This window comes from Microchirus variegatus, assembly GCF_963457635.1.
Source record: "Microchirus variegatus genome assembly, chromosome: 13".
Taxonomy (NCBI): Eukaryota; Metazoa; Chordata; class Actinopteri; order Pleuronectiformes; family Soleidae; genus Microchirus; species Microchirus variegatus.
This window is the reverse complement of record NC_139814.1, coordinates 19,169,185-19,300,641: the sequence shown is the minus strand read 5'-3', so window position 1 is coordinate 19,300,641 and position 131,457 is coordinate 19,169,185. Positions and strand designations below refer to the sequence as shown.

The 131,457-nt window shown below is 38.8% G+C and overlaps 4 protein-coding genes across 6 annotated transcripts; 2 read left to right on the top strand and 2 right to left on the bottom strand.

Moving 5' to 3' along the window:
• The first annotated feature begins 5,081 nt into the window (after positions 1-5,081).
• On the top strand, positions 5,082-16,239 carry brd2a (bromodomain containing 2a). Its single transcript, XM_083899708.1, has 12 exons — positions 5,082-7,062; positions 10,179-10,479; positions 10,865-11,002; positions 11,270-11,411; positions 11,543-11,742; positions 11,835-12,425; positions 12,582-12,710; positions 12,807-12,998; positions 13,091-13,356; positions 13,547-13,866; positions 14,035-14,163; positions 14,502-16,239. Exons 1-12 carry the CDS (start codon positions 7,031-7,033, stop codon positions 14,627-14,629), a joined length of 2,568 nt encoding a protein of 855 aa, XP_083755834.1. The 5' UTR covers positions 5,082-7,030; the 3' UTR covers positions 14,630-16,239.
• A 30,869-nt stretch (positions 16,240-47,108) lies between these two features.
• Positions 47,109-50,484, top strand: hsd17b8 (hydroxysteroid (17-beta) dehydrogenase 8). Its single transcript, XM_083900315.1, has 9 exons — positions 47,109-47,157; positions 48,087-48,289; positions 48,533-48,649; positions 48,890-48,985; positions 49,192-49,277; positions 49,415-49,499; positions 49,801-49,843; positions 50,060-50,134; positions 50,298-50,484. The coding sequence occupies exons 1-9, from the start codon at positions 47,112-47,114 to the stop codon at positions 50,315-50,317; spliced, it is 771 nt and encodes a 256-aa protein (XP_083756441.1). The 5' UTR covers positions 47,109-47,111; the 3' UTR covers positions 50,318-50,484.
• A 2,703-nt stretch (positions 50,485-53,187) lies between these two features.
• On the bottom strand, positions 53,188-91,768 carry col11a2 (collagen, type XI, alpha 2; the record flags this gene model as incomplete). The annotated part of the gene is made up of 66 exons (XM_083899547.1): positions 53,188-53,334; positions 53,549-53,785; positions 53,887-53,955; positions 54,387-54,499; positions 54,654-54,939; positions 55,024-55,077; positions 55,176-55,211; positions 55,351-55,404; positions 55,492-55,653; positions 55,882-55,935; positions 56,045-56,152; positions 56,275-56,328; positions 56,639-56,692; positions 56,788-56,841; positions 56,963-57,016; positions 57,114-57,221; positions 57,302-57,355; positions 57,454-57,507; positions 57,724-57,777; positions 57,868-57,921; positions 58,032-58,139; positions 58,230-58,283; positions 58,377-58,430; positions 58,535-58,642; positions 58,738-58,845; positions 59,062-59,115; positions 59,444-59,641; positions 59,760-59,813; positions 60,147-60,200; positions 60,286-60,339; positions 60,437-60,481; positions 60,600-60,653; positions 60,812-60,856; positions 60,956-61,009; positions 61,101-61,154; positions 61,509-61,616; positions 61,750-61,803; positions 62,283-62,327; positions 62,418-62,471; positions 62,583-62,627; positions 62,740-62,793; positions 63,339-63,383; positions 63,523-63,576; positions 63,681-63,725; positions 64,359-64,412; positions 65,182-65,226; positions 65,331-65,384; positions 65,481-65,534; positions 66,181-66,234; positions 66,483-66,536; positions 66,706-66,759; positions 66,905-66,961; positions 67,095-67,181; positions 67,492-67,566; positions 67,696-67,758; positions 67,938-67,979; positions 68,577-68,630; positions 69,868-70,083; positions 71,359-71,478; positions 72,811-73,881; positions 75,676-75,789; positions 77,399-77,521; positions 77,876-78,038; positions 78,178-78,388; positions 79,816-79,977; positions 91,651-91,768. 66 exons carry the CDS (start codon positions 91,766-91,768, stop codon positions 53,188-53,190), a joined length of 6,507 nt encoding a protein of 2,168 aa, XP_083755673.1.
• Positions 91,769-107,418: 15,650 nt separating this feature from the next.
• Positions 107,419-125,786, bottom strand: rxrba (retinoid x receptor, beta a; the record flags this gene model as incomplete). Of its 3 annotated transcripts, XM_083899765.1 has the most annotated exons (11): positions 125,648-125,786; positions 124,259-124,494; positions 123,928-124,081; positions 123,634-123,813; positions 119,461-119,621; positions 118,707-118,836; positions 117,530-117,662; positions 115,475-115,510; positions 113,951-114,042; positions 113,708-113,813; positions 107,419-113,335 (listed from the first exon to the last, which is right to left on the bottom strand). In XM_083899765.1, exons 1-11 carry the CDS (start codon positions 125,661-125,663, stop codon positions 113,188-113,190), a joined length of 1,392 nt encoding a protein of 463 aa, XP_083755891.1. In that variant the 5' UTR covers positions 125,664-125,786. The 3 variants fall into 3 exon arrangements, with proteins under 3 accessions (XP_083755891.1, XP_083755892.1, XP_083755893.1); XM_083899766.1 differs by lacking the exon at positions 115,475-115,510; XM_083899767.1 differs by lacking the exons at positions 107,419-113,335; positions 115,475-115,510 and having other exon boundaries at positions 113,704-113,813.
• Between the last annotated feature and the right edge of the window lie 5,671 nt (positions 125,787-131,457).

Here is a 131,457-nt window from a genome sequence, read left to right as displayed (position 1 = left end):
TCTATTCGTCAACAAAATGGTGGCTCAGATCACGTGTCTCGTCTCGGTCATTCATTTGTTTTCCCCAGATTTGAATGACAGCAGGATTTTCAAAACAAAATCCAGAGAAAGGTGCTCTCTTAAACTGATATGGCGCTTCACAACTGCGCTGAATTGAAGTTGTTGTTTTTGTTTTGTTTTGTTACACTGGTACACTTTAAACCTTTAATTTCATTTCCTGGATGAACTGAAAAGATCACATTGGGCATGGTGAATCATCAGTAGTCATGTGCCGCCTACTGGTGGAGTACAAAAGCTGGACTACACAGCCATCTTCGATCTGCCATCTTAGATTAAGCCGGCACACAAAATGGCGGGTTGGCAAATAAGGTAAATAGGGACAAATAAAAGTTGACCTTGTGAATATGTGATGCAACCTGTTCTGCACCATATCACGTTAGCACACAGCCAAGCTGGAAAGTCCCCTCTCTTTGTTTTTAATTTCACTTTCTGTCTTTGTTGTGCTGCATGATCAACGGCTTCCTGACTCCACAGCCAAACCACAGCCAAGCCCAAAAGGTCTGACTGAAAGCATTCTGGTTCACCATCTTTGTCAGCAGCTGACTCTTCATGTTACACTATCAGTTTCCTGCTACAATCCTCAAAGCAGCAGTGGGCTTTATCACCAGAAAGATTGTTGATTAGTGTTTATTATCATACACTCTTTCAGATAACTTGATTTACATAACGCTGTAAAGTTATTATGGAATGTAAAATGTTTAAAAAGTAATGTTAAAAAAATAAAATAAAAAAACTCAGATATGACAATAATTATTATTCGTCATAACAAAGATGTAATGTAACGACCTTCTTACCTTGTTTCATCTCTTTTACGATGGGGTTTAACTTGGAGTCAAAATGTGTTTTTATGCATCCAAATATATAACTTAGGCATACAGTATATATATTGTTTTATCTGAGGTAACTGTAACTATATATATACACACACTGTGGAGTCACTTCTGAGTTGTGTATTAGGTAAATCCCCCACTGCTGTTCTGTGAATCCCCTAATTTACCCTGGGGAATGAAGCAATTTGAAGAGGTTAACAGCAGTTAGAACGTTGTGGTTTGAAAAACAACAATAATAAAAAAATGAATTCGCTTGAACATTATCAGCAGCAGGTTGTAAAAACTGACACAAGTCTTCTATCTTTTAACAACCCTTATCTGCCATAAAGATTTATGGCGGTGTAATAGCACCCCGTCTGGTTGTCTTAGGCACTTTTACAGATAGCCATGTGATTTCCTGGAAACCACCAGGCTGGCAAACCAGCAGAAGATTAAAATCATTGCTCTTGACTGACATCTACTGAGAGAGACAAAGCAGTTATTTGGACATTTTGTGTGGCAAATGTTGTGAAATGTCAACTCTAGTTGTATATGTGCAGACAGGCACAGTGCAACAAAGTGACCAGACATTTTGTAAGCTCTGCATATTTGACCAGAGAGCACAGAATAAAGGACGTGTCAGTATTTATTTCTACTCTTCAAAGAGAATGGCAAAATGGCAGACTATCCCATTATTATGGACAACTTTGTGCTCAGTCAGAGGTTACGGTTACACAGGGTCACCCAGATTCCCACAGCAGAGTGACATCGGGAAGATGATGTCATTTATCTGAAACAGAGCTGAGACAAAGTTTGTTTGGTAGAACAACAGCACCTCAGGTGTTCCTCTCAGGCATGTTCACCAAATCAGTCAGGTGATTTCCCTTAAGAGTGGTGAGCCAAGGTTTTAGTGACGGATCTCGAGTGCCCCCAAGCAAAAAAAATAATAATACATTAGTGGTAGTGAAGTGTTTTTAAAACAGTTTGGCAAGTAATTATAAAACACTTCCTTTTACAGGAGAAGGGAACATATTTTCTTTCTTTTCTATATTTCTTTTCTTTCTTTGAAAAAAAAAATAATGATGTTAATATAATACATCAGACATTTCAAATTATGTTGATTTTGTGTGCCGTATATCAATAATATAATTAGTAATTTGCAATGGAAATGATTCATCATAGTACATGTATTGCTTGAGCATTGCAGATACAAAATACACTATATGTGTGAATCATCAAAAATGCTTTTAAAACATAAACAGTATAGTTTCAAAACACTCAATCACACTGTCGAAATCCTCGTATTACACACAGTTTGTGTGTGTGTGTGTGTGTGTTTGTGTGTGCGCGTGCGTTTCACATATATATAAATCTCAAATTGCACTCAGGGCCTCATGACTCGGATTGATTTCAGCTGGACTCGAAAACTTGACAAATGACTTGTCTTAAACTGTTTGTAACAAGCATCATTTGACAGATTACAACACTTTTTTAGATTAGAAAATGCTATAGTGGCTTCAAACAGTGGGTTAACGTTTTTATTTTTATACCTTCTTTGATTTACAAACCACCTCATGCTAAAAAAGTATGATGACCAAATATACGTTTACATTATTTGAATTAAACAAGAGTAACATTTTTCCTCCACTCTAATATTTATACTGAATTCATGTGACTTCTTTTTCAATACGATGGCCACTAGATGGCGACATACCACAATATATTCCCATGTGTGAATGTGAATCATCGGCACATTTTAAAGAGCATTTTGAGAACTCATTCCAGCTGCTTTTAAATATTGAGAATTTAATATTTTCGATTGTTCCTAAATGAGCATGGTGGTCAATTCTTAACCACTGATTTATGCCATCGATGTTAGGTGTTGTTTTCTCATGATGTCTCAAATTAAGATTAATCCCCAAACACAGGATCAATAACCGCTGATACCAATGGCCAATCCTTGACAAGTTTACAGATAATATCTGCTTTCTGGTCATCAGCATTGACAACATACATGTGGCCTTTAAATAATATGAAAAGCATTGACAAAAAAACAAAACAACAACATTACAGCACCATATTGGCAATGACAATGACAGATTATAATCTTCATTTACTTTATAAAAAAAACTTTAAATGTACTCTTATAGTTGTATACAGATCTTGGCTTGGTGTCAAGTTGATTTGATCAATTGTTAAATAAATAAATCTTATTGGCATTTTAAATGTTCTCACACCATATACGTGTATTAATCTCTCTTTTGTTTTATACTTTTTACCTAGTTCTGAGGTTGCAACCTTTATGTTTTATGCAACATATGTTTTTGCTTTTTGTTTCCACTTGGGATGAAATATGCACTATAATTAAAGTTCTATTTTTGACTTTTGAAAACACAAACAGTCATCTACAGCTACATCCCTCACAATGCTATCAAAGAGATTATCTTTACAGGATTATGCATGTGTCAGTGATTATATTTGCTGATTTTATTTGTCTCTGGATGGCGTGTTAAGTAGCTGGATTATGTTGCTGTTATACAAATATCTCTATGAAAATCAGTTTCCTCATATACTCGAGTGTGCCTTTGCAACTTATTTTGCATAACTACATCATTAAGCAGTTGTTGTCTGGCCTGTTTGTGCCTTAAAAGCACACACAACACGAAAGTAGATGTACATTTTTATTCAGAACCCAATTTTTATTTGGAAATGTGTGTTTCATCAGGAAATAATATCACATGGCTCTGTTTGCGAGGTGGTAAAATAGAGACTACATTGCCACAACACAACAGAAAACCTATTTTACTATGCAAAGCAATACAAGACATTAAAATGCAAATTAAAAAACAGAGTCCATGCACAAAACAAGTGTCTGCACAAGACAAATTCAAGAAAATTGCTTGCATCAGTTGTCAAAGGGCATTTTTATGAAAACCCTCGAACAGAGTTGGGTATGTAAGTGAAAAATTCACAAGCTGACTCTGTCAGTGCAGGCGTGTTGTGGAGTGAGCTTCCTTGGCAACCATTTCTGGGCCGATTGGCATCATGTGACAAGCTGACCCCAAGCTCTGAGAAAAACAGAAAGGTCACCAGAGGTGGAGAATGTTAGGCCAAGAAGCTGCAGAACACTTTATGCTAATATGCTAGCTCACAACTCACGAGAGAGAGAGAGAGAGAGAGCGCGAGCTCTGCTGATGAGTCAGAGAAGCCTGACTCTGACAGTATACACCCACCCCTCCCACCACCAAAATGGCTTTTCCTGCAAGTCTGGTTCTCATGTAGAAACAAAACAAACTAAAATAAACAAAATTTAAAAAAGAAATGAAGGAAAAAAAGAAAGAATGAAAAAAGACGACACAATGTATATATATATATATATATATATATATATATATATATATATATATATATATATATATATATATATATATATGTATATATACATTATGTTTTATCAATAACTACATAACAACATTTTTCCACATGTGATCAGTAACAGTGACGAGAAAGGCATAGGATATTACACAAACAATGATTGTAATCTAAGTAACACTAATTTGTCAAGAACCTTTGTAATTAAAATCAAAAGGCATCGAACAGATGCAATATTTTCAATACATACATCAATAAATAGCAATCAGTAGGGAAAAAAAGTCAAATGTCCCCAAATTCTTGGATTAACCTGGTCCTGTACTAAAATGAGACTGAAAAAAAACCCAGAAACAGTGCAAATACTAACATTACCTATGCTGGAAATATAAATTAAATATTGGAATAAAATAAATGAAATATATCAGATTGAAACATAATCCAATCCACAATGAACATGTACACTGTTTAATTCAGTTAAACCATGGTGCTATGTGTGCTGAGACGAGCTGTACACTGAAAGTATACGAGTCACACATGACAACACAGAATGTGACAAGATCATACATTTTTATATTTAATCTATGGAATTTATATGTCTGTTATCTGTAGACAGTGATCATTTTTTCAATTATTAAATAGTTAATGAATGTATTTGGGATCCATTTCCAGTTAGATGCAGTTTGTTTGGGGGGTGGGGTGGTGGGGCTGCTTTTGGCTCAACCTCTTGCACTACTTTTGAGGCTCGAAAACGACGCATGCGCTCGCCTTGCAATGTAAAAGAAGACAGTGAGCCCGACAGCAATGGTCATCACGAAGGAGAAGCCCTAAGTGTCACTTTTTTAGACTACTTTTGGAGCAGGGTTGTTCCATGGAGGATTATATCGATCGCGTATGGAGAAACGTTTTAAATGAAGAAACAACATCGCCAATACTAAACGTGTCTCGGTCACGTGATCGAGCCTGGCCAATCACAGCGAACCATAGGAAGAGGACGTTTGGCTCTTTGTTCGGATATTTTTTTCCAAATCTATTCTTAAATCCGAACATGAATCTCGAAGGATAACGCATCGAGGGCACACGGGGACGCGTGTGTGTGCTAAAATGAGCGTTTGCTTTGCGTCATGCCACGTGTTCATGTGTGATTAACAGTGCGCTTGCTTGGGCGTATTTGGTCACATGACTCCCCTCCCCCACCCGGTGCTGGGAATCGTGGAAGAAGGCGGACATATTGGAGGGAAATGTGTTGGTTAAAGAGTATCGAGATGGAAGACATGAAGATTATTTGAAGAAAAGGTTTTCGCTTTGATTTGGAATTTACCAGTCGATAATTGATTTGATCTCTAAATTCGATATATATTTTTTATATTTAAAAAATATATTCATTTATTTTTCTTTTGGACTTTTTCTTAAACTTTTTTGACACACAGTTTCTTAGTGCTTTCAGTGAATTAAGTTGTAAGAACACTTGTGCTAATGCAATGTTATTTTAAGGACACAAGTGTTACTTTCACCGTTTATTTGAGTGACATTGCAGAGCAGCTGTAACCTTGGTGTGGGGGGATGGGCGCATGTGATTAGGTAACCTCTTTGTATGCTTGTGGAATTTTGAGTTTCAGTCGGGTTTTTTTGCTTCAAATACAGTCCGTTTTAAGGTTTGTTATTTTGGTAACGCTTATCTGTGTCAATATTTAAAAGTTGTGTTTTAATCAGCCATGGACAGTCTCAAACGCCAAGTTTGATTTGTACAACTTAAGTTTTAATTAATCATATTTGAAATTTAATTCGGCTGTAGTGTGTATTTTGGCTATTTGGTTGAAAACAACTTTGATAAATGTGGTCTCAGATCAGTGATAGAAACTGCTGCGTCATTCAGTGAATCGTTAGTATGGTGGCCTGTAAGGTTAGTTCTTGTATATGTTGGATGATGTAAATGGCGTCTTCGTCATCCTCGTTGTATATTAAGATTGTTTTTCTTTGTTAATCATGTTGGAAACGTAGAGGCCTCTTTTGACCGACTGTGTTCTCAATCACAGACTCTTAACTGCAGTTTTTGGATGTTTATATTAGTGTCTGTCGGTGGAATTTAGTTAAATGTGGTTTGTGCGACATTTTGTCCGGTATATTACACGCATTTCGACGTTTTACTTTGGTTTCACTGTACTTCAAGATGGCGACGGGGCGCCTGTTGTGATGCAGAAATGCGGATATTCTGGTAAGAGGCCTGTGGCTCTATGAGGATTACACGTGACTCAGTAGAAGAGCCAATGGGATTGTTGGCATCTGCTTCGGAAGCCCGCGTTACAGTCGAGTCGACCAATCACCGCTGCCGCTTTGCACACGTTGACGTAATGTAATACGATAAGCAGAAGGGCGGGTTTTGGTGTGCCTCCATTTTGTACACTATCCAATGAAGAGCCACTCTGAGGCAACGTCTCTGTTGTGTTGGGTCGACTCAACCAACGGCATCGCGGATCTCGGTTGATTGACAGTCAAACCTTGCGAATAGGTCGGGTCCAAAGCCTGTCAGTGGAACTCCGCCGTGCGGGGGTGTGGTGACTTTGACGGACAACCCCGGCAGCCAATAGAAACGCAGAGGGCGCGGACATATCGAGGAGGTCTAGCCAATAGAGTGCGCTGTTGGTCTATATAAGCACGGGTGTAGTCGCAGAGTCGCCATTTCAACGAAGCACACTGGAAGTTGGTCGTCGTGGCGGGGGAACGGAATCATTGACGAACCGTGACGGATCCTGGTTTGAGTCTAGGGTTAAACACAATCCGGATCCATCCTCATGGATATGGCTGTTAACCCGCCTCTTGACAGGTATCTACCGGTAAAATTGACTCTCAGCTTTCCACCAGACGGAGTATTTATTAAACATTTTCGTGATTGTTTTTTATTTCTGAGTGTCGATGCTGGCAGCCCGTGTTTTGTTGTTGCGAGTGGAGGATAAAGTGGACTAATTGTGCTGCAGGAGGAAGCCTGTCACGTCGTAAACGCGGGGGGATATTTATGAAAATGATGTGGAGAATACTTAAATAACCGTCGGTTGTAAGAGGGACTATGTCGGCGCCATCTTCGGAAAGCCTCTGCCGCTTGCCGCTCTATCGCTGCCTGCAGTAGGCGTTAGCAATGCTAGCATTAGCTTCAAACCTTCCGGTGCGAGGCTGTGTCTCTGTCACTAAAGCAGTGGATTTAGTGTCGCGTTAATGCTTTATTGATCAATCCTGGTCATTTGTATACGTATGAATTGAATCGTTGCATTTCAACCCGCTGTTTCGCCGGGTTGTTATTGTAGTCATGTGACATTCAGGGGTTGATCTGACGGTCGTTAGCCGCCTGGACAAAGTAGCTTGCCTTGATCTTTACCAATTGTTGCTAACAAAACACACTGGTGATGTGTTTGTTTATGACCAGATGGTATCATGAGTAAATGTTGTCAGTGTGTGCTGGGTGTTTCATTCGGTTGCCAGGTTACAGCGCTCATTGTCACTCAACTCGAAAGCGTGTGCAGTAGCTTTAATCGCGGTTAAGGTAGCTTTTTACTGTAGCGATCTTAAAACTATTTATTATCGATTACACAAATCAAATAACGTGTCAAATGTTTATTTCATACACGAAATAATTCCTCCATTGTCCAATACAATTTTTTTGTTTTAGTTGTGTTATGTGATGTACATGATAATTCATTTTTTTAAATAATAAAGTATACTAACTCTAATGTGTTTCCAAAAGTTGCATCATTGAAAATGGCGTGCTCAAACTACAAATTAAGAGTTAATGCTTTCTGTCCTGTCAATATACAGTTAAATGCAGTCTAAAATTCACTGACTTAATGGGATAATGCCCCAGGGGATTTTTTTATTTACAAGATGTCATATATTTGCAATAAGTTGCATGATGTCAACTCTCACAGGGAAGAAGGGTTCAAACAACGAAACATCTAAATGTAAAATGTCAGTTTGCCCCCTAAAGTAAGTTTTTGGTGAGTTTTTCAATCGATTTCTGCATGCCATTGCTCTCAAGGAGTGAAATGTGTCCTGCTATTTTATAATTTTAGTTAATGTTCTAAAGGTATAAACTTATCATATCCCCTGTCACACGCTGAATTCAGCAAGTGTATGGTTGGGGTGGGGGTGTTCAAAAATGTGTTCTTGCACCCATGGATGATGATGAGACTGGAGGTGAATAGCAGACTAAACAGTTGGTGGTTTAGAAATTAAGGTAAGTCAGGTCAACTTTGAGCATTAAAGATCCTCACACATTAAACAAAATATAGTTTAATATAGATACACATCCCTGACAGACAACCTGGAAACAGACCATTGATGATTTAACAGTTTTTTGGGATGGAAAAGGATGCCTTGGCTCAGTCTTGTGTCCCCACTTAAACCAAGTCAACATACATGCGTCTCTTTTTTTGTCCAACTAAAATTCACAGGTCCGTTACACCTGACCCAGCACACGTTTGTCAACTAGATCTACATCCAATTATCAGAGAGATGATTGATGTGTGGGGGCGTCAACATTTTTTCTGATATTTGTACCAGATCTACAGATGGATTCGCTTCAAGTAGATCTATTGAAATACTTTACCTTGTGTTGCCCAGAAGTTTTTTGAAGCCTGTGTAAAGAACCCAATATTTATTTTTCTCAATCTTTGTATGACCTGGCAGGCCCACTGGAAACTAAGAGTATTCCTTAAGTTGTAATGGTACACTGAGCCCTGGAAATGTTGATTGTTCTGCATAACACAGCAGAGTGTACATTTCTACCATGCAGAGCAGCTGGTTGAAAACATGGGGGTTTTCATTAGCATTTCATTTGAAAAACTATAATATAGCCCAGTCACTACTGTAATATAGCAACTGAAGCTCTGAATGTTTTTTTTCTGTTGAGATGTATGCTGATCTTCTGCCTGTGTTGTGAACGCAAGGAGGAAGTAGTTGTAATGGACATCCTCCCAGTACTATCTGTGTCTGTTTGGCAGTTGTTCATTTGAGGCCAGACTGATATAGGCTTGTGGAGCAATGTAAAGAATGTGTGACTTGTGCTTGTCTTGTGAAGGGGATTTGCATGGGCAGTGTATGCCTGTGAGTATGGAGTCGGGTAAGAGTTAATCATTTTGGATAGGATAAAAGCCAGTGGTTATTACGATGACACAATAAGATAAATACTCAATACATATTGAACATACATTTTTTTTCTAGTCTTTGGAAACATCAACTGATCAAAGATTAATAAAAGTGTTCCAAATCACTATTATGTAAATGTCAATGTGGTAAACAACATGTCTGTTTCTAAAACTCCCAATAATAGCATCTGCTTGTTTTATCCACATATTTTTTTATAATATTTTTTTACACGTTTAAGAAGTAGAAAAAGTATTAAGTATGGTGTCTAACTGATTGTTAAGGTTGATTTAGAAAACAGTACCTATTTGGTTAGTCCCTGTGTTCCCCTTAAAGAAAATGATTAAAGATTTAAAATAAATAAATAAATAAAATATTATGTAATTATGGGTATTCCTCTGCTTTAAACTCGGTGCACATGGCTTTATTACAATGACTGTGTTCTATTAAAGCTCTATTTCTACTTACTATTTCAGTTCTGATAGCATAGACAAACAGCTTACACAGAAGTCCCTTAGCTTGCATGGACATGTGTTGCTCTGTAGGGGTGGTTTGGCCGTGTGCTTTAATGACTTTGAAGATATTTGACCCCAGAAGGGCAAATGAACATCTTGCATACATTTTGATCTTAACCTAACACTAACCCCATATAACCCATCCTTTTGGAACGTAAGGCTTTAAGGCTGATTCAGTGACAAATCATTTTCTCTTCATGTCTGACCCGAAGTGGTGTGTGCAAGGTCAACAACCTCACACTTCTCATAGTCTTGTTTGTTTGATTATTTGTATTTGTTCAACTCTCTGCAGCTCCCACATTGAGATGGGCATAATGGGAGTCACACCGATGGACCAGGGCTCTGGTATGGCTGGAAAACGCATCCGAAAACCATCGCTGCTCTACGAGGGCTTTGAAAGTCCTGGGATGCCCCCCATCAGTCATGTGAACCTTCTGGGACCCCCACAACCGCCTGTGAAAGACCCCAACCGCCAGGGGAAGATGACCAACCAACTTCAATTTTTGCAGAAAGTCCTGCTTAAGTCTCTGTGGAGGCATCACTTTGCCTGGCCATTCCATGAACCTGTGGATGCAGCCAAGCTCAGCCTACCTGTGAGTGTTGATGTTGGGAGCATTAGTCACAACAGAAATGTCTAATGATGCCTCAGAGTTAGGGAGGGAGATGAAAAGCTTTTGCAGATTTATACCTGTTGTGTTGAAATACAGTAATATTTTACTGGAGATTTTTAAAAACATTCTCCATACCTTTAACTCTGTGAATTTCATCATCGTGGAGGTGCATCATCATGTGTAACCTTCTGTATATTAATATGCTGTTAATAAGTGAAACAAACACTCACACTTCAGCTGCCTCAGGTTAATAGTTTTCATATTTGTATGATAGAGCCAGACAAGATTGTTTATCAATAAGTACATTTGAGCTATTATAACTTCAGAGGTTTTGTTTTCTGACCTGAAAATGTTTGTTTTCCTCCAGGACTATCATAAGATCATTAAAACCCCCATGGACATGGGCACAATTAAGAAGAGACTTGAAAATAACTACTACCGCAGTGCCAGTGAGTGTATGCAGGATTTCAACACGATGTTTACCAACTGCTACATTTATAACAAGGTAAGAGCGCGCATACTGGATCCAACTAAGTGTGAAGCGTTATCACAATTACTATTATGAAAGCTGTTTATTTTTCTCCTGAGTAAAAGTGATTGTGTATGTTGAAGTTCCTCCTGGAATCAGCAAGTTATATGTCATAGTTTCAAAATGAAGAAATAGTGATATTTGTTGTTGTTTTAGCTAGGTTTATTTATAAGTGACTACTTTTTCTGGGCAAATTTGACCGATATGCTCTTGTAACTCCTTTCCCTATATTCCACTCTGCAGCCGACAGATGACATTGTCCTGATGGCTCAGTCTCTGGAGAAGGCATTCTTGCAGAAAGTGGCCCAGATGCCCCAGGAGGAGTTAGAGCTACCTCCACCCCCTCCACGGAGCAAACCAGCCAAACTTGGCAGAAAAGGCAGAGGTGATAAGATGAGCACTGGCTGCAAGCAAAGAACAACCAAGAAACCCCACATATAGTATAATATCACATGCATTAATCAGTTTTACAGAGTGGATATTTATTCTGAATCTGCCCCCTCCCCTTTCTTTCAGTCTCCGGAGGAGTGACGACGGCTCATCAGGTCCCAGCCGTCTCTCAGTCTGCATACTCTCCTCCCACTCCAGAAACCCCTGACTCCATCGTCTCTACACCTCCACAAACACTTGTGAGCAAGAGTTTGCTGCCCATGCTTCCAGCTGAACAAAGCATCCCCACCATCACAAGTTTGCCTCCCACACAGCCCACTGCCAAGGTAAATGGTTTGTGTGTTATTTTTGTAAGACAGACATTTATTTCAGGGAAAAACCCGTCTTTGATCCGCCATTTCCTTATCTGCAATCATAGAAAAAAGGCGTTAAGAGGAAAGCGGACACAACCACTCCCACCACTGTAGCCATGCCGATTATGAGCACAATGGGCGTAAGCGGCATCAGCCTGGGGATGGGCGACGGACACAACTCACCACTCACCTTGACGTCTCTTGGGATGGACCACAACTCTGCCCTTGGAATGAACCAAGGTCTCAACCTCAGCCATGGGATGGGGATGGGGATGGGAATGGGAATGGGGATGGGACTCGGGATGGGCATGGGGATGGGGATGGGACTAGGGATGGACATGGATATGGACATGGGAATGGGCCATGGTACAGTCATGATGGACGCCAAAGCAGCAGCAAACAGCAGAAGAGGAGTGAGCGGCCGCCCCATCAAGCCTCCAAAAAAGGATTTGCCAGACTCTATTGTGCCTCCATCAGTGCGCCGCAGCAAGCTGAGTCCACAGCTGCGCTACTGCAGTGGCGTCCTGAAGGATCTGTTGTCGAAAAAGCATGCAGCGTACGCGTGGCCGTTCTACAAGCCCGTCGATGCCTCGTCACTTGGTCTCCACGACTACCATGACATCATCAAACAACCCATGGACCTCAACACCATCAAGGTAATTCAATTATCTAAATAGCTCTCCTTCCCCTTACTTTCTCCAAGGAAGTGTTTGCTGTCGAGGTTTAATTTGCCTTGCACTTAAATCCCAGACATGTTCTTTGTCTTGTCATTCTGAAATCTACTCTGGCTAAAATTGCTCCTCATCTTTCAGCAAAAGATGGACAGCAGAGATTATCGTGATGCACAGCAGTTTTCAGCTGATGTCCGACTGATGTTCTCAAACTGCTACAAGTACAACCCTCCTGACCATGATGTGGTGGCCATGGCCAGAAAACTCCAGGTACTGTTTCTGTTTCAGTTGAGTGCATAATCAAATCATTCTTTTTTTCCCCCATTTTAACTGATTCTCTTACATCCTATGTTTCTTTATATTTAGGACGTCTTTGAGTTCTGTTTTGCTAAGATGCCAGATGAGCCACCAGCACCGCCCAGCTCCTCTTCTTCCTCCTCTTCTTCTTCATCATCATCAGAAAGTGAGCTCAGCAGTGAAAGTGAGGACAGTGAGAGCAGCCCGAGCTCTGACTCAGAGGAAGAGCGAGCAAACCGTTTGGCGGAACTGCAGGAACAGGTATCTATCGACTCACACGGCGCTTTAATTCAGCCATTTGATTCCCATTCTGGGATTTCATTCATGACGCATCCATCTCTGTTTCCCATCAGCTAAAAGCTGTGCACGAGCAGCTCACAGCTCTCTCCCAGGGCCCCATTGTCAAACCCAAGAAAAAGAAGGAGAAGAAAGACAAGAAAAAGAAGAAGAAGGTAGAAAAGGAGAAGCATCGGCGGATAGAGGAAGAGGTGCTGCCTATTAAACCAGTGAAGACACCAAAAGTAACCAAGACTCCAAAAACAAAAAGCAGCCGGGGTGGAGTGGCCGGTCCAGTGATACCCACAAAGAAAGCGCCAAGCAAGAAAAACAATAAGAGCAAGTGAGTACTGACACCCAGTGGATATTTTTTGAACTGAAAGTATGTGCATGCTGTGTTAGTGGCAGCACATGCCCCACAGACTTTTTACAGTGCCCAACTCTGACACCAAGTCAGACTGCACCACGTTCCCTAAAAATCATGCTCTCTTTCTCATGACCGTGTTTTTATCTTTTCTCTGTTCTCCAATCAGAACCAAAAAGAACAGCGTGATATTTAGCGCGCCGCCGCCACTCCCAGTGCCCATCGTGAGTCATTTTGACTCGGACGAGGAGGAGGAGACCACGCCCATGTCCTATGACGAGAAGCGTCAGCTCAGCCTGGACATCAACAAGCTGCCCGGTGAGAAGCTGGGCCGCGTTGTTTACATCATCCAGTCCCGCGAGCCCTCGCTCAGAGACACCAACCCTGAGGAGATCGAGATCGACTTTGAAACACTGAAGCCATCGACGCTGCGGGAGCTGGAGAGATACGTCATGACGTGTCTGAGGAAAAAACCTCGAAAACCATATGGTATGTACAGCGAAGGCCAATGTATGTGTATTACTTTTGTAAATAATTATGAGAATGTGTAAAATGTAGAATATTTTAGATTGATAGATAGAGTGTTGCTGGAAAAAAAATTCTAAAGATATTTTTAGACCTTGCTCTGAAGTAATGTTTATGTCTGTTTGCATGTAGCAAGTAGTAAGAACAGTGCTGGGAAGTCGCGTGAAGAGCTCGCTCTTGAGAAGCAGCTGGAGCTCGAGAGAAGGCTGATGGATGTCAGTGGTCAGCTCAACTCTGGAAAGAAGCCTCCAAAGACCAAACGTAAGGCTCTCATATTCACGTTTGTCAAAGATATTTTAAGATGACACTGATGACACAGTGGTACCTATTAGGATCCACTGATTTTGTATTAATATAAATTCAACATGTAAAATTAGTTACACACTTATGTTGATGCATTTACCACCATTAATTTCAAAAAGTTTATGCTACAACTGTAAGTTAACAAATATTCTGCTCCCTGACACGGTTGTATTGATTAGATTATTGATTACATTTTTAGAGCTTAAAAAAGAAAATCTTATTTCTGCTGTACTTAATTAATTTATTTGACGTGTGTATGTTTTTAATCATGTGATGTGTTTTTTTGTCTGGTGCAGCGGATAAACCTGCAGCTGAAACCCACACCCAGCCGTCACGTCTCAGTGCCAGCAGCTCTTCCTCAGACTCTTCCTCATCATCATCCTCCTCCTCGTCCTCGGACACGAGCGACTCGGACTCCGGCTGAGAAGCAGTGACGGGTCTGAATGAAGGATTGTGTGATGGACATTCGCTTCCCGCACTGAGAGGACTGAATCTGTCGTAGAGCTACTTGCGTCGGAGCTGCTGAGGAGGAATTCAACAAAACCCTCATGAAGCATCTAATCTAAAAAGCGAGGGGGCTAGAGCTTTCTCTGCACTCTGCTCATTCATCCGGACCTGGACGCCCTAGTGGAGGATGTATGAATGAATGGATCATAGAGGAAGTGTGTTCAGCCCCATCCATTCTCTGGAGAACTGGCCTTGTTGGGTAGAGTGAGGGACGTTCCTTCTCCCACAGATAAAGGAGAAGAGCAGCACATACGCTGGAGGGATTAAGGTGCTAGAGCCAGAATTTTGTCTTATTTCTGGAGATAATTTCCCTTCTTACCGTGCTCCCTGTCCTTGTGCTGTATAGATGAGGTGTACAGTTGTATAAATATCTATTTTTCTTTTATAAAGAAGCATTTTATGGAGCTACTTATCCCTCATTCTGGGAACGATGAACTGGTGTGTGGGCGGAGCTGTGGTTTGTTTAGTTTTTTTTGTTCGTTTTGAGTGACAGGGGAAAATGTGTGTGTGTTAGTGTGAATGTGTATGACGCAGCACCGCAGCAAATGCAGCCTTGTGAAGTCCCTCATAGTTTTGACGCAGGCGTTGAAAAATCAGTCTGCACGCAGAAGCACCTTGGTTCAGAAGAAAACAATGCATGCAATACAGAGGAGCTGACAAACACCTGCATAACTTATGTACTACTTTACTGCATCCTTGTGTTCTCACTTGTCTGAAAGGCTTGGCCACTGTACAGAAATGTGACATCATTACACATGAGTTTGTTAGTTAATATTTCTGTTCCCGTTTCAGCTCCCCTCCCCCCTCATTTCTCTGTAAAAGTGTTGCTTTTTCTCTTCCTGTGACCAATCTGCTAATAAATTGTGAGGACACATCTTGTCCACTTACCCCTGCCCATAAAACACCCTGGTCTTCTTCTTTTTTTTTTTTTTCATTCTTGGTGTTCAGATTACGTGACAGATTAGCGAGACAAAAACAGGATCATCACTCCTTGACATCACAATGTCACAAAAATTAAAACTAATTTGGCCACTGAGATCTACGGCAGCTGAAAGAAACTGAAGAGTTTGGTTTTTATTAATTGGATAAAAAGTACTTAGTAATGCGATGTTGGTAAGGTCTCAACTGTGAATTCAATGAGACAACGGCAGGTTAACAAGTGGTTGGTAAAGTTTTTTTATTTCATTTAAAAACCATCAAAATCATTGGGTGGAAAAGGCTGGTTTATTGAGTAATAATGCACTGTTTGTTTTGGTGGTAGTACCAAAAAAAAGTTGTGATTTGGGTGATGGTTTGTATCAGATTTGCTTGAGTTTGGACTATTCTGTATATGATTATTTATTTAGGATAATTTTTAATGGAGATGATTTTGTTTTCATAGTTTTGAAAGTGGTGAAAAGCTTTGGAAGTTGAAGTCTATGACATAAAGGGATTAGCTGTGGAGACGGAAAGATTGTGCAGAATTTAAAGTTTGTCAGAAACTTAAATTTCTCTTGACCTGACTCCCAGTATCTCACCTGAACATCTGTACATAAATAAACTGATATTTCCATCTTTTCACTGACTTGGTTTTATTCATTGACAAAACTTGTTTAATTTTAATAATCAGATATGTAATAGAGGTCAAATGCAAAGGTAAATAAAGTAAACTATTAATATGTTAGTCAGTATTAGCAAACCAATATATTGATATCACTCAGTGCTGTCAATGGCCACTCAATAACAAAACGACTTTTATTCTGAAAGTGTTCACCAGAAGTCATCACAGGCTATTTAACCGTAAACCTGACTACTACCTGAAGACTCTTCTACGGATACCCGTGCATCCATCCAACGTTGTGTTAAGTACTTCTTAGACATTTCATCGCAAATCATTAAGCGTTTTCCTTCCCAATCCTTAACGTCATTCAAAAGTGGGCAACACGTTTATTCTCAAAGTGTTAACCGGAAATGTTTGCTTGCTACTACCTTGAACTGTTATCATCCAGTGGCCATCCATCCATAGTGCGTTAGTATATCTGTGTGTTTGTGCCACGTAAAGTTAATATACAAGGCAGTTTGCTCTCTCGTGGTCATAGGAATTAGCTACACCACTAAATATATTTGTCAGACGTGACATTGAAATTTAAACTTAATTTAAACTAATTATGTTTTGAATAAACACTTTACTGTAGTCAACGTTGTTTCGGCTTCTTTGTCAACGATTTGGAGCGAAAATGTCATGTTTTTAATACAAATTAGCAACTTGCCAAAACACGGAAGTACTTTTAATTTGAACAGTTTGACCGGAAATACTTCTCTTAATAGCGGGAGTTTTACTGTATACACTGCCCTCCGGTGGCCATAGAGCGTTATTACATCTACATTTATGTTACAGCAACACGTACAGTAGTGTGGTGGTGGGATTTCTGCCCTCTCGTGGTCACCGCGTGCAATTGCAGCACCAATGTAAAGCTAGATATATTTGTTGTAACATCAAGTCCGGAAATAGATTTCAAAATAAAACGTTTGTACGCGACAGTCGAGATTGCGAGTAGCACTTGTTACTGATGACGTTTTCGGCAAATGACCATGTGAAACGTAACCTTAAACGTTAGATAAAGTATGTTTACATACTTGAACACGAACCATTTCTCCTTATCAGTCCCAATCTATAACAAGCTATTTTATTCAGACCCAGAACGTTTTTTTTTTTTTCACCGCGGCTGCATACGATCAGTGGACAGTCAGTTTTTTTTTCTCGTGGTCCTATAGGAAGCAGTTACACCACTAATTATATTTATCAGACGTGACATTGGTACAGTGTCACATCTATATATTTAGTGGTTTGTAATCATAAGTATGATTATAACTGGTTATGTTTTGAAAAAACGTTCATTTTGGTAAACAACACCTTTCAGGTCGAAGCCTATTGTGTAGGTCTCTGCTTGAAAATTAAATTGCACACTCATGATGTTTTGAGTATATCTCTGCATGTGTAAATATCAGTAAATGTTTTTTTTTTTTTTTTTTTTAGGCAAACCTGAATTATTTTCAATTTTTGTGCGAACACTCGATGGCTCAATTGAGCTTTGTCTCTCTTTGCTGGCCTGTATCTCAGCGAGGGATGGGTCTATGTGAATGATTCACAGCTCTTCCAATGAGAAGCAGCAGAACGCCCAGAAATGACGCGAGTGGCTGCTGCCTTTGTTTTTGTCAAATTGTCAAGTTTTTTTTCAAAAAAAGGGTCAGATTTTGTACAAAATAGTGTAGTATGACATTGAGGTCGACGACATAGTATAGTATGACGTTTGGGTCACATTTTGGGCTAAAAAAACATTTGAATATTTTATTCCGATTTTGGACAACATAGTATAGTATGACGTTTTTGTCAAATTTTGGACCAAAATTTTTTGTCAAAAAAATTGTCAGATTTTGGATGAAATAGTGTAGTATGACATTGAGGTCGACGACATAGTATAGTATGACGTTTTAGTCACATTTTGGGCTAAAATAAAATTTCAAACAAATTTTTCGATTTTGGACGACATAGTATAGTATGACTTTTTTGTCAAATTTTGGACCAAATTTTTTTTTTTCAAAAAATGGTCAGATATTGGACGAAATAATGTAGAATGACATTGAGGTCGATGACATAGTATAGTATGACGTTTGGGTCACATTTTGGGCTAAAAAAACATTTGAATATTTTTTTCCGATTTTGGACGACATAGTGTAGTATGACGTTTTTGTCAAATTTTGGACCAATTTTTTTTTTTCAAAAAATTGTCAGATTTCGGATGAAATAGTGTAATATGACATTGTGGTCGACAACATAGTATAGTATGACGTTTTTGTCAAATTTAGGACCAAAATTCTTTTTCAAAAAAATTGTCCGATTTTGGATGAAATAATGTAGTATGACATTGAGGTCGACGACATAGTATGGTATGACCTTTTGGTCACATTTTGGGCTAAAAAAAAAATTTAAAAGAAATTTTTCGATTTTGGAGGACATAGTATAGTATGATGTTTTTGTCAAATTTTGGACTAAATAATATAGTATGACATTGAGGTCGACGACATAGTATAGTATGACGTTTGGGTCTTATTTTGGGCTAAAAAAAACATTTGAATATTTTTTTCCGATTTTGGACGACATAGTATAGTATGACTTTTTTGTCAAATTTTGGACCAAATTTTTTTTTTTCAAAAAATTGTCAGATTTCGGATGAAATAGTGTAATATGACATTGTGGTCGACAACATAGTATAGTATGACGTTTTTGTCAAATTTAGGACCAAAATTCTTTTTCAAAAAAATTGTCCGATTTTGGATGAAATAATGTAGTATGACATTGAGGTCGACGACATAGTATAGTATGACGTTTGGGTCACATTTTGGGCTTAAAAAAACATTTGAATATTTTTTCCACTTTTGGACGACATAGTATAGTATGACTTTTTTGTCAAATTTTGGACCAAAATTCTTTTTCAAAAAAATTGTCCGATTTTGGATGAAATATTGTAGTATGACTTTGAGGTTGACGACATAGTATGGTATGACCTTTTGGTCACATTTTGGGCTAAAAATTTTTTTTTAAAGAAATTTTTCGATTTTGGAGGACATAGTATAGTATGATGTTTTTGTCAAATTTTGGACTAAATAATATAGTATGACATTGAGGTCGACGACATAGTATAGTATGACGTTTGGGTCTTATTTTGGGCTAAAAAAAACATTTGAATATTTTTTTCCGATTTTGGACGACATAGTATAGTATGACTTTTTTGTCAAATTTTGGACCAAATTTTTTTTTTTCAAAAAATGGTCAGATATTGGACGAAATAGTGTAGTATGACTTTGAGGTCGACGACATAGTATAGTATGACGTTTTGGTCACATTTTGGGCCCAAAAAAAATTTCAAACTAATTTTTCGATTTTGGACGACATAGTATAGTATGATGTTTTTGTAAAATTTTGGACTAAATAATGTAGTATGACATTGAGGTCGACGACATAGTATAGTACGACGTTTGGGTCACATTTTGGGCTAAAAAAACATTTGAATATTTTTTTCCGATTTTGGACGACATAGTATATAGTATGACGTTTTTGTCAAATTTTGGACCAAAATTCTTTGTCAAAAAAATTGTCCGATTTTGGATGAAATAGTGTAGTATGACATTGAGGTCGACGACATAGTATAGTATGACCTTTTGGTCACATTTTGGGCCAAAAAAAAAATTTTCAAACAAATTTTCTGATTTTGGACGACATAGTATAGTATGACGTTTTTGTCAAATTTTGGACCAAAATCTTTTTTTCAAAAATAATTGTCAGATTTTGAACGAAAAGGTGTAGTATGACATTGAGGTCGACGACATAGAATAGTATGACGTTTGGGTCACATTTTGGGCTAAAAAGAACATTTGAATATTTTTTTCCGATTTTGGACGACATAGTATAGTATGACTTTTTTGTCAAATTTTGGACCAAAATTCTTTTTCAAAAAAATTGTCCGATTTTGGATGAAATATTGTAGTATGACTTTGAGGTTGACGACATAGTATGGTATGACCTTTTGGTCACATTTTGGGCCAAAAAAAAAATTTAAAAGAAATTTTTCGATTTTGGACGACATAGTATAGTATGATGTTTTTGTCAAATTTTGGACCAATTTCTTTTTTTCAAAAAATTTTCCGATTTTGGATGAAATAGTGTAGTATGACTTTGAGGTTGACGACATAGTATAGTATGATGTTTTTGTCAAATTTTGGACCAATTTCTTTTTTTCAAAAAATTTTCCGATTTTGGATGAAATATTGTAGTATGACATTGAGGTCGACGACAGTATAGTATGACGTTTTGGTCACATTTTGGGCAAAAAAAATTTCATACAAATTTTTCGATTTTGGACGACATAGTATAGTATGATGTTTTTGTCAAATTTTGGACTAAATAATATAGTATGACATTGAGGTCGACGACATAGTATAGTATGACGTTTGGGTCTTATTTTGGGCTAAAAAAAACATTTGAATATTTTTTTCCGATTTTGGACGACATAGTATAGTATGACTTTTTTGTCAAATTTTGGACCAAATTTTTTTTTTTCAAAAAATGGTCAGATATTGGACGAAATAGTGTAGTATGACTTTGAGGTCGACGACATAGTATAGTATGACGTTTTGGTCACATTTTGGGCCCAAAAAAAATTTCAAACTAATTTTTCAACTTTGGACGACATAGTATAGTATGATGTTTTTGTCAAATTTTGGACTAAATAATGTAGTATGACATTGAGGTCGACGACATAGTATAGTACGACGTTTGGGTCACATTTTGGGCTAAAAAAACATTTGAATATTTTTTTCCGATTTTGGACGACATAGTATAGTATGACGTTTTTGTCAAATTTTGGACCAAAATTCTTTGTCAAAAAAATTGTCCGATTTTGGATGAAATAGTGTAGTATGACATTGAGGTAGACGACATAGTGTAGTATGACCTTTTGGTCACATTTTGGGCAAAAAAAAAAATTTAAAAGAAATTTTCTGATTTTGTACGACATAGTATAGTATGACGTTTTTGTCAAATTTTGGACCAAAATCTTTTTTTCAAAAATAATTGTCAGATTTTGAACGAAAAGGTGTAGTATGACATTGAGGTCGACGACATAGAATAGTATGACGTTTGGGTCACATTTTGGGCAAAAAAAAACATTTGAATATTTTTTTCCGATTTTGGACGACATAGTATAGTATGACGTTTTTGTCAAATTTTGGACCAAAATTCTTTTTCAAAAAAATTGTCCGATTTTGGATGAAATATTGTAGTATGACTTTGAGGTTGACGACATAGTATGGTATGACCTTTTGGTCACATTTTGGGCTAAAAAAAAAATTTAAAAGAAATTTTTCGATTTTGGACGACATAGTATAGTATGATGATTTTGTCAAATTTTGGACCAATTTCTTTTTTTCAAAAATTTTCCGATTTTGGATGAAATAGTGTAGTATGACATTGAGGTCGACGAAATAGTATAGTATGACGTTTTGGTCACATTTTGGGCTAAAAAAAAGATTTCAAACAAATGTTCCGATTTTGGACGACAAAGTATAGTATGACGTTTTTGTAAAATTTTGGACCAAAATCTTTTTTTTCAAAACAATGGTCAGATTTTGGATGAAATAGTGTAGTATGACATTGAGGTCGACGACATAGTATAGTATGACGTTTGGGTCACATTTTGGGCTAAAAAAAACATTTGAATATTTTTTTCCGATTTTGGACGACATAGTATAGTATGACTTTTTTGTCAAATTTTGGACCAAATTTTTTTTTTTCAAAAAATGGTCAGATATTGGACGAAATAGTGTAGTATGACTTTGAGGTCGACGACATAGTATAGTATGACGTTTTGGTCACATTTTGGGCCAAAAAAAAGATTTCAAACAAATTTTTCGATTTTGGACGACATAGTATAGTATGATGTTTTTGTCAAATTTTGGACTAAATAATGTAGTATGACATTGAGGTCGACGACATAGTATAGTATGATGTTTGGGTCACATTTTGGGCTTAAAAAAACATTTGAATATTTTTTCCGATTTTGGACGACATAGTATAGTATGACGTTTTTGTATAATTTTGGACCAAAATTCTTTTTCAAAAAAATTGTCCGATTTTGGATGAAATATTGTAGTATGACTTTGAGGTTGACGACATAGTATAGTATGACCTTTTGGTCACATTTTGGGCTAAAAAAAAAATTTCAAAGAAATTTTTCGATTTTGGACGACATAGTATAGTATGACGTTTTTGTCAAATTTTGGACCAAAATTCTTTTTCAAAAAAATTGTCCGATTTTGGATGAAATATTGTAGTATGACTTTGAGGTTGACGACATAGTATAGTATGACCTTTTGGTCACATTTTGGGCTAAAAAAAAAATTTCAAACAAATGTTCCGATTTTGGACGACATAGTATAGTATGACGTTTTTGTCAAATTTTGGACCAAAATTCTTTTTCAAAAAAATTGTCCGATTTTGGATGAAATATTGTGGTATGACTTTGAGGTTGACGACATAGTATAGTATGACCTTTTGGTCACATTTTGGGCTAAAAAAAAGAAGTTTCAAAGAAATTTTTCGATTTTGGACGACATAGTATAGTATGACGTTTTTGTCAAATTTTGGACCAATTTCTTCTTTTCAAAAAATTTTCCGATTTTGGATGAAATAGTGTAGTATGACATTTAGGTCGACGACATAGTATAGTATGACGTTTGGGTCACATTTTGGGCTTAAAAAAACATTTGAATATTTTTTCCGATTTTGGACGACATAGTATAGTATGACGTGTTTGTCAAATTTTGGACCAAAATTCTTTGTCAAAAAAATTGTCCGATTTTGGATGAAATAGTGTAGTATGACATCGAGGTCGACGACATAGTATAGTATGACGTTTTTGTCAAATTTTGGACCAAAATCTTTTTTTCAAAGATAATTGTCAGATTTTGAACGAAAAGGTGTAGTATGACATTGAGGTCGACGACATAGAAAAGTATGACGTTTGGGTCACATTTTGGGCTAAAAAAAACATTTGAATATTTTTTTCCGATTTTGGACGACATAGTATAGTATGACGTTTTTGTCAAATTTTGGACCAAAATTCTTTTTCAAAAAAATTGTCCGATTTTGGATGAAATATTGTAGTATGACTTTGAGGTTGACGACATAGTATGGTATGACCTTTTGGTCACATTTTGGGCTAAAAAAAAAATTTAAAAGAAATTTTTCGATTTTGGACGACATAGTATAGTATGATGTTTTTGTCAAATTTTGGACCAATTTCTTTTTTTCAAAAATTTTCCGATTTTGGATGAAATAGTGTAGTATGACATTGAGGTCGACGAAATAGTATAGTATGACGTTTTGGTCACATTTTGGGCTAAAAAAAGATTTCAAACAAATGTTCCGATTTTGGACGACATAGTATAGTATGACGTTTTTGTCAAATTTTGGACCAAAATCTTTTTTTTCAAAACAATGGTCAGATTTTGGATGAAATAGTGTAGTATGACATTGAGGTCGACGACATAGTATAGTATGATGTTGGGTCACATTTTGGGCTAAAAAAAACATTTGAATATTTTTTTCCGATTTTGGACGACATAGTATAGTATGACTTTTTTGTCAAATTTTGGACCAAATTTCTTTTTTTTCAAAAAATGGTCAGATATTGGACGAAATAGTGTAGTATGACTTTGAGGTCGACGACATAGTATAGTATGACGTTTTGGTCACATTTTGGGCCAAAAAAAAGATTTCAAACAAATTTTTCGATTTTGGACGACATAGTATAGTATGATGTTTTTGTCAAATTTTGGACTAAATAATGTAGTATGACATTGAGGTCGACGACATAGTATAGTATGATGTTTGGGTCACATTTTGGGCTTAAAAAAACATTTGAATATTTTTTCCGATTTTGGACGACATAGTATAGTATGACGTTTTTGTCAAATTTTGGACCAAAATTCTTTTTCAAAAAAATTGTCCGATTTTGGATGAAATATTGTAGTATGACTTTGAGGTTGACGACATAGTATAGTATGACCTTTTGGTCACATTTTGGGCTAAAAATTTTTTTTCAAACAAATGTTCCGATTTTGGACGACATAGTATAGTATGACGTTTTTGTCATATTTTGGACCAAAATTCTTTTTCAAAAAAATTGTCCGATTTTGGATGAAATATTGTGGTATGACTTTGAGGTTGACGACATAGTATAGTATGACCTTTTGGTCACATTTTGGGCTAAAAAAAAGAAGTTTCAAAGAAATTTTTCGATTTTGGACGACATAGTATAGTATGACGTTTTTGTCAAATTTTGGACCAATTTCTTCTTTTCAAAAAATTTTCCGATTTTGGATGAAATAGTGTAGTATGACATTGAGGTCGACGACATAGTATAGTATGACGTTTGGGTCACATTTTGGGCTTAAAAAAACATTTGAATATTTTTTCCGATTTTGGACGACATAGTATAGTATGACGTGTTTGTCAAATTTTGGACCAAAATTCTTTGTCAAAAAAATTGTCCGATTTTGGATGAAATAGTGTAGTATGACATTGAGGTCGACGACATAGTATAGTATGACCTTTTGGTCACATTTTGGGCTAAAATAAAATTTCAAACAAATTTTTCGATTTTGGACGACATAGTATAGTATGATGTTTTTGTCAAATTTTGGACTAAATAATGTAGTATGACATTGAGGTCAACGACATAGTATAGTATGACGTTTGGGTCACATTTTGGGTTAAAAAAACATTTGAATATTTTTTTCCGATTTTGGACGACATAGTATAGTATGACGTTTTTGGCAAATTTCGGACCAAAATGTTTTTTTTCAAAAATAATTGTCAGATTTTGAACGAAAAGGTGTAGTATGACATTGAGGTCGACGACATAGTATAGTATGACGTTGGGTCACATTTTGGGCTAAAAAAAACATTTGAATATTTTTTTCCGATTTTGGACGACATAGTATAGTATGACGTTTTTGTCAAATTTTGGACCAAAATTCTTTTTCAAAAAAATTGTCCGATTTTGGATGAAATATTGTAGTATGACTTTGAGGTTGACGACATAGTATAGTATGACCTTTTGGTCACATTTTGGGCTAAAAAAAAGAAGTTTCAAAGAAATGTTTTGATTTTGGACGACATAGTATAGTATGACGTTTTTGTCAAATTTTGGACCAATTTCTTTTTTTCAAAAAATTTTCCGATTTTGGATGAAATAGTGTAGTATGACATTGAGGTTGACGACATAGTATAGTATGACCTTTTGGTCACATTTTGGGCTAAAAAAAAGAAGTTTCAAAGAAATTTTTCGATTTTGGACGACATAGTATAGTATGACGTTTTTGTCAAATTTTGGACCAATTTCTTCTTTTCAAAAAATTTTCCGATTTTGGATGAAATAGTGTAGTATGACATTGAGGTCGACGACATAGTATAGTATGACGTTTGGGTCACATTTTGGGCTTAAAAAAACATTTGAATATTTTTTCCGATTTTGGACGACATAGTATAGTATGACGTGTTTGTCAAATTTTGGACCAAAATTCTTTGTCAAAAAAATTGTCCGATTTTGGATGAAATAGTGTAGTATGACATTGAGGTCGACGACATAGTATAGTATGACCTTTTGGTCACATTTTGGGCTAAAATAAAATTTCAAACAAATTTTTCGATTTTGGACGACATAGTATAGTATGATGTTTTTGTCAAATTTTGGACTAAATAATGTAGTATGACATTGAGGTCAACGACATAGTATAGTATGACGTTTGGGTCACATTTTGGGTTAAAAAAACATTTGAATATTTTTTTCCGATTTTGGACGACATAGTATAGTATGACGTTTTTGGCAAATTTCGGACCAAAATGTTTTTTTTCAAAAATAATTGTCAGATTTTGAACGAAAAGGTGTAGTATGACATTGAGGTCGACGACATAGTATAGTATGACGTTGGGTCACATTTTGGGCTAAAAAAAACATTTGAATATTTTTTTCCGATTTTGGACGACATAGTATAGTATGACGTTTTTGTCAAATTTTGGACCAAAATTCTTTTTCAAAAAAATTGTCCGATTTTGGATGAAATATTGTAGTATGACTTTGAGGTTGACGACATAGTATAGTATGACCTTTTGGTCACATTTTGGGCTAAAAAAAAGAAGTTTCAAAGAAATGTTTTGATTTTGGACGACATAGTATAGTATGACGTTTTTGTCAAATTTTGGACCAATTTCTTTTTTTCAAAAAATTTTCCGATTTTGGATGAAATAGTGTAGTATGACATTGAGGTCGACGACATAGTATAGTATGACCTTTTGGTCACATTTTGGGCTAAAATAAAATTTCAAACAAATTTTTCGATTTTGGACGACATAGTATAGTATGATGTTTTTGTCAAATTTTGGACTAAATAATGTAGTATGACATTGAGGTCAACGACATAGTATAGTATGACGTTTGGGTCACATTTTGGGTTAAAAAAACATTTGAATATTTTTTTCCGATTTTGGACGACATAGTATAGTATGACGTTTTTGGCAAATTTCGGACCAAAATGTTTTTTTTCAAAAATAATTGTCAGATTTTGAACGAAAAGGTGTAGTATGACATTGAGGTCGACGACATAGTATAGTATGACGTTGGGTCACATTTTGGGCTAAAAAAAACATTTGAATATTTTTTTCCGATTTTGGACGACATAGTATAGTATGACGTTTTTGTCAAATTTTGGACCAAAATTCTTTTTCAAAAAAATTGTCCGATTTTGGATGAAATATTGTAGTATGACTTTGAGGTTGACGACATAGTATAGTATGACCTTTTGGTCACATTTTGGGCTAAAAAAAAGAAGTTTCAAAGAAATGTTTTGATTTTGGACAACATAGTATAGTATGACGTTTTTGTCAAATTTTGGACCAATTTCTTTTTTTCAAAAAATTTTCCGATTTTGGATGAAATAGTGTAGTATGACATTGAGGTCGACGACATAGGATAGTATGACGTTTGGGTCACATTTTGGGCTAAAAAAAACATTTGAATATTTTTTTCCGATTTTGGACGACATAGTATAGTATGACTTTTTTGTCAAATTTTGGACAAAATTCTTTTTTTTAAAAAAATGGTCAGATATTGGACGAAATAGTGTAGTATGACTTTGAGGTCGACGACATAGTATAGTATGACGTTTTGGTCACATTTTGGGCCAAAAAAAAGATTTCAAACAAATTTTTCGATTTTGGACGACATAGTATAGTATGATGTTTTTGTCAAATTTTGGACTAAATAATGTAGTATGACATTGAGGTCGACGACATAGTATAGTACGACGTTTGGGTCACATTTTGGGCTAAAAAACATTTGAATATTTTTTTCCGATTTTGGACGACATAGTATAGTATGACGTTTTTGTCAAATTTTGGACCAAAATCTTTTTTTTCAAAAATAATTGTCAGATTTTGAACGAAAAGGTGTAGTACGACATTGAGGTCGACGACATAGAATAGTATGACGTTTGGGTCACATTTTGGGCTAAAAAAAACATTTGAATATTTTTTTCCGATTTTGGACGACATAGTATAGTATGATGTTTTTGTCAAATTTAGGACCAAAATTCTTTTTCTAAAAAATTGTCCGATTTTGGATGAAATAGTGTAGTATGACATTGAGGTCGACGACATAGTATAGTATGACCTTTTGGTCACATTTTGGGCTAAAAAAAAAAATTCAAAGAAATTTTTCGATTTTGGACGACATAGTATAGTATGACGTTTTTGTCAAATTTTGGACCAAAATGTTTTTTTTCAAAAATAATTGTCAGATTTTGAACGAAAAGGTGTAGTATGACATTGAGGTCGACGACATAGTATAGTATGACGTTGGGTCACATTTTGGGCTAAAAAAAACATTTGAATATTTTTTTCCGATTTTGGACGACATAGTATAGTATGACGTTTTTGTCAAATTTTGGACCAAAATTCTTTTTCAAAAAAATTGTCCGATTTTGGATGAAATATTGTAGTATGACTTTGAGGTTGACGACATAGTATAGTATGACCTTTTGGTCACATTTTGGGCTAAAAAAAAGGGTTTCAAAGAAATGTTTTGATTTTGGACGACATAGTATAGTATGACGTTTTTGTCAAATTTTGGACCAATTTCTTTTTTTCAAAAAATTTTCCGATTTTGGATGAAATAGTGTAGTATGACATTGAGGTCGACGACATAGGATAGTATGACGTTTGGGTCACATTTTGGGCTAAAAAAAACATTTGAATATTTTTTCCGATTTTGGACGACATAGTATAGTATGACTTTTTTGTCAAATTTTGGACAAAATTCTTTTTTTTTAAAAAAATGGTCAGATATTGGACGAAATAGTGTAGTATGACTTTGAGGTCGACGACATAGTATAGTATGACGTTTTGGTCACATTTTGGGCAAAAAAAATTTCAAACAAATTTTTCGATTTTGGACGACATAGTATAGTATGATGTTTTTGTCAAATTTTGGACTAAATAATGTAGTATGACATTGAGGTCGACGACATAGTATAGTACGACGTTTGGGTCACATTTTGGGCTAAAAAAACATTTGAATATTTTTTTCCTATTTTGGACGACATAGTATAGTATGACGTTTTTGTCAAATTTTGGACCAAAATTCTTTGTCAAAAAAATTGTCCGATTTTGGATGAAATAGTGTAGTATGACATTGAGGTCGACGACATAGTATAGTATGACCTTTTGGTCACATTTTGGGCAAAAAAAAAAATTTCAAACAAATTTTCTGATTTTGGACGACATAGTATAGTATGACGTTTTTGTCAAATTTTGGACCAAAATCTTTTTTTTCAAAAATAATTGTCAGATTTTGAACGAAAAGGTGTAGTACGACATTGAGGTCGACGACATAGAATAGTATGACGTTTGGGTCACATTTTGGGCTAAAAAAAGACATTTGAATATTTTTTTCCGATTTTGGACGACATAGTATAGTATGATGTTTTTGTCAAATTTAGGACCAAAATTCTTTTTCTAAAAAATTGTCCGATTTTGGATGAAATAGTGTAGTATGACATTGAGGTCGACGACATAGTATAGTATGACCTTTTGGTCACATTTTGGGCTAAAAAAAAAAATTCAAAGAAATTTTTCGATTTTGGACGACATAGTATAGTATGACGTTTTTGTCAAATTTTGGACAAAATTCTTTTTTTTTAAAAAAATGGTCAGATATTGGACGAAATAGTGTAGTATGACTTTGAGGTCGACGACATAGTATAGTATGACGTTTTGGTCACATTTTGGGCCAAAAAAAAGATTTCAAACAAATTTTTCGATTTTGGACGACATAGTATAGTATGATGTTTTTGTCAAATTTTGGACTAAATAATGTAGTATGACATTGAGGTCGACGACATAGTATAGTACGACGTTTGGGTCACATTTTGGGCTAAAAAACATTTGAATATTTTTTTCCGATTTTGGACGACATAGTATAGTATGACGTTTTTGTCAAATTTTGGACCAAAATCTTTTTTTTCAAAAATAATTGTCAGATTTTGAACGAAAAGGTGTAGTACGACATTGAGGTCGACGACATAGAATAGTATGACGTTTGGGTCACATTTTGGGCTAAAAAAAACATTTGAATATTTTTTTCCGATTTTGGACGACATAGTATAGTATGATGTTTTTGTCAAATTTAGGACCAAAATTCTTTTTCTAAAAAATTGTCCGATTTTGGATGAAATAGTGTAGTATGACATTGAGGTCGACGACATAGTATAGTATGACCTTTTGGTCACATTTTGGGCTAAAAAAAAAAATTCAAAGAAATTTTTCGATTTTGGACGACATAGTATAGTATGACGTTTTTGTCAAATTTTGGACCAAAATGTTTTTTTTCAAAAATAATTGTCAGATTTTGAACGAAAAGGTGTAGTATGACATTGAGGTCGACGACATAGTATAGTATGACGTTGGGTCACATTTTGGGCTAAAAAAAACATTTGAATATTTTTTTCCGATTTTGGACGACATAGTATAGTATGACGTTTTTGTCAAATTTTGGACCAAAATTCTTTTTCAAAAAAATTGTCCGATTTTGGATGAAATATTGTAGTATGACTTTGAGGTTGACGACATAGTATAGTATGACCTTTTGGTCACATTTTGGGCTAAAAAAAAGGGTTTCAAAGAAATGTTTTGATTTTGGACGACATAGTATAGTATGACGTTTTTGTCAAATTTTGGACCAATTTCTTTTTTTCAAAAAATTTTCCGATTTTGGATGAAATAGTGTAGTATGACATTGAGGTCGACGACATAGGATAGTATGACGTTTGGGTCACATTTTGGGCTAAAAAAAACATTTGAATATTTTTTTCCGATTTTGGACGACATAGTATAGTATGACTTTTTTGTCAAATTTTGGACAAAATTCTTTTTTTTAAAAAAAATGGTCAGATATTGGACGAAATAGTGTAGTATGACTTTGAGGTCGACGACATAGTATAGTATGACGTTTTGGTCACATTTTGGGCAAAAAAAATTTCAAACAAATTTTTCGATTTTGGACGACATAGTATAGTATGATGTTTTTGTCAAATTTTGGACTAAATAATGTAGTATGACATTGAGGTCGACGACATAGTATAGTACGACGTTTGGGTCACATTTTGGGCTAAAAAAACATTTGAATATTTTTTTCCTATTTTGGACGACATAGTATAGTATGACGTTTTTGTCAAATTTTGGACCAAAATTCTTTGTCAAAAAAATTGTCTGATTTTGGATGAAATAGTGTAGTATGACATTGAGGTCGACGACATAGTATAGTATGACCTTTTGGTCACATTTTGGGCAAAAAAAAAAATTTCAAACAAATTTTCTGATTTTGGACGACATAGTATAGTATGACGTTTTTGTCAAATTTTGGACCAAAATCTTTTTTTTCAAAAATAATTGTCCGATTTTGGATGAAATAGTGTAGTATGACATTGAGGTCGACGACATAGGATAGTATGACGTTTGGGTCACATTTTGGGCTAAAAAAAACATTTGAATATTTTTTTCCGATTTTGGACGACATAGTATAGTATGACTTTTTTGTCAAATTTTGGACAAAATTCTTTTTTTTTAAAAAAATGGTCAGATATTGGACGAAATAGTGTAGTATGACTTTGAGGTCGACGACATAGTATAGTATGACGTTTTGGTCACATTTTGGGCCAAAAAAAAGATTTCAAACAAATTTTTCGATTTTGGACGACATAGTATAGTATGATGTTTTTGTCAAATTTTGGACTAAATAATGTAGTATGACATTGAGGTCGACGACATAGTATAGTACGACGTTTGGGTCACATTTTGGGCTAAAAAACATTTGAATATTTTTTTCCGATTTTGGACGACATAGTATAGTATGACGTTTTTGTCGACGAGGTCGACGACATAGTATAGTACGACGTTTGGGTCACATTTTGGGCTAAAAAAACATTGGAATATTTTTTTCCTATTTTGGACGACATAGTATAGTATGACGTTTTTGTCAAATTTTGGACCAAAATTCTTTGTCAAAAAAATTGTCCGATTTTGGATGAAATAGTGTAGTATGACATTGAGGTCGACGACATAGTATAGTATGACCTTTTGGTCACATTTTGGGCAAAAAAAAAAATTTCAAACAAATTTTCTGATTTTGGACGACATAGTATAGTATGACGTTTTTGTCAAATTTTGGACCAAAATCTTTTTTTTCAAAAATAATTGTCAGATTTTGAACGAAAAGGTGTAGTACGACATTGAGGTCGACGACATAGAATAGTATGACGTTTGGGTCACATTTTGGGCTAAAAAAAACATTTGAATATTTTTTTCCGATTTTGGACGACATAGTATAGTATGACGTTTTTGTCAAATTTTGGACCAAAATGTTTTTTTTCAAAAATAATTGTCAGATTTTGAACGAAAAGGTGTAGTATGACATTGAGGTCGACGACATAGTATAGTATGACGTTGGGTCACATTTTGGGCTAAAAAAAACATTTGAATATTTTTTTCCGATTTTGGACGACATAGTATAGTATGACGTTTTTGTCAAATTTTGGACCAAAATTCTTTTTCAAAAAAATTGTCCGATTTTGGATGAAATATTGTAGTATGACTTTGAGGTTGACGACATAGTATAGTATGACCTTTTGGTCACATTTTGGGCTAAAAAAAAGAAGTTTCAAAGAAATGTTTTGATTTTGGACGACATAGTATAGTATGACGTTTTTGTCAAATTTTGGACCAATTTCTTTTTTTCAAAAAATTTTCCGATTTTGGATGAAATAGTGTAGTATGACATTGAGGTCGACGACATAGGATAGTATGACGTTTGGGTCACATTTTGGGCTAAAAAAAACATTTGAATATTTTTTTCCGATTTTGGACGACATAGTATAGTATGACTTTTTTGTCAAATTTTGGACAAAATTCTTTTTTTTTAAAAAAATGGTCAGATATTGGACGAAATAGTGTAGTATGACTTTGAGGTCGACGACATAGTATAGTATGACGTTTTGGTCACATTTTGGGCAAAAAAAATTTCAAACAAATTTTTCGATTTTGGACGACATAGTATAGTATGATGTTTTTGTCAAATTTTGGACCAATTTCTTTTTTTCAAAAAATTTTCCGATTTTGGATGAAATAATGTAGTATGACATTGAGGTCGACGACATAGTATAGTACGACGTTTGGGTCACATTTTGGGCTAAAAAAACATTTGAATATTTTTTTCCTATTTTGGACGACATAGTATAGTATGACGTTTTTGTCAAATTTTGGACCAAAGTTCTTTGTCAAAAAAATTGTCCGATTTTGGATGAAATAGTGTAGTATGACATTGAGGTCGACGACATAGTATAGTATGACCTTTTGGTCACATTTTGGGCAAAAAAAAAAATTTCAAAGAAATTTTCTGATTTTGGACGACATAGTATAGTATGACGTTTTTGTCAAATTTTGGACCAAAATCTTTTTTTTCAAAAATAATTGTCAGATTTTGAACGAAAAGGTGTAGTACGACATTGAGGTCGACGACATAGAATAGTATGACGTTTGGGTCACATTTTGGGCTAAAAAAAACATTTGAATATTTTTTTCCGATTTTGGACGACATAGTATAGTATGATGTTTTTGTCAAATTTAGGACCAAAATTCTTTTTCTAAAAAATTGTCCGATTTTGGATGAAATAGTGTAGTATGACATTGAGGTCGACGACATAGTATAGTATGACCTTTTGGTCACATTTTGGGCTAAAAAAAAAAATTCAAAGAAATTTTTCGATTTTGGACGACATAGTATAGTATGACGTTTTTGTCAAATTTTGGACCAAAATTCTTTTTCACAAAAATTGTCCGATTTTGGATGAAATATTGTAGTATGACTTTGAGGTTGACGACATAGTATAGTATGACCTTTTGGTCACATTTTGGGCTAAAAAAAAAATTTCAAACAAATGTTCCGATTTTAGACGACATAGTATAGTATGACGTTTTTGTCAAATTTTGGACCAAAATTCTTTTTCAAAAAAATTGTCCGATTTTGGATGAAATATTGTAGTATGACTTTGAGGTTGACGACATAGTATAGTATGACCTTTTGGTCCAATTTTGGGCTAAAAAAAAGAAGTTTCAAAGAAATTTTTCGATTTTGGACGACATAGTATAGTATGACGTTTTTGTCAAATTTTGGACCAATTTCTTTTTTTCAAAAAAATTTCCGATTTTGGATGAAATAGTGTAGTATGACATTGAGGTCGACGACATAGTATAGTATGACGTTTGGGTCACATTTTGGGCTTAAAAAAACATTTGAATATTTTTTTCCGATTTTGGACGACATAGTATAGTATGACGTTTTTGGCATATTTCGGACCAAAATGTTTTTTTTCAAAAATAATTGTCAGATTTTGGATGAAATAGTGTAGTATGACATTGAGGTCGACGACATAGTATAGTATGACCTTTTGGTCACATTTTGGCCTAAAAAAAAAATTTCAAATAAATTTTTCGATTTTGGACGACATAGTATAGTATGACGTTTTTGTCAAATTTTGGACCAAATATTTTTTTTTTCAAAAAAATGTCAGATATTGGACGAAATAGTGTAGTATGACTTTGAGGTCGACGACATAGTATAGTATGACGTTTTGGTCACATTTTGGGCAAAAAAAAAATTTCAAACAAATTTTTCGATTTTGGACGACATAGTATAGTATGACATTGAGGTCGATGACATAGAATAGTATGACGTTTGGGTCACATTTTGGGCTAAAAAAAACATTTGAATATTTTTTTCCGATTTTGGACGACATAGTATAGTATGACGTTTTTGTCAAATTTTGGACCAAAATTCTTTTTCAAAAAAATTGTCCGATTTTGGATGAAATAGTGTAGTATGACATTGAGGTCGACGACATAGTATAGTATGACCTTTTGGTCACATTTTGGGCAAAAAAAATTTCATACAAATTTTTCGATTTTGGACGACATTGTATAGTATGACGTTTTTGTCAAATTTTGGACCAAAATTCTTTTTCAAAAAAATTGTCAGATTTTGAACGATCGCATTACTAAGTACTTTTTATCCAATTAATAAAAACCAAACAAGCTATTTTATTCAGACCCAGAAAGTTTTTTTTTCACCGCGGCTGCATACGATCAGTGGACAGTCAGTTTTTTTTCTCGTGGTCCTATAGGAAGCAGTTACACCACTAATTATATTTATCAGACGTGACATTGGTACAGTGTCACATCTATATATTTAGTGGTTTGTAATCATAAGTATGATTATAACTGGTTATGTTTTGAAAAAACATTCATTTTGGTAAACAACACCTTTCAGGTCGGACCCAATTTTTTTTTTTCAAAAAATGGTCAGATTTTGGATGAAATAGTGTAGTATGACATTGAGGTCGACGACATAGTATAGTATGACGTTTTGGTCACATTTTGGGCAAAACATTTTTTTTTCGAAGAAATCTTTCGATTTTGGACGACATAGTATAGTAAGTCGTTTTTGTCAAATTTTGGACCAAACTAAAAAAAAAGAAGAAAAAAGTCAGATTTTGGACGAAATGGTGTAGTATGACATTGAGGTCGACGACATCGTATAGTATGATGTTTGGGTCACATTTTGGGCTTAAAAAAACATTTGAATATTTTTTCCGATTTTGGACGACAGTATAGTATGACGTTTTTGTCAAATTTTGGACCAAAATTCTTTTTCAAAAAAATTGTCCGATTTTGGATGAAATATTGTAGTATGACTTTGAGGTTGACGACATAGTATAGTATGACCTTTTGGTCACATTTTGGGCTAAAAAAAAAATTTCAAAGAAATTTTTTGATTTTGGACGACATAGTATAGTATGACGTTTTTGTCAAATTTTGGACCAAAATTCTTTTTCAAAAAAATTGTCCGATTTTGGATGAAATATTGTAGTATGACTTTGAGGTTGACAACATAGTATAGTATGACGTTTTGGTCACATTTTGGGCAAAAAAAAAGATTTCAACCAAATATTTAGATTTTGGACGACATAGTATAGTATGACGTTTTTGTCAAATTTTGGACCAAAATTCTTTTTCAAAAAAATTGTCCGATTTTGGATGAAATATTGTAGTATGACTTTGAGGTTGACGACATAGTATAGTATGACCTTTTGGTCACATTTTGGGCTAAAAAAAAAATTTCAAAGAAATTTTTTGATTTTGGACAACATAGTATAGTATGACGTTTTTGTCAAATTTTGGACCAATTTCTTTTTTTCAAAAATTTTTCCGATTTTGGATGAAATAGTGTAGTATGACATTGAGGTCGACGACATAGTATAGTATGCTGTTTGGGTCACATTTTGGGCTTAAAAAAACATTTGAATATTTTTTCCGATTTTGGACGACATAGTATAGTATGACGTTTTTGTCAAATTTGGACCAAAATTCTTTGTCAAAAAAATTGTCCGATTTTGGATGAAATAGTGTAGTATGACATTGAGGTCGACGACATAGTATAGTATGACCTTTTGGTCACATTTTGGGCTAAAATAAAATTTCAAACAAATTTTTCCATTTTGGACGACATAGTATAGTATGATGTTTTTGTCAAATTTTGGACTAAATAATGTAGTATGACATTGAGGTCAACGACATAGTATAGTATGACGTTTGGGTCACATTTTGGGTTAAAAAAACATTTGAATATTTCTTTCCGATTTTGGACGACATAGTATAGTATGACGTTTTTGGCAAATTTCGGACCAAAATGTTTTTTTTCAAAATAATTGTCAGATTTTGAACGAAAAGGTGTAGTATGACATTGAGGTCGACGACATAGTATAGTATGACGTTGGATCACATTTTGGGCTAAAAAAAACATTTGAATATTTTTTTCCGATTTTGGACGACATAGTATAGTATGACTTTTTTGTCAAATTTTGGACCAAATTTTTTTTTTTCAAAAAATGGTCAGATATTGGACTAAATAGTGTAGTATGACTTTGAGGTCGACGACATAGTATAGTATGACGTTTTGGTCACATTTTGGGCAAAAAAAAATTTCAAACAAATTTTTCGATTTTGGACGACATAGTATAGTATGATGTTTTTGTCAAATTTTGGACTAAATAATGTAGTATGACATTGAGGTCGACGACATAGTATAGTACGACGTTTGGGTCACATTTTGGGCTAAAAAAACATTTGAATATTTTTTTCCGATTTTCGACGACATAGTATAGTACGACGTTTTTGGCATATTTCGGACCAAAATGTTTTTTTTCAAAAATAATTGTCAGATTTTGAACGAAAAGGTGTAGTATGACATTGAGGTCCACGACATAGTATAGTATGACGTTTGGGTCACATTTTGGGCTAAAAAAAACATTTGAATATCTTTTTCCGATTTTGGACGACATAGTATAGTATGATGTTTTTGTCAAATTTAGGACCAAAATTCTTTTTCAAAAAAATTGTCCGATTTTGGATGAAATAGTGTAGTATGACATTGAGGTCGACGACATAGTATAGTATGACCTTTTGGTCACATTTTGGACCAAATTTTTTTTTTTCAAAAAAAATTTCAGATATTGGACGAAATAGTGTAGTTCGACTTTGAGGTCGACAACATAGTAAAGTATGACGTTTTGGTCACATTTTGGGCAAAAAAAAAGATTTCAAACAAATTTTTCGATTTTGGACGACATAGTATAGTATGACGTTTTTGTCAAATTTTGGACCAATTTCTTTTTTTCAAAAAAATTGTCCGATTTTGGATGAAATATTGTAGTATGACTTTGATGTTGACGACATAGTATAGTATGCTGTTTGGGTCACATTTTGGGCTTAAAAAAACATTTGAATATTTTTTCCGATTTTGGACGACATAGTATAGTAGACTTTTTTGTCAAATTTTGGACCAAATTTTTTTTTTTCCAAAAAAATTTCAGATATTGGACGAAATAGTGTAGTATGACTTTGAGGTCGACGACATAGTATAGTATGACGTTTTGGTCACATTTTGGGCAAAAAAAAAATTTCAAACAAATTTTTCGATTTTGGACGACATAGTATAGTATGACATTTTTGTCAAATTTTGGATTAAATAATGTAGTATGACATTGAGGTCGACGTCATAGCATAGTACGACGTTTGGGTCACATTTTGGGCTAAAAAAACATTTGAATATTTTTTTCCGATTTTGGACGACAGTATAGTATGACGTTTTTGGCATATTTCGGACCAAAATGTTTTTTTTCAAAAATAATTGTCAGATTTTGGATGAAATAGTGTAGTATGACATTGAGGTCGACGACATAGTATAGTATGACCTTTTGGTCACATTTTGGCCTAAAAAAAAGATTTCAAACAAATTTTCCGATTTTGGACGACATAGTATATAGCAGGGGTCACCAACGTGGTGCCCGCGGGCACCTGGTAGCCCGCGGGCAGCCAATACTGTGCCCGCGGGCTCACTTCACTTCAACTCACTTGCATGTATCCATATGATGGCTCAGTAAAATATCTTTGATATTGTTTATAAAAGCTGATAATCGTTAGGAGTAAGCACTGGAATGAATGTGTATGCAGTTGAATGCATAATATTAATCATTTAAATGGTAAACAAAAAAAAAATGTTAATGTGGTAGCCCTCCATATTATTTTTTACCCTTAAGGTAGCTCTCATCTCAAAAAGGTTGGTGACCCCTGGTATATAGTATGACGTTTTTGTCAAATTTTGGACCAAAATCTTTTTTTTCAAAACAAGGGTCAGATTTTGGATGAAATAGTGTAGTATGACATTGAGGTCGACGACATAGTATAGTATGACCTTTTGGTCACATTTTGGGCAAAAAAAGAAATGTCAAACAAATTTTTCGATTCTGGACGACATAGTATAGTATGACATTTTTGTCAAATTTTGGACTAAATAATGTAGTATGACATTGAGGTCGATGACATAGTATAGTATGACGTGTGGGTCACATTTTGGGCTAAAAAAAACAATTGAATATTTTTTTCCGATTTTGGACGACAAAGTATAGTATGACGTTTTTGTCAAATTTAGGACCAAAATTCTTTTTCAAAAAAATTGTCCGATTTTGGATGAAATAGTGTAGTATGACATTGAGGTCGACGACATAGTATAGTATGACCTTTTGGTCACATTTTGGGCAAAAAAAAAATGTCAAACAAATTTTTCGATTTTGGACGACATAGTATAGTATGACATTTTTGTCAAATTTTGGACTAAATAATGTAGTATGACATTGAGGTCGATGACATAGAATAGTATGACGTTTGGGTCACATTTTGGGCTAAAAAAAACATTTGAATATTTTTTTCCGATTTTGGACGACATAGTATAGTATGACGTTTTTGTCAAATTTTGGACCAAAATTCTTTTTTGGTCCAAAAAATTGTCCGATTTTGGATGAAATAGTGTAGTATGACATTGAGGTCGACGACATAGTATAGTATGACCTTTTGGTCACATTTTGGGCTAAAAAAAAATTTCAAAGAAATTTTTCGATTTTGGACGACATAGTATAGTATGTCGTTTTTGTCAAATTTTGGACCAATTTTTCTTTTTTCAAAAAATTGTCAGATTTTGGATGAATTGGTGTAGTATGACATTGAGGTCGACGACATAGTATAGTATGACGTTTTGGTAACATTTTGGGCAAAAAAAAAATGTCAAACAAATTTTTCGATTTTGGACGACATAGTATAGTATGACATTTTTGTCAAATTTTGGACTAAATAATGTAGTATGACATTGAGGTCGATGACATAGTATAGTATGACGTTTGTGTCACATTTTGGGCTAAAAAAAACATTTGAATATTTTTTTCCGATTTTGGACGACATAGTATAGTATGACGTTTTTGTCAAATTTTGGACCAAAATTCTTTTTCAAAAAAATTGTCCGATTTTGGATGAAATAGTGTAGTATGACATTGAGGTCGACGACATAGTATAGTATGAACTTTTGGTCACATTTTGGGCTAAAAAAAAATTTCAAAGAAATTTTTCGATTTTGGACGACATAGTATAGTATGTCGTTTTTGTCAAATTTTGGACCAATTTCTTTTTTTTCAAAAAATTGTCAGATTTTGGATGAATTGGTGTAGTATGACATTGAGGTCGACGACATAGTATAGTATGACGTTTTGGTCACATTTTGGGCTAAAAAAAAGATTAATATTTCTGTTCCCGTTTCAGCTGTTTCTGTCCCCCCCCTCCCCCTCATTTCTCTGTAAAAGTGTTTCTTTTTCTCTTCCTGTGACCAATCTGCTAATAAATTGTGAGGACGCATCTTGTCCACTTACCCCTGCCCATAAAACACCCTGGTCTTCTTCTTTTTTTTTTTCATTCTTGGTGTTCAGATTACGTGACAGATTAGCGAGACAAAAACAGGACCATCACTCCTTGACATCACAATGTCACAAAAATTAAAACGGAGTAATTTGGCCACTGAGATCTACGGCAGCTGAAAGAAACTGAAGAGTTTGGTTTTTATTAATTGGATAAAAAGTACTTAGTAATGCGATGTTAGTAAGGTCTCAACTGTGAATTCAATGAGACAACGGCAGGTTAACAAGTGGTTGGTAAAGTTTTTTTATTTCATTTAAAAACCATCAAAATCATTGGGTGGAAAAGGCTGGTTTATTGAGTAATAATGCACTGTTTGTTTTGGTGGTAGTTTAAAAAAAAGTTGGGATTTGGGTGATGGTTTGTATCAGATTTCTTTTTCTTTTGGAACTTAATGGCTTGAGTTTGGACTATTCTGTAAATGATTATTTATTTAGGATAATTTTTAATGGAGATGATTTTGTTTTCATAGTTTTGAAAGTGGTGAAAAGCTTTGGAAGTTGAAGTCTATGACATAAAGGGATTAGCTGTGGAGACGGAAAGATTGTGCTGAATTTAAAGTTTGTCAGAAACTTAAATTTCTCTTGACCTGACTCCCAGTATCTCACCTGAACATCTGTACATAAATAAACTGAGATTTCCATCTTTTCACTGACTTGGTTTTATTCATTGACGAAACTTTTTAATTTTAATAATCAGATATGTAATAGAGGTCAAATGCAAAGGTAAATAAAGTAAACTATTAATATGTTAGTCAGTATTAGCAAACCAATATATTGATATCACTCAGTGCTGTCAATGGCCACTCAATAACAAAACGACTTTTATTCTGAAAGTGTTCACCAGAAGTAATCACAGGCTATTTAACCGTAAACCTGACTACTTACTACCTGAAGACTCTTCTACGGATACCCGTGCATCCATCCCAGTCCCGGCGGCATGGGCGGGCATTGGGGGGCCGTGCCCGCCCACAGAGTCAGCCGTGCCCCCCCTGGGCTTTTTATACAGTCTATGGCTGGGAGCTGTTTATTTTATTTGGGTTTTGTTTTTTACATCGGAGTGGCCAGCTCTCTATTATTTCTATCTTGGTTTATCGATCATACAATTCAACCAATCCAACCAACGAACGAAAGCAACATACTGGCCAATCACAGGTGGTGGGGGCGGGTCACCGATGAGATGGTACGCTGTTAGCACTTGACGTTTATGGTCGCTAGTTACTAGCAGCGCCATTCACTTCTACTGGAAACCGAAGCACTGAAGTAAAGAATAACACTGGCGTAAACATTCATCAGGGGGTGCCACAAGTCTTCGTTTCGCTCGCAGCATTGTCCGTTATTTTGGCTACAGGGCAATGCCCGTTTACGTGCCTCCCGATTGTTAAAATTAGTTTTAGCTCCTTGTGTCGTTAAACGCGCCTACAGTGGAACTGGAGCGGTCTGTTTTATTAAAGGAAAAGAGCAGCGCTACAAATAACCAGCGTACCTGTGTAACTGCGTATGTGTGCCTCTGTTTTTAAAGTTTAGCGTTACTTTAGAGACTAATTTTAACAATCGGGAGCACGTAAACATGACGTCACACGCATCTTTTTCCGGTCAGTTGCCATGGAAACGTCATGCGCCGTATAGTGCCCAGCGCCCCAAAATATATTTTTTAATGTTTTTGTTATCATGTAATATTCGTGAAACATTCAGGTAACCAGTAGGGCTGCAACAATGAATTAATCTTTAGAGCGGTAAATGTACACAGCACGACACATTTTTTTTTTGTAGATTTTGTGATGAACTGCCCCTTTTTAGTAAGAGCAAAATTATTTCTCCACACTGGTCACAGAGCCATATTGTTCACCCTGAAGCAAATAAATCGATAAAATAGGCTATAAAAAACCTATAAAACCTATAAAAAATAGGTTGAAAAACTTTGCCCCCCTGAAAAAATTTAATGCCCCCCCTAAAATGTTTTTCTGCAGCCGGGTCTGATCCATCCAACGTTGTGTTAAGTACTTCTTAGACATTTCATCGCAAATCATTAAGCGTTTTCCTTCCCAATCCTTAACGTCATTCAAAAGTGGGCAACACGTTTATTCTCAAAGTGTTAACCGGAAATGTTTGCTTGCTACTACCTTGAACTGTTATCATCCAGTGGCCATCCATCCATAGTGCGTTAGTATATCTGTGTGTTTGTGCCACGTAAAGTTAATATACAAGGCAGTTTGCTCTCTCGTGGTCATAGGAATTAGCTACACCACTAAATATATTTGTCAGACGTGACATTGAAATTTAAACTTAATTTAAACTAATTATGTTTTGAATAAACACTTTACTGTAGTCAACGTTGTTTCGGCTTCTTTGTCAACGATTTGGAGCGAAAATGTCATGTTTTTAATACAAATTAGCAACTTGCCAAAACACGGAAGTACTTTTAATTTGAACAGTTTGACCGGAAATACTTCTCTATTTAATAGCGGGAGTTTTACTGTATACACTGCCCTCCGGTGGCCATAGAGCGTTATTACATCTACATTTATGTTACAGCAACACGAACAGTGTGGTGGTGGGATTTCTGCCCTCTCGTGCAATTGCAGCACCAATATAAAGCTAGATATATTTGTTATGACATCAAGTCCGGAAATAGATTTCAAAATAAAACGTTTGTATGCGACAGTCGAGATTGCGAGAAGCACTTGTTACTGATGACGTTTTCGGCAAATGACCATGTTAAACGTAACCTTAAACGTTAGATAAAGCATGTTTACATACTTGAACACGAACCATTTCTCCTTATCAGTCCCAATCTATAACAAGCTATTTTATTCAGACCCAGAACGTTTTTTTTTTTTTTCACCGCGGCTGCATACGATCAGTGGACAGTCAGTTTTTTTTTCTCGTGGTCCTATAGGAAGCAGTTACACCACTAATTATATTTATCAGACGTGACATTGGTACAGTGTCACATCTATATATTTAGTGGTTTGTAATCATAAGTATGATTATAACTGGTTATGTTTTGAAAAAACATTCATTTTGGTAAACAACACCTTTCAGGTCAGACCCAATTTTTTTTTTTCAAAAAATGGTCAGATATTGGACGAAATAGTGTAGTATGACTTTGAGGTCGACGACATAGTATAGTATGATGTTTTGGTCAAATTTTTGGAAAAAAAAAAATTTCAAACAAATTTTTCGATTTTGGGCGACATAGTAAAGTATTACGTTTTTGTCAAATTTTGGACCAAAAGTTTTTTTTCAAAAAAATTGCCAGATTTTGGACGAAATAGTGTAGTATGACATTGAGATCGACGACATAGTATAGTATGACGTTTGGGTCACATTTTGGGCTAAAAAAATCATTTGAATATTTTTTTCCGAATTTGGACTACATAGTATAGTTTGACGTTTTTGTAAAATTTTGGACTAAATAATGTAGTATGACATTGAGGTCGACGACAAAGTATAGTATGACGTTTGGGTCACATTTTGGGCTAAAAAAACATTTTAATATTTTTTTTTCTGATTTTGGACGACATAGTATAGTATGACGTTTTGGTCACATTTTGGGTTAAAAAAAAGATTTCAAACAAATTTTCCGATTTTGGACAACATAGTATAGTATGATGTTTTTGTCAAATTTTGGACCAAAATTAAAAAAATAAAAAATAGTCAGATTTTGGACGAAATGGTGTAGTATGACATTGAGGTCGACGACTGTTACGACCCCAGGGTCGTGCCCACTTGTGTCTGCATGTGAGTGTGAGATGGGTTGCAGGTGTGTGTGTGTGTTTGAGTGAATGAGTCTAGGTGGATCCTGGGAGCTGATTGGTCCTCCACAGGAGGGAATCAAATAAGAGGCCTGAACATCCCAGCTGCAATGGACTTCCTCAAACCTCTCACAGCCAGACTGCCAGCAGACATTTTGTGCTTGGTTTTAATAAACCTTTAAAATGGTTTCTGTTTGTGTGTTGCTGGTGGTTTCTTGGAAGTTGGGAGGAGGGAGTCTCTTTATTCTTGTTGTGATTGGGTTTTACCCCTAGGCCTGGTCGTAACAACGACATAGTATAGTATGACGTTTGGGTCACAATTTGGGCTAAAAAAAACATTTGAATATTTTTTTCCGAATCTGGACGACATAGTATAGTATGACGTTTTTGTCAAATTTTGGACTTAATAATGCAGTATGACATTGAGGTCGACGACATAGTATAGTATGACGTTTTTGTCAAATTTTGGACTTAATAATGTAGTATGACATTGAGGTCGACGACATAGTATAGTATGACGTTTGGGTCACATTTTGGGTTAAAAAAACATTTTAAAATTCTTTCCGATTTTGGACGACATAGTATAGTATGACGTTTTTGTCAAACTTTGGACCAATTTTTTTTTTTCAAAAATAATTGTCAGATTTTGAACGAAAAGGTGTAGTATGACATTGAGGTCGACGACATAGTATAGTATGACATTTGGGTCACATTTTGGGCTAAAAAAAACATTTGAATATTTTTTTCCGATTTTGGACGACATAGTATAGTATGACGTTTTTGTCAAATTTTGGACCAAAATTCTTTTTCAAAAAAATTGTCAGATTTTGGATGAAATATTGTAGTATGACATTGAGGTCGACGACAATGTATAGTATGACGTTTTGGTCACATTTTGGGCTAAAAAAAAAAATTCAAAAAAAATTTCTGATTTTGGAAGACATAGTATAGTATGATGTTTTTGTCAAATTTTGGACCCACATTTTTTTTTTTTTAATTGTCTGACTTTCGATGAAATAGTGTAGTATGACATTGAGGTTGATGACATAGTATAGTATGACGTTTGGGTCACATTTTGGGCTAAAAAAAACATTTGAATATTTTTTTCCGATTTTGGACGACATAGTATAGTATGTCGTTTTTGTCAAATTTTGGACCAAAATCTTTTTTTCAAAACAATGGTCAGATTTTGGATGAAATAGTGTAGTATGACATTGAGGTCGACGACATAGTATAGTATGACCTTTTGGTCACACTTTGGGCTAAAAAAAACATTTCAAAGAAATTTTTCGATTTTGGACGACATAGTATAGTATGTCGTTTTTGTCAAATTTTGGACCAATTTTTTTTTTCAAAAAATTGTCCGATTTTGGATGAAATAGTGTAGTATGACATTGAGGTCGACGACATAGTATATCATGACGTTTTTGTCAAATTTTGGACCAAAATCTTTTTTTTCAAAACAAGGGTCAGATTTTGGATGAAATAGTGTAGTATGACATTGAGGTCGACGACATAGTTTAGTATGACGTTTTGGTCACATTTTGGGCTAAAAGAAAATTTCAAAAAAAATTTCTGATTTTGGACGACATAGTATAGTATGATGTTTTTGTCAAATTTTGGACCCACAATTTTTCGTTTTAAATTGTCTGATTTTCGATGAAGTAGTGTAGTATGACATTGAGGTTGACGACATAGTATAGTATGACGTGTTGGTCACATTTTGGACTAAAACAATTTTTTTCAAAAAAATTGTCAGATTTTTGAACGAAAAGGTGTAGTATGACATTGAGGTCGACGACATAGTATAGTATGACCTTTTGGTCACATTTTGGGCAAAAAAAAAATTTCAAAGAAATTTTTCGATTTTGGACGACATAGTATATAGTATGTCGTTTTTGTCAAATTTTGGACCAATTTCTTTTTTTCAAAAAATTGTCCGATTTCGGATGAAATAGTGTAGTATGACATTGAGGTCGACGACATAGTATAGTATGACGTTTTGGTCACATTTTGGGCGAAAACATTTTTTTCAAAAAACATTTCTGATTTTGGACGACATAGTATAGTATGATGTTTTTGTCAAATTTTGGACCCACAATTTTTTTTTTAAATTCTCTGATTTTCGACGAAATAGTGTAGTATGACATTGAGGTTGACGACATAGTATAGTATGACGTTTTGGTCACATTTTGAACTAAACCAATTTTTTTCAAAAAAATTGTCTGATTTTGGACGACATAGTATATAGTATGACGTTTTTGGGTTAGGGTTAGGGTTAGACTAAATGGTGTAGTATATGTTTTAACTTTTTTTTGTCAAATTTTGGACGACATACTAGCCTATTAATTATTTTTTGTAAAATTTTGGACGACATTCTAATCCTCCCAAAATTTTACAAAAAAGTCATAGTTTCGTATGTCGCCCAAAATTGACAAAAAAGTCATACTTCGGTATGTTGTCCAAAAATTGACAAAAAAGTAATTTTGTGTCATAATATTTACAAAAATGTAAACGAAAAACCCCTCATTGCCTTAATTCATTAACATTAAAGTTTTCATAATGTACGGCTCACTGACAGTCGCGCCATTCCCGATACGCCACATTATGCGCTTTGGTGTGCTCGTACACAGCTGGAAAATAAGATTTTTCTGGGCTTTTTTATGGCCTTTAGGAATATTTTACACACATGAAACACCATGAATTAAATAATATAGACTATAAAGATCTATAAAAGCCTGTGTCCACGTCTCGAGGTGTCCTGTGAACAGTTTTACAGGTGTCTCTTTTACTATTGTGGTCAATGGGAAAACTTTTTTATTATTTTTGTTGCAGTACCACGAGTGGCCACCATGACAAAATGTCTTCAAGGGAGAGGGGGCGGTGCTCTATCCAGTTCATATAATACATCCACGGTTTTCTGCCTCTAGTGGCAAATCAGATTAAACTGTGACTGTAACTCGAGAGTAAAAAGAAAAGAAAAATGTCTCTAGTTTCTTACTGTGCGACAAAAAATTACATCAGACAAGTGTATTCTGGTTTTTGTAACCAGGATGAAATAAAACCACCCTGAAATACATGGTGTTTTGGCGCTCTCAAGTGGAGCAATCGAAAATTACAACAACACGGAAGAAAAGCAACATGGCGGCGGCCACAAGACTCATATCAAGGTTGACACTAGTTACCGGTATGTTTACACTTTAACAAGTATTCAGAGTGTTTTGATAAATAACTATAGACAGTATGTCTTTTTCGTTGTTTATTCAACTATTTTGTTTTACTTTATACTCGCCAGTCACCGTCAGTTTCCCATTTGAATAGTTTTGTAATGCAACATTTACTTTTACTCCACTACATTTCATAAAAAATGGTGTACCCTAACTATCTTTGTTACTAGTTACTGCTAAATGAAATCAGAAGAAGGAGAGTTGGTAATTGTCTGTATTTATATCGAGCTTTCCTAGTTTTGATGAGCTGCTTTACACTACAGTTTTGCCATTCACACACTTTTCATACTCATTCACACGCTGCAACATGGGCTTGCAGCGTGTCTTGCTCATGGACACATATAAACTAGCAGAGCCAGGAATTGAACTCATACTACTGAGCTACCGTGGCTTAATCCCAATTTACCCTTTTTTTCTAAAAAGAAAATTAATTTTGATACTTAAGTAAAGTAAATGTTATATACTTTTAAGACTTTTACTTAAGTAATATTATAAAAAAATTACTTTAACTTCCACCAAAGTCATATTCTGGTAAGATACTTGTACTTTTACTGGAGTATCCCTTTAAGACTGCGTTTACACAAAGTCATCTGAAGTTTAAATTAAACATTTGGTTTTGTTACTCAGGTGCAGGCGTACAGACAACCCTTCATTTTACATTTCACGTCATTTTCGCGTCATTGTATTATTATTATTTATGTAACTAATGGCTTTGTAATCAAAGTTTACAGTAGTTATCTTGCTAGATTAAAGCTGGACAGACCGACAGATGAACAAAAGTAGCTGAAGTCATAATCTCTCTGATTAAAGTATTATATTTAGTGTAGATGAAAGTAAGCTGGAGGCCTGTGCCTCTGTGCTGACAGTCTTTAATTTCTCTGTCATGCAGGAGGAGGCAGCGGGATTGGACGGGCCGTGTGCCAGCGCTTTGCCTCTGAGGGCGCCTCCGTGGTGGTTGCTGACATCAGTGAGGAATCGGCCAATGAGACGTTGGGGAGCCTGCAGAGTGACCTCAAAGGACAGGGTCACATGGCAACTGTGGTGGACGTCTCGTCAAAGGAAAGCATCGTCAAGCTGGTCACAAGTATTCAGGTGTGCGTGTGAGACACTGTGTTAGAACTGTTGAGTGTTACTTTTAAATATACAAAATGTCAGTAACATTAAAACCTCTGGTCTGACAGTCTGCTTTTTATGAAGCACACAGGAACATAATAACAAAAATCCACAAACACTCCAAAAGTTATACACTGCACCAGTGCAAAATTTCACTAGAATACACACTTAAGCCTTGTTCTTTTCCTTCTTTTGTCATTCTTTCTTTTCCTGGCTCTGCAGACTCGTTACTTCCAGCCTCCGTCAGTGTGTGTGAACGCAGCAGGCATCACTCAGGACAACTTCCTGCTCAGTATGACCGAGGAGCAGTTTGACAAAGTCATCCAGGTCAACCTTAAGGTTGGTGACGCTGACAACACCTACGTCCACACTGTTCAACAGTAAAACACACATCTGAAGGAATTCATGGCCCTGCTTCCTCCTCCCATCTGTCTGTCTGTCTGTGTATAGAACTTGTCTTGTGTTGATGACCACTCAAAGCTAGAAAGGCACATTTTCCATCACACATCTTTCATACTCATTCACACGCACGTGTTGTGAATAACTGAATGAGTTGAGGTGATATTTGTTTCTCTCCAGGGTTCGTTCTTGGTGACACAGGCTGTTGCTCAGGCCCTGGTGTCCTGTGGAGCGTCCAGAGGATCCATCATCAGTGTGGGCAGCATCGTGGGGAAGGTGAGACACCAGCATGTCTGACACTCTCAGCTTAACGTAGTTAACGCTGGAGGGTGTGAAGCATCCCACACAAGTGAAGTCTCTTCACTGATTGTTGTTTTAGCTTTTTTTTCCACTCTATCATATTGCAAAGTAAGACTGCTGATATATAAAAAGAATCATCGTAGAGTGATTCAGCCTGTGTGTGTGTGTGTGTGTGTGTGTAGGTGGGAAATATCGGACAAGTGAATTATTCCTCCTCTAAAGCTGGAGTGGAGGGTTTAACCAGAACTGCTGCCAAAGAGCTGAGCAGGTGAGCACAATCTGACTTAGGAGGACACACGCACACGCGCACACACACACCACGCACACAAACACACACACCACGCACACGCACACGCACACGCACACGCACACGCACACGCACACCAACACTGCTCTTGCCTCCAGGTTTGGGATTCGGTGTAACTGCATCCTGCCAGGATTCATATTGACTCCGATGACGGACAAAGTTCCAGAGAAGGTCATAACCAAGGTGCAGCACACACACACACACACACACACAAAATAGTTGATGATTAATTTAGTAATCGTTAATTGGAGCCCGAAATGTTTATCCTTTCTTGTGCATTTTACTTGATAAGTAAGGATATTTTAATAAAGTTTACAGAGCTAATGTGAGAGAACAAAGCTTTCATTCACCATTAAATAAGAACTAATTTATTATCAGCACTGTATTCATGTTTTATTGTCATAGAAGTGGGAATAGTTTTATGAAGGTGTGAGGATTTATTTTAATTCTGAATATTCTCACAATGTGACGTGCTGCGTTTCAGATGAAATCCTTGATACCGATGGGAAGAATGGGTGAACCTGCAGGTTCGTTAACATCAACTTTCACTGCAACATCAGCGTCTAAAATGTCTGCCTCTATTTTTACCTGGCGTTCAATTATTTTCCTAACTGTCACAAAACTCTTTAAAAATCTGTTTTAAAATTGTCATGAATTACAGTGTAATAATGGACGTGGACTGTACCTGGTTAATCGTTCCAATATTACGTTGTTGACATGTTCTTCTCCCTGTTCTCCTCTAGAGGTCGCTGATGTTTGTGCCTTTTTAGCCTCAGATGACTCTCGGTACGTCACAGGAGCGAGTATCGAAGTGTCAGGTACGATGTGATTCACTGCTCCTCTAGTTTTGGCTTCCTATTTAGGATAATTAATAATAATAAAAAAGTTTTGTTTCTAAACTTTATTTCCAAGTTTAGAAATCACAATCACAAGTTTCAACAGTGTAAAGGTTGGGTGTTACAACTTACCTTTTTGCTGCAGGTGGACTTTTCATTGGTTAAGTCAAAAGCCTGTCATGCCGAAGACGACCATCAGGAGGCGAGCTTCTTCATAATCCTTCAGTCATTAAAGGGATATTCTGCTTTTTTCTGGGTCTTTGTTCACGATTACTGTTGATTGCATTTTATGATTCCGACTGAACTTGTACTAAAACAAGTGTAAATACGTTTTAATAAATACCTCAGTAATGATGTTACGTGTTTTATTGATTCCCTTATATAGTTTTTTTGGGACTTTTAACTTTGTTTGGAGGGCAGTTGTATTTTAAACCAGCAAATCTCTCTTCGAAATCTTTGACCATCCTGCCTGGTTTGTCCCCATATTAAAAAAACAAACAACAAAAAAACGAACAAAAAAAGATTGACCCATATGACATCACCCCATTGCGACTTTTTATTACAAACAACTTTTGATCGGATCTCTCGATCGTCCCCTCCCCTTCATAACCTCACATCGAATATTAAAAAAAGAGTTATGTGGCTGCGTGCATTCGTGTGTACATATAAAATAACAAACTGAAGGCAAAGTCAAACAGTAGCAACGACGATGGAAGTGTGACGGAAATGGAGAGTCACCATTTAATCATTACAGTGGAGGCAAAATTTAAACAGCACAGTACAGTTGATGAAGACACTAGAAAAAAGGGATATTACAATAAAATATGGCCACAGATTCTTTGGTTTGGAAAGGGTGTGAACAGAAGCACCATAACTCAGGCTGGCAGTGAGTTCAACATGCAAGTCACTCGCTTCACTTGACCTTCAAGTGTCAGCTGCAGGAAATAAATACAAATGAAACATACCACATTTGACTGGAAGATTTGGTGGTTCTGCTTTTTCCTCTTTAAATCTTTAAGCACCCTGTTTTGTTTTAAATAAATACAATAGAATATCACTATTTCTGTACAAATGGAATGTAATGCACATTTTCCCCAGTAAAAAGCGTTATGAAATTATGTTTAAAAAACAGAAAAGAAAAGGTAAAGACTTAAGAAAATGGAAGACATTTATGCTTTGGTATAATTAGCACCTTGCCACACAGTTTCTTTCAGTAAAACCTGCACTTTATTCACTGCTGCAAAAATAAAAAAGAGAAGGAGGAAACTTTGACTGTGATTTTACATATTTAAACCCCCAACGATGATAATGATGATGATGTTTTGTACTGGGATGCAAAAACCAATAATCAAAGAATCCTGAAAGTGACACGGGAAGTGTGGTAGTGACCCATGATTGACAGACAATGAAGAATCGGGCACCGCTAACACGGCAGCACAACAGCACCATGTTCAGCACAGTTTATAAAAATAATGGCTTTAAAATTCACTTATTTATGGTGAGGACACGCCTCCTGTCCTGACTCACTGCACGCAGCAGGTTTGCTTCGATGTAAAAAATAATAATAATAATTATAGATTTTTTTTGAGGCTGAGGAAAGATCGTCCATTTTAAAGAAAAAAAAATCAGAAAAAAAATCAATCCTGTGTTACACTGGAAACACTTTAACCTCACTGAGTCACACCACTATCAAAAAGGAATCATCAGTTTTATTGACACTGCGAGGTGGCCATGAGGAGAAAACCAGTCAGATTCACTTCAGTTTGAGTGGAATACAAACTGATCAGTCTAAGGAGCAGGATGCCGCTGGAATGGAAACAGGCAGAGTTTATTCTTTGGTCTATTTTGATGTAACAACCTAAGAGCTGAGATTTACAGAGGTGGCACTGAGGTTTGTTCACATCTGAGATCTTGGGTCGTCAACTGTTTGATGTTCTTCACGAGAAGTTTTGTCAGATGAAAAGTTGATTAAAGAAGATCTCAATGACAATGACAAGGGGCTGGGTAATGATCAGAACATTTGATCCAGTATTGATATTGTTATCTGGACTTTGATACCGATTCCTGAATGATACTTTTGATATCAATTTTATTAACAAAAAAAATTACATGGCACATTATGGTAAAATTCTTTGTGTTTTAGCCATAAGATCTCAGTCAAACAACATGCTGCATGCTTATTGGCTCACAATCCCTGTTTAACTTAACACCACTGCTACCAAAATAATAAAATTACAACACGTTTTTGTGATATCAGGTGACACAGAAAAAGCTTGATACCACTGAAGTCTCGACATTCGATACCCAGCCCTACGATCGACTGACAGAATAAACACCAACGACCAACCACAACACAAAGTCACTGTTTGGAACATTGTGGAAGCAGACAGCACTTACAGGAGCCTCGAGCACCTTCGGTCATTAAGAAGTGAAACTGTCAATCAAGCTGCTCGCAGTGTGAAGGTGGGAGTCACAGAGGAGGGGGAGGTAGAGCAGGTGAGATGAGTGGGGTCAAAGAAAGAGAGACAGCGGGGAGGAGAGAGGAGTGAGAGGGAGACAGAGGGGTGGAGGTGATGAGGCCTTAAGGCCTCCAGTTGCCAGCTTACTCTCTTTTCTCTCTCATTTGCTGCTGGTAGAGAAAAACACTCTTTCTCTGAAGAAAACTCCGGCTTTTTTTCTTCCTTCGCTGACGTGCCACCGAGCGTTGGTCTCCTTTTTTTACTCTTCACAAGTTTTTTTTTAAAATTATTATTTCTCTCCTCTTTGCTTTTATTTTGACGTCCATTAATTGTTGGGAGGATGTCATTTTTCCCAGGCACGTACTTAAGTGTGAGTGCTTTGTGGTTTGTCTCACAACAGCACCTGTGTATGTGTGTGTGTGTGTGTGTGTGTGTGTATGCGTGTCATATCATTTACAAGATAATTTACAAATTACTGGGCGTGTATGTTTATGATATATAAGTGTGTCTCTAAGTGCATGTGTGTGTGCATGTTGTTCTCTGGAAATGTATGTGTGTGTGTGTGTGTGTGTGTTTTTAGCCTTGGAAACAGACAGGTCCCACTTCAAAACCAAACTGCTGGTTGCTCTCCCCAAAGTCTGACACCTTGATATCCAGCAGAGGGAGATGCTCCACCTGCGGTGTGTTGATCTCCAGGACTGTCCTGTCAAAGCCCTTTCGATACTGCAGCGAAAACAGAGAAAACAGACACACGTCAGACACTTTTAAAATTCAATTCAATTTTTAAACCACTAAATTGAGTCAATTGCCAAAAACAAGTGGAACAAGTCTCCTCTCTGGTCCTCAGACTTTAAAGAGGAAGCAGAAGAGCAAGTTTCAATGATCCAGTCAACAAGTAAAGCTAATAAAAAGAGAAAAAAAATGCAACTATACTCACAGAGCAGCCGTCGACCAATGCTTTGATGTAAGGGTTGGTCTCGTAGCTCAGCTCCTCCTCGTTGGCGCTCTGCAGGTGCAGCGCCCTGTTGTAGTTGTTCTTGGCACTTTGGTCGGCCCAGGCCACAGAGCGGTGGCAGTGGTAGGTGATTTGCTGGTGGGCCTGGACGCTCAGGAGACGCAGGAAGCCCAGCTGGACCACACCCACTGACTCGCCATTAGAGTCCACATAGGAGAACTGGGATGAGGAAGAGGAGAAGGAGGAGATGACAGAGACACAAAGTGAGGACGAAATACTTCGACAGACAAACTAAAAGTCTCACAATCAGGTTTACTAACCTTACTACCAGTTCTGAACTGACTGTACCAGGATCCTGGAGTCTCTTTGTCCCAGGAGCTCATCTTCACCTGCCATTGGACATGTACACAACAAACGTTTAGTTTGATTGACTTTCAAATGAACTTTTGAATGAACAAACAAATAAATAAATACAGCTCAAGTGAGAAAAGGGACAGTGTGGGATCAAAAATTATCAAATTGTCTGAACTGCTCCAGCACTCCAGTCTCATTTTAGATTGAATTTGAATAATTTTCTAAATGGTGGTAAATAGACAAGACTGCAAACTATAATTTTTTACACTAAAATACTTCAAACCTTTTTGCAACTGACAAACAGCCACTGACAAACCAGTCTATATATAAAAAAAGGTGTAGAAAAGAAAACTGCTCTCTGCTGTCACTGAGAGGAAACCAGTTTGGGCGGATGGCTGAATCCTTTCAACTGTGAAATCTACTGTACACACGATGATAAACAGTGTTGCTGATTCTGTGGACTGACCGAGTTGATGTTCTTGCTGGGATACAGGCACGTCTCTGCTCCATTCGTGAAATTACAGAAGACCTTGAAGGAGTCTCTAGAGCAGCCCTGGTTGGGGTCAATCCAGTACTCTCCTGCAGAAGGCAAGGTGAAAAAATGTTTTAGATCAATGCTTACATTTCAAGTTTAATTTCAATATTTGTGAAATACGTTTCAACAACAGGATAGAGACAGATGCAGGGATCATTACTCTCAGCAGCCGGTAAATGTCTCTTTTAAGCCTCTCACCGTCTTTGAGGTCTGGCTGGCTGAGGTACAGGTCCTGGCAGGTGCGGGCAGGACTGTCCTGGGTGCCCAGAGGGAACCGCATGGTCTCGATCTCCTGGCGAAGTGAGTTGAGAGAGCCAAAGATCTCCTCCATGCCTTCGCTGGCCATCAGGTACTCGTTGCCAGTAGCGTCAGACGCAGGCATGTCAGCATCGGACTCCGGGAGCAACTGGCTGGCGTCAATGGATCGCTTGGACTTGGGACTCCTCTGGATTGGCAGGGGCTGAATGACTTCACCTGGTGGGCCCTGAGAAGCAAATCCACATCATCAATGAGGGGCAAAAAGTGAGAGAAATACAATTTTATGGTAAATCCTTGATGAATCACTCACAGGAAGTCCAGCAGGTCCTTGAACACCCTTTTCTCCCTTTGGACCAGCTCCTCCCTAAACACACGAGAAAGGGAAGATTTGAGAAGTATAAGAGCATGAAATAAACATCAATGTGAACAATTTCACTCAAATCATAGTACAAATATACTCACAGAAGAACCTTTAGCTCCTTTGATACCTTGTGGACCCTGGAAATGACACAATGGTTTGATTTTACAGTAGTGTTCATCTTTCATTGTTTATTATTTAACCCAGAAACATAAAAGAAGCGGAGATGGAGGAAAGTGAAATGACATGTCAATGGGATTAAGCAATGAAAACACTCACAGGCAGACCAGGTGGACCAGCAGGGCCGAGTGGTCCGGTTCCTCCAGACATTCCCTGTAATCACACGTGAATCATAACATGTAAATTCACCAATATGAATGTGAATTATAGTGCCTGAGCTGTGATGGAGGTCAGGCTTACAGGCTCTCCTTTGGGTCCAGAGGATCCATGAGGCCCGTGTAGACCACGGTCTCCCTTCTCTCCCTGCTCTCCTGGTGGTCCGATAAGGCCGATAAGACCTGGGTGTCCCTTCTCTCCCTTGGCACCGGGGTCTCCACGCAGACCAGGCAAACCAGAAGGTCCCTGCAGGAGGAAAGTTATATTTTTTTTTTAATAAGACTTAAAGATTTATTTCATGTTACAGTGACGGGAGTAGGGATTTGATTAGATTTTTCTCTCTCTACCGTTCACTCATGCACACACACACAAAAACATGCCAGAAGTGAACTTTTGTACTGTCAGGTCTTAACTGGGCCTTAAAGATGGAGGACCAGAAGTGAAAAGGTAAAAAACACAATTTTGTTCACTTACAAGAGGTCCAGGTGGTCCTTTCTGCCCAGCAAGTCCTGGAGATCCTTGCTCACCCTGAAACACAGACACTGATTCAGCAGGCGACTCTCTGACACGTCACACATGTTCAGCAATCTAGTCGCTGCAAGAACAAATGCAAAAACAATCTAAAGGTTCCGCTGACCACTGGTCCTGGAAGTCCCCTGAGACCTTCTGTTCCTGGTTTTCCTGGTTGGCCCTGGGGCCCGACAGGGCCAGTTTTTCCTGGTGGGCCAACAGCTCCTGAGTCTCCCTGTAAATGATAGTGAATAATTAATGAAGATTATTATTAGAATTTCACCATCTCCAGTGTTTTAAAATATCAGTATAGAACCACAAGGAGATAAATACATGTACCACAAGCTCTGAACTCACCTTGGTTCCCTTCTCTCCCTGACGACCCTCTGGTCCTCTTGTTCCAGCAGGACCCTACAAAAAGGACATAAAACTCAAATCAAATTTTATTCAATGAATTCAAATTCCTTCAATTAATTATGGCAACAGAATGGCAAACAGAAACAGAGAACACAGTAACACAACACACATTCATGGCTGATCAGGGGATTTTCTAAGGCTGGAGGGGATTCAACACCACTTCCTATTAAAACCCACGAGTGGTTGTAAAACAAGATGTTTGTCGACAAATATTACTTATTTTAAACATTCAGTGACACTATATGGCAGGAAATAAAAGAGGGTTGTGTTATGAAGTAGCACCAAATAAAGACGGTGACCTTACCCTCTTTCCTAGGGGGCCAGGAGGTCCGTTCTCACCAGGAGGTCCAGGGGAGCCCTGCAGTAACAGGCAGGAAGATGATTAAGGTGAGTGAGATGTTTGACAAATCTTGAATTATTCATGTGGCTGCATTCTGTGAGTTTACAACGTACAGATTCTCCTGGTTCACCATCTTCTCCTCGCTCTCCCTTTGCACCATCTTGACCCTGATGAAAAGCAGGTCAAGATTAGTAACAGCAGCAACAGATAACATGATAGGAATTATTTCTTATATATTATAGAATATCTTAAATGTGTTGTGGTGATTAAATAGGAAATGATACTCACTCTGGGTCCAACCTCACCAGAGGGACCAGGATCACCAGGGAAACCAACAGGACCCTGATGTTACAAAATAAAAGAGAAATTACTTGCTCATTCTGCAGAGGCGTGTATCCGTATCGATGTGTGTGTGTTTGCTTCATGGTGGGTGTCATACCGGGTTTCCTTTGGGTCCGTCGTCTCCAGGTCGCCCTCGTCCACCGGCAGTTCCAGCTGTTCCAGGTTGTCCGGCCTCTCCCTTCTCTCCGCGCTCTCCGCGAGGACCCTGGTGGCACGACGACATGTTAACACACGGGAGAAACTGACCAATCAGCAAAGACATAGGCTCGTGTGCGAGACACTCACCTTCTTTCCAGGCTCCCCAACAATTCCAGGTGGTCCGGACTCACCAGGCTCTCCCTGTGAAACAAACAGTGCTTCTGTTAGTTATCGAGACAACTTTAAATAAATTCTGTTTCTTTTAATTGATTTCAAAATGTATATATTAATATCCACACCTTCTCTCCAGAAGGTCCAGGATTACCCAAACCACCAGGAGGACCTTGAGTACCCTGAAAAAAAATTCAGACAGAAAGATTAAATAATTTATGTAATAATAGTCGTTATCACCAAAACAATAGTTACTCAACTTGCTACATTCCAAGTCAAACCGGTCAAATTTAACTTCATATAATCCTGTAGATGTTACCACTGGCAGTTGATCTTACATTAGAGCAGTAACAGTTCAGTACAGTCGCTGTTAAAGATAAAAGCTGTAAAACACTCACATCAGCACCGTTGGGCCCAGCAGGTCCACGGGGTCCTGGAGGTCCTGGAGGACCCTGGAAAAATAAAAATGGTTGCACTTTCATCATCCTTTACAAGTTTTATTGTGGTACAGGAAGTCACTCAGAGTTATCAGGGGAACTCACCAGAGGTCCAACATCTCCCGTCTCTCCCTTCTCACCTGGTGGCCCTGGCAGCCCCTGCAGGACAAAGGTGACAGTCACACAAAGATTAGCTTTAGCAAAAGAGTGAATACTGGATGAATGCTGGGACTGAGACTTGAAATCTGAAGATTTTGTGCAGTTTTTACCTGCAGTCCAATGGGTCCTGGAGCTCCAGGGAATCCTCTGGTTCCTTCATCACCTTTAGTTCCAAAATGCCCCTGCTGGCCTCTGGGACCAAGTTCTCCATCAGCACCCTGCAGCAACGCCCAGACATTAAGGAACAAGATCAACCAACAATCATTGCAAACATTTGTAATTTCAAGAAGTTATTGGTTTAAACTTACAGCAGGACCAGGCTGACCGACGGGACCCATTGGCCCGGGTGGACCAGGAGGACCCTGTCAACCAATAAAAACAGTGAGCAAACTGAAAATGCAGCAGACTTGGTGACAAAGTCAGATCATTTCTATCAGAAATTAAATTTTGCTCACATGTTCTCCTTTTCCTCCCTTGGCGCCCTTCTGACCATGTTCTCCGACCTCACCCTGCAATGTCAATTTGTAACATTACAGCAAAGACAAAACAAATAATGATCGTCAGCTGCACTGACACTGTAGACTTTGATGACACATGACAGTGTGTCTCTGACCTTGTCTCCATCCTCTCCAGATACTCCAGGTGATCCGGCAGGGCCAGGCAGACCCACGGGTCCCTGAACGCCATCACGACCCGCTGGGCCAATCGGGCCTTTCTCGCCCTTCAAAGGAGAAAAACAGAGGAGAATCAGATGTTGATTTGTTGCCATTCGTCTCATGGATAATCCAGAATACAGACCAGCTCCACAATACTCACAGGAACTCCCTTCTCTCCAGAGGGTCCTGGAGGCCCCTGAGGACCAGGTCTGCCAGGAGGTCCAACAGGTCCAGCAGTGCCAGCTTGTCCCCTCTCACCAGAGGAGCCCTGGACAATCACATCAAGCAGTTGTCATTTGAAAGTCCATGAACTGATTCATACAATGAGCGATAATGAAATATTAAAAAAATTAAAATCCACATAGATTTATAGTCAGAAAAAAAAAACTGATGCCGAAAAACTCAAAAGTGAGTTAAAACCTTGGTATGGTTTATTACAGTTTATTTCTCTGGTAAACATATTTTAATATGATTTAACACGTACAGCAGGTCCAGGAGGTCCAGCAGGTCCTTCACTTCCCTTCAGCCCTCCACCTCCCTGGAAAAAAGAGACCAACGGTGATTAATCAGTAGATTTTATGTTTGGTTTTCTGAACTACTCAGAATGAATAGGCTTAAAAATGGAAAACACACAGCAAACATGTAGTGGTAGTGGCAGCGGGAGTGAGATTGATTAACACAATTCTAACAGTTCTATGAAACATCTTGGATCAACGAGGCTGCTTTGCCTTTCACAGTTAGGCAATTCCTTTATTAGTGCAAAGTTTCAGTTCTCATATAGGGTATACTCATATACACAGTGAAAGATAAATACTACACTTCATAAAGTATATAGTGAACTGACACTATGTCCAGGTCATACTCACAGGAGTTCCAGGCAGTCCTCTCTCTCCAGGGAAGCCTCTCAAACCTGCAGGGCCATCTTTGCCGGGGCCTCCTGGGGGACCAGGGTCTCCCTTGGTGCCCTCCTTCCCAGATGGACCAGAAAGGCCTTGCTCTCCAGGTGGACCTGGGGGACCGGGGTGGCCACGCTCACCCAAGGGTCCAGTCTCTCCTGATGGACCCTGGGTGTAGAGATATGGCAGAGAGAAGCGGAAAAAGGAGGAAAAAGATGAGAGTGTGTACAGAAAAGTTGAATCATAGATATATTGTGTCATTAAGCACCAGGTTAAAGAAACTCACCTGAGGTCCAACAACTCCAGGAGGCCCAGGTGGACCCACCTTTCCTTGGAAACCCTGAAGAACATAAACAGTTCAGTAAGTTCATGTCTGAAACTTTTACTCTGTAGCAGAACATAGTTAAGAGTTTGGCCTTGTTAACACTACGTGTTTAGATGAAGATTAAGAAAATCTTAAAGTCTTTTATGTTTTAAATAAAGGGTATTCTGCCTTGATTTGTCCATTGAGCAGATTACAGATAAAAATGACCCCACAAGGATGGTGTAGCAATGTCAGAACCTTAAGTAGAACTTGTGTGGGAGAAAACTCTCTCATACTGTCTCACTAACCGCTGGTATAATTATTTATTTAATATCCAAATCAATGACAGCAACCTTAAACCAAACTTACAACTTCTCCTCTCTGTCCTGGGTGTCCAGGCAGTCCATCTTTTCCAGGTGGTCCCTGTAAGGAAACCAATATTTAATCAATATGTGAACAGGCAAATGAAGATGTTCAGTCTGTAAGAATCTGGAATCTAAACACTTACGGGAGGTCCCTTTGGTCCGGGGAAACCGTTGGCTCCCTGAGGCCCAGGCAATCCCTGAAGACACAACAACATACAATATATTCAGAGGATATAATATATAATACATATATTATGAGGTACACCAAGTTCTCTAAATGAACCTTAACCTTACCCTCTCTCCAGGAGGACCAGAAGGACCATCACTGCCTGAAGTTCCCTGGCAGGAAACAAACAAAAACCACAGTAAATTAAATGACATAAGAGTACATAATGAATATGATATGATCGATGACTAGTAACTAGCAATGACAGTGAACAATATGGCGAGGACAAACCTTGGCTCCTGGTTTGCCGGTGGCACCCCGTGGTCCTCTCTGCCCTCTGGAGCCCTGAAGGGTTAGACAAAACACATTCATCAGAAATAGTTTGTGTTATCAGGAGGGAAACAGGACTGTTTTTCAAAATCCATCTGTGTTTAACAGAGTAAGAAATACCATACAGACTTATACTACTATACTACTACTGATAGAAGAAAGTCAAATGGTACCGTTGGTCCTCTCTGGCCTCTAGGTCCTGCTTTGCCTGTGAGACCCTAAAACACAAAATAGATGATTAGGGGTTCAATCACATTGACAGCACATTAGAATAAATAACTAATAACTCGAAATCCTCCACAGAACTATTCACTTACCCTTGTTCCCTTCTCGCCGTTGGAACCTGGGAATCCAGGGAATCCAAGAGAGCCCTGGAAAACAAAATCAACATCAGCAATTGTTTCCAAAGAAGATGGCAGATTAATCATGATGAGAGAGAGTTACTCTCTGTGTGTCTCTTACTTTTGGTCCTTGTCTTCCAGGATATCCAGGAAGTCCAGGAACACCAAGTTTACCCTGGAACCACATGATAAAATCATTAATCAATAACTTTAATTAGCCCCAATCATTACAATTGTGTTTACATATGTTTAATGATGGATATACAAATAGACAGAATAATATATTAAATATACTGTAGTATAATTTGAAAGTATTTTAAAATGAATGTATCAGTGTCACATCTGTTTCCCCCAAGAGCACAAGCAACACATGAGGGCAGCACAGTGAAGATGCCTTGCCTAATCATTTATCAAGAAGAATGCCATCCATTCGCTTTTAAGGAAATTGGAAATATGAGTGTCAGAGACGAAATAGTGCTCCGGAAATTATAATTTCTCCATCATGTGTTACAAACAGCCTCCAATGTACCTTCTCTCCAACTAATCCAATGGGTCCAATCTCGCCAGGGGGTCCAAAGCGACCCTTTGGCCCCTCTGGTCCGTCCTCTCCTCTGGGTCCTGGTACTCCAAGCTCACCCTGTAAGTATCAGAATTAATCAATACGATGTATAAAGAATAATAATTAAATTAAAAATGTCAAGGAAACCGTGAATCAGTGAGGACAGTCCACCATCTGTTCATCAATGAATCAATTAATTGTTCCATCTTACCCTCTCTCCCTTGGCACCAAAATCTCCTTTAATACCAGGGAAACCATCTTCTCCCTACAAACACAAACAAGCAAGAAAAAAATATACACATTCTTTTGCACATATATCAGAATCAGAATACTTTATCAATCTCCACTGGGAAATTGGGAATTAAGAAACTGACATAATGCAGCAAAATGGCATTGAATAACACTGAATTCAGGAGAAGAATATTTTTCAGGTCTTCACACTATCTTTGAAAAATCACAGCCTAAATGATATATATTAATGAAATAGCCTTAGAGCCTTTTATCCTCTTATCTCAAATACATTTAATTTTACTGATTTTTTTCATGATAGCCCAGTGGATTTTTTGAAAAATGATAACAGTAAAAAAGTGAACACTGTTTTACGGGCTTTTAAGCCTCTTATTCAACAGATTGTTATATTTGCTGATCAATACAGTCAATAAGGTCAACATCATCTAATAACAATATACAGGTGCATCCTTATTTTTAAATATGATTTTGTAATATTTTTATTTTGTCACTCACCTTCTCTCCCTTGTGACCCTTCAGACCACGGATTCCTTGAGTTCCCTGCAATCAAAGCATTAAATAATTACTTTGCGAATGCAAAAAGTATCTATCTCACAATGTGATGATTTCAGATAAATGAACCGTACTGACCTTGATGCCACGAGGACCAGGATAACCAATGGGTCCCTGAGGACCTGAGGGACCCTGAAGTAGGTCAAAGACAGAAGGACAAGTTGACAACCAACAATTAAAAATTTCATTTTTACATTTACTGCACCATAGTTAAACCTGGCTGATGCTATGAATTACACCCACCTGGTTTCCTTTGGTGCCACCAGGCCCCTCCTTTCCTGGGTGACCCTGAGGAGAGAAGAGAGAGGGTTTCAGGAGAAACATCCTGTACTATTGGATTCATATCACTTCAGTTTTAATGATAAAACAATAATAGAAAAACAGGATGAAACAAACATACAGGAGGGCCGTCAGCTCCTGGCATTCCAGGCAGACCTGGTTTTCCTGTGGGACCCTGATGGAGATGATGGTCATGATGAGTGATACAAATAAGCACAACAAATCAAATAAAGTCTTTATTTCAAATGTCTCATACATTATATCTATTATCCATTTGAAGATGCAGCTATCAGTAGAATCTCTCCAGTCCACTGGGTGGTGCTATTCCAAACTCTAACAACAACTCTTGCCAAGCACCAGGTAAACACAGACAAACACCGACAAATGTGTTGCTTGTCTAGATTTTGAGTATGATGGCATGCATCAGTGATCAGATATGTAATATATCTTTATATTACTTAAGATCAAGTGAGTTGAAAATAGCAACACTGCTTTTTTCCTTTAAATCCAGAAATAAATAAATACTCTCAGCGTTTCTTCACATGCCATAGTTACATGGTAATTTCTAGTAGAATATCACTGAGTTTTAATTCATCGAGCAATGAGGCTCTGTATCCCATTATGTAGTGAAATCCAAAATATTAATCAATTATGAAGTTATACTGAATCAAATGAAATCCTCCAACTGCATCTGATCGTGATTTACAACGACTATCTTACTTTCTCTCCTGGTGGTCCTGTGGCTCCCTGAGGTCCTGACATTCCCTGCAAAACAAATAAACAAATAGATTAAATAAACATCCAATACAATCTTAGTGTATGAAATGAATACACACACTCACTATCACTGTCTCCTGTTGTCTTTGCACACAGGTTACTATAATAAGTATGATCAGTGTCTCACCTGAGTTCCTGGAGTTCCCTGCTGACCTGGAGGTCCTGGTTCTCCTTGAGGACCCTTGAAGAAGAGACAATCACTCATTATGTGGTGCTACTAATGATCTTCTGATACAGAGGTACAAGGTTATCATGGTTGGTATTGCAGTTCAAATTGGCACTGACCAAGTTTCCTTTGGGACCGTGGGGGCCGTCATTTCCTCGTACACCCTGAGAAGAAAAACATCACACCATCAAAAATAAAGCTATTCAGTTTCACCATTATAATGACAAGTTGAATTAAAAAAAAAAAAAAAAAACGGCTATAGAGATTCCTATAACTGTTGGGGAAAAGACGTTTGATAAATCATTTCATAAATCAGTGACGACTTAAATTTACTGTGCTGCTTTGGGGTGAAAACTACAATTTTGTGATAAAAAAAGAGAGTGAATACTCCTCTGGAGTCATAACACACTGAGCTACAGTGTTTGATGCAGATTTTGACAGGTAGGTAATAACGCAATGGTGGAGTCACTATTTATTTTAAATTCACCTCTTCAACCAACTCTGTTGCCATAAATATAATGCATGGATGTCAAAAGGACACTGTGGAGATGGTGACAGTGGGTTTCTTGGTGTTGTTTTGAAGTGACCGTGGGAATGCTACATGTTTTTTTTTTTTAGAAGACTGGACATTCCCATGTGTGATCAGGTCACATGCTGCTTTTTCGGGAGGTGCTGCGGGCGTTCAGTGGTCACAGAGGGATTTTTTTTTTTAAAGGGAAAAAGAAAACTGATGCATAAACACCAAAATAACAGCAGCAGCAGCAACAACAACGCAGTTTCTGACTGTTTATACTCACAGGAGGTCCAGAGATTCCAGGAGGACCTTTGGGTCCGAGCAAACCACGAGGTCCCTAAACACACACAAACATGTGAGGACACATTAGTGATCAATAGTCGTGGGGTAACAACGTTATTTTTTTTACTGCATTTGTTCCACTATCCTTCTACAATGCATTGTGTAACATGTTTGGAATGTTTTCTTAAAAGTTTATATTTTAAAAGCAATCAAATAAAGAGGGAATTGATCCACAGATCCAGTCAGTATGGGCAGTTCATATTGAAGAAGCTGGGGTCTAACATTAAACACCCAGAATGTATAAATTAATTGTGTAAGACTTAGTACCAATAGTACCTCTTGGTTATTTTTCCATGATGGGATGACTGTGTTGTGGATGGTAATAATAGTAAATAAAAAAAACCAACAACTTTCAAATAACTCATATGATAATATAAGTATTTTCTTTCATAGTGAGAGAAGTACAAAATATACAGTAAGTTAATGATGTATGTATAATGTAGTTACTAATTAATTCTAATAGTTAAAGTGTTTGAGTACTTCCTCCATCACTGGTGAACAAACAATAGTCATGGATGACTAGTCACACTGGATTCTAATATAAATCTATAATCTAAATGTAGATAAAAAATAATGGGAGATCAAAGGTCAGCAGCCATTAAAATGTTATGATATACTGTACATCTGTACCCGACTGCACGCATAATCGCGTAGTTTTACTGCTATGGTCAGAAACAACATCAGTGAATGGAACGGAGGGTTAGGGTTAAAAACGAAAAAAGAAAATTCAGGATTACAATCAGCTGAGTTATGGAAACACTTACTGGTTCACCTGGGAGACCCCTGGATCCAACGTCTCCGTCGTCTCCCTGGAAAACACAGAGAAAACAACACATCAAGGACAAAACCATGCTGATAATAAAAGGATATGAAGCGACTTATTTCTGTATATTCTGTTCTCATAGCTTCATACCCTCTCTCCGTCCTCTCCTTGGGATCCTAGGAGTCCCATTGGTCCAGGGTCGCCCTGAGGAAATGAACAACCAAAAAAAACTGTTTAGCACTAGAACTGTTTGCTGTGTGATGAAGAAGCGGTATTAAGATCATCTTGGTGATGACTCACCCTGTGTCCTTTGTCTCCAGGCAAACCAGGAAGACCATCGAAACCACGATCACCCTGAGAGAGAGACACGCACAAACACACGGACGTGTAAGGTGCTACTGCAGAAAACTAGAAATGTATCATCTGATTCATTAAAGAAATCTAAAGACTTGCGCATATTTCAGTTTAAAACATTAATTGTAAATTTTAACCAACCACCCTCTCGCCTATAAACCCAATCTGCCTGGTCAAAACTTACTTACTTGCTGCTCCCAGGACTACTCACAAAACCGGAGGTGACTGAGTGCTACACGCTGTTGCCTCCGTATTATGGGATTTTGTTACTTAAATGTGTGATCCATTCCATTGTTCTATGAAACCGCTAATAATGTTCTTTATTACAACAGGCCTTTGGCTAATGTTTCTCTACATCTGTTTTCTTATGTGTTGTGTGTCTATTGTCGACGGTACTCATGATTGGCTGTCTGAAGCCGTGCAGGAAGTTACAGTACGTGTTCGTCAAAGAAGAAGACAAAGACGGAGCTGAACATTCAGGAATCAGTATCTGGAATCAGTCCTGTTATCAATCTTGACCCTGTATGTTAAATGTTTAATCAACACCCAGCCCTACTAGTTAGTGGTGAAAATGTCAACTACAGTGTGTACAAACATTTAATTCTTCATATGTTCAAAATCAGTCTAATTCAGGACAAGAGTTTACCTTAGATCCAATCTCTCCAGGCATTCCTCTGGCACCATCAGCTCCAGCACGGCCCTGTTAGGATACGAGCAGAGGGAGAAAAAGTTCTCAAGCGCCCCTCTATTTGAAATACAGATTTTGACATGGTGTGTTTGAATTTCAAATGGATTCTTAGATAACATCTGAGTTGTCAACACTCTTTTTAAGACTTTCTGACAAGAACCTTGTCATAAATATTTAAAAGGGGCTACAGAATTTATTTTGACCAATAGGTTCCTCTTTTAAACATGTACGCTTTGAGAAATCTCCTTTTTTATACTCACTCTTCTTCCTGCTTTGCCTGGAGGTCCCAGCAATCCCTGAGATCCCCTGGGTCCCTGTTACATAAATTACATATCAGTGATTAATGCCTGTCTCACAGCAGATACAGTAAATTGAGCTGCAAGTTCTGTAATAGCATGCACAATATTTATGTAAAAGGGTGGGTTAATTACATGACTTTAAATTATCTGATTTCACAGCAAATGCAGTAGAGAGTGTTTTTACCTGAGGACCAGGGTCTCCACTCTCTCCCTTTAGACCAGAACTTCCAGGACTTCCCTGAAACAGACACCATCATTATCATCACCATCATCACCAACTACTCTTACACGAGAAAACAAAAGAGGTTTAACCACAAAAGGAATAAAGAGAAAAACTGTTTGCAATACCAACAACAAACTTGATGTGACCACAGGTAACATACCAGGGGTCCAGGACGTCCAGTGAATCCCATTGGTCCAGGAGGTCCCTTCAGAGCCATCTATAGACAGCGACACCTCATAATCAATTGTCATGGAGGAACATGGTTTCTCACTTTTCGTAAATGTCTCTGGATGAGAACATATTGTAAATGTGTACAGTGGAAATGATGATGAGAGAAAGTGATGACTGACCCTGGCCTGAGACAAGATGGCTGCCGCCTGAGCTTCCTGTGCAGAAACAATAGGACCCTTATCTCCTCCACTCTGACCAAAACGGAACTGTGAGAAGAAACAGAAAAACGTAAATTCAGCAGATCTCAGCATAAAAACACAAAAAACTGCATCAAGCCATTTCAGTGTTGACACTTTACATTGTGGCACACTATCACAGCATTACTGAAAAGATGCCAGATTTTTCATTAAAATAATCACTAAATATATGCATATATATATACGTATATATATATACATATACAAAGTCTAACATTTTTTTAATGTATTGAGAATTGAGAACCTCTACCATAAAGACATTACTTCCCTTCCCAAGCAGTGACCTTGCCAAATTAAATCAAAACCGATAGTCACTCACAGGCAACATGATTGAGCTTCCTGGAGGTCCAGGGATGCCATCAGCTCCAGGTAGACCATGTTTACCAGAAGGTCCCTGAGGACAGCATTCAAGGAAACAGAGGTAATATGTGATTATGTTTTTTTTTTAATTATTATTCAAAACGTATATGTTCTGATCAGAATTGTCTGCACATATTCAAACCAGTCACCCTCTCATACTCACCCTCTCGCCGGGGTCACCAACAGACCCGGGAGGTCCAGAAGAGCCAGGGGGGCCGGTGGGACCCTGAAAGAGGTCAGGGACTTAATACCAGGTGCAGTTATTTATTTTTTCATAAGAAGAACAATTAAGTTAATGTAATTTAGGACTGGCAAAATGCAAATAATCCTAGTACTGTAAATAACGCAAAGCAAAATGAGGACAACAATTCAGATTTCAGTAGTATAGAGCCAACATCTACGTACAGCAGGTCCCTCAGGTCCTGGAGGTCCTTCAATCAGCATACCCTGGAAAAAAAAGTCAACATGATGTTAAAAATGCAATGCAGAAGAAAAAATAAATAACTCACTTAATAAAATAGTTGAAAAGAGGAAAAATGGCCCATCTCTCATAGCACCTGGTCAAGAGGACAATGAGTTCATGTTCTCTGAGGTTGTAATTTCCCAGTTTGGAGTAAGAATATTTAATTGAAATGGAATGACTCCTGAAGTTGTAATTATAAGTTCACACCTTGTTCAGACTAATACATTTCATATCTTTGGATATGCTGTAATGGTGTTTTTATGTAATGTTTTAATCAAACTTACTAATCCGTAAGGCTAGCTAAAATGCAAACATGACCAAAGCTAGCATGGAAACATAGCTAACTTAAGCTAATGTCAACATTAACCACTGATTTAGCAGTTGTTAATCTGTGTTCTGTGAAAACTGATACACATAATTCAGTTGTGAATTAATTCGCAGTTCTGACTCACTGGAACTGGGATGTACTATTAGTTATATTCAGTGATTGACAGCCGGTCAAAGAAATGAATACAGCTAAATTATCCTTTATTAGCCTTGAATCAAACACAATCAATATTAAAGACAATTCAGTAACTTACAGGCTCCAAGACTGCAGGGTCGCCTTTCTCTCCTTTCTGGCCTCTGATGGCAGCCTGAGGAAAACACACATGTGGCCAACAACACAGCACAGTCAGTACAGAGACGTGTACACACAGCCACTGTATACAACACTTAAATCTCCCACATTGTATCACACACTTTTTGTGAAAAAAGCACAAGGATTAGCTCCCCATACTTTTGGTCCATTAATTTTTTTCTGTAAAATAAAGAAAATCATCTGGGCTCAGCAGCTCGAAATGAAGCTATATATAGAGATAAGTGGTATCTACAATGATGCCGCTTATCTCTTACTTACGAGATGCAGCAAGCAGTGGCCTGGTGCGCTTCATAAAACCTCTTTATGCAGTGTAAGTAGCTTGTACCATGGTAATAGCTTTTCTACCTGAACTCCTGTGTTATACAACGTAAATAATAAAACCAGTTTCAACCAAGCTGTACTTGAAAAGCAGTCAAATACAGATTTCTCTGTGATTGATTGAGTTTGTCTGGAGTCAATTTGAATCTGTATTTGTAAAGTAACTTACATTTCACAATGGTAGGTAAATTAAACCAAATCAAATTCATAAATCAATGAAACAAATACAACTGTGTTAGTTAATTGCTTTGTTTCCTAAACCTCAAAACAATTACATTATTGTCTTGTTTTTCCAGAGATCAAAGATATTTTAACATTTTTATGTTTTTTTTTGTTGTAGAAGAATTAGAATATCATTTATTAAAGAAAATATGGGCGCCATATGTAAGAATGTGGCCAAAAACGGTTACTACACTCAAATTACAGAGGTCTTTTAGGTTTAGTTTTCTCTGCCATTGTAGCTCAGACGTAACTGGCAGCCAAGACTCTACTATACAATGATTGGTAGATGTGGTAGGTGGCGCCACATGCCAAAACATGATTTCAAAATATAAACATAAAAAATGTAAAAAAAAATGTTTTCATTGTGAGTCTTTGGAGTTCAGTTTGTTATATGAACATTATTCCTGAGTCTCTGTGACATATTAGGAGGATTTTATGGCCAGTTGCTTTAGATTTATTACATAATGCACCTTTAAACTGCTAATTTGATTATTAAAAATGTTGGGGATTAATGAATGAATCAATAATCAATTAATTACCACCATGAGTACGAAGGTGAACTGGTGCAATAAGTAATGAATATATTACTCTTTTTAATGTTGATCTCAAAATGTCTTTAAAGGATGGCAAACTCAAACATTTTCAGTTGGTTGAAATTGATTTTTTTTGCCTCTGAAGCAAAAACAACTTACGCCTCCCTCGTCTGTCACAGCGGACAGGGCGGGGCCCATGTGGGCATCGATCTCTCCAGTCTCCGCTAACGGCTCACTGTAGTCCCTGTAGGAATAGTCGTATTCCTTGAGGCCCACGTCCCCGGTCACATACTCCTCAGTGAAGACCTCCTCGCCTGCACCGCCAGCCTTGGTGGCATCTACCTCCTCTCCCACCAAATGAGGCTCCACCTGGGGCTGTTTTGGGTTTATCAAAGGCGTGATAGTGTGGATGGAGGGCGAAGAGAGGATGAATCAAGGAAAGGGAGGAAGGAGGAGAGGGAAGGTGGAGGGTGAAGTATGTATGAAGGGAAAGTGTTAGTAAAGTATAGAGAAATACAGACGGGGAGTGGAAGAGATATGTAGATAGAAGTGAGTCTTACCTTAGAATAATAAACAATGACATACGACAAAAAGCAAAAAGACATCTGACACACTCAGGAGACTCCATCAGTCTCTTTTACTGTAATATTAGTACATTTTTCTCTCTGATAAGCAGTTATATCCTCTGACTTCACATCTAATTCAAATAATCTGATAATTGTATGTGTTTCCATCAAAGTATATCACCATCAGCTTGTGTGTAATGACCTGTCACTAAATAGTTTCTCAAAATCTGTAAAGTGCTGTAAGAATTTGGTTGACAAAGCACACAGCTGACATGAAACACTTAGTGAAAACAAGCTGCTGCTATGAGCTAAGCTATGCAAAGCAAAAACTATGTTATTGTCTAATTTACTTACCATGGTTAAGAATAATTGAATCCAGTGGAATAACAATGTGCAGTAATCTCTTATGAAAAACAATAATACACGAAAACATGTGGATCAACACATAATAAATATATAAATAATGAGTATATTTGTTGCTGAAATGCACCATAAAGCCTGAATGGAAACAAAACCAGTCATCAAAGTCAGCTAATGTACTTTAAATGGTGATTACGACAATACATGTTATTGTCAAAATAAGTGAACTGTGTGTTGAATCAGAACTGTGAGAATCCAGTTCTTTATGCTCCAGTTCAGTTATTTACATTGTTAATCTCAAATGACAGTGCATTACATTCACCTACAGTCGTTGCAGTGGTTAAAACTGTCCATCAAATAATCCCATGTGAACTCCCGCCTTTTTTATCAAGATTTTTGTTTTTATGACCAGATCCAAACTCAGGATCTGGTCATAAGAACAAAAGAGGAATCTTGTTGTTAGGAAAAAAGGTGAGTGGCACGTGAAAATGTTTGACAGTGTTGTATATGCAGATGAATGTGGTGCATTCTCTTTTGATAGAGGGTTAATCTTATGTCATGTGGCGTCGGTGCCAACAAAACAGTGATGTGGGTTTAGAACAGAGACAGAACTAAGACTACTTGGTGAAAGTAAAGACTGGGCTCACCACCACACACATATTACTGTTGGTCTTCTTTGACTATGTCACCTGTGTCACTGCTCAGTGTGTCATTTTCTTTTTACCTGCACAGGGATCTCTTCATGTCCAATCACCTCACCCTCTGGCAGTGGGACCGTCTCCTCATAGTAATAATCAGTCTCTGTAGCGGTGTGGCCAGCCTCGGTATATTCAGTGTCTACATCCTGATTGGTCAAGTTGACAGGAAGTGGGGAGCAGGGAGGAAGTAAGCAGATTTGATCGGAAACAGCTTGGTTAGTTCAAAGTCTGCTTGTGGGCAATGACGAGTTAAAAGAAGAAAATGGAACACGTTGTAAAACTGCGGTTGCCAGACGCAGATAGACGTTGACTGGCAACTCGCATTTTTAAAGTTGCAAAGATCCATTTTAGAAAAGAAATTTCAGTTACAGAATCTCTGAGACTATAAATCTCACTACCTTATGTGAGATTTAGGGAGTCGTTGAGATTACATACAGTACGTCACTGAGATTTCTTTTCTGTGTTGTTGAACCATTTTTTTAAAAAAGTCCACAAGCCCAAGATTAATGAAATGGTGAAGTCGGCTCTTATATAAGCCTCTATCCATCCCTTTAAGGTAAAACCATCACATCATAACGTGATGTTTTTGGATGTCTAGTTTCACCCAAGACCAGGAAACAGACAAACAACCCAAATCAACAGCCTCACAGAACCTAATTCAATTAATTTAAAAGATCAGTATATACTGTACTCAAGTTCCCAGACCCCATTAATGACCATAAACCTCAAAATATCACTGTCGCAGGCTGCACAACGAATTAAACTGAAGTGAATTATTAGTTTCTGTGAGGCTGATTTCTTTTCATATTTGAAGCATAAATACAACAGGGTGACAAGAGTCAGAGAGAAAACACAGGTACTTTAAAAAAAAGTAAAACAAAGAGAGAGAGACAATGACAGAGTGACAGGGGAGTGCTGTTGTTTTGCACATGTGTAAAATGTGATAGTATTTGCATTTCTGTGCCATAGCAATCCATGCTCATTCATTTGACTGGTTCTTGGCCCAAAAAGAAAGATGGAGCACAATGGGAGTATGGAATTCTGGTTTGGAGATCCAGTTTCATCAGCTCGAAGGTAGGAACATGAAGTGAAATAAAGAACAGCAAAACTGTACAATTAGCCATGCTGCTGTATCATATCATACGGAGCAGTTGGAGTGATCGTGAAGATCATATGATACATAAACAGAGAAGTTGTCCAGCTTGGTATGAATCAGCCTCCATTCTGAAGACCAGATTGTCCACCACTGAGGGACTGCATCAAAATGTGCACCACCAGCCACTTATTGAAAGACCAAACTATAGTTTTCATCAAAAGACCCCCCCTTCAAATGATTAATGAAACTAAATGAACAAGAATGACTTCTATACAAACATTGTTGCAGACCTTCAATGGTGGAAAGAGCTGGTGACCACATGGGACAGATGGGACATACTGATCTGGACATTCTGACTCAAATATGAGCCCTCCTGATGTACCTGTTGATAACCGTTGGTATTTTTCTTCGCTGGGACGACGGTTCCACTCAGCACCGACTTGCCAAATGGTGGGAAGGGTTTGTGCTGGGATTTGACATTAATGTCCAACATCACCTTGGATTTCGTGGGTCTGGGTGGAGTGGGTCGGACAGGGGCAGGACTTGTGGCTGCCTTCTTAGCGACGGTAAACTTTTCGACCACATTCTTCACTACTTTGCTTGTTGTGGATTTGACCAGAGGGACTTTTGTGACCACCGTCTTAACCTTGGTGACCTCTGTCTTGACTTTCGCTGCTTGAGCTTTGGTAGCCGCAGCCTTTGCCGCTTTTGTGGGTTCAGGTTTTGACGCCTTTGTGGGTTTAGGTGCTTTGGTAGCCCCTGCTTTGGCAGTTGCTTTAGTTGCACTGACCACAGTCTTTTCTATCTTTTGTACTTTGACAACTGTCTCAGTCTTTGATTTCGTAGTGGTTTTTGCCTGATTTGCAGCACCATTACTAATGCCTTTCTTCTCTACCACAGAGATAACCTTTCCGTTGCCTTTGTCAGCTTTGGCGTTAACTTTAATCTCCCCATTAGCTTTCTTCTCAGCTGAGGATTTGCCATTTCCATTTCCTTTAGTCTTAGGCACAACAGTTGCTTTAGCATTTCCATTGGCTTTCTTTTCTGCTGAGGATTTTCCATTACTAATGAGCTTCTTCTCAATTACAACCTTGGCATTGCCGTTAACCTTGACCTGAGCTGTAGGTTTAGCCTCAGCTTTGCCATTGCCATTGGCTTTAGCGGAACCGCTTGCTTTCTTCTCAGCAGCCGCTTTACCATTACCATTCTTAGCTGGGGCAGCTGTGGACTTGGATTTAGCTGCTGCAGTTGGCTTGATCTTCGACAAGAGGATCTCTACTGCAGTGGGCTTTGTTTTAGATAACTTCGCTGCGGTGGACTTTGAGGCTTTGGTAGGCATTGGTGGCTTGACCACAAGTTTGTACGATCCAGTCTTGGCTGGCCTAGGTGGAGTGGGCTTAGGTTTGACAGGTGTGGCTTTAGTGGGGGCAGATTTTCCATTGAGCGGCTTCTTCTAATATCCGTGATTATTGATTGGTTGACATGTATGTTAAAGTGCATATTGACAAAGACAAAAAGAGAGAGAATGGAGGGAAACAGAGATACACAGAGGGGTTGGGATGGGGGTGAGAAGCACAAACAAGGGATGGACAGAAGGAGAGAAAGACAAGAGTGGATGTTTTGAGAAACAATGACATAAAGATGGCGAAGGCTTGGATGATTATCTGAGACTGTACAGGCATTACTGGATACAGCAAATGATTCATGTAGCTTTTTACAAAAATACAACTAAAAATACTATAATTCAAAATAAAATGTATACATGTTTAAGATCATATCATTTGGAGTACTTGTTGCTGATCTCTCCAGTAATGCCATTCCCACTATTAAATGACAAAGCAGCATCTTTGTGCTAAGTAGAACTGGAGCCTGTGGTTTTGGCAGAGGCACTGAGGGTGTGACTGGTCAGGTGAAGCTGGTGCTGAACTCACACACACACATAAACACACACACACACACTATACAGATGCACAAACACACAGTTGAGTATGTTTGCAGTTATTAAGCCATGCACAAGAGAGGCCAGGCTTGTTTGCAAATGCATGTTAGTCACATAAAATCACAAAAGGAATAATAACTGTTACAGTGAAAATACATGCAAACTACCACTGTAAACAAAAAACTGCACCCTTATAAAATAGACAAGTGCTATAGATACAAAACATATACAATATAGAAATATAAATGAAGAGGAAGTGACTAAGGATACACACTGTGTACATAAATGTATGTCACATATGCCATACAAAGGTCAGATGCACAACCATGAATTCATTTACCAACACAAAAACATGTGCATGTTGACAGGAAAACTGATGACGCATGCGGAGACATTCTCCAAGACATTTAGGAAAACATGCAAGTAACAAAACAACAAAGACACATGCCCTGGTCAGAAAGTATCACAAATGTATCTGTAGGTTTTCTTTTTATGAAACCAAAAGTTTGGCATCTGTTATAAACGACCATGCAGCGTGTGTGTGAGTGACCTGTATTTGCATATTCTCTGCACTCAATCATCATTTGAATTAATGAGCTTGACGGATGATGTTGATATTAAAGCTGGAGTAGGGAGAATACTTCTGATGATGACCTAAGGTTAATCAAGTGATCTGAGAATGATCTAGACCTTTGCTCCTTCACTTTCAGGGTATTTCAGAAAGAGGACGCCTCCTATTGGCTATTCCACTCAATACCTGCACATACACATACTTTTGGTAGAAAGTTTCCTATTTCTGATTTGACACAAAAAGTAAGAGTAAATATCGGGAAACTGAGTTGAACGGAATGTGGGAACATTTAAAAAAAAAAAAAAAAAATTGCATGTTTGTGTGTCACCACAGCTGCACCTACACCACCCTAGTGCCCCCACTTGGCCACATCTGAACACACATACACACATTGGACAACATGTAAATGACAAAAATCACAAGGAGCACAGTTAATCCTGTGTGACGGAGGTGTTGGAAACAAGGTGGACCAATGTGGATTCAAGAAAAGGTGATTAAAACGAGGGAGATATGGAGTGATGAGGGATGAGAGAGGAATGTTATGTTGCGCTAAACTTGAAAATGAAGGCTTTTACACAAACACTGGAAGTAATATGCAATGTAAATTAAGTTGACAATCGAATTTCATGAAAACTACAGTATGTCTAAATTAAATTAAGTTATTGCTGTGATCCCTCTCTCTCTCTCATTCTCCATTCCTCCCAGCTCATGTTTTCCCTCTCTTGCTCCCTCTTTACCTGCAGATTGGGGGCCCCAGGTTGGGGAGAGGGGGACGCAGAGGGGGAGGGAACGCCAGTTGTTTCCTCATAATAATAGGGGTATTCATGGTCATCCTGCTCCTCATCAAAGTACTGAGAGAGGTGGAGGGATGGAGGAATTGAAAGATAGGAAGGATGGAAGGAGTCATGGTTTGGCAGAGAGAAGAAGAGGCAGAGGAGGGATATTGGAAGGGGAGGAGAGGAGAGGGACAGAGGCCACAGGGGGGTGAATTCAGGTCAAGAAGAGAAGGGGTGAATGAAGGGCAAAGCAGCAAGAGGGTAAGACATAAAACATGGTGACAAAATGCAAAGGGTTTTTTTTTCCATTCATTAGAAGGAGTCTGTGCTGCTGGTTAAAATGTGTTGTTGTTTAAATGTTTAAATGTTTAAATGTCCACACACACAGACAACCTTGATGAATGAGAGAAGTAAGCATAAAGTATAAGGATGAAGCTAATGAATAAAACCACAGCGATTTATATTCATTCAGAAAGGAATCATCTGAACAGCATCAACATGACAGGGTTTGGGACGCAAAGTGTTGGATCTCTGTGCAGCGTCTTGGCAATTTGTATGGACTGAAGCTCTGACATGATCACTGAAACAGAGATCATGTACTTTGAATGAATGAATGCAGATGAGAATCACTCCCTGCTGTAAATGTTGGTGTTGCAACTTCCAAATGCCACTATTGCACTGAGAGAAAACGGGAATGAGTGAGAGCTTGCAAAGCTTATAATGTGCACAGACCAGTCTCAGTAAGCAAAGAGGCTCCACCTTCAGCCATCTTTATGCCAATATCTCATTATATTTCTCAATTTAAAACCAGAAAACCAATCAGAATTTATGAGTTTTATGCAATGAACAAATTCTCTTTCTTCCGTCCGTGGGAAGAATTGGGTAGGACACTGATGTTGGCTTGTATCATCCGCTTTCCCCTACCTTTCTGTGTTCCATTGCAGTAGAGCAGAAAAACAACAACAGCTAATCCACTGCTGCTTACATTTCAGGCTTATGTGATGGTAAATGAAATAATGTCTGTCTGTAAAAGTGTAGTTACCCGAGGGACACACAGACTGAGGAGGAAAGTGGATGGATACAAACTGTTGCTGATGATGGGGATGTGCGAGGAAGACAGAGAGGGAGAGCAGCACTTTGATGACTATCAGATGACGTTTGTTAGAAAACTGAACCTGTGGACCTTCCTGTAATTAATGTGGCCTTTCATTGCTCGCTAAACACATTTTTATTTTAAATACATATAAATCGTATGGAGTTTGCAGACACCACATAAGAGGAAAGCAGGCACAGTGAGGGGAATCATTACAGGACCTTTATCCTCAATGACAACTGTGACTATCCACAATATTATTACAATATTATTCTCCATATATTTTCTCAATATCTTTTTCTCCAAGTAAATAATTTGCCAAAAGTGCCACAGAAAAGGAAATTAAAGTCCACTGATTCAGTTTGTGTCTGCTTTACTGAAGCATATGCCAACAGGTTGTAAATGATGCTATGCAGTGGTTTGTGCTGTGAGAATTCTTTAAATACTCTGAGTGACTTATACAGGCTACAGGAGATGTTTATTTTCTTTTGAACTGCAAAAATGAATTTCAGTGAAAACTGATAATAAAGTTGTATCGTATCGTATTGTGTACGTCTGTGTATGAACTCGTGTTGTGGTGAAGTTACTCACGTATGTGTTGGGGTCCTGAGCCTGGGTCTTGGGCAGAGGGGAGTCACAGTCTGGGCTGTAGTGTTCACAGAAGTCATAAGCAGCCTGGGGGTTGGAGGCGATCAGCAGTTGCTGGATATCTCCCTGTGAAAGAAACAACATCAGGTTGACAGTGGGAAATCATAGATAACAGAGTTGATATTTTCAAGTGGCAGACCCTGTCCTTGTAGCTTTCTGCTTCAAAATGTCAAAGCACAAAAATCATGTCAACTATGAAGCATACTTATTCTTCAGAGAGTCAAATAAGAATGCAAATACAACGCAAAGAGGCTGAAAAGAGAAAAATATAAGGTAGATGCAGATCTCCTCAGGTCCCTTTTGCCTGTAGCCATCAAAGTTGCTTGAGACGCCGCTGAGCAGAAGGTACCAACACTTCAACTCTTCAGCTTTCGTGCCACAGTTTTTTCTGTGGTTGTTTCTGTTCTTCAAATTCCTCACCTGGAAAACCTCCTCATCAAGCAGACGGGCTCCGAACACAGTTATGCCGTTGGTGTCGACTACAGCGTTGTTGCCTCGGGTAAGAGGGCGAGTCATCTTCTTCTTGCAGTCGAGCAGCAGTGTCACGTTTTTCTTGGAAACAGAGATGGCGATGCGATGCCACCTAGAGACAGGGAGGAGGAAAGCGAAGGCGAATAAATGTATAAAGTGACCACAGACCCCATTCAAAAATGTCAAAACAACCTTGACCCCGAACTGTGTTATCTCAACCAGTCACAAACTGGTTGTCGCTGGTTACTGACTTGCCATCAGCCAGGTTGACGCCTTTGAACAGTGGGTAGTCCTCGGGAGCTGGTTTGCCGTTCTGATCCTCGTACAGGAAAACAGGTGAGCGTCCCAGTTCAATGCCCAGCTGCTGGATGCCCTGCTCACTGTAGATGGAGAGGAGGAAGGCCTGCAGACCTGACTGGGCCTTAACCAGAGCCATGAGGGAGAAATTCTCTGGGAAACGACCTGTGGATGAGGAACGAGAGAGACAATCTCAGAAAAAGGAAATGGAGGGTGCTTGTTCCAGAACATTTATTTATCAATGGAAGTCAGGGAGGCAAACCCTCTGTAGTTTGTAAAACAGTCATTGTGGTAAATCTGAATGAGAAATTCCATCCAGCATAGTCAAAAAATAAGTTGTGTATCAACATATCCTGTGTGCCATGATGTAAAATCAGGGATTTTTGTCTGTGGACTTTGGTGTCAGGAGTGAGAGCTTTACAAAGCGACTCAGAAAGCGATTCAGAAAAGCAGTGAATATATTCTTAAAACACCATATTCTACACCATACAAGGTTATTATTTTACTATTTTAAGAGTCTTTTCCCTCACTGGTACAATTCAAACAAGTCACACTTTCTCTGTAAAGTGTTTGAAGTGAGAGATCAGTGTCAGGATTAAGTGATTATACAATATCAGACTATAGTGCCCTGGGAAGCTGGTCTACAGACACATAATAACAGGTGGGCACAGCTATAGAGGGAAGACTAACCTCAGAAAATGAGCTAAAAATCAGCTTTGACTTTTGAGGATTTCTTCTCAACCACATAAGTGCTATGTTCTCATTTCTCACCTCACTCCAGGGTGTCACACGCAGTATCCTAAACTTAATTTGTTATGGCTCTCCCACAGTTTAACTCTGCCGCTGCCTGCGCAACACACATAATTATACTTTATATCCACAAGCTATCTAGCATAGCACCCACAAGCTTCACTTAACTCCAGAGAGCTCCGTTTAAAATACACCCACACATAAACAGAAACCTGCAGTCATAATTATGTGTTTCTGCACTATATGGAATTAATCATAATCATTAGATATTAAGTCAGTTTATTAAGGCTGTTAATGCAATGTATGAACATGGATGCACGTCACAACTGTAATGTAAAGTGAACTGAGTTAAGAAAAGTGCTACATTAATACAAAGAATACTTATTACACATGGATGTGTCCACTCCATTCTAAAAAAAAAGCTTTTAAAGTTCATCATAGCTTATAACGCCAGTCCAAAAACTAGAAATTCTGGTTTCACACACAATATATACATTTTCCCCAAAATAAAAGTCTGATCTACGACCTACTTTAAAAATGACATCCTTGCAGGTTCATACCAACGAGTTAGAAAATATATTGAATATGGTGTAGAATGAAGGAGCATGTAGTAAAATGTAAATGTTAAAAAAAAGTTTACTCATTTTAAATTATGAATCTTAAACATGTTTGATGACTCTCGGCCAAATAAAAAAAAGGTCTCTTATCAGGTCTACAGTATGAGTTATGAGCGCAATAAAAATCACTTGTTAGATTACACTTGATAATAACTTATGGGAAATGAAAGAACAAATCTCTCCAGAAGCTAAATGAGCGGGATGTCGGGTGCACTTGAAACGTACCTGAGAAGAGCTGCTTGGTGGGGGCGGAGATCTGGGCCTTCTTGGAGATGCGGTAAGCATGATCGGGGCTGCTGGAGCGGCGGGATGTGCAGAAACCTGGGACTTTCTTCACGCCCTCAGGGAGAGAGGGAACCTGGAGAGCCCGCAACACATCCACTGGGTCTGAAGTGACAGGAGGCAAGAGAGGAGACTTGTCAGTAGAGGAAATATTTATCTAAAACAAGGAAATGATTAGGACAGATGAGTTGCGAGTGAAATATTGTAAAGTATGCATATTTATATGGCCCTGAGGGACAATATCTCAGTGTGAGTCCTGCTTTAATGGACAGAGTATTCTGCTGTGTGACAGTTTACATTTGTCAGAAGAAATGTGAAGAAAATACATTATTTATTGAACTGCAACAACCTTTCATAAGGTCTGACGTCTATGATCCTGAATATCTTGCACTTCAGTGACATTCTTTGCTGCTGCAAACCTGACCAAACTTTACAAAATATTTACCGTGAATGTTCTCAGCACTGAAGTGACATGAAGCAGGTATGGATGATGTCCACAATGGCTACACTGTACATTAAGGTATATAGTTTAAGAAAGCAGCACTGTGCCAGAGCGAGCGGGCGTCAGGCCAAGCCACATACGAGCTGCAGCAGCGCAGGCACAGTACGTCTCAGTTTGAATTGGAGTCCAGACAGTGGACGCTTTTCTGCTCACATTTATCAAGCTGCTGAAACAAGTGGCTGTTGACATGATAGTGCTGACTGAGTCGGGGCGAATGTTCGAGGGCACGCCATCATTTCACAGTTTAACCTGACACACGCACAAAAGCAGGAATCCAAACACACAGTATTTACACAGTATCTACAGATATGGACACTATGACACTATAGTCTCTCATATCACACGTCTAGTTTCACTCCTCCAACCTCAGTCTGCTCTGTGGTTTCTTTTTTGTTGCTCTAATAACCGGACATGGATTCCCTCCATGTGCTATGTTACGGAGATTTTTGATTATCAGGTGAGATGACCAATGATGGAACCTCTGGAGTCAGTGATGAGCTAAGTTGAAAGATTTTCTTGTAGACAGCTCTAATCCGAGGAGAACCAAGACAAGGCCTGTTATCTGAAGAATGAGGCTTCATCACAGATTCTGGCGAGCAGCATGCCAGGTCTGGTACATATAGTTAGTCTGCCTTGGGATAGAGGATCAGGTCCAGATACCTGGAAAGGTTGCCCAGTTTGTGTAGTTTGTGTCTTATTGTAAGTTATGGCTGCACACCAGGTCTGGTTATAAGAATATGCGAGTAGTTAAACTTAAAGATGGCTGAAGACTAGAATTTTATCTCACATGTTGCAATAGAAAATTTCCTGCACAGTAAATCAATTTATCTTGTTCTGTAATTAAATTCAGAGGCAGAGGGGAAAACAATCTGAGTTCACAGTTCATATAACTTGCAGTTAACCTATTTCTTTCAATTTCAAACACATAAATACAAGTCAAATAACATTGAAATTAAAGTAAAGAGTAAGTACATATAAAAAAACACACACAAAAAAATAACTGAGACATTTTAAAATGAAAACAATTAGGGAGTAAAATAAACCAACATTTGGGTCAGCAATAATTTCAGCACCAAAGGTTTTAAATAATATGACACTATGATTGCAAGATTCAGTTTAGGTAAACATGGTGGTTATTGTATAGAATGCAGCAGACTGCTGTGGCAAAGGTCAAAGTTTAAGCTCAGTAAGCCTGTGTGTTGTTTTTAAAATGTCACACTGCTCTGTGCCGAGTGAGATAATGATTGGTTGCATGGCGAGCAACGGTTCCACACAGCGACAAGGTTCTTGGTTTGAATCCCACTCTGACCGAGGGCCTCTCTGTGTGAAGTCTCACTGTCTGTGTGTGTCTGTGTGTGGGTTTACTCTGCATACTCCAGCTTCCTCCCACAGTCCAGAGACATACAGATTGAGGTCAGCTTAATTAGAGACTCTAAACTGACTGAACGTGTGAATGTGAGTGTGCGAATGGTTGCGTGTCGGTGCGGTGATGGACGGCTGGCCAGTGCAGAGGGTATTCTGCCTCTAGTGTCGATTCAGTAACATTTTTGTGAGTAAACTGAGAAAACACTTCTTGCTATAAAATCATATATTGTCTAATTCAACCAGACGTCGTGATGGGCCTTCACCATCACCCAGTTTTCCAAAACTCACACATCCTCCCTCAGTCTTCCTGTGTTTGAGGTGCACCAGAGAGCTAAGTTTGCTGTTAACGGCCAATTAAATTCACTTAAATCCATTCCTGCTGTGGCACTTCTCACAATTAACTCGTGCAATGACGGCAGTGATTCATAGCTCAGTTTACAAACTACAGCGCGGATGAAAAGATTAAGACCCAGCCCTCCCTGGATGAAAGCTATAAAGTGACACGTTTGAAAGCTTCACATATAAACAGAAATGTTGTCATTTTGCCGACCTCAGCATGTTTGAAAAGCACAGTAGAGCATGTAACTGCAGGGGAAATAACCAGATTGGTACAAGAGGGATATCTTTACCACTATTGCTAAATATGTGACCAGCTGGAACAGGGGGGAGTGAGAGGTGTCTAAAACATAAACAAAAAATAATACCATAAAAGTGTTTCATCATAATGTAAACCAAGTGATTTGAGAGAGAAGTGGACTTCTGCTGCTCTACACTCTGTTTCAGGCCTTGATGACATCTGGCCTTTGATGGGAGATTTTGACCAATAACAGAGCAGTTCAGTGGGAGAGTGGGCGCCTCCTATTGGCTGTTCTAGCATCTGCATGAAAATGTCCCCTCAGAGGAAATGTTGCTATCCTAATATTGGCAACAACTGCTTATGCTGCACCGTAAACTAAAAAAGGGAAAAGTTTCAGATTAAAAAAGAAAATCTATAGCAAATGAAGGTGGGAGGGGCTCAGGCCCTCCTCCAAATGAGACTCAAGTGATGCAGTGACTGCAGCTTTACATCTGATATTTATGAAGAATGACCACAAACTGACACATGTCATAATTTGTAGGGATAAGACAATACAATACCAGTCTGATGCTGGCAAAAAAATACTGTATTGGATATTCAAAAAAGAAAAGGAAAACCTGCTGTGGTTTCACTAAACACAAGCAAAGAAAGATGTCTGCCATTACCATCATGTGACGGCAGCAAATCTCTGCCTAGTTATAGTTAGGTGGTAACTGCATCAGCACAAATACTTCATTAACAGCTATGATGTTACAAAGAAGTACAAGACTGACTCAGGCTGAGTAACAGATCCCTCCTCCCTAAAGATCTGTGGCTTCTTATCAGACACACTGATCCACAGTCAATCGCTCATGTCCTTTTATTTAATAATTTAAATACACTAAAATACTCCTTTAAGAAGTAAGTTTTGGTGCGTTCACATATTCGGCCTTGTGTTTTTTTTTTGGCACTTTTGTTTAGGTGACACCCAGAATGACCAAACAAACGGGCCCACACATGGTAATATTTACCCAGACAGAGCAAACGGTGCGTTAATATGACACCATCACTGTGTGTCTCCACCACATCACTCTACAACAGAGTGAGAAAGAGGACGAAGGAGGTGAAAAGGAGGACGAGGGAAAGACAGAGACGACATGTCCTGGAAGGAAATGGGGTTTAGATTGAGCAGCATTGTGATGCTACATGAAACGGACACAACAAAGTTCCATTTAGCTTATTTTGACTTTCAAGGTCTTTGAATTCTTCAAAAATACTTTCAGGTTTCTGCAAAATGCTGGAAAGAGGGAGAAGAGAGAGTGGTTCAGGTAGAGGAGACGTGTGTGTGTCTGTGTGTGCGTGTGTTTTGGGTGGGGGGGTCAGGCAGTGACAGTACAGCGTGCTTATGTGATGGCAGGATACTGGATCAGATTGCAGCCTGAGCTCCCCCAGTACGTCCCAGCACAATGTGGCACTCTGTTCTCTGCTGCCCGAGCGACTCACATCTGCAACCGAGGCCCTTCCTGCCTGGAGGACCACAATCACGACAAAAACACACCCACAAAAATAACACACACACACACTCACACACACTCACAGCCCCTGTTAGGATAATGTACAGCCATACACCTCACGAGACGAGCAGTAAAAAATATGAAACTAGACAAGGTGGGAAAACAGACTTGCGGCGGGGGCAAACAAACTCTCTTTCACCTTCTTCCTCTTCTCGGTCGGCGGGTCTCTCTGAACATAAGCGCTCACAGATGGCGGCGGCATTTTGAAGTAAACGTTGCTGTCATTAAGACAGGAAACAGGCTCTGTGGCACGTGGGGGAAGTCACAGCCTCAAGCTTACAGAAGCTCCTACAGTTAAAACCTCTGACGCTGACCCTGAGTCCTGTCGATTAAAAGACAAACACCTGTCTGTTCATTGACTGTCAGTTAATCTAAATTTATTACAACATAAGTGTGGGAGGGATGATTAATGGTATGGGCTGAAGCTGGAGTTCAGTTGAGTAAATACAGTTTACTTTTTCCTGTGAAAAACAATCATGATCAATGATCAGTGATGTTGCATATTATCAGAAATGATCTATTTCTGTGAAACCTGATCTGATGAGAACTTGATTTACTCAAAGCCAAATATTTTCTCTTCAATTTGAAGTAAAAGATCCATGTAGATCCACGTTACAGGTAAATATCCCTTAGCATTAAAAACTCAAAAGTTTGTCCATTGTCGGCGAATGGAAAAACATGGTGCTCCAAAATGGCTGCCTCCATAGAGATGACCCAGCTCCTGATATAAATAAAACAGGCTCATTGTGGGGTAAGGAACTAGAAACATTTTATACAATCAGGTAATTGTACACTTGTAAGTATGTAAGAATTTAAGTATTTTACCTTCAATTTCTGCCAAATTAAAATAATTTCACCCACATTTTAAACACTGATCCTTTAACTTTTCAGTCAACACTGTTAGATGAGGGATATAACATATAACAAAAAGCACACAACGATGATAAGCTGTGGCATGTTTTTTTCTTCTTCTTCATGAAAACTGAAACAATCCTGTCACTGTTTCGCTTCTAAACCCAGATCAGCTCCACAGAACCAACCGCAACTGACCAAACACACACACACACACACCACTGGCTCATGACCGCCTGATACAAAACGTGTGATTCTCATGTCACACTGAAACACTGAGGTGTCTGGATTGTTTTCACTTCCCTCATCTGCCACTAGATGGAGCCACAACAGGTTTAAATACAGTAGCTTTGTTTCAGGAGTCCAACACACACAAACACACACAGAGGTCCTGACAAGAGCAAAGGTCCTAAAGAGGCAACACACATAAATGTGAATTGACACACAGGTTATAATAGAAACACAAACTTAAGTTCTCTGATTAATGAAACAAATCATTAACTAATCATTTTAAAAAGGTCCTTCATGAGATGTAGCATACAATAAATGTTTTCTGAGTACAGTATGTATATCCATCCATCCATCCATCCAGCTTATAAAGTCTATCCCAGAATGCTTTGGGTCAGAGGCGGGGCAGTTGTGGTAGCTCAGGTCTAAATAAACCTTTATTTCCTCTCCTTGAATTCTTGACTTAGAGGCTCTGTGCAACAAGTGTGTATGTGTGTGTCAATGTGTGTGTGTGCGTGTGTGTGTGATACAGCTGTGCCAAATACCAGACACACACTCCAGCTGACATGTTGACCCCTCACCTCTCACCTTTACACAACGACAACCTTGTTAGACACACAGAGCGAGAGGGACGTGCAATATCAGCCACAGATTGTGTTAACACAGTGTGTGCGTACATCAATGTCTCCTGCCAGTTTTCTTTCAAGAAACGCTTAATAATTCCCAAAAAGCCAAATCAAAATCAAATTTCCAAAGTGACCAGAGAGCATGAACTAAAGTTGTTCCTCGATCAGCAGCTGCGTCTTTATCCGCCCAGTCTGACCACAGCGGCCAGAAGAACCACTGCAGGTTATAATTTCAAACATGGAGCTCTGTAGTTACGACTTATTTATAATGCCTTGAGTACACAGACAGAAAATACATTCTGAGGCCCTCTGTTGTAAAAAAAAAAAAAAAAAGAAGAGAAAAGAGAGAGGTTGGTAGATGTTACATTATTTATACACCATAAAATTATGATGTAGTTTATCATGTAGCTGTTGCACCATGTATAGAACAAACTACAGAAACAGGAAGTACAAGGATAAACCTGAACCTTGAAGTCAGCGACGCCAGATCATTTGAAGAGCTACAGAAAAACTACAGAAAAATTAAGTTATAATGCACTTTAATGCACATTTAAACTCCACATATATAGCCATGTGATTAATTGCCAGTACAACCAAAACCCTTGCATTATCAGCAGCAGTGATGACCATTGATGATCATTTATTTTATCAGATGTTTATCAGAAACTCAACTCAATAACAGCCACATCCACCAGTGTGCTCCTACTCAGTTAGGGTCAATGTAGGGGCCCCCCACCTAGAGTTGAAACACCCCTGCAACATCAGTGACGTCTTTTAACATTTGGAAAACTTTGAATGAGACAATCCTGAAATCAACTCCCATCTTTTGTTTAAGCTCTTCGTCCCTTGTTTACCTGCTTCTGTCATGTGTTAATGAATTTAACAGTCCATGCAGTTTATTTAGAAGTGCACGTTGGCGCCAGCATTTACTGTACACGGCCTCATGTGGTTTCTGAGCACCATTCCATTATGCTGAGGAGGAGCTGCCAGCATGTGCCCAAATCCTCTCCGCTGTCCCCTATTGCGCACCTATTTATTATGTGGTCTGTGCCAGTCTGCGTGAGCCACACTGGCACTGCCAACGGTATCGTGCTGGCGTTTTCGTGTGGTCTTGCAGTCTCAGTTTGGATCTGAGGGTGGATACTGACACCACAGAGACCAGGAGACAGGTCAGTGTTTCCCTGTAATGTGCTGCCACAGGGGGCAGACAGACAGACAGACAGACAGACAGAGACGGCGAGCGAGGGCACAAATTACAAACCTGTCTGAGGCAAACTGATGCATCTGTGGTAAATGATAAGAGTTTACTGTGCAGCTCGAAACAAAAATGACTGTGTAAAACACCAGAGTTACTGTCGTTTAATTAGGTTTAGCGATATAAAAGATCCTCTGCTAACAATAGAAGTCGTTTAAAACACTTAAAGATGAGATTACACATTGCAACAGACAATGCAAATATCTATCATCTAATGTGGTTCACACATCATTTGTGGCCTGAATCTTAGATAAATATGTCGACATAATCGATATGACGATAATAATTCAATACATAATCTGTCGCTATAATTATAACAGTTAAACAAGCTTTTAAGACGTCTCCAGACAGTTTTTGTTGCAGTGACTTTTATAACTGTACTCACAGTACATTTGGCAAACGTAGCAATAAAAATATATATTATATTTTATTGAAATATTGTTAAATTGAACAGTTTAATCGTACTTTAACGCTAAAAAGATCATTTTAAAACTGTTTTAGAGTGTATTTAACTATTTTAGTGTAATGTTAACGCTGAGACGATGAGTATACCATTTAATACTATTCCATCGAGGAATTCGAATTCTTATTAGGAGAAGTTTAAGAGAACAAAAGCAGATTTTTTAAATAATTGGCTAATAAGACATTATTGGCCGGTGCTGATCATTAAAAATGGCAAATATCGGCACAAATGAATCAGTCCACATCTAACATGCAGTAATAGATAAAAACAGAATTTCTGCATTTTTAAAAATCAGAAATTTAAATAATAAGTTTTATGAGTTTTTTTTAGTTTTTTTTTTAAGCTTCATCTATTTACTGTCACAATTTCTAGATCATAAACCCTCCTGTGTAGATCAAAAAACAGCTTCTCTACACTCATGCCAGTGTAAGCACACAACTATAGCTACACAAACAGACTGCACCAGTGTCTGGAAAAGAGATATACATTAACTTCACATGTAAAGGCCCACAGCTGGTCTCCACGCCCTCCTTTACCAACTTCCTCGAAGCAGCAAAATAACTAGTGACTAGGAATAGAATCCTATACAGACAGCCTGTCATTATAAAGCTGGCACACTCTCCTGCCGTCCTTGTACATCTTCTGCTAAAACAGAACGACGCCGAAACCTTCCACACACGCGGACCACAAAATCATCACCTACCAAACGGAGAGAAAGCAGAGGAGCAGCACTGTGCTCCCTGCAGGTCTGCGGTGCCGGAGCGGTTCTACCCTGAGAAAAGCTTTTTACAAGTGCACAGTTTGAGGGGATGCCAAGGTTTAGAAAAGGAGGCCTCAGAAGTGTTTGTCTCAGCGTTTACTTCTCACCAACGCCATCTGGGTACGAGATGAGATCCTGCATGCTGTGGTTGAGGTCACTGAGGGTGTGATGGTGATGGTGTCACAGTTTTCACGGCCAGAAAAAGACACCTAAGCATCTCGACACAGTCCTGGGCAGCGCTTTGCAGGCCTGGCTTCTACGTAGTTACAGCCTGTTTACACTGTTAGAGTGTGTTTACACTGCAGTGGATTCAACTTTTTAATGGCGTTGGTCCTGTTTGGTGTTAGTGAAGCAAAGATCCAGGAGAACACTCTGATCTCCATGAATGTTTGAAGTGTATCTTACTTTTAATCTGTCGGATCTATTATTGTTTTTTTTATTATTATTATTTTAAATGGGAGTGAAGTAAAAGATACACAACTAGTAAGTGCATTAATACTGGAGTGCCAATTCTAAACAGGAAATCCTGAATTAATGTACTTCGAATTCACACTAATTAATATTTATCAAAAATCCTCAGTAATTGAATGTCATAGTGTTCATATATTTACATTTCATCTCTGCAGCAATATTCGCCTGTAAACAGATGAACAAAAATCAGATGCTAACAGAAATGAGGGTTACCTTCAGCTAAAGCATGACAGGCAATCCTTCCTCCCAGCATGCATTTCACCACCACAGTGCCAATCTTACATTGCACATGGTTAAGTGCAGGGTTTAACTATAACTGAGGTTTGTTAATCCTGGCAAGAACAGAGGAATCTGAGTACAGAATACAAGGTACGAGGTTAAAATACAACATAGCATGGACTAAATGGGGTGAATGAAAACTATAAGGATTTAAATTACAGGTGGATGTGGATTTATTGTTCCTGTATCGTTTATTGTTGTTTTTGTCTTCAACTAGTTTGCATTATCTCTAATTTAACTCAGCTATAGTCAATATTCTGATTCTGATCAGCAGAGCCTCGATGGCTCATGGGAAACGACGACGAGGCAAAGGGAAATGGAGGGGACACGTTACAGCTTTCAGACGTGTGAATGACAGAAGCCTAAAATTCTGCACACTTCCATACAGTCAGAGGAATGAGCTGTCAGACACAGAAGGTCCATTCACCAGCAGAGAGAGAGAGAAAGGTTATGTTATGTGACAGACTGCTCTTTGATGAAAGCTCTGCTTTGAGTTGAGCTTGAGGAGGAACATCCATGTCAAGAAAATATTACCCTCTGATTTTTCTCTTCTGAACAAAAGTGGCCTTTCATGCCTCTGTGCTGCTGCAGCTACTATCACTGCTAATGTTACTATGGTTACTGCTGATGCTGATGCTCACTTTCCCCTGCTGCTCTCTGCTACTTCTGTCCTCCTCCTCTTCGTATTTCCACTGAACAGAGAATAAAGGTGAAAGACTCTGACCACGTTGTCCTCTGAATCAGTGTGTGTCTCTCTCTCTCTGCCTGTGTGGGGCGCTGTTACAGACTGCCTCATCCAGTGCCTCTGTACCCCATTGCGCACGGGAATGCGTCATGACGCGCACGCTATAGGGATGCAGGACGCAACGTGCACGAGAACGCAGAGCACGCACCTCCAGGTGAGAGAGGAGGGTTTTACGTGCGTCACTCTTCACGTCATGTGATTTAAAAACTAAAGTAAATCTACAAGTAAATGGGCACCTGCGCGCGCACAGCAAATATAAGATGAGCCGAGCTGCCACACACACACACACACACACACACACACACACACACACACACACACACACACACACACACACACACACACACACACACACACACACACACACACACACAACACACACACACACACGGATGTGTGTTACATTTCCACACCCTGAACTGAAGTGGAGAAAAAAACACATTTATATACACAAACACAAGTGTACAAAGCGCACATTAACACACACACACACACACACACACACACACACACACTGGCCGCTTTCACTGCCACATCCCTGTGCTCTATAATAACCTATTCATAGAAAGCAGAAAAAATGTCTCAGGCTTCCGCCTCCAAAATACACACGGGACAAGACGGGGACGTGGATTCGACTCCGGGGCCAAAGGATACAACAGAGGGGGCAGGTTATGAGGGTGCTTAAAACTGCAGTAAAGAGTAAAGATCCACTCACGTCTGTCCACAAACATGAATAAATACGTTCATCTGCAAAAATACGTCAACAAAAACGGTTTATTTATGATTCTGTTTAAAATCGGCATCATTTGACTGAGCCAGAAGAAGAATAAAAAAAGGCTCCAACAATCTTAAAACAAACCGAACTCACTCATCAACCTTTTAAAAAGTATTTGCATTTTATTGAATTTAATGCTCAGGACTTTACTTCGGTGCTAGTCTGTATCAAAAGTCTTCAGTCACATCTGAACTGATGTGGACTCAGGTGAATCAATGGATTCTCTGTGTAAAAAGCCATCCAAAATTAAATCCACGCCACTAGCGGTGCGTAAGGGAACTGCAGCGCGTACATTATATTAGTGCAGGTGAGTTTTTAAAATTCTTACAATAAAAGCTGAGTAAAAGTGTGATTCTAAATGAAATAGTGAATAAATATCCTCAGCTTTGTTTCCGTTATTAAAACCCACACACATGGCATTTTATTAGAATAGAAACCCAGTTTTTCCTCTTATTGTTATATCAAAAGTGGATGCAGAAATTCCTCCTCCCTCAGCAGCAGCCAGAGGCAGTGACGGATGCACAGGCTGAACTGGTAAACACACAACCAACCTCATTCACTCCCTGTATATACAAACCAACACACTACTTCACACACACATAAAAATGTATACTATAAACGACTAAAATCTGATTCTTTCAGCGCAGTCGTAACTCACAAACCCTCTGTAGGTGGATGCCCAGCACAGACGTGCGTAATATGAACGTCACATTTAAACGGAACTCTGAATAATGATCACATGCATCAGTCAACATTAGGCCAAGAAGAAATAATCTGGATAGTTGAGCTGTTTGAGCTCAGCGTCTAATCTCAACATCTGTTGACAGCTGTCAGCTGACGGAGAGAGCGAGACAGTCAAGGAATGAATGCGTTCAACGAAGTGACAATACGTCTTTAAGGAAACGTAAATACGTGTATCTGTTGTTATATATAGACAAAATGCTTCCCGTGGAACTCTCCTCCGATTACATCCATTATCGGACAAGACAAAATTAAGTTTAAACTTATTAGACTCAAAAGAGTCACAGATAATATGCTTAAAAACAACACTAGTCATTCTACTAAAGAGATATACAATTAAAGACGCAGCGTCCAAAAACTTTAATTCAATTGACTGCCTTCTATTTTCTCTGAATAACATTACAATACATAACTATATCAACCTGCTGCTAAGACACATGTTCCGTGGATGCGCACATTACGCAATCGAAACTGAGAGGAAAGAATAAGAATTGTTTGGAGACCTGAGGTGGCGATGACCTGCTGAGCACGATTTAAAAAAACACACAACAAACATCACAACTATAGATAAGAGAAAACGTCTTACCTGCTCTAACCACGGTCGTTTGGCACACAACGAGCGCCACCGTCACCAAGGCGAAGGATGAGAAGTCCACGCGCCATGGTCTCCGTTTCTTCCGGAAAGGACAAGCTCCAATATCCATAGTTCTGCAGCAGTTCAGCGGCCGGGTTGTGCTGTAAATGTTGGAGATGGTGGAAGTTTTATCCTCTCACAGAAAGTCAGCCGACGACAGGATCCCGACTGAACTTTCTTAGAGGTCACGGACAAAGCAGACGGCGCGTCTGGAGACGTCTTTACCTCTCTCTTTTCCGTAATGAGTCGGACTAGGTTAATGCACAAAACCTAAACACATAGAGGGGTTTGGGGTGAATAAATATCCTTTATTTTAACGTTGAACCCCTTTGTGCTAAAGCCCCATTGAGTCCGAATGGGTACGAGTACCCAAAGTGGAGAGAGCCGCAGAGAGAGACCTGGAATCACGCTCTCTCTCCCTTCTCTCTCTTTCCCTCTCCCCTTCTTTACTTTCTCCCACGAAGAGTGAGAGCATGTGTGTATGTGTGTGCGTGTGATGAGAGAGAGAGAGAGAGAGAGAGCGAGAAAGGGTGAGAGAGAGTGGATGGCAGTGGAGGGGGCGTGCGTAATTGTGCCTTTTGAGCACGCAGATCTACGTTGTGTGTAGGGGCGTCTTTAAGTTTTTAATGATAAGCTTGAACAAATATGTCAGCACACGCACACACACACACACACACACACACACACACACACACACACACACACACACACACACACACACACACACACACACACATCTTTCTTTTAAACTTTGAGTTAAAAAGTTCGGATTTCTTACTTATCCACTGTTGTCAGGGTAACATTTATGTCTCCGATAAAAAACGGATTAGATATCTTCGCCTTTTCTATTCTTCTCACGTCTTCTTATTCGTCTTAGTATCTGCTACATTAAAGGCTCAAAGTAAAAACTATCGTTCAGGTACCGAGCTGAGCAACAGCAGCAGCAGCAGCAGAGTGAGAGTTAAGTCAGCCAATCAAAGTTCTGTCCGCTCCACTCACCACGCCCCCTTTCATCAAATACCCTGGATCGCCGCTCCTGTTCTGATTGGTCAGACCCACGTGGTCTTGTTTTGCAGCATCAGCTCAGGTGCACATGGACGAGGGGGAGAGAAAGAGAAAGGGATTAGTAAAACTGATTTGTGAATTGGATAAAACAGGATAAAACAATGACATCGCATATATCCTGATTTAAAGTGTTCAATAGTTCAAGATGAATCATCCGTCGCTTAAAAGAGCTTAAATGTCAAGAAGCTGAACATTTTGATACCTGAATGGTTGAATTTTGGCCTAGAAATGTATGAGGAGACAGGGAGCAAGATGACGACTCAAGATCCTAGATGGACTTAGGTGACGTTGGCGACCGGAGGGGCAGCATATTACAAAAAAAATACAATTAAAAGTCGGTTAGAATCCTGGTTCTACAACTATTTCATAGGTTTATAAAAGTAAAATTCTCTTCCATTATTAGTCCAACTATAAAGACATTTGCAGTGTCACAGCAGTATTTTGATATTTTGTCCTCTTTACTGTATATGTGAAGTGCGTATGTGATGTTTTATCATGCGTGGAATTTAAAGTGAACTATATACATCACATGAGGTCTAGTCTCAGTTCTGAAACCACCGTCTGTGCATATTTGAGAGTTCTCAAACCCCGGCAGCGAGACATAACATTTGCAGCAGTAATTTCACAGAGATCACACTCCTTTCATGATTTCAAAGTTGCTTTCATATCCTCACCTGTCGTAAACACTTAGTAGCATCAGTCGTGTCCCCTGTGCCCCCCGACGTCTGCCTCGTAAATGTTTCTGCTCTCCACACACACACACACACACACACACACACACACACACACACACACACACACACATAGCATGGTAAGTCACTTTCTTTGAACGCAGACTTCACATCCAGAAAGCAGTAATTAACCATAATCACCTGTTGACGTTCCCTCTATACTGCTCACGCTTTCTCGCTACCCCCTCCTCATCTAGGCCTCATTCTCTGTATTCTGACTACTCCTTTTACTATCATTCTTTCAAAGGGCTGAGCAGAACTGTAAGATGAGTGCAAATTAAACACCTTTCTTTACCTTATATTAACTCCACGACAAGAGGCAGGTGATTATTTATGAGACTGTGTTAAAGGCGCCATATGTAAGAATGGGGCCAAAAACGGTAACTACATTCAAATTCAAAATACCGAGGTCTTTTAGGTTTCGTTTTCTGACGTAACTGGCAACCCGTGGTTGCTCGGCAGCTGAGAATCTAATGACTGCAATGATTGGTCGACGGCGGTAGGTGGCGCCACATGCCAAAACATGATTTCAAAACATAAACATGATTTGCAGTCTGCAAAATATTTTTTTTAATGCAAATATTTTGTCTGTTCTGTTGTTGTTGGTGAGTTCAGTTTGTTATATGAACATTATTCCTGAGTCTCTGTGACATATTAGGAGGATTTTATGGCCAGTTGCTTTAGATTTATTACATAATGCACCTTTAAGTTGAAAGAAACAAATTACAGGTACGATTTTTAAATACGCCTTAAAATGACAAACATTTTAGTGTATTGCAGAACTGCAGAGTCCAGGTGATTTTTAACAAGATTTGTATTCAAGGTAAAGAGTGAAGGATTTTGCGACCCCTATTGGTGAAGTTGCACATTGCAGCTGAGTATCTCTTATCGCCCCCTTTCTTTCCAAACGTATTCAGTTACAAATTAAAACTGAACATTAGTTTAGTATGTCCATTGAAAACATGGTGGTCCAAAAGGCTCATTCTGCGTTATTGAATAATTGTTTTATGTTCCATTTCTGTCAAATGAAAAAATCTTACACAGTGGAGCTTTAACAGATCAGACTCACAGGCTATTATGTCAAAGTTACCAGGAGAAATAAAGCTACTATTTCTTCATATTTAAAAAAAAAAGAGTGAGTAGAGTTTTAGGCTAGTGCTCCTATTTAGACAGAGTTGTAGTGTTATGAATTGTATTGCCATGAACAAACTGGCACAAATAAACACTAAAAACTAAACATTTCTGTTACCACAGCGACTCGACAGCTAATTTCAGGAAGATCTAGCATTCCTTAAGAATTATTTTCCAACTTGAAGCATGTCTCAGCCGATTTTATTGCTGTAAATCTGCAGCCGACCTTAAACTTAAATTACATATCATTTGTTCTTATAAACGAATGGAAAATTACAGCTGAACTGTGAGTTTGGTTCATTTGAATAAGTTTAAATTAGTTTAATGCACTTAAGAAGGAAGGAAACTGAGAAAGGTCCTTATAAAAAATATATACATGTGATTGTTATTATTAAAACCTTATTATTATTATAATAATTATCAGTTAAAGCTGATTGAAGTTGTTTCAACTAACAACTAGCAAGTTTAACTTTAACTAGCCATAAATATTTTTTATGGTAGAGGAATCTTATATATAAATACATAATAAATAATAAAACCTTTCTATTAGTTTAATCCCTTGCAGCGCACATGCAGTACCTTCACAGCTCACCAGGGGGCTGTGGCCCACACTGTGGTGGTCAAGGAACTACGGTGGCCTTTACAGACCAGAAAGAATGTCTTTCTTCTTTCTTTGCAAGGTGAGCTGCTGTAGAAACATGGCTGCCTCTCTAAAGCAAGGCCCTTACCTAAAGTACGTATAAAAAGCTAAATCTAAGGCTAAGAAAACCAAACAATTTTCACCTTGAAGTAAATATACACTTACACAAATATACTTATGGACTTATGCACCATTAAGAAATAAAGAATGGTTGTTTTTGCAGCAGCAAATGGGACAGCAATGCATTAGTTTAAAATGAAAGTGACAAAAATATATAATTTGCATAAGGATATTTAAAAATAAGTGTCGTTATCCAGGGATTTTTCTGCACAGGAAACGTTCACACACTAAATATGTGCAATTGTTTTGATGCAATATCATCAAATATATATATTTTTAAAAAATTTAGGACATAAAATGACATAAAATCGTGTACTTTAGTTGAAGTCCACTGAACTTTATACAACATTAGAGTCAGTATGGATATGTAGCAACAGATTTTCTGTTGATCCTGGCTGATTTTAACGATTCTCTCTGTGCTCAGAAGATGATAGGAGGTCTATAAGATGCTAAATTCCAGACGAAGAATAAAGGGACACGCTTCGGTTATGACGGCCATGGTTTAGGTTGTGTTCAGTGGTGATAATGTCTTTGAGTTTGCATGTGAGGCTGCCAGAAGACGAACAGTGCACTGCTCTCTCATAAGAAACTACAGCGCTGCGCTTTGATGTCGGGAGAATGAGAAGGAGCGGCTGTTGTGTGATCATTCGGTGAAACCATCAACTGAGCAGCAATTATCCATCAGGGATCATACGGACAAGAAGGCCGGGGAAGTTTTTATAGTTACTGCATGGAAACCAAAGGCAAAATATAGATATTTATGTTTGTGAGGAAGAAAAACAGAGGTGCAGAAAAGCTGAAGAGATCAGAGCTAATGCAAATACTGATGCATTTTTATTTAGTAACACTCAGAATAAACAATATAAACAGAATTTGCACAAACCGTAGCTCCACACTGCGTGGGCCTTTGTACCGAATCAGATCGTCCAGGAAATTCTCCCTCAGTGAGGCAGCTCTGGCTTCTCATGTTTGTCTTTCTGGACACAGTGGACCAAGTGTTTTATTTTTTTCTATTTGGTTTTAACATTCTTGTGCTCTGAAAGTAGATGCCGCAGGCTGTAAAAAAAAACACACCCCAGAAGAAATCAGTTATATATGTTTGTACGTGTGTGTGTGTGTGTGTGTCAACAATTTTTGTTAAAAAAACCCACAAATATTAATATTTAAGGATGGTAACTGAATATCTGGATACTATCTGCATGCATTTGAATGGTTTTCTTGATGTTTTAGACTTTTATCACATATAAATTCACCTTACATTCTTATTGACCTGGGTTTAATTCATTTTAAAGTGTATTTTTCTGACCGTATAATACTCATAATTCTTGTAAAAGAATTCTGCTACACATATAATTCCCCTTCTTCAAAAAGGTAATTGATGCTTTAAGATTTTCATGGCTGAATTCAGTTGTTAATGACCGCAAACCCATGGTTATTTTCATCACTGATTAATCTCACGATTGTTCTCTCGATAACTTGATTGGTTGTGAAGAAAATGAGGATCAGTGTTTCCCAAATACCTTCTTTTTCCCCCCCATAAACCAAACATAGGAGCAAAGAAACATTTTCTCATTTAAGAAGCTAACAACACAGAATATGCATTTGTTTTTTACTTTTACTTGACTTAATGATGCCATGGTGATATTTTAATATGTTAAATAAAGGTTCAATGAACATGTGTGTGTGACTGAAACCAGGTTAACAACAGGTGCATCAGCAGGTACATACCCGTGGTTGCTTGTGCTTGCTTTGGTGAGACGCTCGTCACTGTGGCTCATGTGACTGGATGTGGATTCAAACTGGAGAAAACGCATTAAAACATTTGGACACACATTTCTCATGTACATAATTCATTTTTGTCTTAAATTTTAAAAAATGCAGGTCTCAAATATGACCATGTTTCTATAACATGTGGTGACTTTGGCTTTAAAATGTCATCTGGTCCAGTGTTGACGTGTTGTCGACATAAACCAAAGTTGCTACAGCAACAGTTTAATTTACCCTATCTGCCGAGCGTCCTCCACATTATGGAGGTACCACAAATTCCAGAGAACAGGAGCTGCCCACATGACCACCAATCACAGTCAGACGAGCGGAACGAGGCCCATGTGACAGGGTGAGATAACCTGACAGAAGCAGCAGACAGGTGCTTCCATTCGCCCTCCAATTAACTTTCAATGCCAGCCATATTTGAATTAATAAAACCTTTTAATTTAGTGGGCGATTCACGAAGCCAGAGACCACAAGGTTTCCCTGTGGGACGGCTCCATCAGACATGGCCACCCACCAAACTGAGCACTGGGTCTCAGTCCGGTCAGACGGCTCTGGAATCTCAACTGGGTGTAATGTCAAAGCGTGACTGGTATCCAGCTGATACGGTGGTCAGCTGTGGAAACATGTGGGTCAATGGAAGCATGAGGGATGGCATTAGCTCTTGGAGACGGACTCAGTTATATAGTTGCCTGTGGGCAGCGCTCTCCGAGTGCTATTTCCAAAAGAAGAACCTTGTAATTACTATAAAGCGCCCATATTATATTGCTGACTTCCCTGAAAAGTCTGTACTTTACTGGGTTGGGCTGCAAACGCACACACACACACACACACACACACACACACACACACACACACACACACACACACACACACACACACACACACACACACACACACACACACACACACACACACACACACACACACACGCACACACACCCTGCTAGCCACAACACAACTGAAATAGATCAGAGCGAGGGATGGACTGGGAGGAAACGGAAAAGGGAGTGGACTGATTGTCTCTGCACTAACAATGGGGTCAAAGCTAATGTGCGAATCCATGTGTGATGAATCTGCTCGGTGGAGCTGCCGGAGGTGTGCAAAACCAGGTAAATAAAAAAAAACACACAACAGGGACTTTAGACAGAGAACGGTTGTGTGATTTTGAATCCAGCCACCGAACACACCCAGTTAACCACATATCTCGAAATAGGCAGGAGAGGAGGAGGGAGGACAAGGGGTGACGAAGGGGCAGAGTGAGGGAGGGTGGAGGTACAGCAAGGGTACACAGAAGTGGGTGTGTTTTTCTGTGTGGGGTGAGTGTTCACCAACTCTCAAGTTTGCGTGCCTACTGATGTATAAGAGTGTGTGTGTGTGTGTGTGCATATACTTGTCTTTTGATATCTGATTAAACTAAAGAAAATGCAGAGTGTGTGTTCTCTTCTCTCTCATCCTCAGCATTTCTTGCGTGTGCACGTGTTTCACGACTGGCTTTCGACGCTTAGCAATTATTTCCTGAGAGTTTGGAGGCAGCTTCCTAACCTCTCCGAGTTAAATATGGCTGTAGGTGAGCTCCAAGATTTGCTCAATTTAGCACAATTACTCACTGTTAGAAGGTAATTTGCCCAGATGGAACATAATGGCTGCAATAATAAAAGGCTATTGCAAAGACATAGCAAGAACCAGAAAGAGGGTAAAAGAAAGACTACACTGAACCATGCAGTAAAAATGTAGTAGAAAAAAGATGAAAATATCCATCCAACAACCATTTACAGCATAACCACAGTAGTGTTGTGTCTTTGTATATTAATACTGAATTCTGAACAGAAAAGGGCAACTGTGCAATTGAACGTTTATATTTTAGTCTCTTCAGCAACTTCCTGCTTCATGTATTTTATATTACACTCTGTCAAATTCTGCACTGAATTAATACCAATATAAATATAAAATATACATAATACAAACAGTACAAAAACAATAAATAAATAATCTGCAGTCTGTCTGTCCTTATCTGTTATTATTATTACTTCCATGAATGTTCTATTTTCATCAGCATGACTTTATCTGTAAGTTTGTCCTTCTGTTAGCAACTTCTTGTCTACAGTAATGGATCAATATTATTGTTTTGTCAGGAGTAGGTGATCACCCACATATGATCAAACTTGCTGTGTGTATGCAGGTTTATGTACTCTTCTGATTCTGAAGACCAAGTTTTATCTTCTCCAGATTACGCATTTGGTGGACATTTTATTTTAACAAATAATAAAAATTGTAATGGTAATTAGTGTTCTGATGAGTAATTGGAATACCTTTTTTTCTCATAAGTGCTGCTGAATACTGAACCTAAAATAACCACTTCTACATCTAAATGAAATACAGTCAAAGATGAAGGAGAGAGATAGAAAAGGCAAAGAGGTCTGAGGAAACTGCTGCTGCTGCTAAACAGAGTAGAGAAGGAGAGTGGAGGGCAGGGCTGTGGAAAGGTACAGGCAAAAACTAAAAAAATCACAGGAATGAATAGAAAGAGGGGGTACACAGGCATGCAGAAGCAAAGAAGGAATGAATGAGAGCCATTGATAAAGATGGAGCGTGGACTTAGGTGAGGGGAGGGAGGGAGAGCGAGAGAGAGGAGGGATCAAAAGGTATTTACACATGGAGATTCCAGAGAGAAAAAAAACAGGCGGGGAGGGAAACGATGGATCCATGGAGGAAGGGATGGAGGGATGGATGGAGGGATGTCTAAGTGACCCACTGACTAAAACACAGGGTGGGACCTGAGTGACTTTAACATATTTGTGTCTTTAGAGCCGCAGCTTTTTCCACAAATGAAGTCACCTCAACAGAACAGCTGTCAGCACAGCACAGCACAGTAGCCTCCAGTCACACGTTTCTGTACAACAACAAATGTGTAAAGGTTTAAAAAATGGAAAAATGAAGGTCACAGGAATTAAAACCATGTGTTGGCAAAATATCCCATGTTATGCTGTGTGTCTCAGTGACAGTCAGCATCTTCTGACTGCTTCATAGAGGCTTTTAAGGCATTGGTTCTCAAAGTGTGGCCTGCAGTTGATAGTTTTAATCCAGGAGCTAAGCTTGTTAAATGTTTATTGGACATTACTGGATACAGACCAGTAAGTGTAAACTATAGAACTGTAATCTGGTCATTAAAATGATTACAAATGGGATTTCTTTCTGGTTTATTTCCTTTGGCCGCCCTCAGTCCAATGTTGGGTTCCTCAATTGGCCCTCAGGTATCAGTTGGAGTTGAAAGTTGGATTTCCATCACGCAAAGCAGAAGCAAAATGACAAACTGGCTGACGATGCCTAGCCCAGGAACACGGTCAACTCGGTGCTGTTGTCATCTCTCAGTTTCCGATTTGAAGCTACGTGCACCCTTACAAAAAAATTTATAGTAAAGTCACACACTGGTAAAAGAAAACAGAAACTGGGCCACTTATCTGTAAGATAAAGACAAGAAGATGCTGTTAAATGTTGAGCGTTTTGTTAAGTGACTGAAATCAGTTTCTATGTTCAAGTTTTCATCCAGATTTCATTTCACATCTCCTCGTTCTAAGGACAGAGGTTCAGGCAGGTGCAGAGTGGGAATGTAAGAGGCTCCGTTCTCCCTGTTACAAGTCAGTGACGCATCAAAGAGTTGCTACTTTAAGGTAAACAAAAGTTGCATAGCGTTGCTTTAAGTCGTTATGACGACATTCTCGTTTTCCTCCATTTTAGACACCGATTAATTTAAGAAAAAAGAGAGACCGAGGTATTTTTGAAATACAAACACAAGAGCTCCTCATCAGCTCCACCAGGATCAGGGAGCATTTCAGGAAAGAAGATTCTGAATGAGAAACGACCTGTGTTGTGATGAAAGAGGAGAAGCAGCAAGTATGTGAAGCATTGAAAGTATTCAGCTGCTTGAACGGTGAAAGGATGGAGGGAAACAAAGCCCGACTGTAAACCCGGACTAGTCCAAGGGATGCTGTGAGGTCGAGGTGAAGGTCAGGTGGGTCATTTTCCCATAAGAGTGACACCTTGCTCGACCTCGACCAGCTGACCCCGTACAAAGAAGTGAGGAGGAACGGTTTTCACACCATCCGCTCAACTGCTTTTTTTACACTGCGATGACCTGCGGTTACATTTACTGATCAACATGAATCAGATAGATAATAATAGACAGGTAAGTACACCAGCACAACATGAGACTGGCAATATTAACGATGGATGGAGGATAATTATTTTGTCTAAACATGGAAATTCTTTTTAAAGGTCAATTCTCCAGTGTAAATCCACGCTGAAATATTAGCAGAAACAGTTTTTCTTCGTAGTATACTGTGTCCTGAAGCCCAATATGTACGTCCCTGACGAACTAGAAGCAGCATCTGCTTCCACAGGTCAGTGAAGGCTCCACTCGCACAGAGCTGGCGGACAGAGGGACTCCTCAGCTGGCCCGAGGTCAGTGAGGAATGCACCAGGGGAGAGGGAGGGAATGTACCACAGGGGTGTTGAGGAAGGGGGTGGGGTGGCAGCGGAGGAAACAGAGAGGGGGGAAACAGAGGGGTCTTTTGTGAGACAGGAAGCTGCTGAGACCATGGCCCTCTCACTGGGTACAGTAGCAGAGCAGAGAGAGAAACCTGGAGCGATGAGAAAAGATGAAGAGCACCGAGGAGGAACGAGACCTCAGTGAATGGAGGACACGATGGACAAGGAGACACCTGGGAATCGGCGGAGAAGTGGGCTGAGTGATGAAAGAAGAAACAAGCTGAAGGGTATGAACGACATACAGCGTAGAAGCTGGTTATACCGCTTAAAAAAGGTGATTTACAGTCAAATTCTGTATGTCCATAAAAACACAACCTTCACTAAACGTGAACATCAGTTGACAACACAAATTCAGTGGTCCAGTGATTTTGTCATACGTTTATGAAATGAGCCTCATGGTTGGTGCAGTGCTTCGCACGCTTGCTTTTGCAGCAAGAAGACACAGGTTTGAGCCCCGGTTGGAATAAGGTCCTTTCTGCACGGAGTTTGCATGTTCTCCAAGTGTGTGCATGGGTTTTCTTCCTCCCACAAATTGACCGTGGGTGTGAATGTGAGAGTGAATGGTTGTTGCTGGCTAACTGTCCAGAGTGTGACCCTACCTATCGCCCTATGTCAGCTGAGATTGGCACAGCACCCTCCGCGACCCTCCTGTGGAGGATAAATCGGTAGAAAATGGATGGATGGATGGATGGATTGGTTGGGCTCGTTTTCAGACAGGATGAGGACTTTCTTCTTCTATGGTGTTACATGACAGCTTGCATCCATAATGTTGTATTACTGCCATCTTCTGGAATTGCCTAGTTATATTCTTTCTTTCATCGGCCAGAGTTGAGCTGTTGCTGCTTCTTCTTCTTCAGAAGGAGCCAGATCAGATATCTTATCAGTCTGGGTGAATTCCAATTGTTTTCTTGGGATTACAATCTGGTTGACCAAGAACTGGTTGGAGAAAAAACTACATACTGTATATCCCATTTGACCAGGAAACACCTCAGGACCACAGAAGAGAGAAGAGCTGAGCTACATTTGTGAGTGATGTTGTTCACAGAAAAACTAATTTGTATAATGGCAGCTGAGCAAGAGGACCCACTGTTGGTGCTGATGGTTTAAGAAAACACCAAAGAAAATCCAGCAAAGCAACTGGCAGAGATTTCAGTGGGGGACATCCTACAAGTATCATTTACAAATTTGATTTGAGATGGAACTAAACGTATGTTTTCTGAACTTGCAGGGTCAGGTTACACCTGCGTAGAGAAAGAATCAAATCAGCACAGATGACCAGCATCAGTCGGCAGGTGTCACATTTGCGAGTGTAAGAAAAATTAAGAAAAAAGTGCGTTACTAAATAATTAAATATCATGGTTCAAAAGGGGGTCTTGTTGAGGAAGACCCAGTGTGGCTGTGAGAACCATCCATCCCTAAGGATGAAGGCTCAAAAGATCAAAAACAAAGTGTTGATTTCCAGACAACAGAAGCTGAAAGTGTCAGCTAATGGACACAGCAGCCAGTTAATGAGGTCAGGAAATAAAACACAGCTGTTTATGGTCACTCCAGTCTGAAGAGGCATCAAAGAACTGCAGTGGCGTTCAAACGAAACGCGCAGCACGCCAAGGCAGTGGGATAAATAACTGTGATGCAGCAGAACCAAAACACGACCCTCCCTCTTCCCTTCTTCTGTCCTCTCATCTACTCTCCCTTGTTCCTCCCAGTCTGCCAGTTTCCCGTCGCTGACACATTTCGTGGCTCTCTCACGTTCTCCTCTGGCACAGAGACAAGAACTCGTTAGTCCTCCCACACACTGACGGACAGACACCCAGTCTCTCTCCTCAGGACAGGAGGATTAGGAGGTGGCAAATCTTACCGCGACAAACACGTCAGCTCCTCTATGTGAACAGAAGATGTAGGAGAGAGAGAGAGTTCCTGTGCTGCATCACATGAGTTTGTGGAAACAGGCGGATTTAGGCCTTTACACTAAAAAGGACCTATTTGATGATGCTGAGTGCACATGCTGCATCTAAACCCTCAGGAGACAGACGGGTAAACTCTCAGTGAAAACGTTACTGCCAGTGGGGACACCAAGAAAAAATGACTTATGCAATTAAACAAAAGGCTCCTGTAATAAAGCCTACACCATATATAGTGTATGTCATCTTAAGAATATGTTATAATATCCACTGTCAGACAACCTTTTCCAGGAGAAAACTGAAGTTTGTCTCACTTTGTAAACCACTTATTCTCCCACACAGATAATCAGTGATTTTACATCCAGGCACAGATGAGTTGTTGATCAACTGCTGCCTCCAACAGTAAGTTCAAATATGTTATTTTGGGACCTCAGTTCTTTTTTTCTTTCGTTCAGATTAACCTCAGTGACACAAACTGACTAAACGGGACATCAGTAGAACAGCAGCTCCTGGTTTTCTGGATGGACTTTGGTGCGCAGTTTGACCGATTTACAATCAACACCAACTTCAATTTCCATGTCTCAAAAGGCTGTGAGATAAAGCGCTGAATATATTCTTATGGTATCCCAGAATTCAGCTGGCAAATCACTTATTAGGTGAGCCTTTTGTTAAAGGGTTTTTGTGAAAAACGTTGAATCCATCATACAATTCAAGTTGGGGTGTTTTCATAATGATATACATATACATATACATATACATATACATATACATATACATATACATATACATATACATGTACATATACATGTACATATTTCCAGTTGCACCATGAACTCTTCTTTCTGAAGCGTTTCTTTCAGGAAATTTTTCCGAGCCACATTTTTACCCACAATACCTCCTGATTAGAAAGCAAGATCAACCGCCCCCCATATGTAGAATTATGTACCCTATGGGACCCGTTCTCAGTTCACCCAGATTTAACTGTGCATAGGAGGTGCTCTCAGTCATCTAAGTGTAGACTGGCGCACATTTTGGTCTGTATATACCCAGAGCCTAGTGTATGATTACAGCTGAGAGAACACGGGGGACAGTGGCTGACCAGTAATTTAACATTGCTAAATGTTGTCACACAGTTTTTCCCCCCATCTCAAACGTCTGGGCTTCGCAGACATGGGAAATATGTGGCAGGCATTTTGCTGTTTATTTATGCCAAAAAAAAACTAAACTATGGACGTGAAACAAAAAGTTGAGAAAGATTAAGCTAAAATTAAACATTTTCACCAAGAACCTTTCAAGTTAAAGGGATAGTTCTGGATGTTGAAGTGTGGTTGTATGGAATGCTCATACTTACTAGTTGATAACTAGTAAGTATAGGACTAGTTACTAGTTTTAGAATCTACAATATCATAAGTGTACTCTAGCTGATGAATATATTCACTTTACCGTGTTGTTAGACTAAAGTTTAAAACCACTGACTGCGCCACACCAGCGTCCATTGACAAAAACAGCAATTTTCCCCTCACAGAACACAGAAAACGTTCTGATTCTGAGCTCACTGAGGATATTTTATCACTGATTTTGTCAATGAATACTGGTGCAGGGGAGTAATTGGTAAGTGGTCATAATGAGATATAAAATCTTATTTTCATAATAATATGACAATATATATTTAATTTAAAGGCACAATGGATCCATTTATGATAGTAAAAGTCTGTAGGGAGAAAAAAAAGACTGAAAATGATGTGTTTTTCTTAAATTCTAGAAGAAATAAAAGTTATTCACTGCAAAATCTAAGTAAAATATGCAACTCTGAAGTTCAGAGGGACATTATAATATTTATTTTAGTGTGTGGGTCGATCGAGACTGCGAGAACAGAAAATAACAGTGAGTAGCAAACACACCTGACATCGTGCCTTGCTGTTTGGAAATTGCCTTGCACTCAAATTCAATAAAGCTCTGTCCTCCTCAGGTGTGTGTGTCTGTGTGTGTGTGTGTTGGAGTACGACGTGTGGGGTATTTCTCCTCACTCAAGATCTGCCAAATCACTGCTGGCCAGTGACTTCAAACATGGCTTGATTATTCAGTGCACAGCAACAACATCCCCCTGACGAAAATGAACATTTTTGGAGGCAGAAGTTAAAAAGGAATTTGACCCCAGGTATAAAGGTGTCTTTCTGCAGTGCTGGATGGGTGAGAAACACGAGTGAGGGAGGAGAAGGAGAAGAAAAAAAAGAGGGCCTGATGGAGACTGAGGATGGGGGGGGGGGGGGGGGCAGGAATGAAATGCAACTGAGAAAAAAAATGAATTTGAAAGGTTGACAGCAAAGGTGAACATTAGTGCAAGGACGAGGAGGTGAGAATAAATGATGAGGTAAAAGTGAGGCAGTAAAAGAAAGAGGATGGAAAACAGAAGGGAACTAACCCTGCTTTAATCTAGTGCCTATTCTCCTGATTTAAAACGGACAACTTACTTTAAGTGTGATGCTGCTGCTGACATGGATGTACTGTGGTCCTGAACAGAGAACTCTTTGTGTCTGCTCCCTCTGCTGGCTGCTGCAGGTACTACAGCGGCAGCTCCCACAGTGGCACACTTTGCTCAGAGAAATCTGCAACATGGAAAGTGACAGACTCCATCAAGTTTGTCAAATGAGCTCAATCAAGCTCATTTGAGTCAGAGGAACATTCACCACAACACTGTCTCCCTGTGTGTGTGTGTGTGTGTGTGTGAACAATCCTAAACTGTGTGGTATTTAATGAACCAGGTCAATAAAAGACAAAAATAAAAAGGCCGGGTGATTTTATAAGGGCAACCACCCATCAGCCACAGAGGAAAAACACACTAGTACTCCAACTAGTGCTACGTCATCATGAATTGATGCATATTCCTCGCAAACCTAGATAAATTGTTTAAAGCACATCAAATAGTGAAATATTAACATGTTAATACTAAAATAATTATGAGACATTTGCGACCACCAGCTTACTCTAATAAATCAGTGTTATGGCCTGAAGCTGTAGCTTCATAAAAATAGCTACAGAACACATACTTTTTCATTCACCATCAGGCTATAAATAATTGAAATGCCCAGCAGTAACTAAACTAAGAGGCCCCATCAGGATTTCACTAGCAGTGACTGAGGCTACTTTGGTGTGGGGAAGTTTGGGGCATTATTTCAGGTCTCAAGCAGTGAGATGAGTCATACAAGGAGGAATTAAAGGAAAAGAGACACATGGAGAAGATGGAAGAGGGCAGCGGATGAGCAGATGGCTGCCAAGACACATTTCTATCTTGGTCACATCTAAATATATGATGGAGAGAAAAGAGCCACAGGTGCAGTGTTAAATTTACCAGTACAAATGTGCTGATCCCAGCTCTGCTGCTTCCTAATTGGTCAAAGTGGGCAGGAGAGGGAAATAGAGCCATTTCCTCATCACCTGATGAAGGCAGGGAGGCGGGGGTTGAGGAGGAGGAAGAGGGTGGAGCAGCAGCAGAGGCTGTTTGAAGAAAGTTGGATGAGGACAAGAGGTCAGTGCTCCCTCTGTGGGTTGATAGGTGGAAGTGCGGTGCCAGCAGTCAGCCGAGGCCCTGGGGTCCTGCTGGACTGAGGAGCGTACCATCACCTCTCCAGGACACAGTGGGGGCCCAGTTGGAACATTCCAATGCACAGAAAGAAATTAATAATAATGAAGTATAGTGCACACTGGTGATTAAAGCCACTGTAGGTTAGCATCAACTACATTTTTTTTTTTTTTTTTTTTTAAATAATAAAATCAAACACACTTGACATAATGTATTAAAACCTTTACTCGGACATGATACAACAAACAGAAACAAGATTCAGAATTAATGACTGAAAAAATTATTCATATTTTTTTTCCTCTTTCATTCCCCAGAGCACACAATAGCCGATCATCTCCACGTGTACGATGGAGTGGGATACAAAGAACACATACAAGAGAAAGAGAGAAAAAAAAGAAAAAGAAAAGTGACAGGTTCCATTCTGATTCAACAATTTATGGTATTTGTTTAATACTTTGTAATAAACAAAAGATAAATAGCGTAGTTGGAGAAGAGGGACTGTGTGACGTTTAAAGGCGAGGAGTCCACAATTAAGGAAGATTCTAGGTCGACTGGAAAACATTTTTCTGTTTTTTCTTCTCAGTCGATGAATGAACACTTGATCGGAGTCCCTGCCCTTCTGTTACTCCCTCCATCTCTCTCTCTCTGTGACCTTCCCATCAATAATACTCCAACTGTTAAAAACCACAAATACAAACTCCTCGTCCTCCTGAGGACAGAAATCCCTCCAGTCTGATTCATCCTGTGTAACCAGATCCTGCTCAGAAACCACACCTGTGGATTATCTATAGCTTTGACCTGTGTCTCCACATTTAGATCCTCAACCTTAGGATCTGAGGCCAGGGATTGACTGGATGCATGTGCAGAGTCACTGTGGCTTGGTACTAAACTGAAACAGTTTGACCAGAACAGTCACAGATCAGTATGAAGCTTTGATGAAATGTCATTATTATGGTCTATTCTGCAGTGAAATGCTTGAGGTAATTCTATTCTCATAACAGTGAAACTCATCTCACCTGGGTGGTTTTCGATTCAATTCAATTTTATTTGTGCAGCACCAAATCACAACATGCATAATCTGAAGGATTGGTTTATTTAGTCTGTTAATATGTGTATACAGTAAATGAAAAGGAGGACATGATGCGATGCAGACGCTCTGTTTTTGCATCCAGTGTGGCCCCCGGCCAAAAACAGCGACAGTCCACACACACCAGACTGTTGCAGAAACATCAAACCGAATCCCACTGAAGAAGAGCAGGTTTGGGACTATGCTAAGCTAGTCCCCTCTTAAATCATTCCTTATTTGCACTTCCCCCCGTGTCATGAAAACCAGAGCAGATGTTAAGACCCCAAAAAAGCACCAAATGCACAGCTTGAGCACCCAGAGAGGGACCCACACTGGTCCACTTTTCCCTCCTGTGACCAGTCGTCGCCTCTCCACACAAGCCATCATTCCATTCTTATTAGGGCCCCTCTTTAGTATTCACTACACAGGCCAAGGGTAGCACACACTGTTGAGTGTGCTGCACAATAATCACAAACATACATGACAAACAAGCAGTGGGAACTGAGTGGCCCTACACTGAAAACAGCCACATCCACAAACAGCTTGGCAGTGATGAACAAACCAGTGAAGGTGGTGGCGTCGGGGCTGTGCCTCATCGACAATGATGGGATGGGGCCTGTTTCAATAGGTAAAAAAAAAAGAAAAGCCGCCCTGATATCTAATCTATACACGATGATCAGTTCTTCAGTCACAGCCTGCAACCCATCTCAAAAAAAGCATATTATATCAATGACTTTATTTTCAAAAAGTGAGTAATTTCAAAATGTAACAAAGATGGCGACAACAATACTGCTACACAGTCAGAAGGTCACAGCATGCGTCTGCCTTGAGTGCACATGGTTGCAACGACAAACATTTGTGGGCGGTGCGGTGCAATCTGGCCGTCTCCCACGGCAACCGCAGATCGTCGCTGCTCTGCCGTCAAGTAAAGTAGGCAAGGAGGGACACACTGCAGTGGATCCCCTCCTTAAGAGCTCTCCGATGCTTATTCCACTAAAGCTTCACATCCTTCTCAAACAGTCCAACAAGTCAAAATCAAAGTTTGATTTTACAATTCAATTTCTATCACACAAGTCAGTCATTTTCATCCCACATGTGTGAGTGAAGAAGTATTTGTTACGTCTGAAGTAAAGCAGTGGGCAACATGAAGGAGAGGAGGCTGGGTTGTTGTCACCTCTCCAGACAGACTCCTCCTCCTCCTCCTCTTCTCTGCATCCTTTCATTATGTTGCTCAATTAATCAATTTACCAGCACATCACAGCTGAGGCTGGGGCTGAGCTACAGACAGATTCCATACACATGTGCTTTAATAAAGTGAACACATGTGGCCACACACAAAATGTCAAAACAATAAAAATCCCAAACACCAGCACATCAAAACTTACAGTGGCTCATCATCACACAGAAGCTGCTCAGCTTCATGTTCTTTCTCCAAATGACCTACGCTCAGAGCAAAATATAGAGAAATATAGGAAGCGCATAACTTCATTGTGTTGTTAAATAAAGGGATGACAAATAATTTCACTGCCAGTTAATTTAAACTTCTGCCGACTGAATTATGAACGCTGGAAACACAATGCACATATTACATGACAACCACAAGACAAATACACTGGTTGCATATTTTATGCATGAACTCAGTCAGCTGTGCATTTTTATGTCACAGGTGGATGCTCCAGAACTCCACCCATCATCGTCATCATCATCATCATCCTCAGGTGCAAAGCAGGCTCAAACTTTCAACAGAGGAAGCAGAGAAAGTTGAGGTGTCAGCCAATCAAACACAAGATCTTGTGTCAACTCTCTGAAAACCAGGGGAAAAAACTCATTATCTGACCCGACTGTCGTACAGATGAACAGATGAGCTATGATCCAGATCCCAGAGAGTGCCATACAATTCTCATCACTCCAGTCTCAAACCTCAGACTGCAAGAAATAAAGCACTGACACTATATTGTATACAGAAGTAAAGAGCTGGCACGTCATAAGTGTTTCTTTCCCAACAAACTCCAAAACTGAGGCAGTGATGATGCACCAGGGAAAAGCTGACTGTTCTCCGCATGAAGGAAATGAACAGACATCTGGAGACAACTACACCGAGTTGGCTGCGTGGAGTGAGAAAACGAGAACCACCACTGAAAGGTTAGACCGACTCATTGACACGTTAAAGAAAAAAAAAAAACCTGTTTTACAGGTCAGCCTCCAAATCCACATCACATGGGGGAGACCAAGGATCCTCTCTGAGAATAACTATTTGGACTATCTGCAGGACAGGAAGCTCATTCTAGTCAAAGCAGCTGCTGGACCCCAACATTTCAACAGCTACTTTCATCGTCTCCACTCAAATACAAAAGGTTCATGGCAGAGTCTGGTAGTGAACAACGATCTATCAGCCACAGCCAGACTGTACGAGCACACAGCTGGTGTTCCATGTTTCATAGCAGGGAGTCTGCAATTAAGTTAGGGTTAAAAAAAAAAAAATCAAAGAGGGAGTTCGACATCTTAGGCAGACCTGTTCCAAGAGTGGACAATAGCTGTCTGATTTGTCTGTGTACTTGCATACCGTGTTTGCATTGATGTAAAAGTCTTAAACTAAAATACCATATTAGTTATTTAGCACCCGTTACGAGGACAGCTGTGCCTCTTCCCTGTAGAATGATACTGCAAAAATCTGCGTTTCTAATTTCTATTTAATATGGTGACTCATGAGGAAACGCTCTTTTAAATACCTGTCTAACTACAATGGTGAAAAAAAAATCTTTGCGTATTGCTGCATGTCGAGCATCTGCAGATGGTTTTGTTCATTATAAAGAATATTTATAATCATGAATAACTACTTGGTTTGCTTTATGTCTCCTGATCATGTGGTAGCTGCATTTTCACTTCTCACTGCAACGCTCAGATTCAGGCGCCCACACAATTTCAATCACAGTAAATGTCAAGTGCCGTTATCAATGAAATCCAGCCTATCAGTCCACATGAATGAGGGGAAACATCGGCAGAAGTCCACCCAAACGCTGCAGCGAGGTGTGGTTTGGCCCTGGGCTCAATAACAAAATCATGGTGGAGGATTCAACAGCAGAAAATAGAGCTTTTAAATCTTCACCTTCACTAGTGTGAACAGGTCTTTGTTTCTGCACGGTGTTTTTTTTTCTTTTTTAATTATTTACATCTACTGTACAAAAGTTGCAAGCACTGAGCCGATACACACTGAGTAAAGTTTTCAAAGCTGCAGGTAGTATGTGTAGGATTTCCATTATTTCTTTCATTATAGCAATTAAGTTTTTTTTGATGCTATGTTTACCAATCACAGCAAATGATCTGAGCCTGCTCAACCCACTGAATCACATGGTCAACAGGGGAAATTAAATAATGTCAACGCCACAGTCGGGTCGTTTCAGTCTGTCTATGCACTTTGCTTCAGGCTGCTGGTTAAATGTTTTGTTTATTCTGGGATATTTTCTACTCAATTCTACAGAGAGGTCAGAGTGTAGCTTCTCACTGTATATACAAGGCCTCTCAAACATCTGGTACAAGGACACTTTAACTGCTAAAATACAGGCTGACCAATTAGAGCGATCATCTTTCTATCTGTGAAAAGCATACCAATAATTTCAGTGGAAGTTTCTTTTTATGCAAAAAAAGGCTTATTTTGAAGTGGAAGTGGTCAACCGTGTATTAAGTTGTACAACCAATCTTCAGGTCTGACTTGAAAATGATGCAAAAATACGAAAACCCTACACATAGTACCTTCAAGGTCGTCTTAGGCGTCTGAGAAAAGATGGTCATTTTGGGGGAAACGGGAACATTTACACAGTTACAACTCACAAAAGTGCATCAATGACCATCAGCAAAGGGAGGACGGGAGGAGACGAGATAAAAGGAGAGAAATAAAAATACTTTTTTTTTGTTTTGCATGAAGCTCTACTTCCTGTGAGGCTCAAGCTGTTGAAATGCCTAACAACTGTTGAAGTAGAGAAAAGGATAAAATCAAGAGTAAAAAAAAAAAAAAAAAATTCAAGTCATTCTTCTTGTCTTACAAAGCCCACTGTGCGCATCAGGGTGGGAGGGACTAAGTCTGTCAGCTCAACTAAGTGCTCCCGCCCCCTTTTCCTGGATTTCAATGCCTTGGAAAAAAAGCTCTCATTTCATGAGTACAGTACTTCAAAATAGAAACTCAAACAAGTTTCAGCATGAAAATTCGATAAAAAGCATAAAATATTTAAATGTTTATGAGACTGGATGAAGTCACTGAGTGGGTGTGTCTGCCTGTCCAGTACAGGACACCTCCTGACCAATAAGGAGATTCTGTTTGATGACGGACAGTTGATTGAAATTATGCACCTGATTTTCAAGCTAAAACCAAACATGAATAACTAACCCGGCTGGTTAGAAATGATATAACATACAGAGGTGAAGCTAGCAGTGTAACTAAGTAACCCGGGTGAAAACAGGTGATGTATGATAAACCAGTTATGCAGAAGCAAAACCCGCTGTGAGGAAGATGTGAAAACTGAAAACTAAATTCAAATTAAGACATTGACTGCGTGTGTGATGAAGAGGGCAATTATTCATTGAATCATAACCCCTGTGATTAAAAAATGGTGTATGGGAAACGATCGTAAAAAAAACAACAACTGTGTGTGTGTTTTGAGGTTTCTTTTAGCATATTGTTCATTTTTGTCTTTGTTTTAGCAATGTTGTAAATCTATTCATGCATGCAAGTCAATACCTGCATGCGTGAAGAGAATTAGCCTGTGATGATGAATGTGTGTGTGTGTGTGTGTGTGTATGTGCGTGTGTGCGCAGCTGGTTGTTTAAACCAGCAGGTGCTGCAGTTAAGTGAGGCCCGACATGAAGAGCTAACGACCTAGCACGGTGCAATGTGCTGGAAAATCCTGGTGTCAAGTGGATTGACTGAAGTGAACCTGGCTCCTCTAGGTGAGCTGGTGAGGAGCCTCCAGCATCTCCATCAGGAAGGTGTCAATGGGCGTGTCCCCAATCAGTTTGAAGAAGAACAGGTGCTCCAGACACTTTAGACCAATGGAGCGCAGTGCTGGGAGACGGAGGAGGAGCTTTGCAAACCTGATAGAAAGAAGAGAGAAGAGACTGATATAGCTGAATATATTTGGAATATTGTTTGTTTGGTCCAACTGGTTTTCCAAACTTCAAGATTACCACATTTACTAATGTCTTCTTTTATCCACAAACCGCACTTATTCAGTTTTAATGATTTCTTTGCTCCATAACAACTGAAAGTTAAAAATAATGGTGCATAAAATGTGATTGTGCAGCATAAACAATAGTTATGTCTAAAGTTATTAAAAGAATGTTAATTGCAGATTAACTAATTAAAACTGGACTAAAGCGCTAAAGGCAGATCTGTCAGTGGCTCTAAGAGCAACTGTCACAAAGCATTCACCTCTTTGTCACCATATTTAGAGCTTTATAGCTCACCTGCCCTGCTGATCGGGGTATTTCTGTTTGCAATAAGACTCCAGAGATGCATACACCCTCTCCCTCAGGAGCTCCACCTCACTGGGGTTGGACAAGCCCTTGGCATCTTGATGTTAAAAAAAAATAAAAAATAATTAATTAATTTTACAAGATTATAATAATTAGTCAAAGTTTAATTTGAAGTCCTTAATGGCATCTTCCGTAATATCAACATGATTTTCCATGTTCCATCTGTCTCTGTACCTGGGTTGAAAAGGATGATGGCTCGAAGGCAGCCCAGCTCTGTCTTGTCCATTTGCATGTCTCTCATTTTACTTACAAGCTCTGTCAAAACCCTGTGGAAAAGACAGGAGTCCGAGTTGGAGGAGAGGAAAGTGGTGAGAAGTGGGAGGAGAGAGTAAGAACAACAGAGAGGGCTGCAGCTCCATAATCACAGTTATTTAGTGGTTAAAGGTCAAAGTAATGACTTTATGTCCGTCTGGTTCAGCAGGAGAAATGACCCCTAAAAAAAAAGTCAACACTGGTTAGAAATGGACAGAGCAGCAAACTGCTGCCACCAATAATAAAAAGGTTGCTTGTCCTTATAAATATATATATTATTATATATATTTATATATATATATATATATATATATATATATATATAAATAAAGCTGTCTCTGCAAATATGTGGATGTTAATATGAAATGTTGAGACAAGTGAATGTAAAAAGCTGAAATCTAAAAGGTTAGAGAATGGCAAAAATACTTTATTTATCTATCTCAGTGGTCAACAAAGCACATATTAGACACACATTCTCGTGTGCAGAAAGGACAGTTAGAAAAAAAAAGCAGAGTAACAATTCTTCCTCTCTCGTAAACACTGCAAACCATACACACTGGACCACGGGTTTGGTCAAAATCCTTAAACTTACACCTGCTACTGTAATCAAACTCATTGCTAACAAGTCTGTTTACTGTATTTCTGCAATAAAGAGAGCTGTAGATCCACAACAGCCAGAACACAGTGGATGCCACCAGATGTTTAAAATGGGCTCTTACACTGCATCTGCTGTCCAGGAAAATGATGTGAAAGACAGAAGAGGACAAGGAGGGAAAAAACTTTTATGACCATTACAGGCACTTATTTTGCACTTCCATCATCTTTCATTTTATTGACATGGACTGACTTTTAATCACGCTGCTCAATAGTGGTTTGCCAAAATGCCATTTTATACAAACCCAGTTGAATGAGGAAACGTTTATTTCATGTTTAGTGGAGTGGTTGAAGTGGTGGAGAGAGGCTCTCTGCTGCATTAGAGCCCAAAATGAGACTTAACATAATATGATACTAAAAACTGGAGTAATGTACTTGACATATAACCACATCCCGCCATTGATGACATAGCTTGGCTACACAGATCCAGCCCACACATTTTGATTTTGTCATTATGGTCAGAGGAAGCTAAAGAAAAAAGAAAAAAGATTTGAGTTTGATAATAGAAGGCATCGTTAATGAGGAAGGGATGAAGAGTTTCCTGCAGACGATCGAGAGAGGCTTTGAATGGTGCTGCAGTAGTCCAATATCTAACCCCTACACTTCACTGGGTGATTCCCCCAAATAACTCTCAGCGAGTGTTGTCCAGAATTATTTAAAAAAAAATATTTTAGCAAAAAACGGCTGGCTTGTGCAAAGCTGCGGAAATTATGTCAAAGCATTGTGGTTCAGTTTCAATGTTGACTCAGGAGGAGGGGTTTAAGAAAAGTGTTTGTGTGGAGGCGTAATTACCTGTCAAATATGGCCCCAACCTCAGCATTGTGCGCCCTGTGTATTCAATCACAATGTGTTATTACAATGTCATTACACAGTTACATTGTTATTGCATTTAATTTTTGAATACCGAGAGATGGTGCTAACATATGATTTCACATGGTGGAAATCTGCAGTGCTACGTTCAGATATGGATAAACTCTTAGTGTATATGACGGCTCCTAATATCGTTCCTGCTACCAGACACTGACATAGAGGAATGCGGCTCTCTGACAAACAATTGATTTATTTATAAGGCATCACTATACTTCAAATGTACTAAAATGTGCAGAAAGGAGGATATGATAAATGCGTAACAACAGAAGACCATTGGTACACATGAAACTGTAATAAGTGTAATAATAAGTGAAAATGTTTCCATCCTGAACTTTTATCAGCTGCTCATAGCTAAACATCACGAGGAGCAACAAGAAACATACTGTGTGAAAAGCAGATTCTCAAAGTGCAAAATACAACATTAAAACAGAAAAAAACAGAAGTAACCAAACACATGGAAACAGAAAACACAACATTTCCAAAAACAGAAAGATGAAGGAAAGAGCCAATTATTTTTGTCATTCTTGACACTGAATCCAGTGTCAACTACAATTGTAGTGTGTATACAATAAACCACTTTGCATGCCACAATTCCTTCCAGAAAATTCAGAGGCTCATTCTTTAGAATGACAAAAATAGTGGGAACCAACCTTTTCTAGTCTGTACAACATTGGTGTTTCCCCCAAAATACTGTGTTTGTCTGTTGACAAGTTGTGTTTTCTTGTTGTTTTGCACTTTTCCCCCTCTGTATTTACTCGTCTAATTAAACTACAGTGTCATAAGGAAATGATGCTGTTTGTATATTTCCTCATCTGCTTCAAGATATGAGCTTCAAAACAGATGCTGATGCCAAGCTCAGACAGAAGCCGGCTGCTGCCAGAGAGAAAGAAATCTCAGAGATAGTCATTGAGCCATTTGCCACGAGCTCAGTTAGCATGTTCTTAACCCTTAATAACAATGTAACTACTGTGTAATTAACAGTGAATTGACACGTTGTGATGCATTTGTGAAGGTGATTGAAATATGAAGTAATTTGAGTAGTTTGAGTAATGCAGGTGATGATGAACAAACCGTCTCTCTTAAGTACGTAATGTGCTGATAACATTCTGTTAGGACATTAACCAGCATTTATTAATGATGTACGTATGAATGTACGTAGTGTTATCATTACGGTTTTATTGTGATTGGTCAAAAACATGTACTAACAGGTCCAGTCTGTAGGACTTAGGTGGGTCACAACCCATGCGTGCTATCACAACCTACACACTGGACCTTTAAGAAATAACAGATAGTTGATACAGAAGGTAGAATATTTATACTTTATTAGTAAGTAGTAGTAAATTGAATGTTTCAATATATAAATAAATCTATACAATGATGAGACGGTGTGGTTTATGTGAAGTCCGCAAGTATCTTCATGTAAACACGGAAAATATGTGACTGAAATAAACACTTTTCCTTCCTATTTTATATTATAGTGTTAGTATTACACATCAGCCAGCCATGGTCTCATTATTAACTGCTGCAGGAGGTGCTATGCCAGTGAGTGTGTGCAAATGCATGTCTATGGGCAAAGCATGAGCCAACCAGCTTATCTGGCATGCGCCGTCATCCTAGAGGCAGCACTAAAGCAGCAAAGTCTCTCAGCCAATCGCAGCCAACGTAGAGCACAGCAGCGTCAGCCAGCCAAAGATAAAGACACAACACCCTACATCCTTCCCCCAGTTATTTAGTCCTCTACTTTTCAGGATTGATGTGGCAGTACCTGGTGGTTCAAAAAGGAGGTTGTGGATTTCACAGGATTTAAGCTAACACTGTGCAGAAGTGGATACTTTTCTTTTTAGGTAGGATATAAAAAGTTATGTATAAAGCCTTCACATAATAAATCACATTATATTAAAACTCCAGAACACATCTTTTTTCTTTTCTTTTCCAGTTCGTTGCCCCATCCAAACTCCTGAAAATCAGCAGTGTTACCTGTCAAAGATGGCTCCTACACCAGCACTGTGAGCACTGTTCCTGTGGACATGCAGGCCGGTGGCCAGGAGAATACCATCCTTCACTGAGATGGAGCGATGGGAGAACGATGCAATCAGGAGTTCATTCCAGCCTGTTGAAGAGTTGACATCTCAGCATTTATGAAAAAAGAAAAAATGTCCTGTGCAGCGTTTTCTTTTTTTAATAACCTATTGTGATTATTCTGTTACTATTAACATCTGAGGACCATTTACACACACTGCTTTAATAGGTTTGTCCTGAGGCTGGTTTACACTGTGAAGGAGATGTGGAATTTGATCCCTGCATCCCTGTGCTGAGCTTCACAGATGTAAAAGCTGTTCTAAAAGGAAATATTTGGACATGGTGCAAATGATAGCCAAGTGCTACCATATCATTTTCAGCACAACAATCAACACAGGGAGAGCACTAAAGAGGTGAATGACGTGGAAACAAATCACCAGCAATCATCCAGTGGTGGTGGGTACGTCAGGAAACAACTGTCCCATCTGAAGAAAAGTAAATAACATTCTCAAAACAACACAGCAACAGAACGACAGATTCATGAGAGGCCACAAAGTACTTTATAAAAATGTGTATGAATCACGTGTAAAAAGTACAAACAGCCAGAAACTAGAGGTAGAGTTGGTGTCTGATATAATGAATCTGATAATAGGTTTTAGGGTTTAGTGTTCTGCTGCTGTGTTAAGTTTACACATTAATTTAATTGAAAATACTGTATATCTAGATACCGCTGTAGAAACTTCACCAGTGTGAATGAATAATGTTTAATTTTATTTGACACATCTGAGTGATGGAAAAACTAAAATCTAGTTTGTGCTACAGCGACAGCATTTGTCTCACAGTAGCTAATGTTTTGTGCACCTTCAACTCTGCACTGGAGGATTATCAGCTATTTAAGGCCGATTGTGAACTGTTCAAACTGTGAAGGCAGTGTCATGAAAAAACAGATCAAATATTCAGTTTGCATTACACTGCTGCATTAAGCTGTTGCATTTTTCGTATTAAGTATGAGACCTGGAACCACAGCCTTGTGTTGGCAGGGGTTTCACTGCAGTCACATGCAACAAAGAAGCCACAACCTCTCAGTTTAATCAATGCTGCTTCACTGAACCTTCTAGAGTTGGACAGTGCTTACCTGCACGTAGCAAGATGACCTGGTCATCCAGGGGAAGCTCAGAGAAGTGAGGAATCCTCTTGGCCCATTCCACCAGGGTGAAGAGCTGTTTGTCTGCAGCCTGACAGATGTTGGTAACTGGATCGTTGGGCTGTGTAAAGATTATTAGTTTTAATTATAATAACTGTTACTTTACTAACAGTGCTGCTCAAGTTAGAGTATTCATAACAAAGGGCACTCAGTGAAATGGAAATCACCGACAACAGAAGGAAGCTCAGGCAGCTTTTTACCAAAATGTATAACTACCCAACTTAATTTATAATATTATTTGCCAGAAACACATTTCTCAACCTGATCAGGATCAAGTGCGGCTTTTGTTACAATACCAACCGCAGATAACTCTCAACTCATAACACTTCGATGTTCTTGGCACACACAGACTGTGTATCTTTAAACGTGTTAGGTTAGATTATTCGTGGGTATTTGGTGCACACCATGCTTTCAATCTGCAGAGCGAGGATTTAAGATGGTGTTGCTGCTGTGGATGATACATCATACAATTATGGTAGGAAACCTTATGTGCACCCTCTGCTGGATTCTAAGGGGTACTACCAAAATAGCCACTACATTTCAAGTGGGTAAAAACAGTTCGGAGGTTAACTTTACCATCCCACGTTCAGGCTAATATTGAACTTTGAAAAAAAATTGACAGGTCTGGCAGGCTATCATCTCAGTACCCAAGAGTTTTCAGGCATCTTTCACCATCCATACTCACAGAGCTGCCACCCGAACTCCCATCTGCATGAAGCTCGGTCTTCTGCTCTACAGCCATTTCTGCTTCCAAAATCTTCTCCACGGGCATCTCCTCGTTCACCACACTAGTCGACTCCACCTCGCCTTCTCGCTCCCTGTTCCTCTGCCGCTCCTCTTGGACAGCTGCAGGATGGGGCAGAAGAGGGAATACAGACGAAAACAATAAAAGGACAAGAAAGAAGAGAATGAGTGTGGAGAGCAGACAGGAGGAATTGTGGATGGGAAGGAGAGGTGCAAAAGAGAAGGGGTGGACAATGACAGGGGCGCACAGCAATTTGGTCAGATAGGACATGGTAGAAAACAGAAAACACAAAGGCAATAGCAGGAAGAACAAATCAGACAGTGGAAGGGGGAGCATGTTCCAACAGACAACAGAATGGAGAGAATGAGTGACCAAGAAGAAACAGTGCAGAGATTTGCAGAAAGAATGAAGAGAAAAGAGCAAGGCCAAATTATTGTATAAAACAGTGGGGAAAGCAAAGAGACAAATATGTACAATTCATGATCAATTCAAAGTCTCTCATACGGTCTTTCATACAACTGTCAGGCACAGGAGATGAGACATGACACTGCTTTCCTAAAAGGAGACATTTTGTTCATATATGTTTGTCACCATCATGAAACCCCATCATTAAATTTTTATGATTTCTCTCAATCTATTCCACAATTCAAGGAAACTTTTTTAATTTTCTTAAGTTTTAAAAATAAAACAGAGATCTTGTCAAGTCCTCCACCCACAGACAACAGCAGACTGAGGCAATAGGACTGGCTTGACTCAATCAAGAAAATCCCACTGCTGGGACACACTTTGGCTGCATGTTTAGTATCACTGATTTCCTTCCTTGCCCTTAGGTTGGATTGTTCACCAAATATCCAAGCTGACAGCTGCAGCATACAACACAAAATGTCTCGGTCAAAACACATATGAATAGAATTTTTAAAACAATAATAAACATTTTGCCTGTATGCGTCCTATACGTGATGTCCTTACTTAGTTCTAATTATGATTGAAACTCAAAAAACTGTTCATTGAAGATCATCAAAGAGAAGCTTAGCTTTTTTTGCAGTTTTGATGATTAAAGCAAGTGCTTTGATTTGAATTAATGTGATATGACTACTTATGTGCTCTGATCACGGTATTTGTATTTGATAAAGAAGATTTTTTTTAAAAAAGGGTTGACCGTGATTAAGGTCTTATCCACACAGAACTTTCCCCATATAACCATTTACTTTTACATACACTAAGTTTTCTGTGCACACCGAATCGTTAAAGAAATGTCATACAAACATACATACACAACCCCTCAAAATGACTTTTAGCGTCATTGTATATATGCCAGAACTGTATGTAATGGATTAGTGGTGGAACGTGCATGTTTTTGTCACTAAAGCTTTATTTGAACCAGTATACACGACAATGTATACAATCACAGAACCAGATTAAACCAAGTCAGGGTGACTAAAGAAATAAAAATTTTATTATTAAGTTACTTCAAATACAGGAAAAAGAAGAGGACAACAAAGATAGCAAGAGAGTTGGGGCTATGATTTCCCAGTTATGTTCCAAAATTGTGCAAGAGTGGCATTTTTTTTAAAACAAAAATAGTGTTTCAGGGCTTCTGAAACACCAGTTCTATGTGGATAAAAAAAAATGCTTGCGGATTCTAGTAAACTCACTCATATGAGTAAAGACGCTAACAATTCTGTAAAGTGGCCTTGTGATGGAAAGCTACTGTGGACATCACAAAAACCTGTGTGGAAACGTGGGTGGACATCCTTTCACTAGTAAAACCATCAGTGAGCTTTAACCAGAAAAAGAAAGAGGAGCACCATCTCTGTTGTGGCACAGTGAAGTAATGTGAGAAGCGCGTGTGTGTGTTCAGCAAACTTTCCCTGGATCTACAACGATACTAAGTAAATACTGGGAAATGATTCAAGGTGAGAAACTAAGCACGTCAACTCGATCCTCCTACTTGATATTCCACGTATTATGTCCCTGCTTCTAGCTCACTCATACAGACACAGGCATACACCCCTCCCTCCCTCTTCTCCTTACATCTGTCGTTCATCGTGGCCACTACAGAAGGAGGGAGGGGGGAGAGAGAGAACGAGAGGAAACAAAAAGGGGAAGAGAGGGGGAAAGGGGGTTAGTGTTGATGAGGCATACCCACCCCCATCTCCCCCCTCTATCCTCCTATTCCCTGAAGTTAACTTCACCCATATCCCTGAATGAGGTTTCATCTGCATTAAAGTAACACTCTGTGACAACATTATGAAAACAACAGTGATCATAATGAGTAATCAGGAAGAAAACGAGTATGATCAGCCATTGATAAAGGCAGTGTCTTTACATCCTGTAGAAAGTATGCCTCATTGAATCCAAAAATATGTATCTCTCACCTACACTGTAATCCCAAACCGATCGTTTTAGATAATGTGATTTTCATGACTGTTCTTAAAGGAATACTATGCAGGATTATTTTTATGAACAGAGTTCAGACTTAGTATGAAACACACAAAGAAATTCATGGTGGTGTATTTATCTTTCCACCCCCAAACTCACTTCTGGGAAGTAGGTGTGTCACTCCCAGCCAGTGACAGAGCTTGGGATGTGAACGTGGGACTCTGTAAAAATGTAGCAGCCAGGTTTCATCACTGTCTGTGTCTCTTATCTCGGCTCTGTCTGTGTGTGTCATGAAGGATGACACAACATGTGTACTCAAACATGCACGTACACACACACAGTACACGTACACACACACAAGCAATTTGGCTGCCTTTGCATAAATTCCAGCCATGTAGCACCTTCCTGAAAGGATTGCGAGGTTGTGAAGGTGAAACACAAATAACCACATGTTTCTCTAAAATCACTCACCCTCTCCCTTCATTCACTCTTTACCATGTTCAACATCTACTTCTCTTTTTCCCTGAGCGAACTTTATAATGTGTTTGTGAGGAAATCCTGCACAGTATACTCCTTTAAGGTTTGTCCACGTCACTTTTTGATTGGATTACGATTATCTCGTCAGCAACACGATTCTATGCAGAATTACATCTTTAATTTTCTACATCAAAATGAGGATGTTCACAAATGTCTTACTTTGTCTTCAAATTAGTTTTAATGATTTTTTCATATACGGAGCATGAAACCAAACAATATTCACATTTAAGAGATTGAAAGATCAGAGAACATGTTTTAATTATAAAAATACAAAACACTCAAACAATAAATGTTGTATTCAAATAATAATTGATTAATCATTGCCGTATTACACTGCAGTGACACAGAATCTTCCAGGTCCCCATTGTACTAGTTCATTAGCGCAATCACGGTTAGTAACCTATAATTCTGCAGATTTTACCTCAGTTATATGAAAATAATAGAAATGTCACCTGAAGTTAGGATGTTTCTTTTCAAACATGATGATAATTGTTTTAACTTTACTGTTGGATGATATTCCATTGATCCAAATCATGGGACATACTGACTGACGGCTGTTGTCCACCTGATAACACCGTAATGTTGCACCTCCACCTTCCCACTGCTGCACTAGTCGTTTTCAACCGGTTTGTGATAATTAGCATGTATCACCAAAAAATAAAAAACAAAAGAAATAACAGAATGGAAACAGTCTAGCACCTTTTCTGAGAAAGATGTGTTATGGAGCAACTCAATCCCTTGTACTTTTTAATGGTTTTTGTTTCACAACACTGAAACCAAATTGACCTCAGATATACAACAACAGCAAATGGTAACATGAGTGAGTGATCTTAGATTATAAGATACTACGGGCTGTTAAAGAAGAAGTGTTATTTCATTCCTCAGACCAAATAAGCCAGAGGATTTTTTTTCCAGCATGAGACGAGCACATACGAGCCTATCAATCATAAGAGCTGATGAGTTTCACAAAGGTCTGACAAACCACAGCTTCTCTGCTAGTGTGAAGTACCCCAATCTATTTGTAAGAGCTGCCTGACAGCTAGAAACTTACCCTCAAATAGTTTATCAAACTAAAACTTAAAATAGAATGTAAAAAAGCTGTCATGACTCACGGGTGGCCTTATTTATAACTATATATTTATATATATATATATATAAGCGGTGTATAACGTGTGCAGTTCCCTGATGACTCACCTTCTCTCTTCATGCCCATAGCCAGGCACTTCTGGTAGCGGCAGTACTGGCAGCGGTTCCTCTGTCTCTTATCCACCATACAGTCTTTATTGTCCCGGCATGTGTAAGTCAGATCTTTACGCACAGTTCGTTTGAAGAAGCCTTTGCAGCCCTCACAGCTGTAGACACCGTAGTGTTTACCTACAAGTTATGAGGAGGAGGGGAAGGAAATAGTAAATTATGCAACAAGATAGATGACAATTTTTTGAGATTTAAATTAAAAGACAAGGCACAGACAAAAGGGTGTATATTCACCAGAGGATCTGTCTCCGCAGATAGAACAAAGTCGTTTCTGCGAGAGCATCGGTCCTGGGCTGTGGGGTGACAGCTGCTTCAAACCCAGTGGCGGTTTTACATCATCAGAGCTGCTCACTGCGTGGAGCCCCGACATAGACACTGTTGAGTTGATCTGAAAGAAAGAGCAGAAATGATGTGGTGAACACTGTGACAACAAGTGAGATATGCTAGGATGCATTTCATGATTGTTACTTGTTAGAATTCTACAACAAGTCAGTGAATGCAGTGAAAGATGAAAAAGGAGAGTATGTTCCGAAAATACACCTGACTAACAACAGATATCTCTTACCTGTGGGCTGCTAATTGGGCCATATCCCACCGAGGGTGTGCCAGGGAGGCAGGGTGAGCCCATAGAGGAGCTGATGACAGAGAAGGGGGAGCCGATGTTGCTGATTGGACTGCTGATGCCGGTAGTGGTGGTGGGAGGAAGGGAGGTCATGGAAGCTGCAGCTGAGGGGACCAGTGGGGGTGAGTGTTGGCCTGATGGAGGGGAGGAGACAGACGAACTGTCTGGGCTGCGGGAATCTGATCAGAAACAGCAGAAACAACAATATCAGCTAAAGAAAACTCTAATTAGTGGTCAAAAGTGATAAAGTGACAGCTTCCACATCCAGATCGATGTATGAAAAACATGTGGGAAAAAACAAACACATGTGTTCATGACAAAACTAATGTGGGATGAATTAGACAAACTGTTATTTATTGTTATCATCCTTAGTACGACTAAGAGCTCTTTGCATGTCATGCGACGGCTGATCCCTACATTGCTCAGCCTTTTTATTATTTGATTTAATTTTTGAAGGAATCCAGGGTCAGTATTATTGAAAAATATATAATTAAAGACAAATGCTGGAGAAAGCCAATGTATTTCTCCCCCTGTGCAGGAGAACTAACAGCAAACACTGCAACAATGAAACAGTGGTGATTTAATCAATCCTTTATCATCCTAACACTGCTTTTTATTTTGCCAGATGTTTCATTTATCTTTACATGTAATCGTTGTTAATGCTATAAACTTAATTTATTGATCGCTATCATGATATTAAGGGGATTTCAAAAAACAGTTTACAGAGCCACATGAAACTTGAAGGACTTGATTTCAATCATTACCTCCACCATGGGGGATGTTATGTTTTTAGACGTGAGGCGCATAACAAAAAGTTTGTCTGAGGGCAGGATAACTCAAAAACAAAAGGAGAGATTTCAATGACATTTCTGCAGATGCTTATTATGGCCTGCAGAAGAAATTAAAACATTTGTGTGGGGTTCTTGATTCAGGGTTTTTCTTTAAAACATTTATCAACCTTTGTGAAACGGGAGTGATTTAGTTTGGGAAACTGGTGATAGACGTATCACTGGAGGTCAACTTGAGCCAGTCTATCAAGATGGCTTCAATAATCCACAATTTAAGGAAATGTTTAACTGGATTCCTACTCTTTCACAGGCCGTGCTTCTACAGCTGGATAACAATCTTGGAATGCAAAAAAATATGACTTTTTTTCCAGCAGTTATGAACATGGCCTTTACCTAATAATATGCATCATCTTTTCAGGTATGATTCACAACAGACATCATAACAAACATGTAATAACAGTGTGTGAGGTTGTCATTAATCACAATGTGAAGCACCCATATTGTTGCAAAGCTGAAACATAACAGGACAGTTATTTTTCCTCACCTCTACTGTCTCCCATGGTGGTGACTTGGGCACAGAGACCGGCTGGTAGTTACAGACCGACGTGCTTCCGTCGCAAGCAGCCCGCTCTCAAACTCTAGACCGCGGACTGAGGCCCGGGCCGGAGTCGTTATGGGAAACCAAAAACGGCTCTGAAATTCCAGCACAAGTGTGAGAAAACGTGTATGTTACAAACATGGCACATTATGACAACTTTAATGCCCAAGAAAGCGAACAAACGTCAGCCCGTCACAAGGCCCGTTATCCGCCTGTCTCGATGTCAACAGTGATATTGAAGTACTGGGTGCAGTTTTGGGCATTTCATGCAACGTTACAGTAAGACTGCAAAACTGTCAGGCTAATGCCAGGAGTGTCTTAGTGTGAAGCAGCACAAAGCGAAGACCCGATGCTAAATCACAACTAAAAATGTTATATTAAAAATAAATTATGTCAATTATACACTGGATGAACTGGGTGAAAGAGAACGTCCCGTTCCAGAGCGTAGATGGAGCCCAGACATATGCCAATAAACCACCGCTAGTGCAAACTAACGTTAGCATCTAGCTAGCTGTTCAGACGTCTGTGCCAACCGTGAAGTCCGGTGGTGTGCGGAAGTAACACTCGTTAGATATAAATTACACTGTGAAATAGATATCAACACTTCGTTTATATCAGTATGCAACCCGCTGATTTTGCGGAAACCAAGCAACGCCTGGTTGAAGCTGGTGAACCTAACCACGGCTAGTGAGTACGCTAACTGAGCTACAGCTAGCATAGGTAGCAAGCTAGTTAGCGCAACTGCACCGGAGGAGAACCAGACAACCAAACGTAAACCAGTTTGTCCCGGGTTAACCCCGCTGGCTCAAGCTCCTGGTCATTAACAGGCTGCATGATTAAACAACGTATATGGAGCAGACAAATAAGAAATACTAACGGTTTGAAGGCACAGCTCCTTCGCATGAAAAGATGTGGCGACTAGGCCCCGTGTGTGTGTGTGTGTGTGTGTGTGCGTCTCCCCCCACTTTGCCTCGTAGTCAACCCTCCCTCCCTCTGCAAGGATGAAAACATGATGATGGTGGAGGATTTGGCTCAGTGCTCATTTTACACTTCAACATTGTTCCCCGAGACGCTGCCCGGCGCCTTGATGCAGGAGGAGACGGTTTGTGTGTGGTCATGCTGCGCCTTTACATGTCATCGAGGAAGACAGACACATCCAGTGCGAGGGGGGTCAGGAGGTCAATACCAGTTCAGCAGCTCAGCGTGTGTGTGTGTGTGCAGAGGTTACTGGCGGACACTGGAGCTTCGGTGAACCTGCTGCGCTGTAGATATGATCAACTCACCCTTCACCTCAGAATCACATCTTATTCACATGTTGTTCATGCTTTGAGACGATAATAGCCCTTTCTTACTCATTGAAAACGTGCACACCTTGACGTCACTGAACATTTATCCTCAGCTACCACATTACTGTGCTAATTTGTACATATCAATTCAAATACTTTATGTATTCCAGTTGTACATTATAATATTTTTCACATCTTATACTGCAACACTACACTACACTACTACAACTACTAATACTACTACTAATAATAACAATAATAATAACACATATTAACAGTTGAATACTATATAGTTGCAATAGATTAGATCTTCCCCAACTTCCACTTCCCTTCTAATAATAATAAATATAAGTATAAGTATAATAATATCAATAATACAACATTCAACCCAAACTTACATAATTCATTTTAAGAAAACATACACATTTCATGCACATATTGCAATAATAATAATGACAATAATGAATAAATACAATTACAAAATGCATTTCAAAAACTATTTTCAGCTTTAATTTACTCAAGAGGAAGTGTCTCATGATTTGATTTGATACTATGTCTCCCTCATGTGGTCAAAAATGACATTACAAGATTGACCCCAATCTAAAACCTATATTTTGCATGGATGAATTCACAATTGAATTTGTTGTTATTTTTTATTTGCAACAAATCAACTGTATACAATTTGCAAATTAAATATTTACATATATTTTACATCATAGAAGCTTGAAAACAGTTTTTGTTTTATATGTTGAATTATTAGATGTATTATAAACAATGCAGGTTGAATGTATCACTTTATAGTTAAAACATAAGTAATGTGCTTTGTAAAAAAGACACTGACATCTTTAAAAATAGTGCAAACCTTTTACATTTAATTAATTTACACTAGGGAAATATTTTCACTATCTCAAAAGTGGACCTGCAGATTCAACTGTGTCATAAAAATACAGCAGGTTTCAGATGTTTTATTATTATTATTTTAGATTTGTGAAGTTCAAATGCACCAGAAGGAAAAAACAACAACAATACTGATTTTTAAAGTTTATTTTTTTATTTTTTATTTTACAGCATCTGTCATTTTTTCCCCTTACAAAACCAAAATAGGACCAAAATATCAACTGTTACACACATTGCAGAAACATGTATTATCCCTCATGTGTTTTCAGTGTGTTCCTGCACAATGGATTTAAAGTATTAGATTAAATGTGTTGCATTCATGAAAAAACTGCAATTTTTGCTCCATCGTCAACTTTCACTCAAATTTAAAGGAGAGAAAACATGAAAAATGTTACACGAATTTAAAACAAGGTAGTTTTCCAACACAGACATGTCAACAAACGTATTTTTCGCTGCTTTCTCAATGACACTTTGCCTGTTTTTGGTGTATTTCCACCAAAGAGTTAAACAGGTAATATTTTACCATCTGGCGCCATTACATTTTTTTTATTTATTTTATTTATTTTTAATTTATTTTATATTTGTCTTTTCGGGATTGTTATCTTTTTCATAACACTTCTTCTGATGAGCTGAAATACGAACACAAATGAACTTAATCTATGGCACTGTCCAAATATTTCACCCTGCACTGCATGTGCGTGTGCATGTGTGTGTGAGCGCTGCGTGAGGGATTAGCCTCAGTGTGTGTGTGTGTGTGTGTGTGTCCACCAGTGATTAGCCTGGTCAGTGGGCCTGTTGTGCATTCACTCAGGCCATTAGCATATTAATGCAGCCTCGCTCTTGATCTCCCTCCCACCCTCCCCTCTCCAGCGCGCTCTCTCCCTCGCTCTTTCTCTTTCTCAATACATATTTCCCAGACTTAGCTGTCGCTTCCTGCAGCTACGATCTATAAATCTCACCAATTTAGGCCACTTCTCCGGCCTTCTTTTTCATCCAGCTCACCATCTCTATCTCTCTCTCTCTCTCTCTCTCTCTCTCTCTCTCTCTCTCTCTCTCTCTCTCTCTCTCTCTCTCTCTCTCTCTCTCTCTCTCCTCTGCATTCAAATGCTCTGCTTTCTCTCATTTTTCCCTTTTCTGTCTCCAGGTCTGGCCCCCCTGAACTTTGTCAAGCACAGGAAAACACACAGAGAGGCAAATTCACAGGGGCAAACATGCAGAGCACAAGTATACACACACCCCCCCCCCCCCCCCACACACACACACACACACACACACACTCATTCTCCCTTTCTGTCACTCTCACGGTGCAAATTTAGCAAGACCCTCTCTAGACACCAGTGCTGAAGTGTGAACCGGACACATTCAACTGTACTTAACATGGTGAGAGCTTTTCAGGCCTTTCTGCTCCAAAGACATTCTCTCCAAAAATGGGACGCCCCTCGATCTTCAGAGCCCGGCCTGTATTAGGCTGTGCACCTGAGCAAAAAAAGAAAAAAAGAATGGAGTGAGTGGCATTTGGATTATTTTGTCACATTCATTTATTTATTTATTATTTCTTCCAAATGGCTGCTGTCCTCTTGCATCTCTTTTTCAAACCAGTGATGATATAAGTTATTCAACAGCATAATTAGTCCAAACTGTGACTGGACTGTAAAGAAAAGATTGCTTTAGAAATTGACCCAAAGAGCTGTAATTGTATAACAGAAGGGTCCATACAGGATGAGCTGATTCTGGGATTGTTTGGTGCTTTAAAATGGAATGTCCCAAAAATGTCAAAAGGTTCTTGCAGGGTTTTAAATTTACATAAACACACACTCTCCCCTTTTCAATATCTGCCTCTCTGTTTGCCTTTCAGTGTCATTCACCCACAAAGCCAGTGAGTTTCCCTCTCGTCCATAGAGTTCTATCCTTTCGCTGCTTTTCAGAGGTCAGGGGCGTGATGTCCATCCACAACTCCTGGTTTCACAAAGGCACATACAAGAATTGCGTTTGGACAATCAGCTCCGCACCTCCATGCTTCTCTTCTGTCACAGGTGCGTTCACACACTCAAGCTGAGTTTCCATCCAAACACCACACCCTCTACCTGCTGAATCGCGGTGTCATGAAGGCGTTTGACCCCTGATGTGTTGGGTCAGGTCAGCACATATTGACGGACGAGAGGGAAAGTGTGGTCAGAGGAATGAGCGGGAAGGCAAAGAGAAAAAAGAATAGAGAGGAGAGAGTGGGAGAGAAAGCTCTAACTCATGCCTGTCCTCTGTGTGGGTGACACCATGATGAACGAAGGGGTCACCACCCAGGGGCAGCACAGTCCAAAGGGAGCCAGTGATGTGACCCCCTACAATAGAAGAAGTGGGCCCCCCCCAACGGTCACACAGATCAAAGAAGACAAAAGCCTGAGATGATAACTCAGCGCAGCAGTATAGCGCATTATCATCACACTCATGAGCAGCAACGGCAGTAAATTTAACTGAGTTGGAGGCAGGAGGAGGGAAGAGGAGGCGGGGCAAAAAAGAACCCCCCCCCCCCCGAAAAAGTAAAGCTGTGACTCGCTCTAATCTGATTTGCCGTACGCAACATTTTCTCTTTATCTGATTCGCTCCGTGAGGCGTTTTTCTCTTTCTGTGGGAGCCCGTCTGTATCCAAATGATGTGGTCTTTGGTGAGGCCTGGCCTATTCATGGGAACCCCATGTGCTGTGTGCCCACCATTGAGGTGCAGAGCAGCATGGCCACAAAGGATGGCAGGTTTTTTTTTTTTTTTTTAAGAGAGTTTCTTCCTTACAGTTAAAGTCTCTGTTTAGAGCAAAGTTAAGACAGTTAAGTCATAGAGCCACAAAATCCACCTCAAAAGTCCAGAAAGTGAGAAAGTCCCACTTTAAATGATTTCTGATCACTGAAATAAAAATACTTGTTTATTTCCTGAGAGTCAGTGAACTGAAAAGCTTCAAACCTGAGAGTAAATGTTGTAGGTCATGAAAGCTGATGAAACAAAAAATTCAACTTTGTTTTAGTAACACAGTTAACTTTTTTCTGTAATAAAGTTTACAAAATTAATACAAATTAATGTTAAACGCATTCTAATTAAACAAAACCCAGTCCCTACTGGTTCACAGAAACCTGAAGGCCTAAACTCATCTGCCTGCAACTGCCATGAAGAACCACACAGGCTCATGAACCACATTTCAAAAAAAGACAATTCCTCCTGAAAAGTGATTTAAAAAAGGTGTTAAAACTAAATCTACACCAGTGAACATCAGCCCGGAAGAAAAAACAGTTCAAAAAAGTACATAAAAGAAGACAAAATCTCAGTGTGTCCCAGTATTTGGGGCCTAAACCTGCATCAAGATTTAGTGAAGAAGCTTGTGATAAAAGTTAATGTCAGCAACAGAGAGTTTCATCCTCACATGTGCACTCGTCCTTCCTCCCTCGGTCGTGGCTCGAGCTCCGGCTCCATCGATGTCTGACCGCACTTGTCCCGCTTCTCCATCTTTCACTCTCTGTGCCTCTGCCTCCTCTGATCCCGCGTCCTTCTCCCTCTCCCTCTTCAACCCTCTCTGTTGGGACCTCCCTCCCT

What these genes read in the sequence shown, in the direction of transcription:
- brd2a (XM_083899708.1), top strand. Translation starts at nt 7,031, where the DNA reads ATGGATATGGCTGTTAACCCGCCTCTTGACAG. An exon ending in ACTTGGCAGAAAAGGCAGAG is followed by an intron (nt 11,412 to 11,542) that starts GTGATAAGATGA and finishes CCTTTCTTTCAG; the next exon opens with TCTCCGGAGGAGTGACGACG. An exon ending in CCACACAGCCCACTGCCAAG is followed by an intron (nt 11,743 to 11,834) that starts GTAAATGGTTTG and finishes CTGCAATCATAG; the next exon opens with AAAAAAGGCGTTAAGAGGAA.
- hsd17b8 (XM_083900315.1), top strand. Translation starts at nt 47,112, where the DNA reads ATGGCGGCGGCCACAAGACTCATATCAAGGTTGACACTAGTTACCG. An exon ending in AGCTGGTCACAAGTATTCAG is followed by an intron (nt 48,290 to 48,532) that starts GTGTGCGTGTGA and finishes CTGGCTCTGCAG; the next exon opens with ACTCGTTACTTCCAGCCTCC. An exon ending in AAGAATGGGTGAACCTGCAG is followed by an intron (nt 49,844 to 50,059) that starts GTTCGTTAACAT and finishes GTTCTCCTCTAG; the next exon opens with AGGTCGCTGATGTTTGTGCC.